Here is a 144179-nt window from a genome sequence, read left to right on the forward strand (position 1 = left end):
CCTATTTCAAATCTTCCATTTATGTCTAAAATTTTAGAAAAAGTTGTGTCTGCTCAATTGAGCACCTTCCTGCATAAAAATGATCTGTATGAAGAATTTCAGTCAGGTTTTAGGCCCCACCATAGCACAGAAACTGCACTTGTTAAAATTACAAATGACCTGCTCCTTGCGTCAGACCAAGGCTGCATCTCATTTCTAGTCTTACTTTATCTTAGTGCTGCGTTCGACACCATAGATCATGACATACTCATAGATCGATTACAAAACTATACAGGTATTCAAGGGCAGGCTCTAAGATGGTTTAGATCCTACCTGTCCGATCGCTACCATTTTGTTTACTTAAATGGGGAGTCATCTCTTTTATCATCAGTAAAATATGGAGTGCCACAAGGATCCGTCCTAGGTCCCCTTCTATTTTCAATATATATGTTGCCCCTTGGTAATATTATTAGAAAATACGGAATTAGCTTCCACTGTTATGCTGATGATACTCAGCTATATATCTCAACGAGACCAGATGAAACTTCCCAATTATCTAAGCTAACAGAGTGTGTTAAAAATGTAAAAGATTGGATGACACACAATTTTCTCCAATTAAATTCGGATAAGACAGAGATACTAATTATTGGACCAAAAAACACTACACAGAATCTTGTAGATTACAATCTGCAACTAGACAGATGTACTGTTTCTTCCTCTACAGTCAGAAATCTGTGTGTTATATTAGACAGCAATTTGTCTTTTGAAAATCATATTTCCAATGTTACAAAAACTGCATTCTTCCATCTTAGAAACATTGCCAAGCTACGAAACATGTTATCTGTTTCTGATGCAGAAAAGCTAGTTCATGCATTCATGACCTCTAGACTGGACTATTGTAATGCACTTCTAGGTGGTTGTCCTGCCTCTTCAATATACAAGCTACAGGTAGTCCAAAATGCAGCAGCTAGAGTCCTTACGAGGTCAAGAAAATATGATCATATTACCCCAATTTTACAGTCTCTGCACTGGCTACCTATTAAGTTCCGCATCAATTACAAATTATCATTACTTACCTATAAGGCCCTAAATGGTTTAGCTCCAGCGTACCTAACTAGCCTTCTACCACGTTACAACCCATCACGCACCCTAAGGTCACAAAACGCTGGACTTTTGGTCGTTCCTAGGATAGCAAAGTCCACTAAAGGAGGTAGAGCTTTCTCACATTTGGCTCCCAAACTCTGGAATAGCCTTCCTGATAATGTTCAGGGTCCAGACACACTCTCTCTGTTAGATTGCACTCTCTCTAGATTAAAAACACATCTCTTTCGCCAAGCATTCGAATAATGTATCTTTTTAATTGTGAGTGTAGTTGCATCTGTTCAAAGGTGCATTTTTATTCATTAGCTTGGGTTAAACTAATTTTACTTTGTTGGATCAGCAGCTATGCTAATGATGTCTGTATTTTGTTTCTATGCTTCGCCACAGTCTGGATCCAGAACACCTGAGAAGAGATGATGCTGACCCTCAGAGGACCCCAGATGATGCTAACCTTGAATCAACAAACAGAACTAACAATTATTGTTAAATGTGTGACTGAATCATATAATAACTTAATTAATAATATTGATAGTTCATCGTCTAGCTGACTACATCTTGTATTATTATTTTTATTTTTTCTAAAATCCTGTCAAATGTGCACAAACTACAAGCTACTACTAAATATTGTAGAAACATAATTTTCTGTAAAGTTGCTTTGTAACGATTTATTTTGTAAAAAGCGCTATACAAATAAACTTGAATTGAAAAAAATTTAACATGGCAGGGAAAGGATCGCTTTGGTCTACGGCAGAGGTGCAAAACGCATAAAAACTAAAAACCGCAAAGTCCTTGCTGCACTTCAGCTGGTACCTTGCAAACATCCTCATACGAGCAGCATGATTACGTGAAAATTTTCGCGCCACTAAGGTGACACATATGTTTAACAACAGGCTGTGAGAGGGCTGTGGACCAAACGACACAAAATTATCCACAAAGAAAACTTTTTCCTGTTTATCCCGAAACCGTCGCACCATGATGACATAAGCGTGCTCCGGCACGAATGCTGAAACCCTATATGTGAGTGCAGGCCAGAGGGGGAGTGGGGAGGGGGGACAATCGTACTCGGGCCCGGTTCATGGCAACCGTGCCTAGTGTGAGTACACCCTTAGAAATGTGATTTCTAGCAGACGTAAGCAGGTCATTTAGTTTAGTATTATGTCTGCTAACGGAGGGCAGACTGAAGAATCTGGGTTGGCTGAGGGGCACAGCTGTCTTAAAGTCTAAAAGTGTAAAGTGAAGGCCGCAACAGCCGAGTAAGAGACAGAATGAACCAACACCAGTAGATGCGCGAAATAAACAAGCCTTGATTGCAGCTTAACCCCTTAACTGTCACCCCCCAATTTCTTTTTTTAAGGCATTAAAGTGCACTATCCGAACTAAATTGCTGTAATTTCTGAACACTTTGGAATATAAACATAAGGTTGGTCTTTTTTAAACGAAACTTTGTGACGTAACTTTGTGATTCCCATATCCGTCGTGGCAACGTTATAGTGGAACGTTGCTGGAACGTGATGAGTATGTCCTGACGACCAAACTGGCACCTTATGAGGATGTGACATTACAGGATCATATTGGTAATTCATATTTTCACCTCACCATTACCTTGAAATACATAAAGAACTAATAAACTCAATCCATCTCTGGGGCAATACATTAACCTTATGAAATCTAATTGTAATCTAATTATAGGGGATTCATAGTTAATACATTAATTACATACATGCAATGCAAACAAATACAAAAACATTCTAATATAAAATAGACAAAAACACACTGCATTCATTCACAAATCAATATTTATTCAGCACTACTTTGTACAAATACGAAGCCAAAACATTTTGAACATCGCACCTGTTCTTTAACCATGGAAAATGTTACTAAGTTATGAGCACAGAAAACTAAACACATCAATTCATAGATTACACAATGAACAACAGAAAATGTTTGTCTTAAAGATGGGGAGATGGTTAATGACGTTATCAGTGAAAATTATAAATAATTATCAGCAAACTTATTGATACAACATAATTTAGTGCAACAAAAAATACATGATAAATAGATATGAAACAATTCAGCAGATACTGCACAAAGTAAAACTGTGAGCGTCGTATGAGGCTCCTGTTATAAATGTCTGGTGGTGATGTGCTTTAATTACACGGCATGCAGGAAATTTTTTTGGCTAATTCATGCGCACGATTTTCTATTTCATTCCCTCGATTTGCTAAAACGTGTACACTATTTATACATCAAGAGAACGAATTAGTAAATTGTGCATACGATTTAGCAAATCAATGAAATGTAAAAGTAATCGTGCGCGTTTTAGTACATAGAGGGAACGAATTAGTAAATCATGGACATGATTTCTTTCTTTTTCTTGCATGTCATGATCAGGGCTCTGTGCTCACTATCAGAGGATAAACCTAAACAATAAAGCAATTACCAAAGAACCATAATTTTTGAGCTTCTCAGAAGAAAAACATTCATAAAGCGTAAAGATATGAAAAATGAACAATATAGAGATTTCTAGCATCTCTCCTGTATTATTTGTCCCACCCGAAAAAAAGTTTTTTAAGAAAATGAGCATATCGACTTTCTCAGAAGAATCTGTGATCTGTGATTACTGACTGTGGAGATGACTCTTTCAGACAGTGCTGAGGAGGCAGAGTTAGCTGCAGGACAGCTGATAGAGAAGAGGAAGAGTGTGTTTCTTACCCCAGCTGCAGAAGACAGGCTCTTCTGAGGGAAGGACAGGAGGCTTGATGCAGAAGAATCTGTGATCTGTGATTACTGACTGTGGAGAAGACTCTTTCAGACAGTGCTGAGGAGGCAGAGTTAGGTGCTGGACAGCTGATAGAGAAGAGGAAGAGGGTGTTTCTTACCCCAGCAGCAGAAGACAGGCTCTTCTGAGGGAAGGACAGGAGGCTTGATGCAGTGTTTTGCTGTAGAACAAGGCTCCTTCTCAGCACCTGATCTTCTTCAGAAAAGAGTTCCTCTAGTGTAGAGTCAGACACTCAGACTTCTTGCAAACTGGAATCTTTTAATAACATTTAGCATATTATTGTAGCCATGTTCATTGTTTTTATTATAACACATGGCAAGCTTATGAGAAAATTGTTAAACGTGTTCTTCCTCCTCTTCTTCATCCTGGGCCTGCTGTCAACATCCTCTGAGCTGAAAGGGAGGATCATCTTGTTAATGTTGCTCATGTATGTTCACAACCAGTCAAAAATCTGGAATCTTTTCTTTATGGTTTTCAAGAGAAGTCTCTTCTACTCACCAAGGCTAGATTAATTTGATAAAAAAAATTTTTTAAAGGAATTGTAAAAAAGAAAAAAGAAAAAAAAAGAAATCAGAAAGAAAGAAATAACAGTTTTCATACTGTTCTTTTGAATATACTTAAACATATTTATTGAAATAATTATGAGGCAAAGCTGAATTTTTCAGTAACTTTACTCCAGTCTTCAGTGTCACATGATCTTTTTCATATACTGATATGCTGATCGGGAAACATTGCTGATTATCACAAATCAGTGCGTTTACATGCACCCAATCGCATTATTTTAATCTTTCCCTCAAATCTACAGAAACAAACATCATTTTATAGACAATTTGGATAAGTCACGAATTGCAATAGTTATATAACTAGAAGCACAATGCTAAATTATATAATTATAAATATATATTGAATCGGCACACAAGTATCAGGATAGTATTGAATTGGCAGATTAGCATATCATCCCAGCTCTAGTTACTACAGTCAAAACAATGAAACTCTCTTCGAGAGCGCACAATAACTGAGATTTAAAACTGTTAAAAGAAAAGGCTCAAAATATTGCACACATATAATACACAACAATATCTCTTCCTTTGGTGTTTTGAACATTTCTGTGAGTAATGCTACACGCTGTGACTCTGTGTTGCTTCAAGTGCATCATTCTGCGCACTGGTTGTGTTTACGTGCTGCACGCTGTATAGGAGCCATTCCCTTTCGTATTATAATACATTAGCACAATGAAAGATTCTTGTTCTGTCCCATCTACCACATGTTGCTGCCTTCATTACTGTGCTATACATTTAAAAGAAATGTATTTTACACACACACACACACACATATATATATATACATATACACAGACGGTTTCAACGACAACAACATAAACTTTTATAAACAAATGCTTTTGTGGACCTAACCTAACCGGTAGACTTCCAAATAGAATCAATAACAACAGCCAAGTCCCTCTAGAGTAGATATTTTTTGATAACAAACAAAATATGTTTTCCGTGTGGATCAGGCGGACTTGATGAAAATGCAAATTCATTCTTTGCCAGCAGGAGATGTTTTAAAGCATAAAGTGCGAGAAATAGAGGTTTCCCCAGTAACAGCTGTAAACAAAGCAGAGCTACGCTCACACGCTGCTTTATCAGGCATATAACATGCAAGTCTTTCTTCAGAAATACAGCGATATAAAAACACCTGTGCCTCGTTTTGATATTTAAACATATAAATGTAAGGAATTATTAAACGTGCAGTACGTAACGTTACTTAGGTTTATTCAACGAAGCCTTTTTGAAAATCGATCAGTTTTAAAATTGTGGCGAGTCTCCAAAAATAAATAAATGTATGGGAAACAGATCCCGCAGCACTACCACCTGAGCCCAACTTTAGTCTACTCATCACCTTGACTTTAAGTTTGAGACCAAAAGTTTGGACACACCTTCTCATTCAAAGAGTTTTCTTTATTTTCATGACTATGACGGCATCAAAACTATGAATTAACACATGTGGAATTATATACATAAAAAAAAATGTGAAACAACTGAAAATGTCATATTCTTGGTTCTTCAAAGTAGCCACCTTTTGCTTTGATTACTGCTTTGCACACTCTTGGCTTCTCTTGATGAGCTTCAAGAGGTAGTCACCTGAAATGGTCTTCCAACAGTCTTGAAGGAGTTCCCAGAGAGATGCTTAGCACTTGTTGGCCCTTTTGCCTTCTGTCTGCGGTCCAGCTCACCCCTAAACCATCTGGATTGGGTTCAGGTCCGGTGACTGTGGAGGCCAGGTCATCTGGCGCAGCACCCCATCACTCTCCTTCTTGGTCAAATAGCCCTTGATGCATTCAGTGTGACTCTACAATTTTCATAGTAATGAAAATAAAGAAAACAATTTGAATGAGAAGGTGTGTCCAAACTTTTGGTCTTTGCTGTAAAATATATATTTTACAGTATATATATATATATAAGGGGTGCTCCGATCGTTATGTGCATCTCATCAGTAAAGCCGGTTTTCTAATCAGCGGTTAATTCCATCAGGTGCGTGATTTCACATAGAGCAGCTGTTACTACACAGAGCCGTTGTTAATAGAGAAGATGCGCAAATCACGTTAATTTTCAGCGTTTATTGGCGCATCTTCTCAGTTAACAACGGCTCTGTGTAGTAACAGCTGCTCTATGTGAAATCACGCACCTGATGGAATTAACCGCGGATTAGAAAACCGGCTTTACTGACGAGATGCGCATTACCGATCGGCCGATCGTATTCGGAGCACCCCTAATATTATATTTATATATATATATATATATATATATATATATATATATATATATATATATATATATATATATATATATATATACACATAATTATTTTAACATGTTTGATTAATTTTTTTGTATATTTCCCAAAGAATATGCTGTTCAAATGGTATCTTAATAATAATACATCTAGTGCAATAATATTAAAAGTTATCTGAAGACCAGCTTACCACGTCGCTACAACGTCCCCAATGGGACTAACTAGCGACGTCTTGAGTACGTGCCCTCAACGTTTCTGGGAAGTTAGCCAAGATTTTAAAAAATGGAACTTTACCACGACGTCCTCACAAGGTTGCCATAAAGTAATGTCGCGCTGACCAATTGACGACTAACTGGCGACGTCCTCACAACGTTCTGTGTTTGCTGGGTTAGCAGATGTTGGCAAAAGTGGATTTTTTTTAAGTTGAAGTATCAAAAGTTATAGCAGTTTAAAGTCTGCATAAACTTACTAGCACACATTGTTAATCTTGATGTAAACAATTAAACATTGTTTGTCTTCGTAATCTTTATCGAAATCGAACATTTCCACTATGTAATGCATAAGTTTTCTGATGACGTCAGTTTGACAGCATGAGCAGAACCTCCTTAATACGCCCCTCCAGTCGTTAGTTTGCTAAGAGTGAGACAGAGACCAGGAGCGCAAACAAACCATGCCTGCTAATTAATATTCGGTTTAAACTGGAGATATGTCACTACTCTGAAATAAGGTCAGCAGCAACTTCGTGTCACGTGGACTTTAAGATGCCTGCTGTGCATTGAGCCGAATCTTACCTACGACTCAAATGAAAGGGTCCATATAAGCATCAGCTTGGTAGATCCAGTGTTCATAATAGCGCTAGTCCAAGAGTAAGCCATGTAAAGATGAGGTGAGAGCAGCGGTTCCCTGCATCTGCAACCATAGAATCCCATTCGAGTATGAAGCCTTTCAGGAATAGACGCAAATGAAACAATGACTGAATAAACAAAGATTAAAGCATAGGATTAAAACAACGAATCTTAAGTGTGCTAGACAAAGCATATTTTTAACGGAAATGCAAAAACCTTTATCAGTATAAAAGATTGTAGCGATTATTACGAGCCTTAAAGTGCCTCATTACGAAGGGGTTATTCAGAACATTGCATGCACTAGGATCAACATCTTAAGTATGCAGTGCGAGTCTGCTAGATAAACAAGCACGACACGCCCAGTGCTTTATTTGAACGTGTAAGTATAAATCCTTGCACAGAATAAAATTAATGCCTAGGCGCCGCAAGTGCATAGAACAAAAATGATACTTCTAATGCTGTAGACTGATGAAGATATGGAGGTTAGATGTCGAAAGAGACCGGCAGCCTTGATTCTCTCTGCTGGTCCGGAGAGACTTCATTCGTGCAGGTTCACGTGAGCGTACAGATGAATATTTGTTGATTGAGACCAAAGTCTTTTCAGGTGTTGAGACCCAAGCAGCACTGACGCGATCTCGGAAAGCACCGGCGTTGCCAAGACCGTTTTTTTGCTATTTCTGTCTGGGGTTTGAGGTGACCCCCAATAGTGTCATATATAGCCCCTAGAATGTGAATTCTACCGCTAAATCCCTTTTGAACGCAATTGAGCTATTTTTTTTTATTTTTTTTAGTAGTAACTGGCGGTTTTGAGAAACCTGGCAACCCTGGAAAGCACACGGAACTCCGCCAATGTTCACATCCTCTGCCGAGAAAAGCTTGTAAATCATCCAACACGAACGACTGCAGATAATCACTGCGACACGGAGCTAAGCCAACGATCCTGTGTGCATCTTAGAGGAATGTCAAACTCTAGATAGTTTGCGGGACACAAACTTAATTAGCAAGTAAATGAATAAACGCAACGGCTTGAGCAAGGACAATCACGTCAGAATCTGCGGTTGTTGTCGCGTCGGCATCTGCGAACCCAAACATGTGTAAGTGCGATCTTTTATACAGGAGTATAAAGATGTGATTGGATAATGATGAAGGTAATTGGTGACGAAGTGATTGAGTCTTCCTGGCAGAACTTAGGCTAAAGTTTCCATTTCTGCTTAATCTGGAACAAGATTAGTTTTTTAAAAGAGGCAGCAATCTCTGCAGAGAATGAACCAGACTTTCTCTCCTTTCTCCTCTCCTTCACTTTTTCCCTCACTCTTCCCTCTTCCAAGCAGGATCATTTTTATTCCTGCATGTAAATAGTTGTAAATGTTCTTTGTATATAGCTTATATATCTTTTTTTTTTTTTTTCCTTCGGTCATCTTCATTTCGTTGGGTGAAACATCTCTCTCACTCAGCAGCAGAGTCTGTGAGCAGCAACAACTTCCCCTCCGCGCTCAGAGCATTTAATAATCACTCCAATCCTGCTCACTGATACCAGAAACACTGCCGCCTTCACTCCGTGGATAAAGTATTTCAGTATGTTTGAAATGTTATGTTTAAAATTACAGGAGACTTTCAAAGTGGCTTAGGCTATTGTGTGTAAACTTTTTTCCATATCACATGCCAAACTAATAACACTGTAAGCATTACATCTTTAATTGCTGCTTTCTGCTGTGCAAATTTTATTTGTGAGGAAAATAACTACATTTTTGTCAGTTATTTTATCTAAACAGATCGATTAATTTCTTAAAGATTTCAAAATCAAATAGCCGACTGATAATATAGTAGCACTGTAAGATTACATTTGTTTGAATGCATTATTGCTAAAGCGATTGTGTGTGACTGTGCTTTATCTGTTTAAATCATGCTTTAACCCGAAAATAATCAGTAAAAGAAACAGACAAACTCCTTCTCGCTCAACTATTGCAGTCATTATAACCTGATCAAGCTAAAGCTTAATATGTTTAACATGAACTCTTGCTGAATATGCAGTTATATTACAGGCTGTTGGCATGAATTGTACTCATGATGGAGGCTCTTGGAGAAACCACGACACTCAGACACTTAAAAATATCCTCTCCTCGCTCCAGTCAGAATCACACGCTCCACTCATCCTCTGTTCGGCAGCATGTCTCTGTCTCAGACGTGCGGGGAGGGTTGAGCCCTGAGTGGAGCGTCGGTGGATGTTAAAAAGAAAACAGATTTTCAACCGATGTAAATTACAGATTCGAGTTAATCGCTAAAGTCGATTTATCACCCAGCCCTACTTCCTTTCATATAATTTAATATGAAAAAAATTGCAGCTGCAATGAAATGCATGTGTGTAAAATGTGTGCAACGTGCAGCATTTATTCTTAATTGTTTTATCTTCATTACAAACCTTGTTTGGTTTTATTTTGGATAATTGCATGTAAAAACGTAAACGTAAAGTATCATGTTTTATATAATTTGTTACATTTGTATTTGTAATGTAGCCTATGTGTATGTTAAATGTACCATTTTGCAGTGGCAGTGAGAACTATCCAGAACTAAATGAAGATTAATGTTTTGGCATATGATGTTTATTTAACCAATCAGATGAGAGTAAATGGAGAGTCAGCAGAGCCTCATGTGATTGGCTACCAGAAGGTGGTGGACCCGCCCTCTCCTTCACGCTCGCAAATCTCAGTCAGTGAGAGAATCATTTCAAAATTGTAAGCGCAGAGAAAAGAAAGACGGACCTGTACATATCGGTTTATTTCAGGAACTTTTTGCCCCACATGCACAGAATGTCATTTAGACATTTGCAACAGTAAGTTTTTTCACACACACAGACATTGCATTTCTTTAAAGTGTTGTTATCGCTTGCAAATCAATTTTCACGTGCTTGCATTACTTTTGACCGTATTTTTGCGAAAACAACATGCCAAAAGTCAGATGCATGCAGATCATATTTATTTTGCTTTAGCATGAAGCTGCAGTTTCACAATACTTGAATTACACTAATGAGTTACAGTAAAATTATGCAAATAATTTTTTCTTATGCTTGAACCGCGATTCACACCTTCACAAACTTATCTTTGGCATTGCAAATTTAATTTACGCTTACAGTTTTATGTACACTTCCACAAACTTCCTTCAGTATAACATATTATTAATTAATAGAAATCATTTAAGCAATTAAAACCTTTTTTAAATTTGAATTTAAATACTTTTAAACTAACTTTAAATTCTCAAGGAGTTAAAAAGGGTAAAATGTCAGTGCAATAGCCTAAAAGGACTTGTCTTAACAATTTAATGACAACTAACAATATAATTCTTTTTTTTTTTAAAAGAACAATTCCTGTATAAAATGGGGCAGCAACCTTTATATCAAACATTTTGAAATCGTCCACAGCTGAGCAACTCAGGAGGTGGATCTGCGCCAGAGCGTGTGAAGTGAATGTGATGCACAAAGTCATGCAATGAGAAAAAAATAAATAAAAAACTAGATAGCCTAGATTAGGCCCAGGATTTGTTCCTCAGTATATAATAATTAGTAACAAATTTTAAAATACTTTTTTTAACATGCTAAAAATGAAATTAAGTTTGTGAGAGGAAAAATAAATAAGTCATGTAGAAGTTGCATTTTAACGGATTAATCACCTATTTTCGTTTGCAGCATGTTTTTTCAAACACTCAAAAAAATTAATGAAGTTTGTGAAAGAAAAAAAAAGACATGTATAAGTTGCATTTTATTACATTTAGAAATAATAACGGCTGGCCTTATAATGTTATAATGTACCAACAGGATATATTTAGTTCCCTTCACTTTACAACAAATCCTTTAAATTTAACAAATATATCAGAACAAAACAAGAATTAAAAATATATAATTCTAATGGATAAATGTAATTGCAGTATATAATAATATAGGCTTAGTTATAAACAAAACAAAAAAATAATAATAATTTAAAGCGAAACATAAGGTAAGGTTGGGCTTTCTCATTCTCTAACTCGGGAGAAATCAGTTTCCATATTCGTGATGTTGCCCATTTGAAGCTTCACTATTATTCATGAGGTAAAATAGGCTTTGTAGTTCACGCGTGTTTCAGTATCGATGTAAAAAAATCATAATGAGCAATATGTAAAAGTGGACCGCTGTTTGAGCCGAATGTCACGGTGAACTGCTGTTGTTTCCAATGAATATGTGTGTGAGGCACCAGTACGATTAAACGGCTGAAACAGAAAATACTAAATTTTTGGTCACACATAAGGCATAATTCAGAAATGCAAAGTGTTAGCAGTTTTCAGGTACACACGGCGGTAGAAGGGGTATTTTGGATGTCTACCTACTGTAACTGCCTCAGGTTGAAAAACAACATTTAAGGGGAAACTGTGTACTAGGGACAGACAGTTTTTAAGAGTAACCAGGCATCTACGATGTAATGTGCATGAGATGTGCATGTGTAATGGGGTGATGTGGACTGAGCAACATGATTAGCACAAAGGTCCCAATCTGTCCTTCGATGTATCTTTTTACATGCTATAAAAGGTGGGTTGTGAGTCTGCGTGTTATCTCTTTGCACACAGACTCAAGCTCATTTTCTGCAGAGAATTAAAGCAAAACAAGGACAAAACTCTGTCTGGTTTTTCATTTTCAGTCTCTACAAAGTGTTATTGAGTTAGAATTTCCACAACACTGTTTTAAATAGTATTTATATAGTATAGTAGTTTATATATATATATATAACTTATTTATTTTTTTTTTTTTATAATTCCATAGGCTCTCTCTCGTGCACCTGCACGGTTTAAAACACCAAGTGGTTACGATATGACAAGAATAAAGAGTCTCTCTCTTACTCCACCCATACATGATAATATCGTCGTTCTCACGTGCTGACAATATGATGATTTGACAAATGACCAGATCGCTGATTCATGGCACTTATTTGGGGTACACTGGCACAGGAAATTCAATTTAATTTTTGTACGCTTAATTTTCAAATCCAATGAGTGCAACAAGATTTTCTGAGATATTAATGGAAGCAGCTGGATTTGTTAAACAATTATGCAAGTAATCTTCATAGCGTTAACCCTTTTAGACAACCAAACTGTTCTTAGTATTGAACTTAGTATTGAGGCCAGCAATCTTGGCCTTTCCATCCAACTACCAGTGAAGCCCATTCATGCCGTGAATATTGAGCTCCCATCTGATGGCGAGAAGAGCTTCCCAGCTACACAACCCTACCTTTCTGTCTTACATCAGTGAGGATATCCGTTTGATGCAGTGAGTATTGAGCTCCCGTCGGATGTTGGTGAAAGCCTCCTGGCTAGACAACTACTTTTTCTTTTCTTTTCTTTTACTAGCCATCCTAGTCCATCTTCGACTACCTCATCCTTAGAAATTCTCAGACGCAATTCCCCCACAAACCTCTATTTTTATACGACTCAAAAAAACAAAACAAAAAAACAACTCTAACTCTTCATTGTCTGGCCAAATATTGCCCATTCAACTTTACCTTTCCATCTTATATTTGGAGAGGCTTTCCCGCTGGATGTTGTGAGTATTTACCGCCCATCAGATGTTGGCGAGAGCCTCCCATTTAGACAACATTTCTTTTTCCTTTCTACGGTCGGCGAGGTTTACACATTCAACGCTGTGAGTATTGAGGTACCGTTGGATGTTGGCGAGAGTCTCCAGGCGAGACAACTTACTTTTTTCATCCTATGGTCAAAAAAAGGCTTACCTTTCCGATGCTGTCAGTATTGAGCTCCCATTGGACACCGACGAGAGCCTCCCGGCTAGACAACTTTACCTTTTCCTTTCTATGGTTGGCGATGCTTACACATTCGATGCTCCCATTGGATGCCGGTGAGAGTCTCCCAGCCACATAAGCTTTACTTTCTCCATGCTACGGTTGGAGAGGCTTAACTGTTTGATGCTCTGAGTATTGAGCTCCCATCGAGAGCCTTACAGCCACCTAACTTTTCGTTCCTGTTTGACGGGTGACAAGGCTCAGCCATACAACGACAAGAGTCTCGACCTCCCACCAAACGCTGTCCAAATCTTTACTCCCCGCACTGTAAAGGCTTACCCTTTCAATGTCCTGATCTCCCATCGAATGTGGCGAGAGCCCAAGCAGTCGGGTTTTCCTTTTCCCGCTCCCCGGCCGGCGAGGCTTACCCGTCTGATGCAGTGAGTATTGAGCCAGGAGCACTGGGAGCTCAATACTGTTTATGTGCTCAACTGAGAGGACCTACACGTCCGTCGTCCTGAGTCTAGATCTCCAGTCAGAGGCTTCATGGGTGCTCTTGGTCAGTTATCTGCCCTGGTTGCCCACTGATTACAAAAATGCATTATAATACTTCAGCTAATTATATGTAAGTGTGAACTCGTGAATATTAGAAAAAAAGAATTAATTTCGTCAACATTAAATCATGTAAACCTTTTCTATTTGACCCCCTTAACAAAATCATGAATCTGTAAATGAGCATAAAAGTCACCCTTTAACAAAAACAACTATACAATCACAGGCTAGAAGTTCATTTCATTTTCACAATTATTTTATGTGTAACATTCATGTGAATTAAATGTGTTCATTAAATTTAAGTGAATAATTGTGTACATTGTGAGATAACTGTAAAGTAAGACAGAAAGACACTGTTTACTGGACAAGAAGACTTTATTGAAGAGAGTTTTCTCAGAAGAGACTGTGACTAAAGGAAGTGAGCTGAGAAACCACTGAGTGTCTAGTTCTGGTTGTGTGATGAACAAACTGCAGATGTGGTCTGAAAAAAACCTGCTGTTGGTGGTTCACTTCACATTTTGTGAGAAAACTCTCTTTTACAGCAGATCCCCTTTTCATCCTCTTCATGTGACAGTCAACATAAAGATGGATAATCAAACACTTAAACTGTGTAATGTATAAAACTCGCCCTATTCTTCTACTGGAACAAATTGATCTGAAGTCTGTTTCCATCTGAACTGCTGTGGTGATGGAGGAGATGTTACCCATGATTCAGTGACACACCTCAAGAGATTCAGAGCTTTAAATGTGAAGTAAAACTGCAGTTAAGAGTCACCAGATCTACAGTAATCTGAGCAGCTGAAGCTCCAACAGCTTCAACAAATGAAACACATCTGACTGCTGAAATAACAGAAATAAATCAAACTCAGTCATTTATATTTGTAAAGACACAAGTTTTTAATTACATGCCTCATTAACTCACACATGACACCAGAGTAATTCTCTTAATGTTCATTTCTGGAGATACACTAATATTCTCCACTGTAATAATGCTGCATGTCTGAGACACTGAATCACACTCCTTTATTTCATCACATAGATTCACCACTGCATACGCCTGCTGTGGAGGATGTACTGGTAAAATCTTGTTTATCGATTAACAAAAGTTATTCAGAAATATGACTGAAAACATACTCTGTGTATGTGACACTGAGACAGACGGCAATAGAGACGAGACTGTGTCCCTCTTCTGACTGACTGCAGTAGAGTTCAGCATTTACTAGAGATAAACCTCTGTCCATTCTCAATATGAACTTCTGTAGACATGCAAAAGAAATCAAGTCAAACTGTGCAGGAATAAGTGAAGCTGGTAAAGCTGTTTGTGGAGTTGTTTAATCATCCTCTGCTGAGGTATTATCAGATTTAATATATAGTTGATCTCATCGAAGGCTGTAAAGGCTGGATTTATAGAATTCTATAAACACCAAGAATTTTGCAGAGTATGAAGCGACAGTCTGCTTTAACACTTCTTCAGCACACTTCCTCTTATCAGTTACTGAATACATGACACTTTTCACACATCATGTTTGACCATAGCTAAATTTACAGCATCTAGATACAATCATTTTAGATACAGTCATTTTAGTGCAGGAGGAAGAGTGAACGTAGAATAATACCAATGTTGAGCTATATTCCTAATATTAATGTGGGTAAATGTGTCATTTTGTAACCTGTAAAATGTGCATATGTTAATATCTATATGATGATATTTTGTAGTGTATATGGGTTAAAATGTAACAAACTTTTCCTTTTGATAGTGATAGAAACACCAAACGTCAACTTTTTGATTGACTTCCTGTTTGACCTCTTAATATAACTCCAACTGGATTCGTCTTAAAAGAGGAAGTCATATACACCTAGCTTGAGGGTGAGAAAATCAACTTCTGTTGATAAAAGTCAGATCTTATCTGCAAGTCAGCGGTCATTTTCTCAAAAATATATATCTATTTGAGTCTCTTTTGCTCTATCTTACCCCCGTGCAATGCGATGCAAGGCGCAGCACAAGTGTGTTTGCTAGTTTCAGTTCGGCACCGTTTGCATTTTACCATCCAGCGCCACATCGTTTAATTAGCAAATTCATTTGTGCCCATTTGTGCGCCCATGAGCATGCTGGTCTAAAAAAAGAGGTGTATTCAGGCACATTGCTGGTGCATTGCTCTTTTAAGGAGCTGTAAATTTAAAGAGCGCTTTGGTAGAAGATGCGCCTCTGGGCGGATCCACAGTGGGTGTTGACTTTACTTCAAATCTAAAACCATAGTCATATAGTTCTATACCATTCCACGAAAAACTGTATGTTTTATTAATTAACTACATAAAGACACTGAATATGTCTGTTGAATAATCAATTTTTCTCTTAGTAAAGTAATAAAATATTTGCAGAAACAAATGAAATCTGTTCAAAATAGAGTTTGTAAGACAATAAAAATAATAATAATAATGTTTTTCTCTTGAATATTAAATGTCCCTGTTTAGTGAAAGAGATTATTATGCAGCAATAAAATATCCAGTATTTCTTAATGCATGTTTTTGTCCTTTGATAACTGTAAACATGATCGAAACATGTTTTAATGAGAAAAGTTCAAATAAGTGATGAAATGAAAAAAATCTGTATCAGGCAAAAAACTGGTATTGGTGTTTCTCAACTTTTGTAAGCTGGGTCCCCCCAAAAGCTGGTTCACTGCGCATGAATCCAAACAAAGATCACAACTAGGGATGTCAACGATTAATCGACGATCGATTAATTGTCGATAAATATTTTAATCGATACACCTTATCGACGGTCGATTAAGCATGATCACCATTAACGTGCATAGTTTGAGACGTACGCGGCTAGCTGGTTTGCCAACGGCCAAAAGAGGACGACGCATGTGGCTTATGCCAAATGGCTTTCCTTCAGTTGTGAAGGAAAATGAAGAGAGCACGCAAGAGTTTTGTTTGGGATCATTTTATTTCAAATGGTGATAATGTTAATTGCAAACACTGTGCCTGTGTTTTAAAATATAATACATCAACGAGCACCATGATATATCATTTGAAAAAAGTGCATCCAGCGGTTTCCGGGACAGGATTTGATTCGACACAGCCAACAATAACCTCCGTTTTAGCCGGGAAAAAGGTAGGAACTCAGAAGGCAGAAGAAATAACCGAACGACTGTGCAAAATGATTGCAAATGATATGTTGCCTATAAGCGTCATCGAAGGTGGTGGTTTTCGAGAGTTGATTAATTTCATTCAGCCAGACTACAACATACCATCAAGAGCCACGATAACCAGCCGACTAGAAGATCGTTATGAAAATAAAAAAGAAGAGCTAAAGATGGCGCTAAGTTCAGTTGAAAAAATGGCCCTTACAACTGACTGCTGGACCGCTCTAACAAGGGAAAGCTACATAACCGTCACATGCCATTACATAGACTCTGAATGGCAGATGAAGTGCGCGGTCCTGCTTACAGAGAGTTTGTCTGATAAACACACTGCTGACAAGCTGGCCGAAAAGTTAAATGAGGCCGTAGCTTCATGGGACATCACTGGAAAAATAATAGCATGTGTTCACGACAACGCAAAAAATATCGTGGCAGCAAACGATCAAACTCGTGTCAGCTGGGATTCCGTGCCGTGCTTTGCCCACACATTACAACTCGCCATAAATGATGGCTTCAACGTATACATAAACAGGGACATCGCAGCTGCTGGAAGACTTGTTCAGCACTTCAATCACAGTACTATAGCTACCAGAGCACTCCATGACAAACAGGTACAGTTGAAACTTCCACCGCATCGCCTGATACAGTCCTGCAAGACAAGGTGGAACTCGGTCAGTGACATGTTTGCCCGGCTCGTGGAACAAAGGTGGGCAGTGACTGCCGTCCTGTCTGACCGCACTGTCACCAAACTAGCGGACGCCAGAATTCTTGAGCTCAAAGATGAATACTGGCAGCTGATGGAGGACGTGGCACCTGTGTTGGCAGCGTTAAAGTGTGCCACGACTGTAATGTCTACCGAATCTGATGTGTCCTTCTCAAATATCTATCCCATCACTTACGGCCTCTTACATTCACATCTAAAGAGAAACGAAGAGGACAGTGCTCGGGTTTTGGAATTCAAAGCAAAAGTGCATGCATCATTGGCGCAACGAATGCAGGTAAGACGTTTTGAGACCTTAATTGAGAATTATCCATTCTATACAAAATAATGTCATAGGCGTTGCGCCACCTAATCGCTTAAATTCGTTTACTTTAGGTTCAATCTAGTGCACTCCTAGCAAAGCCATCGATGATAGCGACGATGCTGGATGCCAGACACAAACATCTAGGTTTTCTAACCACATCAGAGAGGCTGACTGCCAACGCAAAGCTGCACGAAATGGCATCCGCAGCAATTCTGACCGAATCCCAGACAGAAAATCAAAATAGTAGGGTTACTCAAAGTGTGCAGCAGGCCCAAGCTGGGGGTGATGACGGGAAAAGAGCCCTTCAGATGCTTCTCGGAAGTAATTACAATGAATGGGATATCAACGACTCGGAAAGTGAGGTGAACAACTTTCTTAGAGAACAGCATCCTTCCCTTGACACAAGTCCACTAGATTGGTGGAAAGCGAATGCCACCAGGTTTCCCAGGTTGTCTCAGCTGGCAAAGGGCTATTTATGCATACCAGGAACATCTGTACCATCAGAACGCGTGTTCTCAGCAGCTGGCCTGGCGGTCAACAGACTTCGCACAAGACTAACTCCGGAACATGTTAACATGCTGATCTTTTTGAACAAAAACCAGTGATGTGCACTTCAGGTAGCTATGCTGTGCTGTAATCTTCTTGTGCACACGAAGTTTGTATAATTGCGTTAAAGTTAACATTAATGCTGTAGGCTACATAAAATTAATAAATTAAAATGAGTTCTTTTAAATGTTTAAAGCTAACGTGTTGCACAGTTAACACATTAAATGTGCTTGAATATAGAAACGAAGACGATTTCTGAAATTTCTGAATACGTTTTAAAAGTTCCAAAATTGATGCAACAAAGGTTTTTTTTTTTTTTTTTTTTAAGGAAAGTGTTTCAGAGTTACACAAATGTCTAGGTATTTTAAATGAATTTTAAAAAATAGATGTTTCACGTTGAACGTTTAATGCATCACATGTTTATTTTTTATAATATTTAAAACAAAAAGTGTTTATTGCTTTAAATGTTATGTTACTCCATAAATGTGGTAAAATTAAAAATAAATAAAACTCCACATTAATGTCGCAAAGTTCACGGAATGACGGGTTGTTTTACATATTTTTTTAAAACGAAAGTGTTGAAACGTTCACACAATAAATGTAATGGAATGGGGAAATTTAGATTATTTTAATGCATCAAATGTGTTCAATTATTTGTTTTCTTTAAAGTGTAAATGGGCACAAAATAAATATGTTGGAACTGTGTTTTAGAAGTAACATTACAAACTGTCAAATGTTTTTTTTTTTTTTTTTTCGGAAAATGACAGCAAATAAAAAGTTTTATTTGAAAAAGAAACCAGTCTGTTTTGCCATTCAATTAACATTAGAGGAAAATAAAATTAATACCAGATCGTTAGTTTTTCGAAATAGATTAGCATATAATTTAACTTAACAGTTACATTTAGCTCATGAGCAAGTAATAGCCTATATAAGTATTAAAATGTTATCCATGTGAGGTAAGTAAATCTAAATTTCAAGACTGCTGAATTGGCTTAATAACTAATGGCATATAGGCCTTTAACACGTAATGGGCATTCACGAGTAGATGGGTTTTTTCGCATTCTCCGGATTTTCCTTGATATGCACAATATCCTATGCACATTTGGAAAGAAAATAACACCGTAACAAAAACATGGACGCACGCCCGCAACGTTTTCCGCTCTATGGACGTGCGCTCCACTCAGTCGCTAACAGGCCGAGCAAGCGCTCCGTTAATATTCCGCTGACGCTCGGCGTAAACCAGTTCCAGCTCCGACATAAAGTTTTTCTAGTAGGCCTAATTGTTTACTGTTTGTACCAAAATTCTTGTATAATTGTCTAAAATTATGCATGCTGATAAATAGCAATTATTATGTTTCAAAACGAATTTTCTTAATTCTTCTTAATTTTATTAATTGTATTAATTAAAATGTATTAAATATATTAATCTATCCTTAGCAAACATTCCTAAAATGCAAAAACTGAAAAAGTATATTTGATTTTCATTCACTTTATTTCCGTGAAAATAGCTAACATTGTTGTGCAATAGAATATTCAAAATAGGCTCATTAAAACACAAACGCACACACACACACACACACACACACACACACACACGAGATGAAATGTTCGTAGATCTTTACAAAATACACATGGATTATAAAGCATGTGAAAAGCACACACAAGATAAAATGCACTTAGAACGCTTGGATTATGAACTGGGTTGAGCGAGCGGAGTGGAATCTTCAGAAAGGCGCTCTTAAGGAAATATTAACACTCCGCTCCGGTCATATGCCAGAGTGCATCTGAGACAGCGTTATATTAGTCATTGTATTTGAATTAAATAATTATATTAAATGATCAATCGATTCCTTTTATAATCCTACTAGCCTTTTATTTACAGTAAAAACCCTTTCCTTTGTGGGAGGACGCTTGCATTTTTAGTGTCATTGCACACCAATTCATGCGATAGCTACTGTAGACGCATCTTGCAGTATGAAGGTTAACGATTAATCGATTAATTGATCGTTAATTTAAACGACGATCGATCATGAGAATTTGTCGAAATTGACATCCCTAATCACAACATAGCGCATCTCACAGAAACACTCAATCGTGTATTAAATGATTCAGTGTTTTGATCAAATAGTTTGAGTCAAAGATTCAATGACCCATTCACAAACATCCGTCTCATTCTTGATGAATTGGCCGTTTGAACGAATCGTTTGAATGAACGACTCAATGACTCGCTTAATAAAACCTTTTATCACCTGCATTTGTGCTCACTATCGACAAAACATTTAAATTGTATTCAGGATTCATGTATATACAAAACAACTTTTTATGACAGTAGTTTAGAGATTAAAAAGTTAATTTTTTACAAGGTTTTTTTCTTCCCGTCCTGTAGCCTACTCGTGACCCCCCCCCTCGTCTTTTTTCTTCTCTTTCTCTTTACAGATGAACAAACTGATGAAGAAACCCTCCTGCTGCTTGATGAAAAATCACTAGAAGCTATGATACCAAAAATAGGCCTGCGATTGAAATTTAAAAAGCACCTGAGAGAGCTGCTTGTGATTGAAGAAATGCACATTTAAGATGGATATATCTGCTTTAAGTGCAAAAAGACTGTTGGGGCCAATGTTCGTTTCTTGTTTTCGCATCTAAGAAGAATGCATAATGTATATAGTTCATCAAGTTATTTTGAGTGTGGTCAAGCCAGGTGTCAAAGGACATTTAATTACAGCAGATCATTTAAGAGGCATCTGCTTCAGCGCCATGTAGAGTCGGAGGCAGAAGTATCCAGCCAGACAACACACTTGCCTCAGACAATGACACTGAGGTCTGACAGTAGACTGACGGCTTCTCAGAGTGAGCCTTTAGAGGAGGAAGATAACGCTGCTGAAGATCATGCTGCTGATGATAACGCTGCTGAAGATAATGCTGCTGAAGATAGTGCTGCTGATGATAACGCTGCTGAAGATAATGCTGCTGAAGATAATGCTGCTGATGATAACGCTGCTGAAGATAATGCTGCTGAAGATAATGCTGCTGAAGATAACGCTGCTGAAGATAATGCTGCTGAAGATAGTGCTGCTGATGATAACGCTGCTGAAGATAATGCTGCTGAAGATAATGCTGCTGATGATAACGCTGCTAAAGATAATGCTGCTGAAGATAATGCTGCTGAAGATAATGCTGCTGATGATAATGCTGCTGAAGATAATGCTGCTGAAGATAACGCTGCTGAAGATAATGCTGCTGATGATAACGCTGCTGAAGATAACGCTGCTGAAGATAATGCTGATGATGATGCTGCTGATGATAACGCTGTTGAAGATAACGCTGCTGAAGATAACGCTGCTGATAATGCTGCTGAAGATAATGCTGCTGATGACGACGCTGCTGAAGACGACGCTGCTGAAGATGACGCTGCTGAAGATGACGCTGCTGAAGATGACGCTGCTGAAGATAACGCTACTGAAGATAACGCTGCTGATGATAATGCTGCTGATGATAATGCTGTTGAAGATAATGCTGAAGATAACGCTGCTGAAGATAACGCTGCTGAAGATAACGCTGCTGAAGATAACGCTGCTGATGATAATGCTGCTGATGATAATGCTGCTGATGATAATGCTGCTGATGAAAATGCTGTTGAAGATAATGCTGCTGATGATAACGCTGCTGAAGATAATGCTGCTCAAGATAATGCTACTGAAGATAATGCTGAAGATAATGCTGCTGAAGATAATTCTGCTGATGATAATCCTGTTGATGATAATGCTGTTGAAGATAATGCTGCTGATGATAACGCTGCTGAAGATAACGCTGCTGATGATAATGCTGCTGAAGATAATGCTGCTCAAGATAATGCTGAAGATAACGCTGCTGAAGATAATGCTGCTGATGACATGGAACGGGATGAGTTAGAGCAGAACACTATCACAGATCAAGTGGACTTGTTTTTATCAAAATTGAGGGCAAAATCATCTATGACCCTGTCTACTGTCAACTTTGTAGTTCAGCAAACATCTAGTTTGGTCTTTGATATTGTTGGTGCTTTACAAAGACAGACAATGTCATTCTTACAAAGGATTGGCCAAAGTGAGACTCCTGAAGGTCAACAGCTGAATCAGCAATTCACAAATGTAGCCAAAGCTTTTCAGTGCTTGGATACTGAACACAAGCAGATGAAATACTTTGTTCAAGCTGGGTACCTAGTTGAGCCAGTGGAGGAGTCTCATACACCCAGCAGGCGCTGGGACCACGGTTCAACTTAAATCTGACAAAGCATCTGTAATATGGTTTACTATAAATAGCATGTAAAACAAACAGGGTTCAGCTAATATGTTTCTGCTGATGAATACACATTCTTGATTCCCAGACATTACAACAATAGCGATGAGAAATGAGAAAACAACAAAAACCCTGGACAAACCATGCACTCTTGTTCAATGTGAATGACTCATGCTGGAATATGAGCAGACATTTATTTCGTCATCACCCCAGTGTTGACAGCACGCGTGCACAGATGAGATTTTAACAGCACACGTTGATATCTGTTTAAACTAAACTCATTTAAGCTTTGTCAGTTTAAACATTTAAGAGCCAGAAGACGCGAGCTCGCGCGCACAGTAAGAAGATTTGTGCATGCGCGCAAACCCGCGCCTCAGAACGCGCGCAAATATAAGCTCTCTCTGAAGTATTGTGTTTAAATGGACAAATTCACACAAAAATTATGTCAAAATGCCAGTTTTGGTAAGTATCCTACAGCAGACATAGCCGGCTTAACGTAGGCCTGTTGGATCAGTGCATTCTCTTAAAGTAACAGTCTTTATATTAATCGAACAGCAACAACAAAGAAATCACTCACTGCTCTTGATTAAAAAGCAAGTAAAATTTATACAGTCCAATATGTAATGCTGTTTTACATTTGATAACTTCATTCAATTTCTGTACCTAAAAACATATGCTAGACCTGCCTAAAAATAAAAATAAAATAAAAAAACTGAAATTCACTGTTTATTGTTTGTATCTTTACTCTGTTGTATTTATTTGTGCTGTTGCTTGTAGTTTAATAGAATATTCTTTTTCTTTTTTTTATTAGAAAGTATAGTTTTCCATAAACATAACACATACCAAACTGTACTGAAAACCGTGACTCTAAAACCGTGAAACAAACCGAACCGTGAAAAAGTTGAACTGTGCCACCCCTACTATAGAATATTCCACTTCTATAGTCTGTGTCCTGCTGTATTACACTGCAATAAACCAGCTATCTGAGCCTCTGATCCAACCTGTCAAGTTGCCTTAATTTCCACTTAAATGCTTCTAAGACTAAAGGCGAGCACTTCCCGACCTCCCGATCATTTTTAAACATGTCTAAAAAGTTTGTGAGCTATCGGTTTGAATTCGTGACGTGCGGTTGAACGAGTCGATTTGTTGATTTATCTGAAGTTGACCAATCACGAACTAGGAAAACCACAGAAGAAGAAAGACGAAGATGGCAGCGCCACGGCGAATGTGGACTATTGACCAAGGAGGATAAACTCGCTGAAGTCTAACAGGAACAACGAGCACTGTATGAGGTTTCTAGCAACGTGCTCCAATGCCTTTTTAGTTTTCTCTCTCTCTCTCTCTCTCTCTCTCTCACACACACACATGTAGTTTACAGGGACTCTCCATAGGCGTAACGGTATTCTATAATGTATATCCTCATACACTATACCTCTATCCATCACGGAAAATGCATCGTATAGTATTTTTTAAAGCCATTTTGTTTACGAGGGCACAGGATTGTCCTCACAAACCATGTTTACGTTGTAATACCTATTTCAGATATTTATAAACAATATACAAGAACACACACACAGGGTGACCAAACGTCCCTGTTTCCTATTGCTGTAAAATAACCTGTACGTGTAAGGAAACAGTCACGACTTGTATCAATATTTTATATGCAGTTATGAGCAGGGACGGTTCTAGAGTGAGTTGAGATCCGGGGCATAGCCCAGAAAAATCCATCAAATATAAAAATTGGAATACAGAAATATGAAAAAAAAAAAAAAAAAAAATGAATGGTACTTTGCCACTAGATGGCGGCATGCCACTGCCTTAATGAGTGAGTCGGTCAGTCATTTAATCAATGGAATCGTTTGAAAAGGATGATTCATTCAGAAATAAAGTAAGCAACTGCTTTTTATGAATGGGTCAGTGAATCATTTACTCAAGCAAATTTATTCAGTTAACACCGCTGTGTTTTGCTGCAGAGCACAACAACATGCTTTGTTTGGAACCATTTCCTTTGCGAAATATGTCTTTTTATTATTATCTTGTTTATTGCATTGTTGCCCTGACACAAAAAGTCTGCCACAGAACGTGCAAACCAAACATTATAACCGCTCTCTCTCTCTATGTGTGTGTGTGTGTGTGTGTGTGTCCTAGAGACTGTGCTGCGCAACCGTTAACTGTTAGCTGTTCAAAATGTAACGTTAAATCAGACACAACTTAAAACCGAAAAAGAAATATAATACTATGATTAAAATTTACAGATACCTGAAGCTGTTTTATCTTGGCGTTCAAGTGTTGGCTGGGCTGTTTTTTTTTTTTTTGAAGAAGAATTCTGAAATATCCATTTTAATTTTCAAATAAATTGATCTAGTAAAATACAACACGCCAACAAACCGCCTGGCTCCAAAAGATCTAATTTCATTGGCTGGATCGTACAGACGCTCATCGATGGTTGGCCAGTTTACATGTCAGTCAGAAGCACTAGACTCAGTGGGCGGTTTTCGTCATGTGTGAATGACACCACGTAAATTGACAGACACTATAGACGTGAGAGTCGAGAGATATTTATTTATTTAATTATATTCTAATTTAAATTACTTTATTGGGCATGAAAACTCATTGATGTCATGGTGGTAATAAAAACATTCGGGGCTCCAGCTCCCTTAGCCCACCCCTAACGCCGCCCCTGGTTATGAGAGAGGGAGAGCTGTTATATTAGGTGCGTTCGACTTGAAGCAGCGCTGCACAGAGTGATCACATGTATGACATCAAACTACGGTGAGAGCGATTCGAATGCATTGGATATGTGTGCTCTCTTATCGCTCTCGCATTACTTTAATGTCATACAGTGATCCTTGTGTGCAGCGGTGCTTCAAATCGAACGCGTCTATGAACTTCGTGAGATTGTTTCTGGAATTCGCAGGTTATAAAATCGTGTTGTATATCATCTCGTCCGTACAATTTTCAGATAAACTCATTCATGCCGTGTGTGTGGACATATGATCTTCAGACCATCCGAATTCACACCGTGTACGCCCGCCTTAAAATACAAAATGCAGAGTCAGGCTCAGTGCCAATCTCTGCCCTCTCGTTGGTGGTGGTGGCAGGGCTGGCTTGAAGGAGAGTCTCTGCAAAAGGTGTACACACAGAATATACGATGATAATAATATACTACAACAATGATAATAATATGCTGGTAAAGAAAACTCTCATAAAAATGTGAAAGGTAGGAGTGATGCAAAGTAAACCAATATCTCTCATAAAACTTGAATTATGTTATTGGATGTCATTTAGTTTTAACATTGTCCCAAATCTTTCATAATTTGGATTGTTTAAAGATGTTATAATGCACAGTAAATGTGGAATCATCTTCAACTATCATGCTGTAGATCGCGTTCATGTTATTAACACATATCTTCTCCCCTGAACGTAATTTGAGCCCCTCCGTCAGCAGCATCTTGACCTCCTTGTTGGGGTACTCAAGAAAAAGTATGTGCCTGCAGCCCACTGCATTCAGCTTCTCGATCTGAAAGAAAACAACATACTCTAAAAACAATAATAAGGGCTTTATGTCTACGTTAAACTGTGCCAGTGTTATGTCTAACAGACACCAGCTCCACAACAGTATGTTTCAGCTGCAACTCAGATGCACACTTTAACTTATGGAAGAGCTGGTGTATACTGTACATAAGCTGATGTATATAACAGATGATACATTGGGGATGTGGGAAAGGTTTGAGTATATGTGGGAGGGTTTGATGTGCTTGTCTACTTAATGTGCATGATACATGCATGAACATGAGTAGCATAGTAGGGGAATTACTCTCGTCTGGATTAGACTGTTCTACAGAGCATGACTGAATTGAAACTATAATCCTCCAAGATCAACTTCATGTAAAGAGCCCTACAAAGAGATTGGTTACAAGTTTTTGGTCTATCACATTCACTGACTCATACACATCATATTCTGTGCAATGACAGAATCTCACTCAGTAACATGGTCGGATGGTAGCAGCATTTATTGGTTAAGGGCCCAGTCAGTGCTTCCCCAAAGCTGAATACGCCTGCTCAAACTAATACACCACACCAAACTGACTGACACAGCCCTCAACGACACCTGCCGCAATATCACAGGATGCCTAAAGACAACGCCAGTCCCGTGCCTCTACTCCCTAACTGGCATTGCTACCACCAAACAGAAGACACATGCAGCTGTGGAGCAGTACAGACAATGACACACCTACTGGAGTGATGACGCTCCCCCAAGACCTGGCTGAACCGACCCCATCAGCTGTGACCTGCACCAGATGGTGACAGAACGACATCTGAGATTGCAACAGACTCTAGAAGAAGAAGACGCAGCTGAACGCTATGTACTTACTTAATGACGCTTGTTGAATGAATCACTCAGTAGGGAAGAGTAAACTGTAGGTGATCCTGGCTGTTTCTGGCCTGTTTCTTTAAACTTTTCCAATGATACTAGTTTAAAGTTAAGATACTGAAACTGATAAATCAGTCGCATCCATTAAAAGTTCAATACAATGTGCAGTTGAAAATATGTGCTAACCTGACGTGCTAATCAACTTCTTCAGGTACTATGCAAGTACATCTATAGCAGAAGTGTAAAGTTTCAGAATAGTCATGTATATTGTAACTCTTTCACTAAACCCAAAATCATCAACACACCCTGTGTCACCCCCTGGACCAAGGTCATTTTGAAGCCACATTAGTACTATGGTAATGTAGCACAAGTTACTTACCAAAATCACGGCATCATCCATTAAATGAGATGTTATTTGATTTTTCTTTTTCTTAGCCACCCAAGACTCCTTCTCCATCTTGAATCTTGCCTTCGATCTTGCAGCTGTGCTGTCTTGCACATGGGGCAGACCTTACATCCATTCAATATTTTTTCTTGGCATGCAGGGCATGACTTCTTCAGCCATGCTTTTGTTATTCTGTAAATCATAAACAAGAAAAGGATGATTAGAATAACCATTGTATAAAAATACAAATTCCTTAACTGTCAAGAGTTTTGAAGGTTTCCATAAAACACTTTTTATCTTCCCACTTCAATTATCTTACAACTATCATGTAATAGACAAAATTACAGCTATGTCGTGACTGATATGTGTGACCAATCCAGGGTATCTAGTATAACACTATGTGACCTGCTGTTCCTACACCAAATATGCTAATCATATATCATTATAATGAAACAAAATACAAGACTATCAAAATAAAATACCTAAACTTGTGCTTTGTAGAAAATAAAAATCTTAAGAATACTTACTGTACGAAATGTTTCAATACTGAAAGAAAGAAAGTGTGAGTGAGTGAATGTGTGTGAGAGTGTGGGTGAGAAAGAGAGAGAGAGAAACAAGAAAGACACAGTGAGAAACAGAGAAATAGAATAATGTAACAGATTGACTCTTAAAAGTGCTTTTGATTTTCTTTATTTTTATTTTTTGTAAAGCTGTCTTGTATCTGTAACAGACAGAAAACATTAGAATGACCATTAGAACAAACATTTCTAAAGTCATTAGGACATATTAGGTATTGTAAAAATTAGTTACATCCTAATCAAAGCATTGCAGAGAATAGAATATAAGATATCACATCCACTTGACGACATGAATATAATTTTCTTGTGAACCGACAAATTGCTTCATAAACAGTCTTGTTCTTTACTACATCAGAGTGAGTGAAGCACATGGGTGAACTTCCCAAAGGAGGAAACAACATGTCTAAGTCTGGTGCAATCTGTCACGATCAGTAGCTGGAGTGCCCATGAACTTCAGTAGAGGTATAACTTCACAATATTGTATTTATCTTGTTTATCATGGGTCACATAATATGCTGCCAGATCTTAGCCGGATCTGGGCCACACTCCTCCCATCAGCAATCGGCCCTTATGTTGTTGGCCAAGTCTGTTTGCTATGTGGGAAGCTACCAGTACCAGTTTTCGGCCTACTGTAACACAAAGAGGAACGTGATGGACTGCATTTCGACACACATATTTCAACATGAATTATGGCATATGTAAACAAAAATTGGCAACTGTTTTCATAACCTAAACCTGCTAAATTAGCTAGAACTGCACAAACAGAGCTAGCTCTAGCTAACAAGAGACAATGAAGACAGAGTTTACATGGTTCAAAATGACTTAGGACTCTTGGGGGGTCCCTTAAAATTTAATTCTTAAATTGATTAAAAATTGTTTGGGCTAGGCCCAGTATTGTAGTGGTGTCTGGAGAAGTGGTTATCTAACAGGTAACCCTCTAACTCTGGAGCAACAAAGTTACAGCACCTTATTTAAATCTAATCCCTGACACCACAAAGTGAATAACAGGCCATTCTGTCCTTAAGTAAGGAAGTTAACTCTAAATCCACCATTATGGCAGCACTATGCACCTTCAAATACAAATGACATTTCTCATCCCTCATGTTAAATAAAATGGAATTTGTAAAACGACTGGCCGCTGGATTAAATAATAATAATGATGTCTGAAAAGACTGTACTTTCAAAGTAGTCCATAACCTGAACTAAAATCTATAGGGACACGTTTAAAAAAAAAAAGATATTCTAATATGACTACACCTAGCAAGAAACGATGACAAACGTACTCTTCTTATCATTAAACTGGGTATCTAGTTAATGCAACTTGAACTTGAACTCCTAATATTTTACTATAAGCAATTATGGAGATATAAACATAAACGAAGCACTTACAGGATTTTCATTCAGGATTGCACCTCTTTGTGAGGTTTCGTTTTGCTGCGTTCAGCTACAGTGCGTGTACAGTACGGGAGCACCACAACAACAATCTGCGATGCTGTACAGGAACTCACTCGGCTAACAGCTGCCCTGATTGCTGCCTAACGCTAGGAAATAAATCAATTATTGTTATAAATATAAAACGTCACTAAAGACCTATAATTTCCCCAATATTTAAAATGTTAAAATATATTTGTTGGGGACCCCCCAAAATTATTTCTTATGGGGGGTCACTAATGACTTATGGGAGACCCCCCAGACCACCCTCATTTCAGACCCTGCTTACAACACCATAACTAATTTTCACAATGCAACCGACACTGATACAAAAAAAAAAGATAGGTAGGTTTTAGGGCTGTAGCTATTGAATATTTTAGTAATCGAGTATTCTACCAAAAATTCCATCGATTAATCGAGTAATCAAATAAAATGTGTTTTTGCTTAATTAAAGTGCAATATTAATTATGCAAGAGAAAATAAGACTCCTGGGTCTCTTAAAGGCACAATATGTAATTTTTCTGCTTTAAAAATAGCAGGAATCACTATATCTGTTATATATATTTTTTTAGTTGTGTACTTACATTATCCAAACAGTTTCCATGAACTTTCAAATCCAGAGAAAATTATAGTTTAATTAGAAGACACGGCACGTTTCTTTATTTCCATTTTGTCGCCCGTCTATGGCGTCATATAAACTTTGACCCCTCTAGTTTATCTAACTTCCTGCGAAACCGCCAAATACAAAGGTGAACAGAAGCAAAGACGAGACGAAGAAGAAAAAGTAGTAGCTAGCCTTGATCGAGACTATTATATTTTATATTTATATTGTTTATATTCGTATTTAAACCTCAATCAATAACTTAGTTATGGATCATAATTTTGCTTTGCCTGCACGTTCTGTGAAGCGCAAACGTACGGGTGAAATAAATGACCCGAGAAGTTTTTGGGACAAGAGAAGCAACAAGACACGGGTAAATATTGCAGTTGCATTTCCAAGATAGAGAGAGCTTCGTGACAAGCTGAAACTACAGAGAGATGCCGAACTCGCTTGCATTCTGATAAACATCTATTCAGCTAACTGTATCTATCCGTATATTTTGTGAAACGATGATGTCTTGTGTAAAACGCAGACGGACTATGCTCTCATGTATAGTATAATGTAAATCTACATTTGTTCTATATCTAGCTGGATAAAGTAGCTTCAAATGTAGTTCACTATCTTGTTAGATATCATAGTATAAACGTAATTATAATTATTAACGAAATGCGACTGAGTTTTTTAAAAATATATTACTACTAGCTAGATGGAACATTTATTTGATAGAGGTTTCATAATTCATATATCTCTCCGTTCGAAAAGACGTGATTGTCAAAATACTAAGTTAGAATGAGTGAGGAATGATAGGGAGCGACAGAGCGCATGTTCCATTGAACAACAACTCCCATGAGCCTACGCTCTTTACCGACGTCATCAAAGTACGTCTTATGTTATTACTTTGATTGAGTGACCCCTGGTGGCCAAAGATCCCATACTGTACGTTTAAAATTAACAACTAAGTTTCCTTATTTAGAAATATATATATATATATTTTTTTTTTTTAAATGCATAAAATGCAATGCATACATCAAAAATAAACATTTAATTATTACCCATTGTTTTTCTGTCTGTACTTGTACTGTGAACAATGACAATAAAGTTGACAAATGAGTTAAGTGCATTTAAGTGCCATTCAGTTGAGGTTTTAAGGCATTTTCTGAGATGCACATTAAACAATAAACACATAAAAATGAAATTTAATTCAACTTTTTGGTAAACAATTGGATTTACTATTAAAAATAAAATATGGAAGAAATGTTGTGTGATTAAACCTTAAAAAATTAATGTTTGAATTTTTGTATTTTTAGTAGTAGGCTATGTACATTCTGCTGAACAATAGTCTTTAAAATTTGGCAAATTCCATGCTATTCTGCATTAAACTGTAAATTCTGTTTTTATGACTGGATTCCGCGATTCCCTCTGCGTTTTCTGCATTGCGGAAAGTTGATTTTGATATTCTAGGTATTATCAAATTGCCTGAGTTTTGAGAACGTAGCGGACGTAGAGGAGTATAATGTAAAAGGAGCTCATTCAAATACTGAGGTGCTAAACCATTCAGGGCTTTATAAGTAATAAGCAATATTTTAATATCTATACGATGTTTGATAGGGAGCCAGTGCAGAGTGGACAGGACCGGGCTAATATGGTCATACTTCCTGGTTCTAGTAAGAACTCTTGCTGCTGCATTTTGGACTAGCTGTAGTTTGTTTACCAAGCGTGCAGAACAACCACCCAATAAAGCATTACAATAGTCTAACCTTGAAGTCATAAATGCATGGATTAACATTACGGCCTATGCTCTCAATGTCAAATGCAGAAATTTAGATATATTTTTGAGATGGAAAAATGCAGTTTTACAAATGCTAGAAACGTGGCTTTCTAAGGAAAGATTGCGATCAAATAGGACACCTAGGTTCCTAACTGATGACGAAGAATTGACAGAGCAACCATCAAGTCTTAGACAGTGTTCTAGGTTATTACAAGCAGAGTTTTTAGGCCCTATGATTAACACCTCTGTTTTTTCTGAGTTTAGCAGTAAGAAATTACTTGTCATCCAATTTTTTATATCGACTATGCATTCCATTAGTTTTTCAAATTGGTGTGTTTCACCAGGCTGCGAGGAAATATAGAGCTGCGTATCATCAGCATAACAGTGAAAGCTAACACCATGTTTCCTGATGATATCTCCCAAGGGTAACATATAAAGCGTGAAGAGTAGCAGCCCTAGTACTGAGCCTTGAGGTACTCCATACTGCACTTGTGATCGATATGATACATCTTCATTCACTGCTACGAACTGATGGCGGTCATATAAGTACGTTTTAAACCATGCTAATGCACTTCCACTGATGCCAACAAAGTGTTCAAGTCTATGCAAAAGAATGTTGTGGTCAATTGTGTCAAACGCAGCACTAAGATCCAATAAAACTAATAGAGAGATACACCCACGATCAGATGATAAGAGCAGATCATTTGCAACTCTAAGGAGAGCAGTCTCAGTACTATGATACGGTCTAAATCCTGACTGGAAATCCTCACATATACCATTATTCTCTAAGAAGGAATATAATTGTGAGGATACCACCTTTTCTAGTATCTTGGACAGAAAAGGGAGATTCGAGATTGGTCTATAATTAACAAGTTCTCTGGGGTCAAGTTGTGGCTTTTTTATGAGAGGCTTAATAACAGCCAGTTTGAAGGTTTTGGGGACATATCCTAATGACAATGAGGAATTAATAATAGTCAGAAGAGGACCTATGACTTCTGGAAGCACCCCTTTTAAGAGCTTAGATGGTATAGGGTCTAACATACATGTTGTTGGTTTAGATGATTTAACAAGTTTATACAATTCTTCCTCTCCTATAGTAGAGAATGAGTGGAACTGTTCCTCAGGGGGTCTATAGTGCACTGTCTGATATGATACGGTAGCTGACGGCTGAATGGTTGCAATTTTATCTCTAATAGTATCGATTTTAGAAGTAAAGTAGTTCATAAAGTCATTACTGTTGTGGTGTTGGGAAATGTCAACACTTGTTGAGGCTTTATTTTTCGTTAATTTAGCCACTGTATTGAATAAATACCTGGGGTTATGTTTGTTTTCTTCTAAAAGAGAAGAAAAGTAATCAGATCTAGCAGTTTTTAATGATTTTCTATAGGATATGCTACTTTCCCGCCAAGCAATACGAAATACCTCTAGTTTTGTTTTCCTCCAGCTGCGCTCCATTTTTCGGGCTGCTCTCTTTAGGGTGCGAGTATGCTCATTATACCATGGTGTCAAACTGTTTTCCTTAACCTTCCTTAAGCGTAAAGGAGCAACTGTATTTAAAGTGCTAGAAAAGAGAGAGTCCATAGTTTCTGTTACATCATCAAGTTGTTCTGAGGTTTTGGATATGCTAAGGAATTCGGATAAATCAGGAAGATAACTTAAAAAGCAGTCTTTTGTGGTAGAAGTGATGGTTCTTCGATACTTGTAACAAGAAGTAGAATTTACAATTTTGGCTATATGAAGTTTACACAGAACTAAATAATGATCTGAGATATCATCACTTGGCTGAATAATTTCAACACTATCAACATCAATTCCATGTGACAGTATTAAATCTAGAGTATGATTTCGAAAATGAGTAGGTCCTGAAACATGTTGTCTAACACCAATAGAGTTCAGAATGTCTATAAATGCTGATCCCAATGCATCTTTTTCATTATCGACATGGATATTAAAATCACCAACTATTAAGACTTTATCTGCAGCCAGAACTAACTCGGATGTAAAATCACCAAACTCTTTAATAAAGTCTGTATGGTGCCCTGGTGGCCTGTATACAGTAGCCAGTACAAACATAACAGGGGATTTATCATTAACATTTGTTTCTCTGGATAATGTTATATGAAGCACCATTACTTCAAACGAGTTATACTTGAAGCCTGCCCTCTGAGAAATCCTGAAAACGTTGTTATAAATTGAAGCAACTCCTCCCCCTTTGCCTTTTAGACGCGGCTCGTGTTTATAACAATAATCTTGGGGGGTGGACTCATTTCAACAATACACTGAGCAGTGTGTAACGTTTTACCAGATTTATTCCTACACTTTGTGAAACTTTTATTTGTTGTCCACAAAGTAATAGTTGCTTCACTAAATGTTTAGTATAGTTTAATATTCGTATTTAATTCTTTTGCACTCATGTTTACTTTTGCTGCTGAATTATCCACTAACCAAGTTTATAATATGTCCTTTTTTTGTCATAGATTATGATTATCTTTTCATTTGTTATTTTTCATTAAAATTCAGTTGTCTATATTTAGTAGATTGTGTTTATCACACAAAACTGATAATGAGGTGAACACAAAATAGTTTAGAAATTCTACATTAATTTAAAAATAAAACTGAATTGGCAATGGTTTTGTAAAAATAGTATCGTTGCATCCCTACTTACAGGTCACATGATCAGCCACTGGCGGGTCACATGACCGGTCAGTGGCGGCTCCTGCCAGCCAGTTGAAGATTGAACCCCTACTGCTGATCCAGACACAGAAGATTTAGAGGAGCATGCCTCATACGTAGACCAAGTTTGCTCCAGTTCCTTGACCACAGTGACCACATCGTTATTCTGAATGTGGAGTTTCAGAAAACCACATTCTCACAAATGCTCTTCCATGTCTTGAGCATCCTGCAGCAGATGAGTGAGGTCACAGTTCAGTAAATACCTGTGCAGCACAGAATTGTTAATACACACATTAAGTTCTCCAGAATCACAGAGTACAGAGTACTGACCGTATACATTCCCTTCTTCTGTAACATGTTGTAATTCATGCATCTATGAATCTTCTTCTTCAGATCAAACTCCATTTCAGTACACCTGCAGTTCCCGCACGTATGGGACACCGTCACCTCCAGTCTGGTTATTTCAGCACACACAGAAATAACTGGATCCTCTCTGACGTCACAGGGAACAATTGCACCAAGACCTGACAAAGGTCTAACCTCCTCAATACTCGTTTGACGTGTGGTGGCTACAAAAGCCCCACCATGAAACTCCTGGGTCTTTCCAAATAAAACCACGCCAACTTGAGATTCCCACAATTGCAGCCTAATTGTTCCACTAGCGTCCTCAAAAATCACCCTCTGTGTCTCCAGTTGTCTGCTCTGCAACTCCACATTGTCTCAGCCCTAAAATCACCAAGTGACTTCACCAATCTGACAAAATATTAACAAAAACTAGACAAAAAGGTTTGTCAAGACAAACTTTAGGATTCATCTGTTAACAAATCCCAATTAAGCAAGCTACTCAAACTATGGTGAGCTACAAATTATTATTTACTAATTTGTAGCAATGTATTTTATGTTAAACTCAATTATTAAATTTGATTAGTGATCATATTTTAAAATCATTATAGCATCAATAAGAAGAAAGTATTTTAGAAAAGCTAGTTTTGCGAGAGACACAATAATCAGGTGAAGGTAATGAGGAAATTAATTGCTACATTATGAGACACAATTACCCTGCTCCCTACAAAATCGACAGAAATGCACATTCAAGACAAGGGGGTAAGGAAATGCCCCCTACACAATCTAAATAAATCTAATACGACTAATACGAATATGTGAAAATAAATGAAACGTTTGAAGCAGTTGCTCAGGTGGCGTACAAGATGACTTTATTAATTTATTCTCAAGGTTGAGCTTTACAACGAATCACACACGTCTATGTTGAGGTAATGATCACATAACCAATCAGATGAGTTTAAAATAGTTACTGGTGAAGGAAACAATCAGCTGAAATCAGACGAGTTTAAAATAGTTACTGGTGAAGGAAACAATCGGCTGACGTCAGACGAGTTTAAAATAGTTACTGGTGAAGGAAACAATCGGCTGACGTCAGACGAGTTTAAAATAGTTACTGGTGAAGGAAACAATCGGCTGACGTCAGACGAGTTTAAAATAGTTACTGGTGAAGGAAACAATCGGCTGACGTCAGACGAGTTTAAAATAGTTACTGGTGAAGGAAACAATCGGCTGACGTCAGACGAGTTTAAAGTAGTTACTGGTGAAGGAAACAATCGGCTGACGTCAGACGAGTTTAAAGTAGTTACTGGTGAAGGAAACAATCGGCTGACGTCAGACGAGTTTAAAGTAGTTACTGGTGAAGGAAACAATCGGCTGACGTCAGACGAGTTTAAAGTAGTTACTGGTGAAGGAAACAATCGGCTGACGTCAGACGAGTTTAAAGTAGTTACTGGTGAAGGAAACAATCGGCTGACGTCAGACGAGTTTAAAGTAGTTACTGGTGAAGGAAACAATCGGCTGACGTCAGACGAGTTTAAAGTAGTTACTGGTGAAGGAAACAATCGGCTGACGTCAGACGAGTTTAAAATAGTTACTGGTGAAGGAAACAATCGGCTGACGTCAGACGAGTTTAAAATAGTTACTGGTGAAGGAAACAATCGGCTGACGTCAGACGAGTTTAAAATAGTTACTGGTGAAGGAAACAATCGGCTGACGTCAGACGAGTTTAAAATAGTTACTGGTGAAGGAAACAATCGGCTGACGTCAGACGAGTTTAAAATAGTTACTGGTGAAGGAAACAATCGGCTGACGTCAGACGAGTTTAAAATAGTTACTGGTGAAGGAAACAATCGGCTGACGTCAGACGAGTTTAAAATAGTTACTGGTGAAGGAAACAATCGGCTGACGTCAGACGAGTTTAAAATAGTTACTGGTGAAGGAAACAATCGGCTGACGTCAGACGAGTTTAAAATAGTTACTGGTGAAGGAAACAATCAGCTGAAATCAGACGAGTTTAAAATAGTTACTTGTGAAGGAAACAATCAGCTGAAATCGTATGGTGTAAGATCACTTTCAAAAAGATGTATGCACAACTTTAAGCATTCATATTCGTATTTTTAAACATTTGTGCGTAAATTAACTTAGTCACGCAAAATTACGTTTTCATACACGTGAGTCAATAAAATTACATTTGTGTTTTTATGTGAGTGTGACTCTAGAAGCTATGACTGTAAACATTCACGAGTACAACTCTGATTTCTACGACTACGAATTCTTCACTATGAACACAAATTCATGTTTGTGGGTACGAGTAAAGAACAGTTGAAATGACGTCACTGCCGTCCCAGGGCAGGTAACTGAACCTCGATTCCATCTAACGCGCATGCGTCAAAGGTGAAAGATGGCTAACAACAGACCTGAGGCTGCTAGCCTAGGCTCAGCATCACAGGTAAAATAAATAACGTGTTTCTTCAACATTTTTTATACGATTTTACTATTTTGATAGCACTTTACAATGATATACATTTCTGCAACTCATAGACGTTATTGCTTTTGCTTGCAACCTATTTACTCGCTGTTAACTAGTGCTAGACGACGTTAGCGTTGATGAAGTGCTCTGTGTGAAAGTAATGTTATAGTTAGTGATGTTAGAACTAAACTGCTCTGTTATCATATGTTTAGCAATGTCGACCAAATCAGTAATGACAACTGAGCCAGATATATGAGTTAACGTCAACCAGCAAGTCATTGTAATGTCAATGAGCATAATGTGCTAATACAAACTTTTAACTCAGTGATTCAGTATCTGCTTTTTATTCACGACCTGAACGATTGAGGGTAATAAAATAACGTTTAATTAACTTATTGATAAGCAATGCAACATTTGTTCAAAACCAGTCATTCAAGGTCATCAGTACATTCATGCATTCTATTAGCCAGACAGTCAGTTGCTTGAGACCAGCCGCAGGAGGTATGGACTGCACGGGTTCGGACGAGCTTGCTTTTTGGTCTGAATGTGGACCAAGACCCGGGCGTTGACAAGCCCTACTATGATTAATGTGTTTTGCAGGTGTTCTGTGTAATACTAAAAAATACCTATGGCTATAACATTTGGCATTTAGTTATTGTCTTTCTTATTACTCAGGGCCAATTAACAGACATCTTAAGCACAGCTCAAAACCTGGTGTTGCTGTTGAGAAACAGTGCACTGGCAAATGTCATGCCAGTCAGTCAGAGCAGTACAGGAGAAGCTGCTGTTGGACAGGGAGCACAGTCAGTGCCGACAGTGAGGCCTCAGCGCAATGACTCTGGACAGTCTGTGAAACAAGAAATGGCTCGGTAGGATACATGGGTCGTTTGTCTGCATTCATTTTGTAATTGCACACCCAGTGTAGGTACTTTTAGACAAACTAGGCCCCGATTCTAATGTAAGCAAAATATACATAACATAATCAGTCATTGAGAATGTAGATATATTTTAAGTTAGGTTGTTCTGTGTTGATGGATGATAACATATGAGAATAATAGTTTGCCATCTTATATGTTTAGGTCTTTTCACTGTTTTGCACCATATACACCAACACAACCTGGGAAGAGCTTTTTGGTGAACTTTTTTCTTCTTGAAAAGCAACGTGAAAAAACACCAAATGGAGAAGAGGAACTGCAGCTTGTACTGGCTGGCTTTGGAAAACGTTCATTAACCCTTAATGAAAACATCACACATTCAGAGGTATGTAATCTTTAATTAACTTCCTTGCCTAAAGTAATATCTAAAGATTAAAAACACCCATCTTACAATTCATATTAATGCTTGATGTAATAAATATTAGTATGACCAAATAAAAATCATTTTAATACAGTTTTAATCCTGCTTCTGTCATTTTAGTTTTCAGATTTGCTTTTGAGCACATATCCAAGACTGGCAAATATCTGTGGAGGCTGGTTGCTGCACAAGTCCACAGGTATGTAGGCATATACACTGTATTAATGTCCATGGTTTCAAATTGTGTTTCAATGTACTCCCTAGATGAGTAATTGCTGTATATCCAGATTGGCTATATTTAGTATCTACAACTGTTCAATTTTAGGTGGGGGTGGGCAGCGTAGATTGGCTGTTATTCCTCCAGATTTAAATGGATATACCGGCCAGCAGCTAAAAGCAGTGAGCGGGAATGGAAAATACACAATGTTGCTCCTTTACAAGAAGAACTGGATACAATTCCTTTACCACCAGAAGCAAAGGAATTTGAGAAGATGCCCAAAGCTCAGTGTACAACCTGCAAGAAAATGGTTCCGCTTCAGATTCTTCCAGGACACATAAAGGAATGCAAAAAACAACTTGTAGATTTGTGCGATTCTGCTGAAGAAGTATGTTAAAGCTTGGTCTTTTAGGCATTATTTCAGGATTTATTGGATTGAAAAATTACATGTTTTTATTGTGTACTGCGCTGAAAAGTGTTGTTATTGTGTTTCATCCCCAGGAAAGCTGCAAGGAAGAAGATGAAGATGAATGCTCAGCTGCCCTTTGCTACGAGAAAAGCAAGGTAAGATACTTTTTGCTGTTATTTTTAAGTTTAATTTACAAATGCTATTTATCAGCACTCACAAATATATGTAAAAACAGCATTGTAACTTGTAATTGGTCTTTTCCAAGGTATTTTCTTTGCACCAATTGCAGGTCATGGTGTTCTACATGTCACTTTGCTGGTGCTATAAATTTAGGCTCTACAAGTGTTGTTTAAGTTTCTTTTAGCCTCGATATGTTTTCTTATATTTCAGGAGTAGTGTGATGCTTTATTCACATGCATTGTAAATTCATTTGTTAGACAGCTGAGTGTCCTGTGTGCAGAAATGCATTTCATCCTGAAATCATTGAGTTCCATGCAGCCAGTTGCGGATTACGGTAATGTTGGTTTCAGTGCTACTTTTTTATGTTGAATGTTGATTTGACAATAAATTAGATGTAAGGAGATTTCCTGCCAAATTTTTACATTTTAAATGTAATTGTTTATTGTTAATTCAGGACAATCTGTTTACTTTGTGTGCAGAACTTCAGATGATGATGGCCATGAGTCAAGTGATCCAATCAGTACCTTTCAAAGGTAAAATTGTATTTTAGGGAATTATGGTGGTGAATGATGTTATCTGAACAATAAACCTTTAAAGAGATACTGCAGTATCAATTAGCTTTTTCCTGTTGAAAAGTGATGTTATGTGTGGTCATAGAGAAATCTAGTAACCCAGAAACATGGTATGTTTGTGATATTTTACCCGTTTGGACTTGCATTGAAGCCTCACCTCACTCCTGAGAACGTCACCAGTATAGGAGGATGTGCGAGTATTGTACCAGGCCTAACGGCCACCCTGAGAGACAGTAGCAACCACCTATGAAATCATAAAACCACTCATAGATTTAGTTGTGATTCAAATGTTCAATGTCTGTTTTTATTTATTTTTTTCAGTTCTGAGGATATCTTGAATTGGATCGGTTCTCAAGTTGATGAGACAAACACATTTTCCATCTGTGTGTCGCGAACTGATCTCTACAACAGAGGCATGCAACAGTGGCAACGGCAGAAGAAGACCTCACCCAAATGTAGACTTAAGGTCACATTCTTTGCCGAGGCAGGCATTGATACTGGTGCCCTTACCAAAGAATTCCTCACAGGTACAGGTGTATGTCCATATTTGTTAAATCAGACACATATATGTCAACAGGGGGCCTTTGGTGGTGCAATGGGCTCAAATGCTGATTGGATGAAAAAATGAACATTTGAAGAGACCTTTTGTATTTTATGTATTTGTTGTTTTCCAGAAATGCTGGTAGAAATAGAAAAAAGACTCTTTGTTGAAGGTCCAGATAAGAAAGGGAAGAATCCCATTTACTGCCTTAACAGTTTGGACTGTAATTACTTCAGGTGTGTAATTAAGTTCTTTTTGCATGTTGTCGTATTAATTGCAGTACTACTTTAGTTTATATGCAATTGTTTAATTATTCCATTTATTAGGACTGCAGGAGAAGTCATGGCAGCTAGTCTGGCACAAGGCGGACCTTGCCCTAACTTCCTGCGTGAATGGTGCTTCAGTTATCTCTGCTCTGGTGACTCTGACAGCATTCAACGCTGTGTCCAAATTCAGGGTCTACATCCTTCGGAGGACGCATTTGAAGGATGTTATGTCACAGCGCCGCGACGAAGGCTGTCCAAATTCGTAGGATCCTTCAAATGCGGCCCACAAATGCGTCCTCCTTTTCCCCGAACTCGGAGGATGGGTGTGGTGGATCCTTTCGCGTCCTACCTATCCCATAATTCTTTTCGGCAGGACGAAGCGAGCGGTAGCGGAGTGGGGGAGGAGTATTATTTTTGATGTTTTTTAAAAACTGTCTTTTCAAAAATATATATTTTCAGTGGTTTTCTAGTTAGGCATTTTGTTTTAGCGTTAAGCATTTTTTTTTACATGTGTATGTGTATATGTAAAAAAAAAAAAAAAAAAACGTTTACTTTTGTAAACTAGCTTCTTCCTTACTGCCTGTGTGAATATCCCCTTACACACAGCTTATTTGTTAGTGATTGAAGCTGTTTTAACGCTTCTAAGGACGAAAGAGCAGACAGAAGTGTTTATAAAGCTCCGGGGAGAGAACGATGAGCTCTTCACCCGCGTCTTGCTTGGCGCTGTCACGGTTGCTAGGCGACAGGATATGAGCAACGGTTAAGGGAGGGAACTGAAAGAAGGGTAGGCTGTCCAAATTCACAAACACCGACTTCCGGTTTTTGCGGTCGTCAGAGGACCCATCCTCCTTCAACCGGGTAGGAAGGATCCTAAGGAGGATGCAGACCCTGAATTTGGACACAGCCCAAGTGTCTGCCAGTGATGTCACAGATTTGGAACTGTCACAGCTAATTGTAAAGGTAAGTCCAATTTTATCACGGTCAATAATAGTATTAACTTCATTATGACATGGATTGCACAAATCTAATGAGTTGTTTGCCCGTAGAGCACAATTATGCAATGAGAACAACTTTCACTTAACACCAATCGACTTTCAGATAAACACCGCCAATGATGACAACATCAGCGACCTGATTGGTGACATTGTGACCTGCGGATACACTGGAATCGTGTCTGTGGATAAAAGGGACAGCATAATAAGGTATATTAACATTTTTGGTTTTCATTATGGCAAGGGAGTATTGTACAACAATTTGTGACTTGATTTGGATTTTTTTCTTGCAAAGCTATGTTGTGAAACCACTTTTAAATGTCACCAAATTATAATTTAACAATTATATATTTTTTCCTACAGTAAACAGTTTTACCACAAAAGTAGAATCTCCTGATGAAACACTTTTATATTGTCTATTAGAGCTGTTATACTTCACTCCACCATGAGACTCATCCCGATGCTCGACCAGCTCAGAAAAGGCCTGCAGCTCTATGAACTACCAAAGATCATGAATACCCATCAAGACCTTTGCCAACCACTGTTTGTTACAGGGGAAGATGATAAGGTACATTCTTGTCTCAGACACTCTTAGGCCAGACCTGATTTTGTGGTCAACTTAGAGAAGTCCCTGTACATATTGGGGCTTACAGTACCATGGGAGGTTGCCGTTGGGGAAGCATATGAATGGAAAAGCCAGAAGTACACAGAACTAGCAGCCGAGGCAGAACTGTACGGCTGGCATACTCGGGTGCTTCCTGCTGAGGTTGGATGTGGAGAGTTTGTAGTCATTTTAACAACCAGGCTCCTCAAGGATGTGGGGATTTGTTCCAAAAAAAGTGCAGATTCTTCATAGGGATTGTAACAACATGTCCTAGTAGCTCGACATGGGTTTCTGGTTGCTTTTAATTAAGCATTTATTTTTTCTGCAAGAATTACTATGTTGAATGCAGACTGAAATGTATTTTCTTCTTAAAGGTAGATGCAGTCTTCATTTTGGAGAACAGCCGCCCTGTCTTCAGTGAGATTGGTTCTGCCAAACACCGCATGGAAACAAATATCATGAACTTTTTCCAGGACTACCTTCAGGAAATTGAGGATTCTGGTGTGTTTTAGCCAATATTGAATAATATAGAAGTAGTAAGCTTTTCTTCTGCTGTCCTGCAGTAATTTTTATACAGCACAGTGGAAATGGCTAGCTACGAATTTACATACTCCAATAAATTCACAAGCCTTAATATATCTTTTGCAGAATCTTGATGTGAAATTTAATATTATGACCTCTAGAATAACACTGCTTCATGAAATTTTACAGACAGCCAGGGCTTTTAACACCCCCTGCTCCCAACCCAAAAAGGGGCTATGCTTAACATGTTAATCTGATTTAATTGAGGGATTGTATTAACTAATTGTATTAAGTTGAAAAACTATTAAAAAGATGCTGCCTTCCTTTAGTTATCCAGACTTACATTTAATCTCTTTTTTTTTTAAGAACAAGATGGCCCAAGCAACAACAGTATTGCTCCAGAAAGTTTGACTGTTGGACGAATCATGCAGTGGCTCACCGGACAGGGACACAAGCCCCTTCTGCCTAGTGAAAAGAAGGACTTTGTCATAAATGTGAAATTCCACCATGACTGTGACACACAGCACACTGTTTGTTTTCCTATTGTCAGCGCCTGCAGTCGTACAGTCACATTTCCCTCAGCACACCTGAAAACATTCAGTGAATTCAAAAACATTATGACATTAGCAATATGCCATGGGCAAACTTTTGACAGGGTGTAACAAGTAACTGCATAAGTCAAAATAGGCATTGAATTGTTTGGTTTTATTGCCATTTTCTTTGCCATTTTCTTGTTTCTGTGAATAACTTTATTCATTGTTACAAAACCATTGTTTTGCTGTTATTAATGGTTCACTTTAAAACCAAAATGAATGAGGAGTTAGTTTTTTACCTCACTGTTACTCCCTTGATAAAATGAAGTAATATCACAGCAAGCCTTTTGTAACTGGCAGTCTGTTTGCAAATGTTCAACTTCATTCCATTAAATCTTTTGTAAGGACTGCTTATATCTTAGGTGTTTCTTTGTGTCACACATAGACTTTCAATGCACTGAACCATTGATATATAAATGTCTCTGCCAAATGATTCTGACGATGCAGAGGGATCGATCATGGACTGTACAGTTTCCATACTAGCTGGAGTCAGCGGGCACTCAATTTCTGGGACTTCAACTCCATAAGGTTCTTCAGGCACACCATCAAACATCTCCCAGTCAGTTCCAAACAGCTCCATGTTCTGAAAATAATGTTATTTTGTATGAAACAACATTTAGAAATATTTGAAAACACTGCCAAGCACACATTGACATACAAAGGCCTAGTGCAGTGACTAAAGGAAATGAAAATCAAAATTAAGCTCAGTTGACTGTCTAATTGTGTGCTTAAGTGAAGCAACACACTACTCTTACATACTTCTATATTATTATTCAATAACTTTCTTCAAGAGTTATTGACACCATTCAAAAACTTTAAATTTCAGCTTTTTATATAAGTCTAAATCGACACTTTCAGGTTGAAAACATTTTAACTGCATTTTTTTACTGCACTTTGAGAGATAGCTTCAACAAACCTGCAAATCTTCATCTGCGTCACAAGGGTTCTGCATGTGACCCATAACCCAGAGTTGGTTAGGGGTGAGTCCACCTTCAGATCGTAAGGGATGGTTGTCCCAGCCTTCTGTGAATGTGTGAAGGGTCTCTGCCAGACGCGGAAGGAACACATAATGGGCACAAAACAGATGGACAGCATCTGACAAATCCAATAGGCCATCTTCTTCTAGACTGTGAAGAACTTCATAGTACAGATGAGTGACAGAGGTCCAGACATCTCGCCATAGGCGTTCAATCCTAAATAAGAAATAACAGGCCTTATTCAACTCAAAAGTAATCATTCACATAGTCTTACTTAAAATACTTTCCAACAATGATTTAACATTCTCACTATGAATATACTGTAGATTATGTAAATTATCATTTTAACCTTTGGTTGTGTACGCTTCGCCCAGCGATGAAGCTCCCTCTTCCGGTGCCTTTAACACTGAACATGGTTTCAGCAATTGCGACATTTTCAACGCCTTCATCTCCCCTGACCCTGTAAAATGAATAGGGGAAATGCTCAGTTATAATTATCATTTATCACAACAGAATATTCCATTGAACATTACTGAAATGATCAACAAGAGCATAGAAACAGTAGCACAAGATATCACTATTTACCTGGAAGGCCAGCCAAAGTTTTCCACTGCCTTGAGGAAAAATGAAAGGGCAGTGTTTGAGCAGTTATTTGTTGCTGGTTCCAGATACAGTATCTATACAGACAACAGAGTTTCATATAGTGAATCTGCAAACGTTTAAATATACTCACATTGCCTACTGCACACACAATAATGACTTAGGTTAAAGTATATTACCAAATGTAATGCACCAAAAATTTGCTCATTAAACGTGACTTTTGCTGTGCACATGGATAAATGCACAATATTAAACTGCATGTAATCAACTACTGTTGTCCTTTATTTTGATATTTTTACTTTTCATCTGACCCAACTGTCTTGTTTTTCTTAATGTCTTAATTCAATGGAGAAACGAAAAAATGAATTTGCAAAAACCAAAATCAGACAGTTATTTGAATTTGGTTTTGTCATTATACGTTTTGGATTCAAAAATGAAAAAAAAAAAAATAATAATAATAATAATAATAATACGGACGGACCCATATGCAGTCTATCAACAGTGAATACATGAACACAAACATATACAGGAAGAATAAAGCACTTTAATAAAAGCAGTAAAAAAAAAAAAAAAGTGATGCACCTTTCTTGAGTAACCATCTATTGCTCCAAATATGACGATGTTGTACCTTGAAATTAAAAGGATGAGATGACAATGAGCAGTCAATGAAAAGAGCTGCATTAACTCAACACCCATAATAAAGTACATAAATAAATGAATATCTTACCTTATGAGCTTATGGTTAGTGTCCACGTGCACTAATGACAAAGGCCGCTGTACGAAGTATGTCCTCCTGACGATGCAACCCAGCTGTGTCATTCTTTCCAAAATTCCTGGAGCGTCAACTCTGTGCATGGACTCCTTGATGCGATTCCACTGAACTCTATGTCCATTTGATTGGAGACAACCTTTAACCATTCTGTATCCTGCGTTTGGGATCCTGGTTTTTATGGAGATGACAGCATCATCCAGTTCACTGTCAGATAAACTGCTGTATGTAAGTCTTGTGGACAACCTGAGTTCATGCATACGCCGGAAAATTGTACTTTGGCTGACACCCAGCAGGTTGGCGATACAAGACACTGGTAAGGGCATGTCAATGAGCCGGGACAGCAGCTCCTCAGAAAAACAAAATTTTGGTCGGCCGCGTCCTCCTTCTCTAATAAAAACACAAGGACTCTCTTGGGAAAGAGCTGCGTGGATCATTCTTTGAAGGGATAAAAGACACTCCACAATTTCAGCTGGGATGTTTAAAATGCTAGATGCAGATGTCAGAATAAAGGCTTCCTGATTTACAACGTACTGGAAGTAGTCCAAATTAAAGTATGGTTGACTTAACGTGTCAGTGATCCTTGATTCCAGACGCTGCAGTAACTGAGTAGCCAGTGGTCCCTGTAAATGCCAAAATACATATTAGATGCAATACATGGTACCGTTACCTTAGCCGTACCAATTCAACATTATGTAACGTTAGGCTAAATAGACATTCAAAACATTACAACTGAAGTATGTTTGCAAACTAATAGGCGTAACTAAGCTAACGTTATAATTATTTTGCAAGCTAAAGCAATTACTTCGTCTGTTCATTACTGATTTGGTCGACATTGCTAAACATATGATAACAGAGCAGTTTAGTTCTAACATCACTAACTATAACGTTACTTTAACACAGAGCACTTCATCAACGCTAACGTCGTCTAGCACTAGTTAACAGCGAGTAAATAGGTTGCAAGCAAAAGCAATAACGTCTATGAGTTGCAGAAATGTATATCATTATAAAGTGCTATCAAAATAGTAAAATCGTATAAAAAATGTTGAATAAACACGTTATTTATTTTACCTGTGATGCTGAGCCTAGGTTGGCAGCCTCAGGTCTGTTGTTAGCCATCTTTCACCTTTGACGCATGCGCGTTAGATGGAATCGAGGTTCGATTACCTGCCCTGGGACGGCAGTGACGTCATTTCAACTGTTCTTTACTCGTACCCACAAACTTGAATTTGTGTTCATAGTGAAGAATTCGTAGTCGTAGAAATCAGAGTTGTACTCGTGAATGTTTACAGTCATAGCTTCTAGAGTCACACTCACATAAAAACACAAATGTAATTTTATTGACTCACGTGTATGAAAACGTAGTTTTGCGTGACTAAGTTAATTTACGCACAAATGTTTAAAAATACGAATATGAATGCTTAAAGTTGTGCATACATCTTTTTGAAAGTGATCTTACACCATACCATTCTACATCAAAGTCACTCAAAGAACCAAAGGGTCATTTTTGACCCGACATTTTTTTTACCCATACACCCAGAGGGTCATTTTTGACTCATCGTTTTTTGAACTAGCTCAGAGTCACTAATTTCACCAAAAACAATATAAAACTTACTTCTAGGCATTCTGCAAGCTAATACTAAATAGATTAACAAAAAATACACAATTTTACCAACCGCTGGTTTGCTGAGAAGACGATTTTGTTTTGGTAGGTTTCCAGCTCAACAAAACAGCATATGGTAAGCCATCTTGTTACTACCACTCTGGCACTTGTGTGTTCAATATTGATCCACTAGGTGTCTCTATGCCGGGGTCAGAAGTGGCACTCTGGGCTTTTGAAGCTAAATTTGACAAAAAAATATTTGTTGGTTCATTTTGGGTAGCAGCAATTAACAGCGGCCAAATTTGACCCCGTGGGTTCTCCATTAAAAATAAAACTGAGTTGGCAATGGTTTTTAAAAAATAGTATCGTTGCATCCCTACTGACAGGTCACATGACCAGCCACTGGAGGGTCACATGATTGAACCCCTACTTGCTGATCCAGACACAGAAGATTTAGAGGAGCATGCCTCAGACGTAGACGAAGTTTGCTCCTTGACCATAGCGACCACATCGTTATTCTGAATGTGGAGTTTCAGAAAACCACATTCTCACAAATGCTCTTCCATGTCTTGAGCCTCCTGCAGCAGATGAGTAAGGTCACAGTTCAGTAAATACCTGTGCAGCACTGAATTGTTAATACACACATTAAGTTCTCCAGAATCACAGAGTACAGTAACATTAGCGATGGCACTGGCCGTGTACATTCCCTTCTTCTGTAACATGTTGTACTTCATGCATCTATGAAACTTCTTCCTCGGATCAAACTCCATTTGACACCTGCAGTTCCCACACGTACGGGACACAGTCACCTCCTCTCTGGTTATTTTAGCATACACAGAAATAACTGGATCCTCTCTGACGTCACTGGGAACAATTGCACCAAGACCTGACAAAGGTCTAACCTCCTCAATACTTGTTTAACGTGTGGTGGCTACAAAAAACTCAATCATGAAACTCCTGGGTCTTTCCAAATAAAACCACACCAACTTGAGATTCCCACAACTGCAGCCGAATTGTTCCACTAGCGTCCTCGAATATCACACTCTGTGTCTCCAGTTGTCTGCTCTGGAACTCCACATTGTTGGTCCCAGCCCTAAAATGTGCCCAGTGACATCACCAATCTGACAAAATATTAACAAAAACTAGACAAAAAGGTTTGTCAAGTCAAACTTTAGGATTCATCGGTTAACAAATCCCAATTAAAAAAGCTACTCAAATTATGGTGAGCTACAAATTATTATTTACTAATTTGTAGTAATGTATTTTATGTTAAACTCAATTATTCAATTTTATCAGCGAGCATATTTTAAAATCATTATAGCAACAATAAGAATGAAATATTTTAGAAAAGCTAGTTTTGTGAGAGAGACAGTAATCAGGTGAAGGTAATCAGGAAATTAAATTGCTACATTATGAGACACAATTACCCTGCTCCTAATACGACTGTCACTTTTGAAGTGAAATTTGAAAATAAATAAAATGTGTTGAGGCAGTTGCTCAGATTACTTTTTATTAAGCTCAACGTTGAGCTTTACAACAAATCACGCATGTCTCTGTTGAGGTAATGATGACATAACCAATCAGACGAGTTTAAAATAGTTACTGGTGAAGGAAACAATCAGCTGAAATCGAGGGTGTTTTTTTTCTGAATCCACACCATGTGCTCAGGCACACTGTCTCTCTCTCTCAGACTGAATACAGTTAAGGTCTCGAGGAAACCTGAAGATACGATGCAAGTAAGATATTCATTTATAATTTTTGTTTTGTTTTTCATGCTACTAAAATACCAATGTCTTGATCATCTAATACATTAAAAAGCAATTCATTAATTCAGAAACGGCTGTCTGTGTGGCATACAAGAATGCCCCCCCCCCCCCCACACACAAAACGTAGGTTATATTCTTTTAATCAACATTAATCATCGTAAGTTACAAGACAAGGTATGTTAATCGAAACCATGTTCTACTTACTAGGTTTGTCTGATTTTTAATTAGTAGAGTTTTCCCTTTTAGATCAGAAAATTAAAGGGTGGGGGGGTGAAATGCTATTTCATGCATACTGAGTTTTTGACACTGTTAAAGAGTTGGATTCCCATGCTAAACATGGACAAAGTTTCAAAAATTAAGTTGTACGTTTGAAGGAGTATTTTTGTTCCCAAAATACTACTTCCGGTTTGTCACAAGTTTCGGAAAGTTTTTTTCGAGTATGGCTCTGTGTGACGTTAGATGGAGCGGAATTTCCTTATATGGGTCCTGAGGCACTTCTGCCGGAAGAGCGCGCGCTCCCGTATAGCAGAGCAATGAGAGCACAACAGACTTCACTGATCAGAGCGAGAGCGTCGCCAAATGACACAAAAGAAGTGTGTTTTTGGTTGCCAGGGCAAGACGACCCTGCACAGATTACCAAAAAAAAAAAAAAAAAAACAGCATTAAGGGACCAGTGGATGGAGTTTATTTTAACAGAGCATCAACGGAGTTGTGCAAGTGTTTTTGTTTGTTCCCTGCATTTCGAAGATGCTTGTTTTACAAACAAGGCCCAGTTTGATGACGGATTTGCGTATCGTTTATTTCTTAAGGATGATGCAATCTCAACGAAAAAGGGTCACGATCGTGTGTTGGAACCACAGGCGGGTGAGTAAAACTGCTTAAAATATCTCTGCCTCCTTGTTAGTGCGTCTGCCTCCCATGCCGGAGACCCGGGTTCGAGCCCCGCTCGGAGCGAGTCGTTGCTGCTGCTGCTCTCGTTCAGTTTCAGCCTCTGGATCTGATTCTGGATCATAAATAAACGGCTGAATCTGACTGTTAGCCATGGTTTGTTTTGGATGATGGTTTTGTCCTCACTGTAATGTCACAGCTTCCACACGCTCTCAACGCAAAAGACTACTGGCGCTCGTGATTCTTTAGCTCCGCCCACACGTCACGCCTCCAGTCGGTCGTGTTTTTCCGGGAAAAATCGGTACAGACTATCTTTCTCTTATGAATATAATAAAACTAAAGACTTTTTGGAGTTATGAAGGATGCAGTACTTCTCTATAGGTACTCAAGATTAACAGGATATTGAGTGAAAACGAGCATTTCACCCCCCCTTTAAACTACACAATCGGCAATCGGACTGTTTCTGGTATTTTTTCGGCCGATTTTTCCAGAAGTGCGCCCGCATGCACAGACTACATTTTAATCATTCGCTATCATGTCATTTGTGAGGAAGTATTTCGAAATCTGTGCGCAGGACACAGGCAGCCGTTCAGCACTGGAATTGCTGAGTTACACGTCTGAGGCACAGATAGCAGGAAGCGAACAGACGTTGGTGTACTGGCGCACAAATAAGTCTTTCCTGCGCGCACTGAAGCTGTGCGAGCGTACTGTACCTGTCCACACCCTGCACAAGCGTAGACCAGATCAACTTCTCATGTGTTGGATGAGAAATGAAACGGACTAAACTGTGATGCTGAAATGCTTTTTTTTTTTTTTTTAAGTAGAACTTGCATACATGTTTGAAAAGCCAGAAGTAAACGTTGTTTCTGTATAGGATTATTATTTTTATTTTACCTTAAAATTACATAGACTTAATTTGATTTAAAAATCACCTGCTGTAGCACACTGAAAAAAGTGTTTCATTCATCCAATTAAAACATTTTAGGGTATTGATTCACATCTATATTGTTTAACTTGAGACAACAGTTATTTATTTTTCATTGGCACAAGTAAAAAAATATAGTTGTGAATCATAACCATCATTTTTTTTTTTTTTTTTTTTTATTGGATTAATGAAACACTTTGCATCTTTGTTTTATTTGCATCAACATTATTTGAATTTAACATTTTGGAATCATTTACTTATATAGCATACTTTTATTTAGTCTCAATGGTAAAGACCTTTTTTAAATTTAAAACCAAATTTAAAAACTAAAACAAACACTGAATGCTGATTAAGAAATCTCTTATTGAATGTGTGTTGATTGTGTTGTTTGGACTGTAGAACTATGCAGTTGTTGACTTTCACATGGTCTCAGTTAATCTTTTCATTTAAGGCCAGTTCTCTGTAGTTTCAACCCAATTAAAAAACAAAAGCTAAATGCTGATGTCGGTACCATCTATTTTTGTATTGAATGTAGGCTGCTTACTGTGCAGTTACTGCCGTAAATTTTCAGATGGTTACGGTTATTGTTTTCAATAGCCAAAAACATCTTGTTTAGACACACTTTCCTTCTTTCTTGTTTGTTGCTTGAAAAAAAAAAGAAAAAGAAATCTGTATTGAAATTGGACAGTTTGTTGGTAAAAAAATCGGTTTTGGAATCAGCCATGGAAAGTCATGATCGTGCATCCCTAGTTATGTTCACAAGTAGCCATTCAGACAGGCATTCTTCAGATATTGGTAGAAACTGATTTTGGCACTCCTATTTGCATATTGTGTTTACTCATGGATTATGAGGACACACATCACTATTGAATGTGACTTAGCAGTAGACTATAGTTCAACAACACTTGTGTGTGTTTACTCATGGTTTATGAGGACACACATCACTATTGAATGTGACTCAGAAGTGGAGTATAGTTTAACAACACTTGTGTGTGTTTACTCGTGGTTTATGAGGACACACTTGACTATTGAATGTGACTCAGAAGTGGAGTATAGTTTAACAACACTTGTGTGTGTTTACTCGTGGTTTATGAGGACACACTTGACTATTGAATGTGACTTAGCAGTAGAGTATAGTTTAACAACACTTGTGTGTGTTTACTCGTGGTTTATGAGGACACACTTGACTATTGAATGTGATTCAGCAGTGGAGTATAGTTTAACAACACTTGTGTGTGTTTACTCATGGTTTATGAAGACACACATCACTATTGAATGTGACTCAGAAGTGGAGTATAGTTTAACAACACTTGTGTGTGTTTACTCGTGGTTTATGAGGACACACTTGACTATTGAATGTGACTCAGAAGTGGAGTATAGTTTAACAACACTTGTGTGTGTTTACTCGTGGTTTATGAGGACACACTTGACTATTGAATGTGACTTAGCAGTAGAGTATAGTTTAACAACACTTGTGTGTGTTTACTCGTGGTTTATGAGGACACACTTGACTATTGAATGTGACTCAGAAGTGGAGTATAGTTTAACAACACTTGTGTGTGTTTACTCGTGGTTTATGAGGACACACTTGACTATTGAATGTGTCTTAGCAGTAGACTATAGTTCAACAACACTTGTGTGTGTTTACTCATGGTTTATGAGGACACACATCACTATTGAATGTGACTCAGAAGTGGAGTATAGTTTAACAACACTTGTGTGTGTTTACTCGTGGTTTATGAGGACACACTTGACTATTGAATGTGACTTAGCAGTAGACTATAGTTCAACAACACTTGTGTGTGTTTACTCATGGTTTATGAGGACACACATCACTATTGAATGTGACTCAGAAGTGGAGTATAGTTTAACAACACTTGTGTGTGTTTACTCGTGGTTTATGAGGACACACTTGACTATTGAATGTGATTCAGAAGTGGAGTATAGTTTAACAACACTTGTGTGTGTTTACTCGTGGTTTATGAGGACACACTTGACTATTGAATGTGACTTAGCAGTAGACTATAGTTTAACAACACTTGTGTGTGTTTACTCATGGTTTATGAGGACACACATCACTATTGAATGTGACTCAGAAGTGGAGTATAGTTTAACAACACTTGTGTGTGTTTACTCATGGTTTATGAGGACACACTTGACTATTGAATGTGACTCAAGTGGAGTATAGTTTAACAACACTTGTGTGTGTTTACTCGTGGTTTATGAGGACACACTTGACTATTGAATGTGACTTAGCAGTAGACTATAGTTTAACAACACTTGTGAGTAAACACATGGTTTATGAGGACACACTTGACTATTGAATGTGACTCAGAAGTGGAGTATAGTTTAACAACACTTGTGTGTGTTTACTCGTGGTTTATGAGGACACACTTGACTATTGAATGTGACTTAGCAGTAGACTATAGTTCAACAACACTTGTGTGTGTTTACTCATGGTTTATGAGGACACACATCACTATTGAATGTGACTCAGAAGTGGAGTATAGTTTAACAACACTTGTGTGTGTTTACTCGTGGTTTATGAGGACACACTTGACTATTGAATGTGACTCAGAAGTGGAGTATAGTTTAACAACACTTGTGTGTGTTTACTCGTGGTTTATGAGGACACACTTGACTATTGAATGTGACTTAGCAGTAGAGTATAGTTTAACAACACTTGTGTGTGTTTACTCGTGGTTTATGAGGACACACTTGACTATTGAATGTGATTCAGCAGTGGAGTATAGTTTAACAACACTTGTGTGTGTTTACTCATGGTTTATGAAGACACACATCACTATTGAATGTGACTCAGAAGTGGAGTATAGTTTAACAACACTTGTGTGTGTTTACTCGTGGTTTATGAGGACACACTTGACTATTGAATGTGACTCAGAAGTGGAGTATAGTTTAACAACACTTGTGTGTGTTTACTCGTGGTTTATGAGGACACACTTGACTATTGAATGTGACTTAGCAGTAGAGTATAGTTTAACAACACTTGTGTGTGTTTACTCGTGGTTTATGAGGACACACTTGACTATTGAATGTGACTCAGAAGTGGAGTATAGTTTAACAACACTTGTGTGTGTTTACTCGTGGTTTATGAGGACACACTTGACTATTGAATGTGTCTTAGCAGTAGACTATAGTTCAACAACACTTGTGTGTGTTTACTCGTGGTTTATGAGGACACACTTGACTATTGAATGTGACTTAGCAGTAGACTATAGTTCAACAACACTTGTGTGTGTTTACTCATGGTTTATGAGGACACACATCACTATTGAATGTGACTCAGAAGTGGAGTATAGTTTAACAACACTTGTGTGTGTTTACTCGTGGTTTATGAGGACACACTTGACTATTGAATGTGATTCAGAAGTGGAGTATAGTTTAACAACACTTGTGTGTGTTTACTCGTGGTTTATGAGGACACACTTGACTATTGAATGTGACTTAGCAGTAGACTATAGTTTAACAACACTTGTGTGTGTTTACTCATGGTTTATGAGGACACACATCACTATTGAATGTGACTCAGAAGTGGAGTATAGTTTAACAACACTTGTGTGTGTTTACTCATGGTTTATGAGGACACACTTGACTATTGAATGTGACTCAGAAGTGGAGTATAGTTTAACAACACTTGTGTGTGTTTACTCGTGGTTTATGAGGACACACTTGACTATTGAATGTGACTTAGCAGTAGACTATAGTTTAACAACACTTGTGAGTAAACACATGGTTTATGAGGACACACTTGACTATTGAATGTGACTCAGAAGTGGAGTATAGTTTAACAACACTTGTGTGTGTTTACTCGTGGTTTATGAGGACACACTTGACTATTGAATGTGACTTAGCAGTAGACTATAGTTCAACAACACTTGTGTGTGTTTACTCATGGTTTATGAGGACACACATCACTATTGAATGTGACTCAGAAGTGGAGTATAGTTTAACAACACTTGTGTGTGTTTACTCGTGGTTTATGAGGACACACTTGACTATTGAATGTGACTCAGAAGTGGAGTATAGTTTAACAACACTTGTGTGTGTTTACTCGTGGTTTATGAGGACACACTTGACTATTGAATGTGACTTAGCAGTAGAGTATAGTTTAACAACACTTGTGTGTGTTTACTCGTGGTTTATGAGGACACACTTGACTATTGAATGTGATTCAGCAGTGGAGTATAGTTTAACAACACTTGTGTGTGTTTACTCATGGTTTATGAAGACACACATCACTATTGAATGTGACTCAGAAGTGGAGTATAGTTTAACAACACTTGTGTGTGTTTACTCGTGGTTTATGAGGACACACTTGACTATTGAATGTGACTCAGAAGTGGAGTATAGTTTAACAACACTTGTGTGTGTTTACTCGTGGTTTATGAGGACACACTTGACTATTGAATGTGACTTAGCAGTAGAGTATAGTTTAACAACACTTGTGTGTGTTTACTCGTGGTTTATGAGGACACACTTGACTATTGAATGTGACTCAGAAGTGGAGTATAGTTTAACAACACTTGTGTGTGTTTACTCGTGGTTTATGAGGACACACTTGACTATTGAATGTGTCTTAGCAGTAGACTATAGTTCAACAACACTTGTGTGTGTTTACTCATGGTTTATGAGGACACACATCACTATTGAATGTGACTCAGAAGTGGAGTATAGTTTAACAACACTTGTGTGTGTTTACTCGTGGTTTATGAGGACACACTTGACTATTGAATGTGACTTAGCAGTAGACTATAGTTCAACAACACTTGTGTGTGTTTACTCATGGTTTATGAGGACACACATCACTATTGAATGTGACTCAGAAGTGGAGTATAGTTTAACAACACTTGTGTGTGTTTACTCGTGGTTTATGAGGACACACTTGACTATTGAATGTGATTCAGAAGTGGAGTATAGTTTAACAACACTTGTGTGTGTTTACTCGTGGTTTATGAGGACACACTTGACTATTGAATGTGACTTAGCAGTAGACTATAGTTTAACAACACTTGTGTGTGTTTACTCATGGTTTATGAGGACACACATCACTATTGAATGTGACTCAGAAGTGGAGTATAGTTTAACAACACTTGTGTGTGTTTACTCATGGTTTATGAGGACACACTTGACTATTGAATGTGACTCAGAAGTGGAGTATAGTTTAACAACACTTGTGTGTGTTTACTCGTGGTTTATGAGGACACACTTGACTATTGAATGTGACTTAGCAGTAGACTATAGTTTAACAACACTTGTGAGTAAACACATGGTTTATGAGGACACACTTGACTATTGAATGTGACTCAGAAGTGGAGTATAGTTTAACAACACTTGTGTGTGTTTACTCATGGTTTATGAGGACACACTTGACTACTGAATGTGTCTTAGCAGTAGAGTATAGTTAAACAACACTTGTGTGTGTTTACTCCGGGTTTATGAGGACACACTTGACTACTGAATGTGTCTTAGCAGTAGAGTATAGTTAAACAACACTTGTGTGTGTTTACTCGTGGTTTATGAGGACACACTTGACTACTGAATGTGTCTTAGCAGTAGAGAATAGTTTAACAACACTTGTGTGTGTTTACTCGTGGTTTATGAGGACACACTTGACTACTGAATGTGTCTTAGCAGTAGAGAATAGTTTAACAACACTTGTGTGTGTTTACTCGTGGTTTATGAGGACACACATCACTATTGAATGTGTCTTAGCAGTAGAGTATAGTTCAACAACACTTGTGTGTGTTTACTCGTGTGCTATCAGTATACTGAAATTGTGTCCTCATAAACCACAAGTATTTTAACAATAGTGTACTGCTGAATCACATTTTGTAGCAATAAGAGAATTTCACTTCAGGTCTTGTTATAAGGAGTGAAAAACTAAATTGAGAAAAGTGTTAAACCTCTTTAGCAGAAGTGACTTCACTTTCCGTTATAGCTGCAGCGACAGGCTCATGGACAAACTGGAAAACAGAAAATAAGATATTTGTATAATAATAATAATAATAATAACAACTGGATGATATTAGTATAAATACTTGAATATCATTTGGAAATATTCTACCTTGCTCAGTTCCTGCCCACAGTGAGAACGCCATGGCAATTCTTGTCCTCCATAATTATATGTTATCTCTTCATCTTTATTTATGTCTTTTATAGCAAATAAACAAAGATGAGGCTTTTAGGTGTTTTTGCAAACATACCCCGACCTAAATGAAATAAAATCAACAGAAAACTGTTTAAACTACATGAAGGTAGGGTAGGCAATTTCGTAAAGGCTAGCAATAGCAAGCTAGCTTTAAAAGCATAAGATTCCCACCCTCCCAGTATAATCACTCTGCAAAGCCACACCTCCTCCAAAATAAATTAACGCACTCATGCAGAGCAGAGACTAACCAGTGACATGAGAGATGACTTTGGTGGAGGATTAAATGCAACGCTGTCAGATTACCTAATTCTTCATTCACCGGTGAAAAAACATTACAGTGCAAAGTGCATTCGGACCGAATATCTTGATTGGACGAACATTCTATGGTCCTACGCCTAGATGATATTAATACATATAAATAAATAATGTTTTTGAACGAAATCACCTACCCTGCCTTTGACCAAAACACATTTAAACAATACCATTAATACAAACTAGGGCTGCACAATATATTGAAATCGTGATTTGACAGAAACTGCAATTGTCATGCGTATCTGTCAGTGAAGCTGGGTTCTGAGATCAGCAGTAAATCTCCATCCGAAAACCAGATAAACTCCAAATACACCCCGCAGAAGAAACCCAGGTTTTGCCCATCACTGCAGCTGAATAAACAGAAGATTTAACTGCTTTCATTGATTCAACGTGACTAATAAACACATGACTATGGCTATATATGGTTTATCTGAGATCTCATTATAATTTTCATGAAATTAAAGTATATCTGTAATGCAATGCTAATCGATATAGCCTTTATCACTGCTTAGTACTATACTATGAAATATTGTGCGCCTTATTCTGTGTAAGAAGCCACATCATCTCAAAGAAGGATTTATTACAAACACTCGACTGACGTCATAAAGTAAGTTTGGACTAAAAAAGCAGGTGAAGGAGATTTACTACTAATCACAGAACCACTTATCTGATGAGATGTGACAAGATTACAGTGAGATTAATCTAGATAAAACATTTTTTTATCTATGTCCAGCACATACATATATAAATTATATAATTTTTTTATATATATTATATAAATTACAGTTCCAAATCTATTCAAATAGAAAGCTTTTTTTAAATAGTGAAAATATTTTAAAATTTTAATGTTTTTGCTGAACTTTTGATCAAATAAATGCAGCCTTGGTGAGCAGAAGAAACTTCTTAAAAACAAGTTTATAAATAATATTATTGTAACGATATAAACTTCATATTCATCGGGAAGAAGGAGGCGGGAACCAGCGAACAATCAAAACATTTTAATATTCAAAATAAATACAAAACAGCGCACCAGCCCCTCGCGGACGACTAGTGCGCAAATTAAAGCCAAAACATAAAATAATGTCCCAGGCCTGGTCCTCTCTCGTCCTTCACGGTCGTCGCTCCAGTTTTATATCCTTCCATCTCCTACGTGGGACTCGATACTGGCGGTGGGGCGCAGGTGCAGCTCATCTCCAATCACTACACCTGGCCTCACTCCTCCTTCCCGCCCCAATTATATATAAATCTTATTGATCAAAAACTTTTGAATGGTTGTGTAGGCTGATTATTCTTATAGATTGAAACAAATGTGCTTCAGCCAGAAAAAAAAAAAAAAGTTTTGGTGGTCAAATGTGCTCGAGCATGGTTCAGATCATCCGGTGTGTGTACACCTCTTGGCCCCTTTTTCATTGTTGTTAAATCTAAAACTTTGGTCTATTTTTGAAACATTTTACTCCATTATTGGATTATCCAAGGCATGCATGCAACTCTGTACAGGTCACAGACTGTATTTACAATGGACCACTGTGTATCCTGTATAATAGAAGTTAAGTAGTTAAGAGATAGTTTCTCTAGGTAAATCCCCCCCCCCCCCCCAAAAAAAAAACGTACCTTTGAAGGGATTAATGTATCTCCCAGTTATTATGTCTTTGTCCTTTCCAATTTTGACATGTATTTCTGCATCTTTAAAAGGATCGAGTCCTCTAGTCCGACGACTCAGACTCACTACAAAATATAATGTCAAGTCAATCACAGATAAACAGTGTAATATCGATTTTTTATATATATATCACTATAAATCAAAAGCTGAAAACAACAACACTACAAAAATAAACTTTGATGTTAAATATTCACTAAGAAGACTTCATCATTAGCTATAGCTCCACATTGGAGAGCTGCTTTATAATAGAAAATCAAGTTGTAATTCTAACTGAAAGCGACTGAGATGTAGAGATGGAGTGAGAGACCTTCACTCAGAAATCACCAATTTGTGTGTAGCAGGCAACATGATTCAATTAACTCAAAATGAGATTAAAATGTATAATTGTCGATAATTTGAATTTATATTTTTATCGACGTTGTTGATAATGTGAAATAATCATTTTAAACCTATCACTTATTTTACTTTTTCAAGAAAGATAATTCAATTACATTAATTAGATTGCTTAGTAATGGATTAACGTATGGTTAACGTTTCTCTTTAAACGCAAAGAGAAGCAGCAGGCAGTGGTTTGGGTGTAAATTGCAGGCTCCAGTCTCAAGGTCGTGGCCAGGGGAACGAGAGAAAAGCGTCCCCGCATTAGAGTGCACCTCAGTCGGCTAAACCGGAGAACTCTCCCGCTCACACCACGTAAACTCCCGCAACCGCACAGACACGACATTACAGGAGACATTATCGCACAAGTGTTTTCTTTTTGATTTGGTGACTCAGCCGTGTGCTCTGCCCAAGGCCACTTTAATTTAAATTAAATAAACCATTGTGACGTAAAGTATTTCTTCATGACTACCACATTTGTTGCGATCTAATATAACGTTATATTATCTTTGCATCTCAGAGCCGATTCTACAAGCAGCACTCCTCTTATGCGCCATTAACGTTACGGTCTTAAGTGTTTAAATGACATTTAATTAATATTTGACAACTGAAATGAAAATTGAGGAATCGCGGATTTCATGTGTATATAAAAAACAAAAGATAATAAGTACTTACTTTTTCACCGTAGATGCTGCTCCGTGGTTCACCGAACTGCTCTTATTGACATCCGCTGCGTGTCTAGTATTTCCAATCACATATGGTGGGAATGTGTATACCGTGCAATACCAATTCCCACCTACATATACACAACATGGTTTATGAGGACCATGTTTGTAACGGTTATAAAAAAGGTAGGGAGTGTCATAATAGTAAAATAGCAACATTAATTAATAAAAGCAGTAATGTAGTACACATACAAGTATTAATAGTTATTTAAATTATTATTAGTCAATGATTATAACAAGTTAAATTTCCCGAATTATGAGACCACTGAAATTGGTCTCATAAACCGATTGGTCTTGTAATGCTGGTATGTAAACCTGAAAATTGGTCTCATAAACCACATATGCCAACACACACACACACACACACCGGAGTCTAACTTACTGTCTATCTTCATCTCCGGAGGACCTATTGTCCCCGAGAGACAGCCAAACATAACCCCACAAGTCACCCACCTCACAGCCGCTGCTACATCTCATGCACCTCTTTTTAACGAGTCCCTTGATGAACAGGTGAATACAATCAGAGCAAATCACATAATCACCGGATAACAACATTCTACACGCTTATAAGACATTTTGTGTTTATATATAGAAATTGCAATTACATGCTTTATGACATGATTCTCATCCACGAACAAAATAATCAAATCCATGTGGCAGATAACTGACACTGGAAAGTTGGTAAAACATTTAGATATGCTATGAACAAACTCTTGAATATCTAAGTAAAGCCTATATATAGATTTAACTTTTTCCCCAATCTAAACTAGTTTACAAATTTCCAATTAAAGCTCAAGACATTTTCAATTACATGCAACACAGAAACAATTGTTTTCAGATCTTACACACCCACAAATGTTAATTGTATGGTATATAATATTGTTCTAAACATTTGAAAATAAAACATTAACCATTATAAACAAGTTGAGAATGGTTTTATTACAAACAAAATCCAACATTTCAAAGAACATAACCTTTTTTTTAAACAAAAAGTACACTTTTCTTAACTTTTAAACATCAAAACGCAAGTCTTATATTGTCTATAATATAACACCTTTAAAGTTATGAAACAATCACCAAAAACATCCTGAACTTACAGTACTTAAAGTAATACTTCATTATAAGAATGAAAATTGTCATGTACTCATCCTCAGGTTTCAAACATGTATGAGTTTTTCAAACATTTATGAGTATTGAACACAATAAGATATTTTGAACAATTATAGTAACCAAACAATTGTTGATCGAACTGACTTCCATAGTACAGAAAAAATAAAGTACACAAATCAGTGGAGCTCAACAACTGTTCAGTTACCAGCATTTTACAAATCATTTTATTTTGTGTTCAACAATGAAACTTGTACAAGTTTGGAACAATATGAGGGTAAGTAAATGACAATTTTAATTTTTGACGTAAACTGTTACTTTTGTATACTTTTTAAACACTACAAAAATATTGCACCTAAATTTTCCCTAGAAATGCATAACTACAATTTATTTCAATGAGGCCGCTATAAATACTTCCTCACTCCTCATTCCATTCCTAAACTACTCCTTGATCTACTTCTTTTTAAACATAACAAACTAAAATATTGCCGCTAGTTTTTCCCCACAGAAACTTCTTAGACGGATACTGCTGTACTTCCTCACTCCTTATTACTTTCCTAAATATAAGAAAACAAATACAGTTAGGCATAACTTTAAATTATACACAAAATAAATACAAAATTGCAAATATTGACAAAAGAATTCACTTAAACTTCTAAAAATTAACATTCAATAAATATCCACTGACATTTCTCAATCTGTGTTGCAACTGCAACCTCTTCATCCACAATATCTATCTCGAACACTTGGTCCACCAACAGCTCCAACTGCCACCTCATGCTTCTTAGCAATTGGAGGTACTTCACCCATCTTTGAATCTTGAGTTACTTCTCTCAATATAGAAACTGAAGCAACTTCTTCCTGTACAGAGCCTGCACTGGGTGCTTCTTCCTGAATAGTAGATGAATCGATTGCAGTTTTCTCCAGAGAAACAACAATGTTGTTTTGTATTTTTATTTTGCATTTCTCCGTGCTCATCTTGATTGTCTGTAAGTAAGTGCAGAAGTTTCTCTTCTTCCAAATATCGTTTCAACACACTGTTGGACAAACTGACATCTTCACTGAAAGTACCTGCTAGGGACACTTTCCCTTTTACAATACATTCAAATTTGAGACACTTTTGCAAAAGTGCACATCTCTGACAGCGATGAAACTTTCCTTGTGGATTGAAATTCACTTGCCAAGCCTGGCATTTTTGCACCTTCAAGAACCGTTTAAAATGATTCAGTTCGATTTGGTGAACTGAATGATTCGTTCGCGAACCAGATATCCAGACTGCTTTGATTTGAACTCTCTCTCACACAGACATGGAAGAGAAGACAATGCTGAATAAAGTCCTCGTTTTTGCTATTTTTGGACCAAAATGTATTTTCGATGCTTCAACATATTCTAACGGACCGTCTGATGTCACATGATTCTTGTACCTTTTGCTGTTGAATTATCCAATATCTAGTTTATAACAGTAATTTTTGTCTTAGATTATGATTATATATATTTTCATTTCTTATTTTTCATTAAAATGTAGTTTTTCACAATGCAATTTAGCAGATTGTGTTTAACACACAAAACAGTGATGATCAGGGCCCGTATTCACAAAACATTTTATCTTAACTCTAAGACTTCTCCTAAATTGTAGTAAAAGTTTTTAGCTGAGGGTTTTTTCTTTACAAGAGCAGTGCAGATCTCTCTCTGGCTCAGATGGATTTGATAGTTCTGTGACGTCACCGAACGTTGTAAATCCCGTCTGTGGGACCAGACTCCACATAAGAATCACATAAGTGGGACCGTACCGCTCAAAAGGTAAAAAAAATTGTCTATACTTTAATTTAATCCGAACTGTGTATATAATTTTAAAAGCCAAGAATAACAACTAAGTTAGGTAAAAAGCCCAGAACTGCTTTTCTGACTGATATGACACAAACAATGATAACCATTTGTACATTCTCTAACATGCATATTTTAGATTCACAATTCATTTAAAAGCCTCTGGTCTGTAAAAATGGTAAATATCAATACATCCTCCTGTTTTTACACTCATTGCGCTCTATTTGTAGCAGCATGTATATGTGAATTCATTCTCTGCAGCAGGAAGGGGTTAGAAAGGGAGTTATAAAGGATTCCCTGATAACGGCTCTCACAAACACTGCTCAGGCGTTACAGGCAAGATGAAATGAAAATTTAACATTTTTGCATGTCTGTTAATATAGGTGATTATTTCCTCTTTTAAATCAATGCCAATATCTCCTCCAATGCAAAGTCATCCATATGCTGAAAGATATCATATCGCAATTCATCTCTCCCAGGAGTAGTGTGCCTCCCTCGTCTTATTGCCCTTCTTAATTCATGTAAGAAAAGAACAAATTACATCACTATTGTCATTATTTTTGTTAAGTTTATACCCTTCCTGCTTAAGCATTAGCTCCCTCCTAATCAAACCATCACTACCAACATTATGATCACTGTGCACTCGCTGGAAACTCCTAACCAACAGATCAGCCTCATCCTGGTTACTAACCACTTCTCTACACCCTTCTACCAAAACAGAAATAGAAAAACCTCTATTAATTCCCGCCATACGATGAATCATATTCCAAACCTGTTTAACAGTAGTCTCAGAACCAAGAGTGCCACAGAACTTCTGCCAACTCTCTCTCTTCACACACTTTATAACCTTCCTAGCCTCAGCTCGCCGTTCCTTATATTCAACAACAAAGCTCTCAACAGGACATCTGCCACAACACAACTGATCGTCCCAACCCCATTTATAAGGGAAGAAATCACACTTATTAAACCTGACAGGGCACACATGTGAAGTGAAGACCACTTCAGGTGACTAGCTCTTGAAGCTCATCAAGAGAAGCCAAGAGTGTGCAAAGCAGTAATCAAAGCTAAAGGTGGCTACTTTGAAGAACCTACAATATGACATATTTTCAGTTGTTTCACACTTTTTTGTTATGTATATAATTCCACGTGTGTTAATTCTTCAGTGTGAATCTACAATTTTCATGAAAATAAAGAAAACTCTTTGAATTCGAAGGTGTGTCCAATCTTTTGGTCTATATATATATATATATATATATATATATATATATATATATATATATATATATATATATATATATAAAATAGAAAACAGGTATTTTAAATTACACTATAACTGTAAATTAGTATTACACTGTATTTTGATCAAATAAATGCAAACTTTGTGAGCATTAGAACTATAATCTCTCTCTCTCTCTCTCTCTCTCTATATATATATATTGATGAGTAGTATACAGATCTTGATTGAAGATTGAAGATAGAAGAAGCACAAAATCACTTTTACAGACTTCTAAATTAAATGTTCCCTCCTGGTGGAATGACCTCCCAAACTCAGTCCTTCGCCATCTTCAAGATTCGGCTTAAAACCCATCTCTGTCTTTAACACTCACTATTCTAATTCTATTCTTTAAAAAAGTGCCCCATTTAGACTTAAACGCTATTAATTTACTTGTTTTCTCCAAATAAATAAATAACACTAACTGTTCTATTCTTTTTGCATTCTATCTATTTTACTTTTATTTATTATACAATTAACAAAAGCAAAAAGGCATCTAACACTAGCTTTCTCTATTCTATCTGCTTTCTTTTTATTATATAATTTAAAAAAAACTTGCTACGTGAACTGCGTTTAAGCTAACTGAGACTTGTTATAGCACTTATTTATCATTGCTGTTTTGTTACATTTGATTGCTTCCATTGTCCTCATTTGTGAGTCGCTTTGGATAAAAGTGTCTGCTAAACAACTAAATGTAAATGGATATAAATACAAACACATGCATGTATGTATTTAAGAAATAACCTTTTAATATAATGCACTTTAACTAAATAAAGATTAAATTTGATTTATTGCCTGTTATATTCTGAGGAGAAACTGAGATTGAACAAGATGATATTGACATGATAATTCAGTTGATTAAACAGTTAAATATTTTTGCTGTCTTTTCGATTGCTCCAGTACTGTATTACATTTGTTTTTAAATGTAAAATTATATGTTTTTAGAAAAAAAGACTTTTATTTTGCTCTGGCGGTGTGACGTCATAAGGCTGCGCGCTCTCACGCGTCTGTGATTCGGCTGAAGAAAGGTGTGTGATTTTAATAGTTTAAAGTGTTTCAATCGACTAAACTCATTTAGAGTCGTATATTATTACACTGTGAAAACAAGTCTGAACCCGTGTCACATTGTTATGCTTTAACTAGTGTTATTAATGATGGTTAATGCTTGTAAAGTGTTCCCGAACAGAAGTAAGAGTGCGTCTCATTTCGCTCCCTATATAGTGAATCAGTTCATTTTAAACAAGACCTCGGTTACTGGTTAGTAGTGTTGGAGAAAACCGTAATGAATCAATTGAATCGCAAAATGATTCAGTGATTCTAACGAATCATCGCGCGCTGACGTCATCTGCTGTTTAAAACAGAGTAAATGCGATGAAAACAAACACAAACCTGTTTAATGATAACTTTTACTAACCAACTGAAAATGTTTTCCTGAAAGTGAAATCTATTACATATAATCTACACATCATTCAATACTAAATATACATCTTAATACACATGTAAACCAAATTCTGTCCTTTTATTAATTTGATTGCTAATGTTGTTTTTAATGTCATACATTTAAAGTCCATTAACTCTGACTCCCTTAGCAGTGTGCTGACTACTGAACTAGAGCTGATTATTTGTGTTAATTATTCTCATCTTAATCACAGATAAACTGAGGTCCATGTGACACTTTTATAAAGATGGAGTTTATTAAAGAGGAGAGTGAAGATGTGAAGATTGAAGACACATTCAGAGTCAAACATGAAGAGACTGAGACACACAATATTATAAAGATGGAGTTTATTAAAGAGGAGAGAGAAGAAATGAAGATCGAAGACACATTCAGAGTCAAACATGAAGAGACTGAGGAACAAACAGGTTAGTTTTTATTCTCAAAGCTGAACTCAGTTGATCATTATTAAAATGTCCAGCTCTACAGAACACATTAAACTCTAGTGTTGATATTTCCAGTTATTAATAAAAGTAGTCTTAATAGAAGGCTATTATATTATTAACCGAAAAACTATTTCTGTGAAAACAACAGTTAGGTTCCTAATTGTGAAAAATTATGTGATGGTGAATCCCTCCATCAAGATCAAGATGGATGGAGATTTGTTGTTGTTTTTTGGCTTGTGACTTGATCTTTTGAATTTAATACAAAACTGCTATTACATAACTGAACCTAGTGTAGAGGAAAGTGTTTCTAATGTCTTAGACCTAAATGTCTGTAAGAAACCAGTTCTGCTGGGTCTAAGTCTTGTGGTCCTCTAACATGATTTTTGATGAGATGTTGATAACTGCCAGCTTAAAGATACAGTTGCAATCAAAATTATTAGAGACTAATACTGTAGAAATGCAAGCTTTTCTAAGGATCTAGAATTTCATAAAATTGCATCTATAACAGTTTACTTGCATATAGGGCTGTGCGATATGCAAAAAAAAAACCTATCATGATTTTATCAATTTTGCGATTTCAATTTTAATCACTATTTTGACACACACAGACATGCTTTACAGTCATTAATGCAATCAGTATAAATTTGAAACATATTTCCAAAAGAAAACCAATGAGAGCTTTATCAAAAAGTTGTAACATGTCTCTAGAACAGACTTGAGTCAAAATAATCACTAAGTAAAGATGTCAAAGAAAATCTAGACATATGGCAAAATATTATAATAAAGAAATAAAATAAAACCCGTGTTCAGGGAGATGTTTTTTTTTTTTTTTTTGCCATGCATCGGTCATAAAGCTCACTGTAGCGGTGCCTCAGGTGTTATATCTTGTGCCCAATATATATATATATATATATATATATATATATATAGGGCTGTGCAAAAAATGGATGCGATTTTCATGCACATCTCATCAGTAAAGACACTCCTGTAATTAGGAGTATATCTCCAACACTTGCAATAAGCAATACCAATAATGTGATATTTAGCCCCTAAAATGTTAATTTTACCAAGGCAACCCTGCTAAAAAACGTATATTTTAACAGGACAGGATTTGTTGTGAGAACCTGGCAACCCTGATCTGAACGCACATGCTTGGGATATACTTCTAATTACAGGAGCTTCTTTACTGATGAGATGCACATGAAAATCGCATTTGATTTTTTGCACAGCCCTACCAATATATTTATTGCCCAAGGTTCACACGTACTGCATCTGCAGTGCTTTTACAGTAAGTTATGTGTACGTGATTCAGAAGCAGCAACGAGAGCGCATTATTGTAACGTGAAAGCACATAAAATAATGCACGAGCCCGAATCTATCCACTCACACACAGATTTCCTTTGTTAACAAAACCAGACACGCGTGCTCAGACAATAGACTGTGTAAGGATCAGATTCACACTGCTTCACAACGTGTCTCCTCTCGCTCAGCCTGTGTCCTGTGCACTCACAACTCTCTCTGTGCTCATGCGCAAGATATTACATCTTTTCGCACCTTTCTATCTATAACCTTTTCTGTTCTCATCTTTTTACTGCGTGCAGTGTGACCGCTCTGATCCATTAACATGGGCTTGAAAAAATGGCTACGCATCACAGTGTGTGTGAACCTGGAGTTAGACATATGCCCAGTCTGCTCTGTTCTCGCGCTAGGAGCGCTGCATCCTGATTGGTTCAGATAACATACTGCGGGAGGTCAGGACTGCGGAAAATCGTGCTATAAAGCGATTTAGAAATCGTGCACACTCAAATTGTGTTTTTATTTCGATTTCGATTAATCACACAGCCCTACTTGCATATTAAATGTGATAATGTCAATATATAATGTAATATTTTTAGTTATAGGTATTTTTAATTACACAGCTATGTAATAATTTTTCAACCCCTGATCATCGGCACTTATTTTTATGATAGGGAATAGGGATGCACCGGTTGACCGGCCATAAATCGGAACTGGCCGGGTTTTGCTTAAAATACGCGATCGGCAATCGGCCGGTTTTTGGTATTTTTTCAGGCCGATTTTTCCGGAAGTGCGTTCGCGTGCACAGACTACATTGTAATCGTTCGCTATGTCATTTGTGTGGAAGTATTTCGAAATCTGTGCACAGGACATGGGCAGCCGATCAGTACTGGAAGTGCAGAGCTACATGTCTGAGGCACAGATAGCAGGAAGCGAACAGCCGTTGGTGTACTGGCGCACAAATAAGAGTCCCTTTCCTGCGCACTGAAGCTGCGCGAGCGTATACTGTACCGGTCCGCGCCCTGAACACGAGTAGACCATGAAGAGATGTTCAGATCAACTTCTCACGTGTTGGATGAGAAACGAAACGGACTAAACTGTGACAAAACTGAAATGTTTTTTTTTCTTTCTTTTTTTTTTTTTAGAACTTTCATAAACGTTTGAAAAGCCAGAAATAAACGTCAGTTCTGCATTAGGGTGATTATTTTAATTTTACCTTAAAATTACATAGACTTTGTTTGATTTAAAAATCACCTGCTGTAGCAGACTGACAAAAAGTGTTTCATTCATCCAATTAAAACATTTTAGGGTAAAGATACACATCTATTTTTTTTTTTACTTGAGACAATAAGTTATTTATTTTTCATTGGCTCAAGTAAAGAAATATAGATGTGAATCATTACCCCAATTTTTTTTTTTTTTATTGGATGAATGAAACACTTTGCATCTTTGTTTTATTCGCACAAACATTATTTGATTTTAACATTTTGGAAAATGTATTTATATAGCATACTTTTATTTAGTCTCACTGGTAAAGACCTTTTTTTTTGTTTAAAAGCAAATTTAAAAACTAAAATACTGAATGCTGATTAAGAAACATGTTATTGAATGTGTGTTGATTGTGTTGTTTGGATTGTAGAACTATGCAGTTATTGCCTTTAATGTCACATGGTTACACTTAATCTTTTAATTTAAGCCCAGTTCTTTGTAGTTTCAACCCAATTCAAAAACAAAAGCTAAATGTTGATGTCTGTACCATCTATGTTTGTATTGAATGTAGGCTACTATACTGTGCAGTTACTGCTGTTAATTTCAGATGATTACAGTTATTGTTTTCAATAGCCAAAAGCAAGTTTGGCCTATTAACCCTTAGGGGACTAAGCCCTTTCTGGTCCGTTTTCTCTATTTTTACATTTCGGCTTATAAACCATATGTAATGAGGATGGACCACCATGTATTTGGTATCAATGGATTCAGAAGACCCTAAGCTATCATAAGCATGCATGAAATATGTCTATAAAGGAAGTATGAGTGAAAAATTGTACAATAAACTAGAGAATTTAAAAGACGAAAATGAGATTTTTGTCATTTATTACTGAAAATCCTACCTCACACAACAATAGTTAAAAGTTTTTGACCCAAAAATATATTTTTCAAACTCTTTGCTTGACAGAAATGGGTTAATGTTCAATCAAATGTGTAAAGATCAATTAAATAATTAACTTTATTTACAAACAGTCCTAGGCGTTTTTTTAATTTTTGGAACTAAGCCCTTTTTGGTCTGTTTTCTCTATTTTTATATTTGGGCTTAAAAATCATATGTAAAGGAGATGAAACACCCTGTGTTTGGTATCTATGGATTCAGAAGACCCTAAGCTACCATAAGCATGCATGCAATATGTTTATATAAAGGAAGTATGAGTGAAAAATTTTACAATAAACTAGAGAATTTCAAAAACGAAAAATTAGATTTTTGTCATTTATTACTGAAAAACACACAATATAGAACAGTTTTTGAACAAAGAAAATATATTTTTTCAAACTCTTTGCTTGACAGAAATGTGTTATTGTTTAATCAAATGTGTAAAGAACAATTAAATAATTAACTTTTTTTAAAAACAGTCCTAGGCATGCCAGTGAGCAAAGCAAGGCCTCTCCAGGCCTTTCCAGTAATTGTTCCAGAGCTTGTTCTGCCGTAAATCTTTTACTGCTTGCCATTTTGATAAAACAATTCTGTAATAATGCTGTATCTCTCTCGAATTTATCTCTTTGTGCTCGCCAACACTCCGATCACTTTCTGCTTTCTCCACGTGATGCTGATTCTCCGATCGCTCGAATTTAGCTCTTTGTGCTCGCTAATACTCCGATCGCGTTCTGCTTTCTCCACCCTGATGCTGATTCTCTGAACGCTTATTGATTACATGTCTTTTACTTTAGTCCAGCCAGCTTTTACAAGGCTACAGCAGAGCTACAGAGTCCTCTGAATCGCTAGAAGACATAACCTTCCTCTGATTGGGTTAGAAAAAGACTCCTCCCAGCGGCAATTTTTCCATTGGCTGTTGCGTGTTGAATCTGCCTAGCACAATCGTTTTCATTGGCCTGTTTACGCAGTGGTATTGCGCAATAAGGGAAGTGTTTAATATACAAACTGGACACCGCTGTTTTCAGCGGAATCTGAGGAAGACGGCAAAAAAACCCGCATCTCTCTAGCATTAATAGTTTTTGAGATAACTACACATTTGTAAAAGTATGCCATTTTGGGCGGTACCGCCTAATCCGTCCCCAGAGGGTTAAATACCAAATATCTTGTTTATGCACACTTTCCTTCTTTCTTGTTTGTTGCTTAAAAGATTAAAAATCTAGAAATCGGTATCGGAATTGGCCAGTTTGCTTGTAAAAAATAGGTATCGGAATCGGCCATGAAAAATCATGATCGGTGCATCCCTAATAGGGAACAGATTTGAGAAACTATTAAAAACAGAATTAGCTCTTTTAATAGGGCCCTATTGTAACAATTTAAATGCAAAGTGTAAAGTGCACGGCACAGGTGCACTCAGGGCGTTTCCAAATCCACTTTTGCTATTTTAACGACGGAAAAATGTTCCGTGCGCTGGGGTGCATTTTTGGAATGGGTTTTCTCTATTTTCTATAAATAAGTAATGGTCGTAATGTTTACATGGTGGAAAAGCTGAATGCTTCTAATCTAAGAAACCAATCTGCTTGTTTGCTAAATTAAAGCGTGTGAGCAGATCATCTACAGGACAAGCAGGAATCCACCAAAGCTCCCCGTGATGAGTCTTTTAATTTGTGTGTGTGTTGGCACAATTGTTCAATTAATTCGCCAATTTCATTCATCTTATAAGTAGTAATAGGTTGAATTGAAAAACAGGGTCTGACTGTAATGTATGTTGTTATTGAAATTTCATAATGTTTCATTTGATTATACATTTAGTCAGGATTTAAAGTTTGGAAAAAGTCTAACTAGTAAAATGTTTTACACGTTATGTGAAAACTAATACAAGTATATAAATAATTAAAAAGAGACTTACTCATGTTTATGATCTCTGCTGAATAAAGTGCTTCATTCTTTTTTTCTGAGGAAATCCAAATCCTCAACCACATCACATCTTTTTTGGGGTGATTTATGTCTTATTCCTCTCATCCCGAAGCAAACAGTAAAATAAAAAACTTGAAGAACAGTCTGGCTGCTTTTTCTTCTGTATGGGCGTATTTAAGCCGCGCGCTTCAGTTTGAATCTGAATAGCGCATTAAGCGCGGGGGTGTGGTCACATTAGAAGATAATGAAGGCAGACGTGAAAAACAGACATCGCGTTGTTTTCCTATGGATTACTTTAACACAGAATATTTGTTTTCGGTGGCACTTGTTTAGTTTAAAAGCAGACATGTCAAGCTTTCTATAGATATCTCTCTCACGTCTCTTCGTTGAGTATTCACGTTACAGTTACAGTTCATTTTAATGACACGTGTCTAAATGAAGATCAGCGCAGACAAAGGCTGCAGACAGCACACCTTGTTTGTTATCTTTATTTTATAAATGCACAAAGTTCTGTTGTTATTATGTCTGTATCCAAAAAAAAATTAGACCCTTTACAGATTTAATTGATCTATTGATCTTATCTGTACGATCAAAACTGAAAGTGTAATTTAAGTTCTTTTCGTGGTTATCAGGAGAAAATGCCTCATAACGCGTATCTGTGTTAATCGACTCCAGAGGGTTAAACTCAACCTTGTGAAGACAGAATGAGTTGTGGTCTTTGCCAACCCAGCACTTCATCACAACTTCTCTATACACAGGGTTCCCACCCTTCTTGAAAGTATTTGAAAGTGCCTGAATTTCAGACATATGGATTCAAGGCCTGGAAAGTACTTTAAAACTAACATAGGTCCTTGAAAGTGCTTGAATTAAATTTGAAATCAGTTTTGTTTGTGGTATTTTTTTAAATTGTCCAATATGTGCTTCTGTCAAAAACAGAACTAAACAGGGGAGGTTATCTGTTTAATCTCTGACGCGATCGTGCACAGCACCACAAAGTTGATTCTGTGCTTGCTTGATCTAATATTTTATTTTTTTGTTTAGGGCCGGGACTTTAACGCGTTAATTGAGATGAATTAATTAGACAAAAAATAACGCATTAACTATGATTAATTAATTACAGAAAAAAATTCCAGCATTTTTAATAACTTATTTTTGCACCGCGGAACGTTTCTCACTGGATGAGTTTCGGCGGACCGACATAGTTGCCATGTCCGCTTATAATACGCGACTTTGTGCTTTTTTTTTTTTTTTTTTTTTGTAAGTCGCGTTAAAACAGCACGGGTTGCGGGTTGCGTTTTTTTGGGCTTATTAAAGAATATATGGTTGCTTGTTAGGAAAGTCTGACAAGCAACTTCGTTTTCTTTACATCTATGGTGTACATTGATACTGATACATTGATTAACACTGCACTGATTTGGCTATATCTGTTAGCAGGCAATCATATAAGTGCTGTGGCGTAACATTCGTCAAAACATTCCGCTGAATCCGCCACCTTATCCCCCTCATTGGAGTAATATCACGTTCAACGTGCAGGCAGCGCGCTCTATGATCTACAGAAATACACGTATTTCAATTTCTACAAACAATGCCTCCAACGAAGTGGAGAATTTTATTTTATTAAGCTAAATATGTTACAGCTCCCCTTAATGCTCTTGTCTTTCCCTTCTTGTCTTTTTGTCCTTTTCCTTCTCTCCAATCCGATTCAGCCTCACAGGTGATCGGAGATGAGGAAAGTGCATTCTCTCCGCTTTGTTGCAGTTCCCTGATTTTTATTTATTTATCCTTTTTTTCCTAATCAGTTTATCCTTTTCTAATAAAGCAGTGGTTTTAGTTTAATATGTTGCAGGCTCATTTATTGTTAATAAATTATGATGCGGAAAATAAATAATCAAATAATATTGGGCTTGTTTTTGAAGATCCATTTGCTTTGCTTATTTGTCTCGCGAGAGTTGGCAACTGTGCGGACCGATTATACTGGAGCACCAACTAGCGTTCGCATATCACCGCAGCACATGGAGCCTCAAGTATCACCTCAACGCAAAACATTTAGCAGCTAGCGTGGACTTTACACTTTATGTTGAACTATGTATTATTTTGTTGGTGCAACAGTTTATGTTGAACACTTTATTGTTTTGGCCAAGGTTATTGAGAGTTGGACTTGTTATGGCCTCTGAAGCAACAGAGAGATGTTTTCTAATAGTCAGGGTTTCCAATGTTCTGAATGTAATTGACAGTATCGTGTTTTACTTAAAAAACACTTTACAGAAGGTTCCAGCACCTATAAGCTTCCTGAATTTCTGAAATGTACTATTTCTAAATATGCTATTGCTACACTTCATGGCAAAAATTGCACTGGTCTGCTAGACTTGGTTGAACAAAAATAAACAATATTTTGTTGCTCATGTAATCAGTCATTATTCAATGGTATACTATAAATCCATGTGAAAAAAAAATACTTTAATAACTATAATATTTATATGCGATTAAAATGCGATTAATTTAGATTAATTAATTACAAAGCCTCTAATTAGTAAGATTAATTTTTTAATCGAGTCCCGGCCCTAGTTTTTTTAAATGTTATAAATTTAAGTAGCAAATGAGAATAGCTAAAAAAATCAATGCATATATTTTGAGACAATAGGTCTTCTTTATGATTTTCAGTTTTGTTTATGATAATTAAAGCAACGGTTTTTAAAAAACGAAAGAATATGTAAATTTATGGTATTTGGTGTAAAATGCGCCCCCGCTGTAGCGACTAAAGGCTCCATGATTAACGTGATAATTAATAGACTGCTGATTTTTCCATTTGCTGACATGATATGGTTAGATTCAGTTGCTCAATACCATATTATGTTGGGTGTCCTTGGAGATAATCACCACGTTTAGAATGAAACCATCATATTTAAAAACATGATATTAATAATGTGTACGCGCCGCGCGCTTCACATGGATGATTATATATCTATAGCATGTGGGCGTGGTCGCGTAAGAGTTGGTGAAGGGAGACGTGAAAGACTGGACATCGTGTTGGTTTCATATGGATTACTTTATTACTTAATATTTGTTGTCAATAAGACTTGCTTAGTTTAAAAGTATTTCTCTAGAAATATCTCTCATATCTCCTTGTGGAGTATTTGTTGAGTTTCAGTTCATTTTAATGATGCATTTCTAAATGAAGATCACGCAGACCAAGGCTGCAGACAGCACACTATGTTTGTTTTCTTTATTTTATAAATGCACAAAGTTTTCTTATTATGTGTGTATACAAATAAAAGTAGACCCTTTACAGATTCCATTGATGTATTGCTCTTACCTGTACGATCAAAACTGAAAGTGCAATTTAAGTTCTTTTTGGCGATATACCACAAAACGCTTAAATGCATAGACTGAACAAAAAATTTTTTTTATTTTTAAAATGTGCAGAAAATAGTACAAACTCTGCAAAAGTGATTGTTTTGAACAAGTATTAACTTAAACATTAAATAAATAAATAAATAAATGAATTTTTAGGGTTAGTTCTCCCAAAAATTATTTGGGACATTGACATTACATTTAGCTGACGCTTTTATCCAAAGCGACTTACAATTGCTGTATATATGTCAGAGGTCACACGCCTCTGGAGCCCGGGTCTCATGTGTCTTATCCACTGTGCCAACACCACCCCATTATGTCATTAATATCTCACCCTCATGTCGTTCCAAACCCGTAAGACCTCCTTTTATCTTGGGAACACAGTTTAAGATATTTTAGATTTAGTCGGAGAGCTCTCAGTCCCTCCATTGAAGCTGTGTGTACGGTATACTGTCCATGTCCAGAAGGTAAGAAAAACATCATCAAAGTAGTCCATGTGACATCAGAGGGTCCGTTAGAATATTTTGAAGCATCGAAAATACATTTTGGTCCAAAAATAGCACAAACTATGACTTTATTCAGCATTGTCTTCTCTTCCGTGTCTGTGTGAGAGAGAGTTCAAAACAAAGCAGTTTGTGATATCCGGTTCGCAAATGAATCATTCGATGTAAACGGATCTTTTTGAACCAGTTCACCAAATTGAACTGAATCATTTTAAACAGTTCGCGTCTCCAATACGCATTAATCCACAAATTACTTAAGTGTTCATCTTCAGTTCTCTCTTCACAGCAGTTCAGTCAGTGTAATGTTTGAGTGCATGAATTACTCCGGGATATTGGTTTGTTTGAACTCAGAGGGAGTGTCAGCCACATTAAAAAAGTTAACAGCTTAAGTCATTTGTGGATTAATGCTTATTGGAGACGTGAACCGGTTTAAACGATTAAATTTGATTTGGTGAACTGGTTCAATCTAATCATTAGTTCACGAACCGGACATCACTGGACAGTAAACACCGTTTCAACGGAGGGACTGAGAGTTCTCGGACTAAATCTAAAATATCTTAAACTGTGCAGAAGATGAACGGAGGTGTCACGGGTTTGGAATGACATGAGGGTGAGTCATTAATGACATAATTTTCATTTTTGGGTGAACTAAACCTTTAAGTATTACCTATGGGGCTGTGTGGGCCTTTTACCCCATGCTGGGGTGCCTCTTCCCCCATGTGTGGGGTAAAAGGCCCCTCTTGCCACCACATACATTTATAGGATTTTTAAACAAAACAAATAACTTGAATTAATAATTTTTTACACTAAATCAGTTGCTCCGATTATAGTCAATACAACAATATTTTTGTATTTATTATTTTGTATGTATTATTTTTAGTGCTGGGCAACGATTAAATATTTTAATCGCGATTAATCGCATGATTTTCTGCGATTAATCACGATTAATCGCAGCATGCGCAAAATTCAATAATGAAATCAAAAGTAGTGTATTGTGTAATTGTATTCTTTCAAAGTTCTACTGTATGAACAAAAGTGCAATACAATTTTGTTTGTCAAAACTTTAAACAAATAAAGTGCTTTTTTACAACAGTTAAAAGTTAGTAGCAGTTAACATTTCTTGTAAATCTTAACTTAAACATTAATGTAATCAAATTAAATATAACATTAACGTATAAATGAAACATTAATGTTTTACATTAAAGTTTTGTTTAGTTTGTAATATATATATATATATATATATATATAAATTATGTCCAGAACCTCAATCATAACATTTTAACTGCCCCCTTCCGAGCAACAACATCAATCTCCTTAAAGAGACTGAGAATCTCAGTCCAAAAAAAAAAAAAAAAAATCTTTCAGTGATGCAGGTTGAGTGGACAAAATTAACTTCATTTAGCCTATCCATTGTTCCAACTTTACATTTACTTACTCATCTCCACCTAGTCAGTTGCTTAGACACACAAGGTCATTCACATTTTCAGATCAGAATCAGAATGGGCTTTATTGCCAGGTATGTTTACACATATGAGGATGAATTTGTTTTCGTGACAGAAGCTCTGCAGTACAACAGAATGACAGCGAAAGAAAACACAAAACACATAATAAAAGAATAAAAAATAAAATAAAAGAAAAATTAAGTAAATTTGTATTGAGATGATAAAGAGAGACATTTTGCTGAAACGTGCGCTAAACATTTTATTCCTGTTGCACATCAGTGGGACATTTCAAATAAAGTCAGCACACTTAGCACAGATAGCACAAGAAATATGATAGCTCTGTCATAGTATCTCTGCACAACAGCGCGTTTGACAACGTCCCGGCCAAATGCAGAAAGGTTGTTGGCCATTTAAGCACAGTGCAGCGAGTGCTGCAGAATTAGAACAAAACAAATTGAACTTAGACAAAAGAAGGAGTCGCTTATACAAGCCATTCCAACCAGATGGAATTCGGCTCTGGACATGATTTTCTGTTTTGCGCTGTAGCTCATCCCAAGCAGCAAGTAGCCTACTGATAAACATCCCACCCCTCCTGTGACCCATGGTTTGTGTTGTATTCGGTTGTTTTATTACAGTCTAGCTATGTGTAGTGAAACGCAGTGAGCAACGGACTTTCAAAATAAAAAGTACGTTAACGCGCGATAAACTAATTGTCGGCGTTAATTAATCAATGCGTTAACGCGATAAAAACGCGTTAACTTGCCCAGCCCTAATTATTTTGTATGTATTATTTTGTATGTATTATTTTGTAATATAACATATTTTAGGTGCAGTGAATAGCGCAGTTTTTCTTAAGGTGTGTCTTTAGCCCCGTTGTACCCTACCTCCTGCGTTCCTGTAATGTGTGTCCTGCTCCTGTATATGGCATATAATTTTCGTTTCTAACCACGAGATTTGCGTCCAGCGGGAACCCAGTTCCAAAGTCTAGCGCATTAACCTATGGAGAAGCAGTGATAATTAGGCTATCAGTCTCAATGCCGGGAAAGTGCAAATTCAATGGGATTTACAATAAAAAGGGATTTACAAAATAATTTTAACACGTCTCCAGGGGCATAGATTATGCGGGGGACATGTCCCCCCACTTTATATCACAGAAATTTGTCCCCTGCACTTTTTCGGTCAAGTGTGTTCGAATAGAGGTTTTCAAGAGCTGGTGTGAATAAATATAGATTTAAACTCAGAGACAGGACCGTCTGCGCATGACATGATATTTCATTCGGACCCAGAAGGCGAGATGAACATCAAGGAGCGCTAAACTCTCATGAAGTGTGTTTCATTAACACTCGAAGACGGAGGGTGCTCTTGCTCAGAAAGTCATACCAGGAAACTCCTAATATGGACAAAAGCATCCAGCTATTGCTGTATGAAAACAGTTGTTTTCACAGAAAAACAGACACTTTTGGAAACACGAACACAATTGCGACAATATATGTTTTTTTCAAGTCATCTCCAGCAGGTGATAAAGTATATGAACAATGCAGTACTAATTGCATTTATTACAGTATGTAATCTCTTCTGTTCACCAGGCCTGCATTTATTTGATCCAAAGTACAGTAAAACTACAATTTAGAAAAATTTTACTAGCCTATTTAAAATAACTTTTCTATTTGAATATATTTCTAAATGTAATTTGAGATTTTAAAGTTGAATTTTTAGCATCAGTACTCCAGTCACATGATCCTTCAGAAATAATTCTGATATTCTGATTTGCTGCTAAAAACATAAATGCTGAATTGTGGATCCTTCTATTCATCAAAGAATACTGAAAAATGTACTCATCTGTTTTAAAATATTGATCATCAGCAAATCATCATATTAGACTGATTTCTGAAGGATGAGACACTGAAGACTGGAGTAATGATGCTGAAAATTCAGCTTTGATCACAGGAATAAATTACAATTTACAATAAGTTCAAATAGAAAAAAGTTATTTTAAATGGTAACAATATTTCACAATTGCTTTTGCTGTACTTTGATCAAATAAATGCAGCCTTGTTGAGCAGAAGAGACTTCTTTCAAAACATTAAAAATGTTATTAAAAAACTGTAGACTGGTAGGCTATATTGATTACAGAAATGTTACATTGTAATGTTTTATATTATATTGCACTGTTATGTGTGTGTGTATATATATATATGTATGTATGTATGTATGTGTACACAAACATATATGTGTATATATATATGTTTGTGTATAAATGTATATATGTGTGTGTGTGTGTGTGTGTGTGTGTGTGATTTCTGTCCCCCTCACTTCTGAAAAGATGGCTATGCCCCTGCACGTCTCTATTGAGTGAATGTGCAAATGTTTAATGTTAACAGGTTTTACTGTTATTAAAACATTTAACAACTTTTTATTTAAAAAAAGCTGAGACAAATTATTTCTTAATTTAAAAACTCTTTAAAAACCAGTGTAATGCATTTTTTTTTATCAATATTTCAGAAACTGCATTTGAATATTACAAGTATTGAATTTAATGGATTTCAAGTCCTTTAAACGCGACTGTCTAAAACGGTTTAATTTTATAAAACCTACACATTCGAAACATCATTATTACTCTGACATTTCTTTATGTAAATATTAAGTTCAAGTGAAATGGTAAGTACAGTAAGGACTTTCTTGATGTGCTGGGGTTGTGAATTTCAAAGGTGCTTTAAAAAGTCCTTGAAAGTCCTTGAATCTGGTGTTCATGAAAGAGTGGGAACCCTGTATACAGCTAGGATCGTCCACCATTGCTCCTTCTAGGACAGACAGGAACCTTAGAGTTGTGACTGATCATCAACTAAGCTTCACAGATCATATTACTACAACGACTGGGTCCTGCAGATTTGCTTTATACAACATTAGGAAGATTAGACCCTTCCTATCAGAGCAGCACACACAGCTCTTGTTTTCTCCAGACTGGACTATTGTATTTCTCTCTTAGCAGGCCTTCCGGCATGTACTATTGAGACTCTGCAACTGATCCAGGATGCTGCGGCAAAAGTAGTCTTCAATGAGCTTTTTTAAGGCTTGTTACAGCACTTGAATACTGTTGGCCTTATATAGGTCTGAATTGCTTCTATTTGCTATTTTCATTTGTATGTTTTTTTTTTATGTAATGTAAATGTAACTATCTTCTAAACTAAAAAGAAAAATGTGTGATCTTTGGCGTATGCGACGCCATGAACTAAATTACTCTAATTTAAAAACAAAATTACTAGGGTTGTGAAATACTCCAAAACTAATCTAACAACAAGAACACCAATCTAATCCAAAATCAAAGCAAACAGCAATGTAATAAATCAGATCAGAATTTATCTGAAATAAAAACCTTTTGTAACATTATATGCAATACCATTAAAAGGCTTGTCAATATAATTTTTATTTTAATTTTTTTATTGGCGTCGGGGGTTATTGTAGAAATTAATACTTCTATTTAGCAAGGATGCTTTAAATTGACAGACATTTATAATGCTGCAAGAGATTTATATTTCAGATAAATTCTGGTCTTCTGAACCGATTTGCTGCTTATGATTATTATCATTATTATTATAATTGAAACAGCTGAATATATTTTTTTCAGGTGTCTTTGATGAATAGAACATCAAAGACACCTGAACAAATTATATTCAGCTGTTTCAATAATAATAATAATGATAATAATTATGTCTTTTGGAGCAGCAAATCAGTATATTAGAATGAAATGATTTCTGAAAGATCATGTGACTGGAGTAATGATGCTAAAAATTCAGCCTTGAAATCACAGGAATAAATTACATTTTAAAATATATTAAAATAAAAAAGTTTTTTAAAATAAATAGTTACTGTTTTTTGCTGTACTTTGGATCAAATACATGCAGGCTTGATGAGCAGAAGATACTTCTTTAAAACCTCTTAAGCACAAATGCTATTTTGGGGATTTCCGTTTTTCATTTTCCTACCTAATTTTGAATGCCTGCCTATACTAATGCTACAGTGTAAGCTCAGAAAGTTTGGTATAATTTCAAAGGAAACCCTTTGAAATTACATAAAACACTGTTGAAATTGATAAAAATGACAATATATGCTGTCTGTGTTATAATAAATAGGGAAAAAAACAAGGCGCTTTTTTATTTTATTTGTGTAAACTGAAGTTTGAAATGGTATAACTCAGGCATTGAAGGGGCTGGCAACTTCAGACCAATGTCTTGTGCTTGTTCCACTTGTCAGCTATTAGAGGAAAACAGAAATTTCTTTCTATCCTAATCTATGCAAAAGTTATTCTATTCCAACTGAAGGAAGGAATAATACCATTTTTGTATACAATTTTTGTCTAAATAAGTATGAGGTCATCTTTTGCACACTTGCAGTATGGAATAATGTGATCTCTGTATATTATTTTACAGAAAACACTCAGAAGTTACATAAAAAGCTGCTGTTTGTGACAAATAGTATTATTTATGTTGTTTCACATATGATGAACCATCTCAATACAATGTGCTTTTTTTGTGTGTGGGTTTTCTGAACAGTCTTTGAAAGAGAATAAGTCAAATTACACAATAGCAACATGCATAAAATTATAAAAAATATCTGGTCTATCACAATCTAAAATAGAATCCACAATCTCCAGCTTCATATCGTTTCATTTATGTCTATTCTGCATCGTGTAGAGATTGGGAGACCTCGCCTGTCTCTTTCATATTTCATATTTTGATTTTTTATCAGCGTGTATGTTGGTTTCGGTTCTGATACAGCGTAAACAAGCTCCCCGAAGCTTTTGCGCGAACTTCGGAGCGTCAACAAACTAATTTATGTTTATTCCCCCAGTACTGTACGGATTACTGTACATTCACTGAGATGCGGTCGAACACTGCACAGTTATGAAAATAAACATATAAGCTTATTGCTAGCGAAGCTTCCAAGCCTCAGAATAAAGAATCAAATGTATGAAAGCGAGTAGCACGCGTATAGGCTTACCAGATGCGCGTCCTGACCTCTCCACGGCGAAGTTGGCCACCCATAACTTGTTTTATGAATATTATGCATTATAAATCCGGAGATTCGGCCATTTGTAGTTTCGCCTGGCGTGGCCTTTGTTTAGAAGCAGCAAAAAACTCAGTTTCCCAGACACCATTGCGTCACACGAGCAGAAAGGAGTGGGCAGTCGCTGTCCAGTTCCAGCACCCCCGCGGTGCTGAATCACACATTCGATTGGAGGGAACGACTTGTGAATGGCAGCAATTAGGACAAATAGCGCTTCACAAAAGAGGTCAGATGTCTATAACAGAAGAAAGGCTTTTACACCCTATCAATATGAGTTGAAGATCTGTCAACCATACAGCCTTTGGAGCTCTTTTGCGCACTTGTACAAAACGCTTTATATCTCAGCAATGGAAGCACGCAGAAACGTAAAAATGGTCTTGTTTGAAAGAAGAGATTCTAATCTAAAAGATTATATCGAGTATATAGGTATGCGTGGCTGTTTGCGGCTGACTGAAGCGGTGCAAAATGTATAAATAATAAGGTGAGAAATTTTACATCGCGATTCTGTTGAAGATCATTCGATCTGTGATTGTCACACAATAAAATGATCTACATCATCAGATTCCTGAGAATGAGAGCTTTCTTGTGATATATGACTTGACTGTTTTGTGAAAAATATTTTAAATACACATTCTTACGAAAACGTATTCGCAATCGTTAGATGGAAATTTATGGGGGGGGGGAAATATATTTCTTAGCTTAATTTGACTACTTTATGTATCATAAAACCCCAATTAATGGTATTCTTTGTAAAGAAAACACTCTAAGCTTTCAAATGAACCCATTTTTGGGCAAATGCCATATAAGGAAGGATATGCAAATGAGACACAAACATCTGGCATGCTATTTTCGGACCCGGTACCGGGTCTGCAGAGTTTAAGAGGTTTTTAAAGACAATGTTACTGTTCAAACATGTTTGAGTGGTAGTGTATATTGTGAATAAAATGGTTTATGAAAACATCTAATCACTTAACTTGATTTTGTCTCTTATCCTTGTTACACACTTACGAAAGGAGATGTTATGCAGAATGATGTGTCCTTCCGTTAATTTTCATATAGTAATTTAATGGTTTCTCTGTCATCTCATTTTGTCAAATATATCTATTTGTATAAATTAATTATATAATAATTGTATTTACATAATATTATTTCCCAAAGCTGAAATGATTAGACTATCTTTTATTTATTTATGTAAAACAGTATTTTAACTGTCTAAGATAAATCTAAGACATATAAACTAGGGCCGGGACTTTAACGCATTAATTGAGATTAATTAATTACACAAAAAATAACGCGTTAACTAAGATTAATTAATTACAGAAAAAAAATTACCGCATTTTTAATAACTTATTTTTGCACCGGGAACGTTTCTCACTGGATGAGTTTCGGCGGACCGATTATACTGGAGCACCAACTAGCGTTCGCATATGACTGCAGCACATCGAGCCTCAAGTATCACCTCAACTCAAAACATATAGCAGCTAGCGTGGACTTTACACTTTATGTTGAACTGTGTATTATTTTGTTGGTGCAACTGGCACTTTATGTTGAACTCTTTATTGTTTTGGCCAAGGTTATTGAGAGTTGGACTTAGTATGTTATGGCCTTTGAAGCAACAGAGAGCTGTTTTCTAATAGTCAGGGTTTCCAATGTTCTGAATGTAATTGACAGTATTGTGTTTTACTTAAAAAAACACTTTAAAGAAGGTTCCAGCACCTATTTCACGAGTTTCTGAAATGTACTATTTCTAAATTGTTTCTAAATATGCTATTGCTACACTTCATGGCAAAAATTGCACTGGTCTGCTAGACTTTGTTGAACAAAAATAAACAATATTTTTTGCTTAAGCTTATGTATTCAGTCATTATTCAATGGTATACTATAAATCCATGTGAAAAAAATTACTTCTCACTGTTCTCAGGTCAAATATTTATATGCGATTAAAATGCGATTAATTTCGATTAATTAATTACAAAGCCTCTAATTAATTAGATTAATTTTTTTAATCGAGTCCCGGCCCTAATATAAACTAATCTAACACATAAGCACACACACACTCACACATTCACACAAGTTGCAGGTAGATCGAAAGTTAGGGAAAGATGAGTTTAAGAGAATGGAAATGTGGAATCCCAAGTTTACAGCAATACGTTAAATTGCATAGACATGAACAGCCATCAATCACTTAATTAATTATATTAAATACACCAGTACAAATGTCTGAAAGTACATTGCCTGTGCAAAGGTGTCCCTTTGTTGTCGTTGAAAGGGGGTTTCCGATGTCGCTGATTGGCTGGAAGTTCAGTAATCGCTGAAGTGACGTCTTGGGAAGACCGTGGTTGGGCGTTGGCTGAAGATGCAGAGTTGTGTAACTCAGAACACAAAACTCTCAAATGGAAAAGAAAAGAAGTAAAGTTTGACGAGACTAGGTGGTGTTTCTTCTCATTGTGGCTAAGTAGCATCAGGCGTGCAGGCCGAAGCACGCTGCAACTGCGCTCAAAGAACAGTGATGACAAACATCATGGCTAAAAGCTAAAGCTAAGAAGCAAAAGCTAAAAGCAAACTAAAAGCAGGCATGACTAATAGCAGAAGCTAAACGCATAGCTAAAAACTAAATGCAAGATTTTATGGTGTCCTAAGTATTTAAACTTGCCGGTGGGCCACACCTCAAATGTTGTCTTGACCAATCAGATATTGTCTTGGCTCGGGGGTATCATAAATCATATGTTATCTTATCAAGCACATGGTCCGAATTTTCCCGCTCTTGCAGGGTCTAATTTTGGACATGATTCCTAACAAGAATATGATACATTTGTCAAATAACTGATGGTCATGACTGTTTCAAGCAAGCAGATTCAATCACACACATACCAAACAGGATTATGAATCTTTAAGCTATCCCATAGTTATTAAAAGACATACACAATAAGTGATTATAACATGATAGTCAAATGTGTGGATTACATATAAATGAATATGGAGTGAAGCGATAGACTGATATTCATTTATAAGTCCATATATATGTAGAAAAGACAGTTTCTGTGTCAATATCTTTTGACAAAGATTTCTGTGGAGACCAGAGGTTCAAAGGCCCTCCCCTTAGGAATTTCAGTCTGGTTCTGCTGGGTGGGGGGAAGTCAAAGGATCTTGTCTAGTACTCTCATGGGTTTGCACGTGATGTCCTGCGTTGCCTATCAATTGCGAACAACAAATTTGACAATCTCTTCTCCGAATTAAAATTGTCAATAATTGTTCTAGTGGTGTTAATGTTGAAAGCTGTTCTGTGAAAGCGTTGGTTGGTTGGTTATCTTGCTTGGAATTTTTGGCAAAGAATGTTTTATGACTTCCTGTTGCCTTACTGAGGAATTTGGCTCATGTTTCAACCACAGCCCTGATCGACTCTTTAATCGTCTGGTTCGAGTCAGATCGGCTACAATCGTTAGAATAATTGACTATCAAAATAATTGTTTGTTGCAGCCCTATTTTTTAAGTACATAAAGCAGAACCAATAAGGGAGCTCTTGATAAATGTTGTGACACAGCTCTTGTAAATTAACATTACTTTTTGTTTGGTGTCTATCTGTTAGAAGCCAAGTAATCTCATATTACATTAAGTTATCGACCTTGCAGATGCCATAATCACACACAAACACTCACTCTCTTTTTTTAATGGTGGGCGTTTACACAGTTGGTTAGAGCAGAGCTGATTGGGGAGAACGGAGGTGCGCTCACTCTATTGGTTAGTAAGACTGTCACTCAAGGGTGACAGCTCTGGAACAGAGTAATATCATGTCCACATCGCAGGCTTAACGATTAGCAAAATCACAATGTCTCAGATCGCGACTGTGATTTGATTAATTGGTGAAGTGAGGATCATCATAAGACCTTTGTGATGTTAAATTGTGAAGATTTTGAGTTTTCATCAAGGGGTGTCTCTCTGGCGACCTCACAAATTTTGTTGTTTTGTTGTGAAACAGGAAGTTGCTGTAACTCAGGCAAGCAATGTCTAATCTGCCCCAAGCTTCACATGTTTGACAAGAGTCCTGTCCTGAACACATCAACATAACCCGTATTCGGTTATAGCTATAGCGCCACCTACTGGCAACAAGAAGTGACATGGTTAACACTGTTTTGGACTACTAGGAACATATTAAAAAGTGTCAGCAAGTGCTAAATAGGCTGGCAACATGCTAGAAACATAATAAAACATGCTAGCAACACTTAGCTAAGTGCTAAAGCATGCTACTAATGCAGTGATAAAGAAAGTTGCTGTATCTAAGGCAAGCAATGTCCAATCTGCCCTAAGCTTCACATATTTGACAAGAGTCCTGTCCTGAACACATCATCATGCCCAAATTCAGTTATTGTCATAGCGCCACCTGCTGGTAACAGGAAGTGACATGGTTTACATTTATGGACTTCTAGCAACATAATAAAAAGCATCAACAAGTGTGTAATAGGCTGGCAACATTTTAGAAGTATGCTAAAAGCTAGGAACACTTAACTAAGTGTTAAAACATGCTATTAATGCAGTGAAACTAGAACATTACTATAACTTGTCCATAAAATGTCCAATCTGCCTCAAACGTTTGATTAGAGTCCTGGCCTGAACACATCTAAAGGCTAATATTAAATTATAGCGCCACCTGCTGGCAACAGGAAATGTTGTTATTTTAAATAACCTAATCCTCAGGTCGTTTGACTGAATGCTTGGTGATTAAATATGCTTTAAGGATTCAAGTGTGCAGACAGTTTATTATTTGAGATTTTCAGTCTTGTTTGTCTGGCACCTTGGTGATCGTGAGTGCGGTGTAACTCCTCCTATATAACTTAAAATTATAAGATAAACTTATAACATGTATAACATAAAATTTCTGATCTGCCCTAAACTTCACGTTTGATAAGATTTCTGGGCCTGTACTCATAAAGATTCTAAGAATCCTCTCAGAAAACTCTTAATTTAGTTTAAAACCTTTTACGTTGGAGTCTTAGCTTAAGAACGATTCGGGACCGATCTGAGAGCAACTCTGAGTAAGTTAAAGACAAAAACTTTCATCTTAATGAGGAGGCGGGGTTGACCCCGTTGCTATGTATGATACAATCTTTTGAAGACTGTGATTGGTTGGTTGTCCAACCAATGAAAAAAATGTATTTTAAGTATAGTGTCTATTCTAATTCTCACTTTGAATTTACATGCGTAATTTATCCTATTTGACCGTTCTTTTCTCACACACACACACATACACACACACATTATATGTGTGTATATCCTTTTTTTATTTACCATGCTTTTAATTTCCTATAAGATATTTGATTGGCTTAGAATGATAAAAATTGTTCCACTCTTTCCAATTACAGTGATTGCTGTCCTATTTAAGTGGCGGTTTGAATGTTGGTTTTAATGTATCAAACATGGAATCAAAACCAAGAAGGGCGAGAAAACCAAACTGGACAGAGGAACAGTTTTTACTGTTAGCCCAGTTAGTGGATGAACACAAGGCCATTCTTAAAGGAAAATTTGGGCCAGGTGTCACAGCAAAGGACAAGAAGCTGGGAGCGTATAGCACAAACTATTAACGGTTCATTCCCTCTGCTTGTGAGCACCTATTAGTTTGCTATAGTGTTGCACGGTGCACCGATGCATCAAAAGTATCGCGATTCTCGTAAATTAAAAACGTCACGATACCTACATTTATTAGTATTGATACTTCAAAGAATGACTGAGTTCCAGATTTGAAAGAGACGTATTTCATGTTGGTGTATGCAACGCACGCTTCCAGTGCCTCCCTATGGACGTCTGTGTTTTCTTTTCACGCAAGCAGCAAAAAAGCACTACAGCGAGATGTCTGCATTAGTTGCTTTACAAAACTGATTTGACTTTACTAAAATGTGTGCATAATACCATTAAATAGTTTAGATAAGTTGTTCAAATGAACAAAGCACGAGGTTTTCTTGCATAATTGACATTTTAATTGTTTGGTCAGACAGTTCATATATAATATTCACATTAATATGGGATTAAACAGAGTTATGTTCTGTATGCTAAATATGAAAACGAAAAAAGCGTATCTGCACAGCACCTATAACTTGCTTTGTATCTGCTGATTGCTGATCGAGATTTACATGCTTGGCTCACTCATTTCATTCATAAACGAGATGTATCAGATCATTCAGCTCGTTCACCAATGAGAAGGTCCCTCGACCTCGTTCAGTGAAGGGCGGATTCGTTCACTACATTCAACAAATCACATGCTCCGTCACATCTTGAGTAACTCTTTGACAGTATGAAGCAGTTCACAGAGCTGTTCACGAGCTGCGCATGCGCTGCTGTGGAGGGAGGAACTTTTACTGTCTATGGGAACTTCAGTGAACAAGAAAGTCTAGTAGCAACGTATCTTCCGTGATGTCCCCGATGCGCGGGTCCGGGTGGGTAAAGAAATGTTACTTTATTTGTGGGCTTGGGGCGGGCCAAATAATTTCATAAAAGCGGGACCCGCATCACTAGACTGCATCTGCGAGCACAAGTGATACTGTGGCCGCCGGTCCACGACTGGTAGAAAAAGATGATGTTCATTAAAGCTCACTGGCTGAGTTTTCTCCTCTGAAAGAAAAGGTTGCACAACTGACAGAATAAGTTACAATATCTGAGATATTGCTGCTACATTTGATTAGCTTTTTTGTTTTTTTACTTGAATGCCATTGCTTAAATTGATATTATTTATCTTTTGACATTTAATCTTCTGAGTTCAGAAACATTGTTTAATATAATCACTGTTCATGTTTTTATTCAAAGTTCAGAATCAAGATAAATGAATTACTCTACTGTTTCTTATGATAACTGAGATAATGCTGCTAAATTTATTCTTTCTTTACCTTGAATGTCATTGCTCTATTTTATTTTTACATTTTTATATTTCATATTTTGTTCAAATGTTTAATATATCTGCTGTTCATATGTTCATTTATTAGTGTGTTATTTGATTAGAATGTTGTCCCGGTTTTAAAATAAAGCACATCAATAATATTTGAAAGTGTATTTTCCCTTTTCAGGAAAAGTATCGAAAAAGTATCGAAATCGCAATTCTTGACTACGTATTGGTATCGAAACAATAATTTTGGTATCCTGACAACACTAGTCTTCTATATTCATAAATGCAGTTTTTTGAGCCTGCAAGGTGGGAATGTCCACTGCAAACTAAATGAACTGCGACACAATAAGATGCTCTGAAAGTGTGATCACGCTGCTTTACAGAAGGTTGTGACAGACCCAAATCATCACTATTGAATTGTTGCATTTTCCCAGTTGCCAAATATTGTAATGTAGTGATTACTTTAATTTCTGGCGCTATGGCATTTCTGGGCTGTGTCGGAGATGTTAGCAAGTCTCTAATAAGATCAGTCACAAACACAATCTAATCTATATCGTCTTATTAACTCACTGTCATCCATTGTCTGCAACACATTTCTTCTGCCTCTTCTTCTTTCTGCCATTTTCTCCTCTGCTAAAGAAACTCTTAAGCCTCTTAAAAGTCCTCTTCTGTGCTCCTAACAAGTTTGACCTTAAGACCTCTTTTAAGGGTTAAGATCCCTTCTGAATTACTTTTCTCTTTACTAGGATTTCTTCTTTAATTTTAAGAGTAAACGCCCACATTTCTAAGAATTTTCTTAGAATTTTTTCACTAGGAGCTAATTTTTGCATTAAGATTCTTTATGAATACGGGCCCTGGTCTCAACTGATCTTTAGGCCAATATTTATTTAGTCTTAGCGCCACCTGTTGGCAACAGGAATTTAGTTTTTTTACACTAACTTAAACATGCAATGTCTAATCTGACCAAAACTTTGCATGTTTGGAAAGAGTCCTGGCCTGAACACATTTACATTTACTGTTGGCAACAGGAAACGTGGCTCAAATATTTACCATTTTATAAGCATATGGCCCAATGTTCGCTGTTCTCCTATGGCAACCGGGTGGTGCTGAGCCCGGGTGCGAGGGGCCTTTCATCGCTTCTTGCAGCTTTAATTTATATTTTATCTGTATTTAATGTTCTACTGTTAGTGTTACCTGTTTACACCGAGCGTCTGATAGTAATGCAATTTAAATTCTCTGTATGTACAGGGAGTGCAGAATTATTAGGCAAGTTGTATTTTTGAGGAATAATTTTATTATTGAACAACAACCATGTTCTCAATGATTCCAAAAACTCATTAATATCAAAGCTGAATATTTTTGGAAGTAGTTTTTAGTTTGTTTTTAGTTGTAGCTATTTTAGGAGGATATCTGTGTGTGCAGGTGACTATTACTGTGCATAATTATTAGGCAACTTAACAAAAAACAAATATATACCCATTTCAATTATTTATTTTCAGCAGTGAAACCAATATAACATCTCAACATTCACAAATAAACATTTCTGACATTCAAAAACAAAACAAAAACAAATCAGTGACCAATATAACCACCTTTCTTTGCAAGGACACTCAAAAGCCTGCCATCCATGGATTCTGTCAGTGTTTTGATTGCGTGCAACATTGCGTGCAGCAGCAACCACAGCCTCCCAGACACTGTTCAGAGAGGTGTACTGTTTTCCCTCCTTGTAAATCTCACATTTCATGATGGACCACAGGTTCTCTATGGGGTTCAGATCAGGTGAACAAGGAGGCCAAGTCATTAGTTTTTCTTCTTTTAGACCCTTTCTTGCCAGCCACGCTGTGGAGTACTTGGACGCGTGTGATGGAGCATTGTCCTGCATGAAAATCATGTTTTTCTTGAAGGATGCAGACTTCTTCCTGTACCACTGCTTGAAGAAGGTGTCTTCCAGAAACTGGCAGTAGGACTGGGAGTTGAGCTTGACTCCATCCTCAACCCGAAAAGGCCCCACAAGCTCATCTTTGATGATAGCAGCCCAAACCAGTACCTCCACCTCCACCTTGCTGGCGTCTGAGTCGGACTGGAGCTCTCTGCCCTTTACCGATCCAGCCACGGGCCCATCAAGACTCACTCTCATTTCATCAGTCCATAAAACCTTAGAAAAATCAGTCTTGAGATATTTCTTTGCCCAGTCTTGACATTTCAGCATGTGTGTCTTGTTCAGTGGTGGTCGTTTTTCAGCCTTTCTTACCTTGGCCATGTCTCTGAGTATTGCACACCTTGTGCTTTTGGGCACTCCAGTGATGTTGCAGCTCTGAAATATGGCAAAACTGGTGGCAAGTGGCATCTTGGCAGCTGTACGCTTGACTTTTCTCAGTTCACGGGCAGTTATTTTGCGCCTTGGTTTTTCCACACGCTTCTTGCGACCCTGTTGGCTATTTTGAATGAAACGCTTGATTGTTCGATGATCACTCTTAAGAAGCTTGGCAATTTTAAGAGTGCTGCATCCCTCTGCAAGATATCTCACTATTTTTGACTTTTCGGAGCCTGTCAAGTCCTTCTTTTGACCCATTTTGCCAAAGGAAAGGAAGTTGCCTAATAATTATGCACACCTGATATAGGGTGTTGATGTCATTAAACCACACCCCTTCTCATTACTGAGATGCACATCACCTAATATGCTTAATTGGTAGTAGGCTGTCGAGCCTATACAGCTTGGAGTAAGACAACATCTATAAAGAGGATGATGTGGTCAAAATACTCATTTGCCTAATAATTCTTCACACAGTGTATGTACTGTACATGTGGAAGAATTGACAATAAAGCAGACTTGACATGACTTACGTTGCCTATACATTAATTTGGAGATTCAATGTGAAGTTGTGACAATATATACAATAATTTATTTTCTGAAAATATGCAATTAATATTTTTTTTAATCGATTGACAGCATTTGTCTAAATGTTTAGATGTCTGTTGTTTTGTGTAATTAAACTAGTATTTGTCTCTTTTTACCTCAGACCTGATGGCACTGAAAGATGAGAGTCAAGGACTGAATGAAACGGAAGAGAAAGATCAAAATGAGAAACATCATGATTTCAAAACTGAAGAAAAATCAATTAGATGTTCACAGACTGAAAAGACTCAGAAAATACAAACTAAAACCCTTAATTCCAACATAATTCATATTGGAGAGAAACCTTACACTTGCAAAATGTGTGGAAAGTGTTTTACACGGAAAGATCACCTTAATGTCCACATGAGTATTCACACTGGAGAGAAACCTTACACCTGCAAACTGTGTGGAAAGTGTTTTACACGGAAACATACCCTTAATGTCCACATGAGAATTCACACTGGAGAGAAACCTTACACCTGCAAAATGTGTGGAAAGTGTTTTACACGGAAAGAGCACCTTAATGTCCACAAGAGAATTCACAGTGAAGAGAAACCATTCATATGCCCTCAGTGTGGAAAGAGATTTACAAAGATATATGGCCTTAATGTCCACAAGAGAATACACACTGGAGAGAAACCTTACACTTGCAAAGTGTGTGGAAAGTGTTTTACACGGAAACATACCCTTAATGTCCACATGAATATTCACACGGGAAAGAAACCTTACACCTGTGAGCTGTGTGGAAAGTGTTTTACACGAAAAGAGCACCTTAATGTCCACAAGAGAATTCACAGTGAAGAGAAACCATTCATATGCCCTCAGTGTGGAAAGAGATTTACAAAGATATATGGCCTTAATGTCCACAAGAGAATTCACACTGGAGAGAAACCTTACACTTGCAAAGTGTGTGGAAAGTGTTTTACACGGAAACATACCCTTAATGTCCACATGAATATTCACACGGGAAAGAAACCTTACACCTGTGAGCTGTGTGGAAAGTGTTTTACACGAAAAGAGCACCTTAATGTCCACAAGAGAATTCACAGTGAAGAGAAACCATTCATATGCCCTCAGTGTGGAAAGAGATTTACAAAGATATATGGCCTTAATGTCCACAAGAGAATTCACACTGGAGAGAAACCTTACACTTGCAAAGTGTGTGGAAAGTGTTTTACACATAAAAATAGCCTTAATGGCCACATGAGAATTCACACTGGTGAGAAACCTTACACCTGTGAGCTGTGTGGAAAGTGTTTTACACGGAAAGATCACCTTAACCCTCTGAAGTCCATTAACGCATATATGCGTTTTGAGTCATTTTCTCCGGATAACCCCGAAAAGAACTTAAATTACACTCTCAGTTTTAATCGTACAGATAAGAGCAATACATCAATCGAATCTGTAAAGGGTCTACTTTTTTTTGGATACAGACATAATAACAAAACACCTTTGTGCACTTATAAAATAAAGATAACAAACAAGGTATGCTGTCTGCAGTGTTTGTCTCCGCTGATGGTCATGTACAAACATGTCATTAAAATGAACTGTAACTCCGTGAATACTCAACGAAGAGACATGAGAGAGATATCTATAGGAAGCCTGAAATGTCTACTTAAACAAGTCTAACTAAACAAGTGCTGCCGAAAACAAATATTCTGAGATAAAGTAATCCATATGAAAACAACGCGATGTCTGTTTTTCATGTCTCCCTTCATTATATCTAATGCAACCATGCCCCCGCGCTTAACGCACTATTCAGATTCAAACAGAAGCGCGTGGCTTGAATATGCCCACACAGAAGAAAAAGCAGCCAGATTGTTCTTCAAGTTTTTATTTTATTTTACAGTTTGCTTCGCGATGAAAGGAATAAGACATAATTCACCCCAAAAAGATGTGATGTGGTTGAGGATTTGAGAAATGGATTTCCTCAGAAAAAAGAATGAAGCACTTTATTCAGCAGAGATCATAAACAGGAGTAAGTCTCTTTTTATTTATTTGTACTAGTTTTCACATAACGTGTAAACATTTTACTAGTTAGACTTTTTCCAAATACTTTTTCCAAACCATAATTCCTGACTAAATGTATAATCAAGTGAAACATTATGAAGTTTCAATAACAATATACAATACTATACCATTCAAAAGCTTGATGTAAATAATATAAATGTGACAAATAGAGATAACTCTAACAAATGTAAAAACAATGCAGTTCTTTCAATTTATTCCCCCTAAAAAACCTGAAAAATATTCTCAGCTCTTTTCAACATTGATAATAATAATAATAATAATGAAGATAATAATCAATTGGGTTTTTTGGTAGAAAATAAGATTTTTAAAAGGATTTCTGAAGGATTGTGTGACTGGAGTAAGGATGCCTAAAAAATTGTTTGAAAGTAAGCTTTGATTGTTCCTAATAAACTGTTTGACTGCTCCCCCAAGTGGATATTAAATTATGTTGTGGGATAATTAAATATATTCTTAATAAACTACAAACATAAAATTATATAGATTTATTTTGTTCTCACATTCTTTCTTGTAACTCCTCCCTCTCAGTCACACAGCTGAATGAGAGGCTCATTATGTAGCTCATTATGCGGCCCTTTGTCTTCTCAGGTGTAAATCACAATGATATTCATGATAGTTGACGCCTACTCACATATGACTTTTACCAACAAAATGTATCTTAGAAAATTTAAATCAATATATTGTTTTCTGTGAGTGAGTAAACAAGATGATTTTCACATAATTTAGAAAGAAAAATTCTAGGCTACAAGCTCCAGTTCTCAACAGTCCCAGGAACCAATGTTATGTATGTGTTTTATGGCCTTATTCAAGTGATTTAAAATTTTTTGTTTTTCACTAACCATGCATAAAAAATTTTTTCAAAAAAATACAATCATGTACATGCATGCATTACACATATTATTATAGCCCAGTTTGTGCTGATTACAGTAATATTATACTTTAGCTATTTAGATATTTATAAGAAACTGAAAAAAGCACAAATATCAGTGCATGACAAAACTTTTCCAGGCCCCCAAAATACCCTTAGCCTCCAGAGGGTTAAAAGAGATTGAAAGTTTGTTTATTTACCTTTGTTGAATGTACTGGATGCGCCCTTTTTGTTTTTGTAACTTAATAAAAGATCCGGGTCTCCAATGCCAACCTTGGTCACTTCCTTCTTCCCACGAAATAACTTTGTTACAGTAAGCGTTCTCGTTGTGCAGTAGAGTGGTAACCGCCTCGCAAAAGCATGGGGTCGTTGTGTGAACTGAAGAGAGTAGCCATGATTTATTATTCCCATGACCCAATCTTACACTTATGGCTTAACATTGTGAGGCCAAAATGGACTGAGATTAAATTAGCTCAAATGTTTGTCCACTGCACAGGGACATAGGATTTTACAGGCTGGGCAGTGGCGGTCGCCAACGTCGTATGGCAGGGTTAGGACAGATGGTTGGCCTTGGCTTTCCATACGATGGCCGTTGGCGGCCACAGACTTGTCCAGAGGCGACAGTTGCTCGTATCCTCTCTCTATGTCACCATCAAACGAGGTGAGGGAGGAGGAAGCTGAAGTACGCAGGCGTGCCATGATTTTGTGAGCTCGTCGTAGACCTCTGGGATGAACGGGGAGGCTCTCCGATGAGTTCGCCGTCCATCCCGAGTTTCGTGCAGCTGGGTTTGGACCGCGTTGAAGGGGTGGGGTCTGGCGAGCCCAACAGCTCCTCAGCATCTGAAGTGGCTAGAGACATGCTGTCAGCTAGCAGTTCCTCGACAGTCCCTCGAAACAAGACCAAATAACTCACTGCAGCAGAGGGACATTTGTCAGGTTGAATGAAAAGGGTGGGGGAATCCCCTCTGGGCGGAGAAAGCGAGGCACATGGGGGCTGAGCTGCTGAGAGCTCACTCTCATCTTGTCAATTAAAGCGACAAAATTAAATATTGTAGAAACATAATTTTCTGTAAAGTTGCTTTGCAACAATTTGTATCATAAAAAGCTTAATACAAATGTACTTGAATTTAGTTTAATATAAATCACAGCGTAAATCCACACAGAAAATGTATCCTTGTGGCGCGGCTGACTCAGAAGAGCGTAAGCTGCCTGCATCCAGCTCATATTCTCCAAAATGGCGCTACGGAAAAAAGTAAGTAAAAGTAATGATGATTTATTCACAAAGTTCAGGAGGAGCGCGTCAGATACTTTGCCTAATCTAAAAACGGTGAAGCACAATCATGGTATAAATACAGCTGACTTACCTCTATCCATTGATGGTTTATCAGTATCCCTCCTCCATCCCATCTCCTCACTTCGAGTTAATTTTTTCACGTTTACAGGGAGGGGGCTACTCTAGGTTCAGGCCATTCCCGAGCTCCAAGCCCTTCTCCTGACGGCATGCTAAATACAACTTATCATACTTCAGCTAATTAAATGTAAGCGTGAACTTATGAATAGTTGTAGATTCATAACGTTACGGTTAAACCACTGATGGCAAATGAACTATTCTGACGATGCTTTTCATACTTTTCTGGACCTTGACAGTGTCACGGTCTTCAGAGTGTGAAATGGTTTGATTGGTTTCTTCCAGTAGTGATAGATCCAGTATATCGTCGCGGACCACCCAGGACCTTTCCTCTGGTCCGTATCCTTCCCAAACAATTAGATATTACAATCATCTGCCTATAACAACAAATTTGAGATGTACTTTACCTGTTATACTGATGGTCCAGAATCTCATGAGGAGGGGGTTCTTCCAGCTCAGTGGATCCTGAGGAGGAGAAGAGCCAGACCAGCTCTCCAGACCGGGCATCTGCAAAGATTTTATGCCTCCGCACTTCTTGTTGGAGATGGATGTGAGTGGAGTCCTACATTCTCCCACTTTCAGAACCAGTAGTCCACAGCTGGAACCTCCGGGGGCTCTTCTGTCCAGGGGATGAGCGGGGTCTGGTATCCAGGTATGCACTGGAAAGGTCGTATTGGCAGTATGACCTGAGGTAATGTCCAAGCATCTTGATCCTTCATTTAGTCTTGCCATTTGTCTGTGGATGGTACCCCGAGGTCAAGCTGGGGCCCTCAGTCTGAGATGACCTCCTCTGATATGTTAAATATTTTATATATAAATATTTATTTATACATATTAATATTATTAATATTATAAATATTATAGTACAAATAATTATAAAATGTTATAGACTGGAAAAATGTAGATATAAGAATAAATAATGTGACCCCACAGCACATCTCTTGCATAAGCATCATGCACTATGCAAATCTTATACTCTAATACACTCCTGCATTTAAATGTGGTTGCAATTTTATTGTATCTTTTTTATTTAAATTGTTTGAAAGTGACTAAAGAAGGCTCCCTTTAAATGACTAAAGTTGTCAATTAATGCAGTTTTCTCTGTTTTTACACATCATGTGCACTTTGTTGATTATAATGAGAACTTGTGTTAAAGCATGAGTATGTATTATCAATCCATCGTTCCAATGATTTTGTCATGGCCAGGTTTAATTTATTCTTTTCTTGTTTTAGTTAGGCCTAAATAATGGGAGTGAAATTATACAGTGCCTCACATTTTACTTAAAGGAAAGTATTCATAAAACATGCAACTATTTCTCAATGAGTTTATACAGAAATGTTAATTCGAACCTTGTGAAGAACAAATCCCATTGGGCTTGATGAGTGTCAAGTCTCTTGGCCTCAAGTAGATACTGGAGATTCTTATTATCTGTGATCACAGAGAAAGGGTGGTGGGCTCACAGTGATGCCACTCCTCCAGGGCTAATTTGATGGCGAGCAGTTCCCAATTGCCAATGTCATAATTCTGCTCCGCCAGGTTCAGCTTTTTGGATTAGAAGTTCACCACATTGCTGCTACAGCACAGCCCCAAAGCCGGTGTTAGAGGTGTCAACTTCCACTACAAATGGTACTTGGGGATCCAGATGATGAAGGATGGGGGCTGTGCTCAAGGCCTCTTTGAGCTGGTCGAATGTTTTGCAGGCATGGCTGTTCCAGGTAAGGGACTCAGGATTGCCTCGGAGCATGGAAGTAAGAGGAGCCATAAGCAATGATTCACAAATTGTCAAAAGAAAAAAGGGAAGGAGGACATCTAGTGGTTACCCAGGGAACATAAACCACACACTGTGAGAGTACCCCCTCCTCTACGGAGCGGCTATCAGACGGTCGCCAGCAGAGGATCAGGGGGAGGGACAGATGGCCAGACTCGCAGATGGGAACAGAGACAGGAAGTGAAAGAAAAAAAAACAAATCAACAACAACACAACAAGGAAACCAGGGCGTTCAGGGACCCAGGACAATGCCGACTGGACAGGATTCCAGGGTGGAGTAAGTGGAACTGGGCCCCACCGGGGCGGCGCAGGCGGAACCTAAGCCCACCACAGCCGTGCAGTTGAGACAGAGGTCCACCAGGGCAGAGTAGAAGACCACCACATCCATGTATTTGAGACAGAAGCCCACTAGGGCGGCGCAGATGACCAACACAGTGGGATCGATTTAACAGGAGAGCAAGTCTGATTAGGCAAATCTGAAACAGAGAACATGAACAAGTTAAGGGTAGCCTCCGTGGCCACGACAGGATCAGTCGAGCACTCAGATAGTTCGGCTGAGACGTGACGAGGCTCTGGAAGTTCCGCAGATGCGAGGAGAGAGACTGATAGTTCAGCCGAGATGAGGAGAGGCTCTAGTAGTTCAGCAGAGACGTGGAGAGGCTCTGGTAATTCAGCAGAGACGTGGGGAGGCTCTGGTAGTTCAGCAGAGACGTGGGGAGGCTCTGGTAGTTCAGCAGAGACGTGGGGAGGCTCTGGTAGTTCCACAGAGACATGGAGAGACTCTGGTAATCCCATGGTGTTTGGACTGGATTCCAGAAGATCAATGTAGACTTGACGCTGCTCAATAAGATCATTGGTGATTTGCATTTGTTCATGAAGATCAATGGTGACTTGCATTTGTTCATGAAGTTCAATGGTGACTTGCCTTTGTTCATGAAGAGCCCTGACTCTGGAAGGTCAACGGTAACTAGCCCTGACTCTGGAAGGTCAACGGTGACTAGCCCTGACTCAGGAGTGTCAACGGTGACTAGCCCTGACTCTGGAGGGTCATCGGGAACCTCACTCGACTCTGGAGGGTCAACAGGAACCTTACTCGACTCTGGAGGGTCAACTGTGGCTGTCATTCTGTGCAGAGGCACTGGGCAAGCAGCCATCTTGTGCCATGACTCTGGACCGGCGGCCATCTTGGGCCGTGGTGCTGGACCGGCGGTCATCTTGGGCAGTGGCGCTGGACCAGCGGCCATCTTGGTCCGTGGCGCTGGGCCGGCGGCCATCTTGCATCATGGCGCTGGACCGGCGGTCATCTTGGGCTGTGGCACTGGGCTGGCGGCCATCTTGGGCTGTGGTTCTGGGCTGGCGGCCATCTTCCACAGTGGCGCTGGGCTGGCGACCATACTGTGCAGTGGTGCTGGGCTGGCGGTTCTACTGTCTGTAGTTCCCAGTCTAGAGTTGGCCCTCCAACCGAGAGAGACAGGTGTGGCTGAGTCATCCCACCGAGATCGATGCTGTAGGTAACTGGTGAAACCCCAAAAATCCAGTATCTCCAGCCCCTTCATCTCCGACCCAGGTAAAGGGTCATCCAGGCAGTCGTTGAACAGGTACTTCAGGGCCTCATCGTTATATCCCATCCCCACTGCCATTGTCCAGAAGATCTGCGCTAAGGCCCCCACCTCACTCCCCTTTTGACGGAGAGTGGTCAGGTTAGTAAGTCTCCCCATCCGCTCCTTTATGGTGGCTTGGCACTGTATACTAAATCCCACACTGCTGGATCTTAGCATGACGAAGTCCTTCTGTCATGATTCAAATCCAGTCCAGGCAGGGGTCAAAACCAAAGTGGCAATCAAAAATACACAGAACAAAACAAACGGGCAAGAACAGAACTTAGAAGTGGGGTGATAAATACAAGGACTCAGTGACACATACTAAAACAGACAGGGTTTAAATACAAAGGGAAACGACAATGCTAATGGGGAATTGGCTGAATGCAATGATTAATGACCAGTGACAGATGAGTGCAATGATGAGACCGAGATCGTGGGGAATGTTGTACAGGAAGTGACAGACACAGTGGGGAAGGAGTACATCTAGTGGTTACACAGGGAACATAAACCAGACACTGTGACAAATCCTAGGAATCTTTTTAATAGCTTCAACAACTGTGGAAGCAGCCATTCCCTGATGGCGTTATCCTTTCCCTGGTACATCTGGATACCTTCCTGACTTATGACATATCCGAAGAACTGATGGAAGTCGCACTTCTCAAATTTCAAATACAGCTGGTTTTGACAAAGCTTCTGAAGGACCTGCATGACGTGGTGGCGACGTTCGGCCAGGTTTCAGGAGTACATGAGAATATAATTGATGTAGACAATCACAACCTTATTGATGAACTCCCAGAACACCTCCTTCATGAGGCTTTGGAAGACAGACAGGAAGTTTGACAGGCCATACGGCATGACCCTATATTCATAGTGGCCTGCGGGGTAATGAATGCCGTAGTTCCACCAGGTTGGCAGGGACCAGGGGAAGTGGGTATGGCAGTTTCACCCTCTGGGAGTTCAACAAATGATAGTCGTTGCTCATCCTCAAGTCGCCGTCCTTTTTGCCCATGAAGAAGAAACTTGAGGCTGCCGGGGAAGTGAAGGGTCAGATGAAACCTTGCTTAAGAGCCTCCTTGATGTAATCTCCCATGGCCTTGCACTCCAGGATGGATAGAGGGTTTACTCTACCCTTAGGAAGTTTTGCCCCTGGCAGCAAGTTGATGGCACAGTCCCATGGCTGATGCGGTGGAAGGCCTGTGGCTGCCTGCTTCCTGACATCCTTGAACATCCACATAATCAGATGGGAATGTGAAGGGAGTCGTGAGGTTCAGGACTTTCTACAAGAATGGAAGCAACTTGTGCCTTGATGGGGTGTGTCAGCAGTACGGGGTAAAGTGCTGAGACAGTTCCTATGGACTCGCGAATAATCTCACAGGGTTCCCATCTGACTTCTGGAGAGTGGAGAGTGAGATGGGTGTCCCAGGATGATATCCACTGTCAGTCCCTCTAGTATTGGGATGTAAATTATTTTCTTATGCAGACATCTGATCCTCAATCTCAGTGGTGAGGTGCGAAACTGCACCCACAATCACCCCAGTGGCTTTCCCTTAATAGTCTCGACTCAGAGCTCCTGGACTTGATGTAGGTGAGGTATATGGAGACGATTTAGGAGGTCATAGGATATGAAATTGGTCGAAGAGCCAGAGTCGATGAGGGCTGAGACTGAAACAGAATGGTTTTTGGTGAGCAGTTGTACTGGTAGCAGAGATAATGTAAATATATCTGGTTCGATGTGGAGTGTAATAACTGCAGGGCATAGGGGTTTGACTAGGCAGAAGCTGATGAAGTGTCCTAGAGTACAACAGTAAAGGCAGTCCAGCCGCCAAGCGGCAGGATCGATTGGTGCGAGTGAGTCAGCTAGAATCCATTTGCATGGGCTCTGGTATAGAGGGTACTGGTGGATGCTTAGGGCTGGTGGGCAGCTTCGTTGGGCTGGTATGCTGACAACCGTTGTGTGATGCAAGTTGCTGGTTGTAGGAAGCCTTCTAGTCCAATGTGGTTATCGTAGATGGCCATCTGTGTGTTAGAATGCTAGGATCCAAACCTTGACTGAGGCACTGAGGAGGGCCGCCTCATTTGAGCCACTTATCGCCTCTAGCCTACGAAATTGCAGTGTAATCCCTGGTAGTGGATGAGCCTTGACACAGGCCCAGAGGTTGGTCGGACATGGAAAGTTCTCCAGTCGTGGAGCCAAACATTTCCTTGAAATGATTAATGAAAGCATCATATGAAATAATTACGTTACTGTTAGCGTTCTATAGAGCCTGGGCCCATACTAGCGCTTTGCTATTTAGGAGGTTAGTTAAGAGGGCTTACTTTGAACATTCCGTTGTGAACTTCTGTGGCTGCATCTCTATAAACAGAGCCACTTGTAGAAGGAGGCCACACACAGCACTCTCACCAGCATATGAAGCAGGCTGGGCCATGGGACATACAGAGGCAGATGATGGTGTGGTGACTGGCGTGAGAGAGGCACTGAGGGTGCTGACGAGTTCCTCTGTGGACTACTGTGGTGGATGGAAGACAGTGATCCATGAAGGTGTTGGTTCCTGGTCTGGTCTTCTATCACAAACAGGCCAGAGACAAGACGAATGCAGGAAAACAGAAGTGTTTATTGGCAATGTGTAATGGTGAAGATTGAAGGCAGGTGAGTATGAGAGATACATGAAAGTTCTGGGTATCTTAGCTCTTGATAATCTTGAGTCTGATATTTGCAGGAATACTGGAGATGAACTGGTACTAAGGAGAATCGAGAATGCGGAGATGTAGTGGGCTTGATTGGTGATTGCAGGTGCAAGCGGTCAGTATTCGGATAAATGGGATCTGGTGTGTGTTGCAGGAAGTGACTGTGCTGACTTGAGTGACTGGTGTTTTCCTGAAAATAAGTATGTTTGAGAGGTAACTCGTCTTTTTCTTACCATATATGAAATAATTTTAGATGCAATTTTATAACATGAATATGTTTTAATGTGCTTTTAAACTACACTGAAAAAGTTATTTAACGTGAGCAACACCATGAAAACGGACACTGTCACATGGGGCATGATGTGGGAAACAGTATCCTATGTATTGTACTCAGATTTCATCAAATGTTGCAGGTAATCCGGGAATTCCATGCATACAGAAAATTCACAGACTATACATACACAGTATACACATTGCATACTACAATATATGGAAGTTTGTCATTACAAACAGCTTCCATACGTTCAGTTTTCTTGAGTTCTAAATTGAGTAGGTCACCTGAGTATTCCATTCACACAGAAAATTTGCATACTAAGCAGAGAATACATACTGAATACTGCAGAAATAGTAAGACTAGTATGATAGTATGCGATTTTGGATGCAGTAAAAATTTTACTGTATGTAAATTGGCAATGTATCAGCAGAGTGCTCTTTCTGTACTAGATGGGTTACTAACTTTACTTATCCACCTCCACTTATCCCAGATGTTTCACTGCTCACTTCTCATTCAGAAAGTTTCATTTCCTGTCTTAACGCCAGTCAGTATTATGTATTGTGAGTGCACAAAATACTCTTTTCCTGTTAGTAAATAGACTAAAACCATTTTGACAAAAAGCAAAGTATGTCAGCCATGGGTAGATTGTGATAAACTCTTACCAATGAAAAACATACACAGTGGTCAGTGCATACTGTTCTACTTTATTACTAGTGAGCGTGTTACAGTGAATGCTTGTCTAAAAGCAATTAATTTCTGAGTGGAACAGATTTATTTCTGATTTAATTCACAGTGTAGCTGTAATACAGAGTTCCCTTTTTCAGAGAACAAGACACGGTTTTGGATCCTCTTTCCACATTTGTGGTACATGTGCCCAGGAGATCATCAGATGTACGGTCTTTGTCCCACACCTCCAGCTTCAGGTTGTCATAGGATTTGCAGTAAGGGAAGTTGAACTCTGCAACCCACACAGGATTACGGGTACTCTGTTGAAAATCTGTCATCCCCCCATAAGAAGAGCCACACCAGAGCTTGACGTATGGATCGGGTCTGCTTCCAAACATATTATCTGCAGCAAGGTTATTGGCTTGTATATTATACACCCGAACAGCAGCACTGGCAAAGTCCAGCTGAGACACCAACATCAGTACAGCCAGAGACATAAGCCGAAGATGATAAAATGTTGCCATGGCTGTCAGAAAGAATATGTTCAATTATAATGAAGATTATATAAATCCAAATGTTGAAATGCAAAAAATAATGTCAATGTAGGAGACAAGAAATGTGAAAATTAATGATACATTTTCAAATTCAGAGAGACATTTCAATTTATTATTCTAAATAATGAAAGCATTCTTATTTTGTAAGGAAGTCAGGAAAACTTTACCTTGTCCAAGTTGTTCTTTTGTTCCAGAGAGAATCTGATTGGTATAAAAGACTGTCTATGTAACTGCCTTCTTGACTTCTCAATTTCAGTCTGCTCACACATTTGGTCCAGGCCTATTTAAATAGCCTGTATTCTGGCAACCACCCCGGCTCTTTAGTGCACGCCTAGTAAAGGGAAAGTACTAGAATTTAACAAAGATACATTCCGATGTATTTTTCAAAATGAGCTTTAGATGTCAATAAAAAAGATAAACAATAATGGATTACATAAATTACACAATCATAAGGAAAGAGAAAACTTTACACTACTATTTAAATTAGTCTATTGAAAACCAGAATCCACCACTAAATAATTTAATAGAAAATATAATTATGATTCAATAATTATATTTTTTTTATAATAATAATATGATTTAATATTATTATTATTTGTAGTAGTATTTTAAACTTAATTTCAAATTAAATAAAATGTCTAACTCTTTTTAACTCTGACAGCTTTGTCCAGAAAAAGGTCAAAATATGTTGTCAAGCATCAACGTAACTTTATCTATTCTTTGATAATGTCAGTGGATGGGATTCATGGCTTTATTAAATCTTGCGGCTCGTGATGATACATTGATGTGTAAAGACAAAACCGTAACCAAAACCTCTGATATTCTGATATTGCTGCTGCACGGTTGACCCTTTTTTTTTGTTTTGTTTTTTTTTCAAATCAAATTGCTGTAATTAAAACTTGCCAAACCCCGTTTGTGGCTGCTCGTCCTAATGCCCTTCACTGAATAGAGTGTGTAATGGCAATTATATCCACTGGGTAGCAGTGCTGCAAAAATATATTGTTGCTGAGAAGCCGAAACAAAACCAAAAGTGTATTGATGTGAGACCTCTGTTTAAACATGGGCTGCACATAATGCTAAAAGCTGAGGTAAAATAAAAATTCATTATCTAGAACTCCTAACAGTATCGCTTGTTGAATGGGAGAAACGTGGTGATAAATGTATCTCTGTGTTATCTCAGAATATGTGTTTACTGCTCTGTCAATGTTCCCCAGTTAGGGTAAATTAATAGTACACTTTTACTCAAAACTCACTTTCAACCCCGATCGAGTTTTTATAGCCTTTTTCATCGCTGCACAAGTTAGCATTTCAGATGTACATTTTCGATTTTTTTATAAAATGCCCCAGATCTCAAGAAAATCTCATACCAAGCTATACTATCGTAATCGCGGGTTTATTATTCAGATATTTCATGTGTACAGAGGTGTTTCAGTGTTGTTTTGGCCAGATAACTACCAGGAAGTTTACAGGAAGCATGTGACACAATGTGGCGGTGTCCGGTTATGACATGGGGAAGGACCAATCGGAGTCTGAGTGACACACATACACTAAGTAGACATCCAAAACGCCGCTTTTACCGCCACACCTACCGCTGCGGCGGCGGTGTAAAGTGCATTTGCAGCCTTTGACCGCTGAGTGGCGCGTTACCACAAGTTATCAAACAAGCGCATCAAAGCACATTTTCGCAAATAGACGTCAGTTTTACCTCACTGATGTGTTACATTTGACTGCTTCAGTCACGGAAAATGAAAGAAAAACACTATAGTTTAAATATTTAATATATTTAATATTTAATACTCACAGAAGAAAGTTATGTGCATTTCTTAGAACGAGAAAGAGAAAGAGTCTGTGCTTATATTTTCTAAGCTACATGGTATTAAACCATATTTTAGATTGGACACATTTAAAAGGTGTGCAGTATTAGTTATATTATATTAATTATGCGTTATATTATTCGAAATAAATTGTGGTTTACTTTGCATTCGAGCATTAAAAGTGGTAGCCTATTTTAGGGGGGTAGGCTACATGGATTAATATGCAAAATGTCAATATTTTAATATATTATGCCTTTATTTTAATTTATATTTTAAATATAAATATATTTTTTCTTTTAATAAAACAACATGCATTTTGTTATTCGTTACCTGCCCTTTATTTTGACATAACCTATTGGGAAAAAGACATTTGTCTGTAAACTGATTAAGAAATTGTTGCATATTTAAATGTGAAGCAGTGTATAATTTCGTTCCCATTATTTAGGCATAATTTGCCTAAAAAAAAAAAACGAATAAAATTAAACCGGCACGATTAAATCTTTGAAACTCTAAAGAATTAATAAAACGTCCTCACGATTAAACGCAAGTTCTCTCATTATAATCAACAACATTCACACAATGTAAAAAAAAGCTTTAGTAATTGACAGTTAAAGTAATTTTAAAGAGATCCTTCTTTACTTGCTTTTAAAGTAGGGTAATATCATATGGCCTAAAAAAAATCCCAGTTTTTTTTTTTTTTTTAGAAAAAAAACCTGATTTATGATTTAAACCGATTTTTAAATTCAATATAAATGACGAAGAAATTTTACAAAACAAGTTTTAATATAGTTCTTTATCATTCATTTAGCAGTCAAATTTATAACTGCAACAAGATGATTCATTTAATACTAGCCCATCATGCATTTAACCATCCACTCAGCTTTAAGAGCTGTTCAGATTAAAACTGGCAGCTCAGCAGTGAGTCAGTGTCATGGATGGAGGACCTGTTAATCTATTTTCTAGTTTATATTTCCATCTCGTTATGCCGCTGGTTTAGATGTTTTTTTTTTTTTATAGAAATTATTTGTAAATAGAGCAGTCACTGTCTGTGTCTACACCGGACGCCAGAGTTTGTCATCTGTGTTCCACAGCGAAAAGTGTGTCTAAACTTGATGACACCACACTATAGTGTCAAATCATCTGAACACAGTGTCAGAACATTTCATCATAAACAGAACGAGCATCAGTTCACAGATGGGGATCGTGTCCAGTGTATCCATCACTGGGTTCTTTTGTTGGATCGTTCCACTCGGTGTAGACCTGGCATGCGTTTTTTATTATTTTATTTTACAGCCCTGCTTGTTTTAACGTTTTTATTAAATATCTGTATTGACTGCATGGTCATATTATTGAATTATTTACTGGCATGCGACCTACAAAAGTAAAGCTTGGCGAGTCGATGAACGAGCATTGCTGCAGGTTGATTTTTGGCGGATGTTAGTTTCATCAGGTTAAACATCTCTCTCACTCGCAGCAGAGTCTGTGAGCAGCAACAACTTCCCCTCCGCGCGAACTGATACCAGAAACACGCTCCGCCTTCACCCCGTGAATAAAGTATTTCAGTATGTTTGAAATGTTATGTTCATAAATGTAACAGCGACAGTGGTGTGCCAACTGCTACAAGGTGTTCAAGCAGTGGCGGCACCCCTGCTCTGGATGTACCGGCCCATGGAGGCGTGAAAAAATGAAGTGACGTGCTGATGAAGTAAAAAAGTTGGTGTTTATTCAAAAATGTGAAAAACAAAGATTTACCAAAAGAATGCAAATTATATTTACAGTGTAACTTAAAAAGTATCAAAAAAAAACAAAAAAAACTTTACAATGTTTAAATGTACAAACAAAACGTTTGGCTATGTCAATAATTTGACCCAAAAATCAAGCAAGCAACTTCTCCAACTCACTCCACGAGTTCCCTTTACCAGACTGAGAGAAACACTTAAAAAGTATAAGCCCCTCCCACTAGGACTAAACCATTAAATAATTGATGGTAACAAATAAGTTCAAGAAAGTCAAAACAATTAAATAGAGACTTAATTGTAACAAAGGCATAACTATTAGAACCAAAAAATATACAGAAATGTACAACCATTTCAAAGACCACAAACTAAATTCATTATTATGGTTTACCAAAGCATCAAACAAACACCAATCTCCCCCTCCGGCATGAGACCAATTAAGTGTGCCTTCTATTGGCGGGAAACAGGTATTTAAAAATGGTGGCAATGTGGTGCCCGGGTTTCTTCTGTTTGTTATGAGGAAATGTTCCAGTACGTAAGTATGACTGTTTACTTTATGTAAGTGGATGATAGAAAACAATAAACATTTAACATGCCAACCGGTCTTGTCTGTATTCTCAACAATACAAAAAATAAATATAGCTGCAAGCAGCGATGGCGGGCTCAAGCCGTCAGTGCAACGCCACCCCGGTGGCATCAGGAAAACTGTGCCCAGCGGGCATAAGCATTTACAGTAACCCTCTGATAATCAAGTTTTAAGGGATACGGCAGTTAAAGGGTTAATCCGACCCATCTAGACTTTGAAATCACATACACAGAACAATATATATAACTTTAGTAACACTTTATTTTAATATATATAAAAAATGTATAAGGTGTGCATCGTAGCTGACACTTAAATGAACATTTTACAATTGTTTTATGGCCGCAAGTCTTTTTCCTCAAATGCTATTGAGCTTCAAATTTGCATTTGAGCCCATGTGAAAAAGTAGCATAATTTACATATGACTTACAGTTTGTTTTAATAAATATCAAACATTCAATTTAATTGTGCAGTATAGCTGTCACCTAGATGAACAATTACAGTTGTTTTTATGACTGTAATTAATTCTCTTCAAATGCTACTGACGTTAGAAAAGTGTATAACAATATCACATGTAACTTTAGAGACGGTCCCTAAATTTGAGACTCTCGAATGTCCAGTGTCAAGCCAACTTTATGCCTGTTTTTTTTTTTTTTTTTTACTTTATTTTTCTTTTCTCTGTGCCGGATTGCTGATCCCAGGCATAGATGTCCATACATCAATTACGAACATTAATCCGCAAACATGAGATGTGAGCGTTCGCAAGCGCGCATGGGAGAATGGCGCATGTTTTTTTTTTTTTGAGCTACTGGGATGGTGCCCCCTCTGGGAGTTGGTGCCATACGAAGACTGCATACTCTGCATATAGGGAGCGCCGGTACTATCTGTAAGATATATTCCTCAAACCGTCGTACAAGAGGAGGTGATGCTAGTCCTTCAAGAATCCCTCAAAACCTATCTGTTCATAAAGCCTATATATAAAGTCTTAATATAGTATTCCACAATACGTAGTGCTATTCTAATATTATTGCTGTTTTTTTATTGACATTGTTATTTGTTATTATTTTCTGTTTTAATATTGTTACTGTTGTGACTTGTTGTACGGTGACCTTGAGTGGTTTGAAAGGCGCCTTAAATTAAATGCATTATAATTATTATTATAATTATTATTATTATTATTTGCTGTACACTTGATTAAAAAATAAAAAAATATAAACTTATGCAATTGTATATATATATATATATATATATATATAAAAATTCAAGTGTACAGTTCCCCCTCAAGGGAACTTCGAACTGCGTCCTCTGAAGGGACACTATGGGGAACACCTCGTCGTGACCCGTGTCTGAAGCATACTTTGACAAAACGCCAACTCGTTGGCCTGCGACAACGTCTGACGTCACTACCGGCGCGAGTATAAATAAGCGACCGGAGAGCACGTCATTTATCTTCTTCGTCTTCATTTGACTGTTTTGTTTGAAGTGTGCGTCTGAGAAACGACCACGGTAAGAGCGATCTTTACTTTTGTTATCATGGCTTCCACTAGCAAGGCGTTTAGACAGTGCGTGCATCTGTGTCAGCGTTATTTGACACCGGATGACACACACAGTCTTTGCGTTTTTTGTTTGGGCGAAGAGCACGCGCGCGATGTCCTTGAGGGGGCGATCTGCGTGCACTGTGAGCGTTTTTCCATGAAAAAGCTCCGCTCTCGTTTGTCTCTCTTTTCGAGGAAAGAGGGAAAGCCATCTGTCTCCCGCGGCTCAGGACCCGCCGCTGTTGAGGCACGGAGGAGAATGAGCTCGTGGGGATCACAGGTGGACCTCGTTTAGAGAGGGACTTTCCCTTTCTCGCTCTTCGGCGGCGGACGAGAATGAACTTCAGGAGGAATACGTGTTATCATTAACCCTTTCTGATACTGAAGTTAGTGCTCTGCTGGGTTCTACCCAGGAAGAGCAGGAGATGTCTGAGGATGGCGAAGAAGCTGAGGCTGAGCCTTCTCAATCCTCCTGCCCTGCGTATGAGGAGCTGTTAGAGGTTATGGATCGTGCCACAGCAAAGTTAAACTTGCCATGGAAACGTACCAGCAAAATAACGCCGCGAGGTCGCCCTGATGAGCGTTATTTATCTGACCATAGCCCTCCAGCCCAGGTGAGCCTTCCATTCTTGCCTGATTTACATGCGGAAATCGAGAAAGAATGGAAGAGGCCATTTTCTTCTCGCATCCATCGGTTTCAGCATACGAGTTATGCTAACATCGAGGGCATGCGCGAAAATGGCTATGAGAAGATGCCCCCTGTTGAAGAGACGCTGGCTAGCTATCTCTCTGTGGGGGAAACATCCTCTCTTAAATCTCCCTCTTTGCCATCTAAGCCCCTCCAGGATACATCCTGCTTAAATGGCAAAGCATACGCAGCAGCAGGTCAGGCTGTGGCTTCATTGCACACTATGGCGGTGCTTCAGGCCTATCAGGCTGACCTGCTGAGGGACCTGGATAAAGGCGAGGGCCTTTCAGCTGATCAGGTGGCCGAGCTGCGCCGCACCACAGACCTCTCTCTCCGGGCTACCAAGCAGGCCGCCTCCGCCATGGGTAGGTCTATGGCTGCCATGGTAGTAACGGAGAGACATCTGTGGGTGAACCTGGCAGACATCGGGAAGAAAGAAAGGGGCTTTCTTCTCGATGCTCCGGTCTCGCCTTCTGAGCTTTTCGGTACCTCCGTCGAGATGGTGGTCGAAAAGTTCAGGGAGGCAAGGGCGCGCTCAGCTGCTTTTAAAACCTTCATTCCACGAAGGTCCAGGTCCGAGCCCGAACAACATAGGGGTCCTGGCTCGTCTCGTTCTGAGGATCAAAGACGGGCGCAGAAGGCTAGTGTCGCGGCTCGCGCTCCTCCCCCGCCTATGGGCAGGGGCAAGAGGAATCGTGGGTCGCGAGGAGGTAAGCAGGACCTGAGGGATGTGATTCAGACGAGGCAGCGTTCTCGTCCGAATCAGAGCGATACCTAGAGAGAAAAGTAACTGCTTTTTATGTTTAACTTCTGCTCTTTTCCTCCCTTGCCTGAATTCCCCTGCGACCACCAGCTCTCCACCTGATCGAGGTTAGGTGGGGGAGAATTTCTCTCATAACAGTCTCATATGCTGGACCTATGATGTTTTTGGTTGGTTCTATATTCATAGTAACCACCTTACTGATGGTCCGGACTATAAGGAGGCGCCCTGTGAGCAGGGTTCCACTACAGGAGGATGGGTGAGTATGTAACCCTTTTTCTGTATATACTTATGAGTTGAATTGCTGGTGGTCATATGTCTACTAACTTTCTAAGTGAGTCTCTTTTACAGTGCTCAGTTATGGCTTCTACTAACACCCGTCAGCACCGTCCTTCCGGCCTCGTGCTCTGGTATTAGGCGGCCGAGATCACGGGCTTCTGTGGGAGCCTCGCTGATCATCAGAACTGGCACGGCACTGCAGGAGATTTCATGAATGTTGGCCAGGTCACCCTGAGGGGCCTCCTGACCGCTTATATGCACTGTCACATCCAGTGGGAAGGGTGGAGGTGGTAGTTACAGAATTCTTCCTGTTTTTTACTGCCTCAGGTGATGCTCCCCTCGTCCAAAGAGGTTTGTAAGTTTGGAGCTTGCCTCTCCCGTGTGGCTCAGCACCTCTGCGATGCTTAGGAACCTGTAGGTACGCACGCTACATTCTGTGTACTTCTTAAAGTGGTAAGTGTGCACGCAAGTCTCTGCACACTTTTCTGAAATCCTGTATGGTAAGGGTTACGTGCTCAGCTTCGTTCCCTTTTTCGAGATGTTTAGACTTTGGTTCCTTTGGCTCCTTTCAGCCGGAGTGCATTTGTTTACACTCAAGCATTGCTTCCCTCATCAAGGGATATTTGGGCGGTTCTAGCAGTAGTTTTAACAACGGGCCCCTTTTTCCAGAAAAGGGTCACGTGTTAGTACGCTACTCTGAATTCAGAGTTCCTCTCATTTGACGGTGTTCTCTGTTTTTTCCCCTTCAGAGTGCCACGAGAACCCCTCCCTAGAACAGTATTTTAAAATCCATACTATGGTAAGTGTGCACGTGTATTATTTGCGCACTTTCTGAAATCCACTCTGTGGTAAGTTCGCACGCTAAGGCTCTGCGTTCTTTCTAAAAATCCTTTATGGTAAGGGCTTCGCGCGGTTGCTTCGTGCCCTTTCTTGAGTTGGTGTAAAGCCCCGTTCATCTTGGGCGCCACTCCATTCAGGTATCCTTGAATACCTATCTAGCAGGGTTTTGCTACCAGGGTTCTGTTGAGACGGCTCCTTCGGAAAATTTTTTGCAAGAGCAAGCGGTAGCCCCTGTGTGACAGGCAAGACCTTGTATAATACTGGTTTCTTAGCCGTATCCCTTTAAAGGAATCCTTCCTATTCCAAGCCTTTAAGCTCTACCCCGGGTCGAGGCCCTGATCAATTAAATTGGGTATGTAGCTTAGGCCTTTGGCCGTAAGGGATAGTGTCACAGACAGCTGTCTAAACGTCCTAGGGGCAACTCCCATAGAAATGGTAGAGTTGGTACTTAGTGTTCGCCATGGTCTGGCCTGCGCTCCCCTCAGCATGGCGGCGTGGGTATACTGTTCCCCATAGTGTCCCTTCAGAGGACGCAGTTCGAAGTTCCCTTGAGGGGGAACATCTCAGGTTACGAATGTAACCATGGTTCCCTGAGAGGGAACGAGACACTGCGTCCTCTAGATCCCTTGCCATGCTTCGGACGCAAGCTTCACGAAGAAGATAAATGACGTGCTCTCCGGTCGCTTATTTATAGTCGTGCCGGTAGTGACGTCAGACGCTGTCGCCGGCCAACGAGTTGGCGTTTTTCAAAGTATGCTTCAGACACGGGTCACGACGAGGTGTTCCCCATACTGTCCCTTCAGAGGACGCAGTGTCTCGTTCCCTCTCAGGGAACCATGGTTACATTCGTAACCTGAAACGTTTTCTTTTATTTTTATAGTTCTGTGTTTTTTATTATTTTTTAGGAAGGTTACAGCCTTTAATATCCTCAAAATAAATGTGCATATAAATCATGAACAATTTAATTATAGCTGTATTTATAAAATGCTTACTAATGACTATTAATTTTGGGAGAAGGCTTTATAAAGCATGAACTGACTATTTACTAATGCTTAGCTAATGAGTGCAGCGATTATGAAGTGTTATTAATGCATTTACTAATGTTAACAAATGAGACATTATTTTTAAGTGTTACCAAATCCTTAAATAATTTAAAAGTGTTTTGTTATGATGTTATTGACCTATAAGCATTTGTGAAATAGTTTTGCTTGCATTGCAGCTTAATCTGTCAGTTGAAGAGTTTTACTGTTTTACTGCATATGGTTTATGGTACACACATTTAAAGCTTAGCTATAAATAAACATCTGCTGCAGGGATACTCAAACATCTCTCTCTCTCTATCTCTTTCAAACACTCTCTCTCTCACACACACACACACACAGAGAGAGAGAGAATCCATTGAAATGCTAATGAGTTGGGCCCTGCTAAACCTCTGGCCTCACTGCTGAAAGGCGTGAGATCTCTTCCTGGGCATCTGAGGACGTGTGTGCATGTGCGTCACTGCTTTGCTTTGTCATTTCCTGTTGCAGTACAATACTCAAAATTTCATCAAATGTGTTTGTATTCACTGTTTATTTTCTTATGTTGTTAGTGGAAATGATTAGGATGGGCTTGGTGGTGAGGAACAAACCTCAATTTCTTCCTGAAGTCTGTTCCTCAGAGCTCCTCGAGATGCTGACAGCAAGTCACATTTTGAGCCAGAAACAGGGCCTGCATCTGGAAAGTGGTCTGGTGAGTCTTATTAGAAAAAAAGTGTCACATCTCTCTTCACAGAAAGCATATGCAGAGATTGGACTTGATTTATAGACAAGAAAAAAACATACCTTAAATGTCTCTAACACACACACACACTGTACAAACTGTATATTCTATGGCCCTACACCAAACATGATCATGACAGGTAGCCAAAGAGAACCGGCCTGATGAGATATGCATATATAGAGAGACATATATAGACATGCAATATTTATTATTTGTGCTGACGTCATTGCCACTTAGCTCCAAATAAGCTCTTTATTTTAATAGTTATAGTTAGTGTGTGTGTGTGTCCATCCTGTCTGCACCATTAAGTAAAATTTCATACTGGACTGGAGCTAATAGTTTGTAAACTATGTTTGTGATTGTTTTTTTTTTTTTTTTTTTTTTTTTTTTTTTGCAAAGTATGAACATTAACCATGTATTTGTATATTTTTCATTTATAATCTTTAACAGCAGGAATTACACCCTCTGGCCTCACTGCAGAAAGGCGTGAGCTCTCTTCCTGGGCATCTGAGAACGTGTGTGGAAGAGAGATTTTGAATATTTGGAGATGGTGATCCAAGTGTCAGATGTGTGCCTCACTGCTTTGTAATTTTATAGGCATTTGGTTAATCTCTCTCTATCTCTCTCTCTCTCTCTCTCTCTCACTCTTTCAAACACTCACACACATAGACACACACACACACACACAAAGAATCCATCGAAATGCTAATGAGTTGGGCCCTGCTAAACCTGCTGTTAGTTTAAAATACACACACAGAGAGAAAAACAAATCAGTACATTTTTAAGATAAATAAATAGGTTACAAGGGTAGGATTTGGTTGAGTTTGTTTTACATTTGATTTTGCTTTATTTACTGTCATTACTAGGTTCTAAGTACATGTAGCATGTGTAACAAAGAGACTGTTAAATAAAGCGTTTCCAAAATGTATTTAGGTTTGACGGTACGTTCATCTATTTTAACAAGTTTACACTTGTGATATGCTTTAATATTTACACACGTATGCCTTAGTAAATAGCATATTTTCAATATTTTCCAGGATGCAGAGTGGCTGAGCACCAGTGACAGAGTGGGTGACAGAGCAGTGGCCGGCATACAAAGGGATATACAAAATGATGACTGCCAACTAACATTGATTTACATTTAATAACTCTTTGGTCTTTTTTTCATAGTACTTGGAGCTGAATTTCTCAACAATCAGGCCTGAGATAAGTGCCTATACAGATCCATGTGCATGTGTACCATGTATCTGTTAAATAAAGAAATAAAAAAAACGTTAGGACATCGTTCTCATTTTGTATTTTGTTGAAAATTATAACAATTTTATCTTTGAGACTTATCCTCTTCTAACCCCCACAGCATCACCTATTCACTAACTTTAAAAGAAAAGCTATGAAATATTGTTATACTTCAAAATAAACTGTGTAAAACATATCTCATTACAATATGATCTTAGACTTTAGAGAAGATCATTTTGATGAAAATTATTTAAGACTAATAAGGGAAAGCGGGGAGAATCTTAAACTCTTCTAACCCACCACTCCCTCCTTAAAAATAAAAGCAATTAATATTTTTATACTTTAAAATAATCAGACAAGGAATGAGCAGTTAGGTGGTATACAATTTATACTTTTTGCAATAAACTTCGTAAAATAGTTTTTTTGGTTAATGGCATCACCATGGGAGAAGATTATCCCCCACCATTGTCTTTTATTCAGTTAGGTATGCAATTTATCTGGTTTTATAGTTTTATCTGGGTTTAATTTATAGTTTTATTCAGGTTCCAACCCAAAAAAAATTGGTTGAAAATATAGTGCAGCATGTGTGCTGCATGTCCAGTGGTCAGACTTGTGCAGGCCATTTTGTGACACAGCTGTGCACACGTTCGCAGACTAACGCGTTGGCAAGGAAGATGAGAGGGAACTCACCCTTTAATATGAAAACGTTACCCTAAAAGGGAGCCGCGCAGCAGACATGCTGCACTAAGTTGAGGAAATATGAAAATTATGAAAAATATGTCCTCAATTTACATTTATGAGAGACTAACGGTGTATCGAACGACGTGAAAGTGTGCTCACCATTCCATGACTTGGAAAATGAGAGCAGTGGGCGCAGCAGCATTCGTTACGCCTTCGTGCAGCATGGGTGCTTGACAAAAATGGAAAAATGGCAAAAATTAATAAAAGTGCATAAAATGAGAGACTGAGCGGTTGACAGACGTGGGCCAATGAGAGATTTGTCGAAATGAACACAGAAAAGTGGTCCAAGGGGCAGTTTAACACTTATGCTGCACAACTGCAGAGAGTTGCAGCTGGAGAGCTGGGCAACCGCAGCGCATGTGTCGTTTTCAACCCTCGGGTTAACCTCAACAGGGTCTTTTTTCCCCGCTGATTCTGCCAAGCCCGTTCCCTTGGCTGTGGTTTCGCTAGATAGCAGGTAGGGACAGTGGGAATCTTGTTCATCCATTCATGCGAGTCACTAATTAGATAAGGATAAAGCATTTGGCTACTTTTGGCCGTATCCGGCTTTCTGTGTTAAACTGCACATCAGTATCGCCCTCGTGGTGCTGCGCAACGGTCTGAGACCCACCAAACCTCCCGAGTATGAGCCCCACTGTCCCCTCTGTTTTCCAGCTACTGTAAGCTGGAGGGTGGAGGAACCTCTACAAAGCTGGCTCGCGCAGGAAATCCCTCAGTACATCCAGGGAGTAGAGGAGGGACCTCCGGCTCACCAGCCTTGCAAATTGTGCCCTATGGCCTGCTAGTATACCAAGTTCGGTCAAGACTTTGTTGTTACATGATGGCCATTTCCCTCTAGCACCTACTGGGAAACCCATGACCTTCACCGTGCCAGTGCCCGACATAGCTGCAATCTGAGACGAGACAGGCTGATAGCGGTTGACCTTCTCTACCGCCGCCCTCTTTAGTGTATCTGGCGCCATTTCGTATCTGATGGTAACATCAAGTACCAGAGCAACACCGTCCTTTGTGCACACCAGGTCGGGTATTCATAAGCCCCCCTCAGGCGTTTCTACACGGAACTCCCTGGTTGCACTCCATCCAGCCCGCTCTGCCTCGATGGCCAAGAGGTCACATATTTTGTGGTGCCGGCGTACCCGGCTTCCCTTCACATAGGGACATTTCCCCAAGATGTGTGAGCAGGATTCCAACCTGGCCTGGCAGCGCCTACAAGCTGCTCCTTCCTTATTCCGGCCTCGAGATAGGAACTCCCCAGTTGGGTATGTGTTCGATCTCAGAGCCAGACCTGCAATATAATGCCTCTGCCTGAAACCTACTTTTGTTGGATCAGCCAGCCACGAATTGCTGATTTTGTCGTGTCTGAACTCACTCGCGCCCACTCCTTGGACCTGCAGGGCTAGCCATGGGGGGTCACGGTGCGAGGGCGCGCCGAGGGGTACGTATCGCTCGAGCCCTCCGGTTCCGACCGTCTCTCTCGCGGGTCGGAGGCCACGCCGGAGCCCCAGGCCTCCGAACCCCTTCGCAGACGACGTTTGCCATTGCCTGGCCAACCTTAATGATCCTTCCGCAGGTTCACCTATGGAAACCTTGTTACGACTTTTACTTCCTCTTGGCAAGCACCTTGCCAGCTCTGTCATTGAAACTTCCACCCTGCGGGCTGGGTATCTCAGAGTTAATGTGTATCACCACCTTTTGGTTGATACCTGCCTTTGTAAGTCCTCCTACGAGCAGGCAGCCTGCTAGCATACGTCCAACTGGAATACATTGCTGCCCAATGTGTTCTGTGTCACGATAGGTTAGGGCTGTAGTACTCGAGTCTGGTCTCGGACTCGAGTCCGGACTCGAGACATTTTTCTGTCGTCTCGGACTTGTCTCGGACTCGTTGTATTTGCACTCGGACTTGGCCATTGGACTCGCCAAGTCTTCTAGTTGGTCTCGACCGAGTCCAGCAAAAAAAAAAATTCTCCTTCAAAACAAAACGACATTTGCATGATTTCGCGACTGAAAACGTGTGGAAAACGCTAGGCGCGCCGCTCTCCTTATTTCCAAAGCACTCTGTAATCTGCGCTCGCGCTCCAGTGGCGTCTGCTGTTGCTGGGCAACCATGACCCACTCTTCATGATGACGCAGAATTTTCAGCAAAGAATAAATGGGTTTCCAGCACTAAACATCCCTTGTAGTAGCTCTGCTAATATAATCATTTACAAAATGGCTATCCTTATACAGCTATGATCATCTGTTTTTCCATCTTGGCTTAGCTTTCAGTATAGTTCCGGGAAAGGATGTGCATGACCAGCGGTGCACTTAGTGCGACCTGAAAAGTTCAGATGTTTCTAATTTAATTTCTACCTGTTAGATTGTGTTTTATTTACGTCTACACCCAGATAGCCTTAAACGTACCCTTTACAATAATGAAATACTAATTATTGTTGTACAGTATAGGGGTTGCAAGACTACTGATTTCTGCTAGTAGATTTTTTTTAAGAAAAAAAATGCTTGAGTTACTGGACTACTCGTGGTTCATGCTATTGCAAATGAAAACACATGAAATAGTTTTTTTTTTATCAATCAACACATATTCATGTATAGGCTTATGCAACAATTACATATGTAAATTTTAAAAACTTTATAATTATGACATTAATTTCCATGTAACAGCCAGTATTTGTATCTGTTACAATCACAACACTTTTCGTATCTGCATTCAGATACAACATCATACAGTTACTTGATAAGACCCTTATGACTTTTTATATTTTTTTTCGTAGTTATCACTGAACAAGTATGTCGTGTTAAACTAAAATAATTATTAATTTTTAAAATAATATTTATAATGCAAGCAGAGGGTGTCATGACAAATGTTTAGTGATCATTTGAACACGACTGAATCCATTCAATGCGCACATTTTCATAATGCAGAACACTTTGAGCGAGTCTTAATGTTAATGAACTTCACTATACAGATGTGTGTGTGCCGCGCAAACCAGCAAAAGGTAAAGATGCAAACACGTAGGACAAGTAGACAATGTATCCGTATCTAAGCTGATTATTAGCCTACTCATTCGAATCACATCATAGCCTAAGCTTTAAATCATTGCCTTTTAAATATATACAAATACTATAACGTGTATGATGTATTATTATAGGTAAAATTACTCTTGCAACGCTCTGATTTCTGAGAGATGCACAGAGAGGCGACAACAATGCGGTGATTGATTTGCGCTCTTTTCACTCATCAAGTTTACATTCATTCACTTCTGGCGCTGATCCCCTGGCTCACCTGTTATCAAGCAAACACCAGACTGTGTCAGCTTCAGCCGAGTATTCAGGCAGAATTATTCCTTGTCCGTTTTTCGTTTTTTAAGCCATTAACCTTGCCATTCCGAATAAGGTATTCGGCTTCAGGCACAACCCTAATTATTACACATTACATATTTTATTTTTACAAGCAACATAGATAAGGTCATATAGTAACAGCTCCACGCAATATTGTAATTCTAAAATTCACGTCGTACTTGCCAACACTTTGTATGAATCATGGTTAATGCAAGCTGGAGTAGTCGATTGTTTCCGACAGTGCTCGACTAGTCTATGCGAGCACTAGCACAGTAGGACAAAAATTTTGCTGTATTTATGTGCGCATGCCCAGTAAAGCCACTTTACTTGGCATTTAATGTCATATCCCGAGCTTTGCGTGTGTCTGTGCACTGTGCCAAGGCATCAGTCGTATACATTTTTGACCACAGACATGTCAGCAAAAGCAGCATTATTAAGTAAAAAAAAAATGAAAATAAAGTACATATAAATTATTTGACCTTACAGCTCCAAACTCTGTTCTAGAGGGCCAGTGTCCTTTATAGTTTAGCTCCCAGGGTCGGACTGGGGGTAAAACCAGTACTCATTACCAGGGCCCCAAAGGAAGAGAGGGCCCTTGAAAAGTATGAATCTGAAATATATTTTATTTTACCTGGATATTTTCATGGGTGGGGGGCATGGGGGCCCATCAGGACTGCCTATGAATAGGGACCGGGATCTTGTGTAACGCCACTGTTAGCTTTAACCCTAATTACACACACTTGAACCAGCTAATCAAGCTCTTACTAGACACACTAATCTTCCAGGTGTGTTAAGGCCAGTTGGAGCTAAACTTTTCAGGACATTGGCCATCCAGGATGTAGTTTGGAGACCCCTGTCCTACAGAGTTTTTACTTTGCACATGCTTTTTGATCATTACAAATAATAATGTCAAATTATTTTCTTAGAATAAGAGATATGCTGTCTCTCGCATCACATACATTATCAGTAGTTAAGTATGTGGTCTTGAAGAAGACCCTTTTTTCTCTCATTTGGACTCGGTCTTGACTTGGACTCGAAAATTTTGGACTTGGACTTGACTTGGACTCGAACCTCTTTGGACTCGGTCTTGACTCGGTCTCGACTAGTCCTGGACTTGGACTTGACTTGGACTCGACAAAGCTGGACTTGACTACAGCTCTACGATAGGTTGCTATCACTCATACGGGTCACTGGAAGACAGCCATGTGGCGTTTTGTAAAGGACCCCATTTGTCCGTCTCTTTCTGACTTAACGTAGAACGTGACCGCCTGAAAGGGAACTTCTTGGTTACGTATGTAACCCTCGTTCCCTGAAGGATGGAACGGAGACATTACGTGCCCTTGCCACATCGCCATTACGCTGAACTGCCAGGTGTCTGGGCTCGGCTCCTCAGTGAAGACTTGAGTGCAAGTTGCTTGCGCTGCTCCTTCTATACCCGCTCTGCGGGGCCGAGCTCGCAATGTAAATTCCGCAGACCAAGGTACTGTGTACTGTGTACCATTGGCTCATTTTGTTACTATTCAAAGGTGATAGGGCTCTTGGGGCGAGATCCCATTCCTCAGTCTCTTTCTGACGTAACGTCTCCATTCCCTCCTTCAGGGAAGGAGGGTTACATACATAACCGAGACATTTTTGTCTCTTTGGCAGATGCGCGTCTCTTTCGCCAGTTTATTTGTCTCTTCTCTCAGAGGTGCCTTATGTCTCATGTAATACTCGTAAGGTATATGCAGTTGCAAAAATTTCAAAAGCTAAACCTAACGAGTCATAAAAAAAACACTTTTCCTAAAACTGCTCTGCAAGTTTGAAACCCTCATAAGACACTGTCCATACGCAAGAGATTCACGCCTTTATTTCAACCACCACAAGCTATACAGAACTACTCCCTCCAGCTGAACTGAATTCAGTTGCTACTGGTTGCTTAGTTTAAAATAGGCACACTCTATTTAAAATAAAATAAAAAATGGTGTAAAATAAACCAGTTAACTGGTGAACACGTGTTTTAATCATTTTATATATTATTTTATTATATATAAATAAAATAAAAAACACCACAACCTGGGATTTGAACCTGTGTTGCTAAAATCACTGACTAACTTGATAAATGAAACTTCCCTTTTTGCAGACAACGCTCATCAAACAGATCATTCTTGTGTGTTTATTACAGTGTTAAAATGTTGATCATATATATATATATATATATATATATATATATATAAATATATATATATACACATATATATATTCCCATTGGACCGGTCTGTTTTTTGTGTTGTCATGCTACTGGATTGAAATATGCTGCCTGCATTCACTTGCAGCCCATATTATTATTTTCACCAGAGATTAATATTAAAGGTCCCGTTTTTTGAAGCTTTGATTGTATTCACAGTGTGCAATATAACATGTGTTCATGTTTCGCGTGTAAATAAAACAGTATTTTTCACACAATTCACCTATCTGTATACCGCTGTTTTCACTGTCATAAAAACAGGCTGATGACTTCCTTGTTCTATAAAGTCCCTCCTTCAGAAATACGTAACGAGTTCTGATTCTGCCAGCGGTTCCTGTGTTGTGATTCGACACCACCTTAGAGCAGGCTGCTCTCCTGGAAACATGATTGGGCTAGTTTTGAGAAGCAAGTGGGCAGGAGCATGTGCTGGAGATGTACTTATAATCACAGGAGCGTTTTTACTGACGAGATGCGCATGAAAATCGCATTACATTTTTTTGCACAGCCCTAACATCTAGTTAACAAAGCTAAACAGCGTTGCCCTTTGTGTAATAAGTTACAGAAACTGTTAAATGCACCAACTTAAATAATAAAATACACTTACCGGTTGTGGTCCATAAACAACAGAGGGAACTGCTACATCTTTTAGGAATAATCTTTGTGTGAATCCGGTATTAAACTGATTGAGATTTAGAAAGCTGTCCTCAGCAAAATGTGCTGCACATAGTTTTACATGTGGATTATAATTTTTGTTAAACATAAGTTGTAACCATTAATCTCCAAGTACAGTGTCCCTGGGGAAGCCAAACAAAGATGATTGGACTCTGAGATGAAAATAACAGCATTTCGAAGACATGGCGACAAACACAAATGCAGCTCTTCCTCCTTCTCTGTCGGAGCGCAACAAGGTCACGCCCCCCTGTTTGTGTATTCATATGGGTGGAGGTTAGTCAAAACACATAGTTTTAGTGATGTCATTACTGCAGGAACTAGTGGGATGTAGTCCAAACGGGTTGTTTTTTGTAGGCGATTTCTGTTAAATAAAATATCTCGCTTCGCATTGAACTTTGAGCTTTAAAATTTTACAGATATTATTTATACTCTAACAACAACATTACAAACTAACTAAAGTTTAAAACATGAGATCATGAAGAACGGGACCTTTAACATATTCTTAATTGATAATTAATGATTATTTTTGCAAAAATCATTGTTATTTGTGAATGTAGGCGCTTGAAGGCTTTAAGACCAAGCAGAATCTTGTGCAGCTGCTCCTGCTTCACAGCAAGCGCGACTCGCACTTACTGCACACCCAGGTTCACCAGCTTGTTGATTTTACAAAATCAGTTTGGGTGAATGCAACTTATTGATCGTGAGCTGTAAAAGTTAATGCTGTAAAATAGAGAAAAAAAATGCATGTTCCCCTGTAGTGTAGTGTAAACATCCATATGTATTCACATTTGGTTGTCTGTGTTTGCTGCAGGTCACTTTAATATTCTGGTTCTGTTACATGCTCTGGGAGCAATGTATTAGCAGTAAAATTATTTTTTTGAATTTTAGAATTATTTAGAATTGTTTGTGGTAGTTTATATCTATGTATCTGGTTAAAAAGAGCAAGAAGTCATTTCCAGATGTTTATAAAATGCCTGAATGTCTAATAATTGATTAGCATGATTGATTATATAAAATAATTGCTAAAGAGAGTACATTGTTAATAGCTTGTGTCACAATTATTGAATGTAAGTGCAATGAAGAAAATGCCAATGTTGTTATTTTGAAAAGTTGTTTGTTGTTAACTGATTATGCATAAAGTTATCAGTGGAGAAGCATCGTGGAGTGTGAGTGATTAATTATCTCCAGGGGTACAACAATTTCTGAAGATGAATGTAATGTTCATCTCACTTTGAGCTCATCTGTAACAGTATTTTTCTAGATATTATTCATGTTTTATTTCTCAATGACATGCAAGAAAACAACCAAATAAAGGATTTCAAGGGGGAAAAAAAGGTACTCACTTCCTTTGTGTCAAGTTTCTACTCCTACTTTCTGGAAGCATGGCGAAGGCAAACCCTCCCAAATAATTTTTTTTTTTTTAAATTTTACTAATAAGTATTTTTTTGTTGCCATATACAGGTGTTGGTCATATAATTAGTGAAATAAATAAACTTTTTGATGATATTCTAATTCCTTTCAAAAAGTGAAACTTGCATATTGGCCAATTAAGATCAGGGATACCATGGTCCTTAAAACAGGTACTGGTAGCTTTGGCACTGTGTGCAGGTGCCAAGTCCTGTTTGAAAATGAAATCTGCATCTCCATTAAGTTGGTCAACAGCAGGAAGCATGAAGTGCTCTAAAACTTCCTGGTATATTGCTGCGTTGACCTTGGACCTCAGAAAACACAGTGGACCAACACCAGCAGATGACATGGCACCCCAAACCATCACTGACTGTGGAAACTTTACACTGGACATCAAGCAACCTGGATTGTGTGCCTCTCCTCTCTTCCTCCAGATTCTGAGACTCTGATTTTAAAAGGAAAAGCAAAATTTACATAACTTTGGACCACTCAGCAGCAGTCCAGTCCTTTTTGTCATTAGCCCAGGCGGGATGCTTCAGACGCTGTCTGTTGTTAGAGAGTGGCTTGACACAAGGAATGCGACAGCTGAAACCCATGTCTTGCATACGTCTGTGCATAGTGGTTCTTGAAGCACTGACTCCAGCTGCAGTCCACTCTTTGTGAATTCCTTTAATTGGTGCCACACTCTAATCAGCTAATTAACTCAAAACTCCTGCAAAGGCCTTTAAATGGTCTCTCAGTCTAGTTCTGTAGGCTACACAATCATGGGGAAGACTGCTGACTTGACCGTTGTCCAAAAGACGGCCATTGACACCTTGCACAAGGAGGGCATGACACAAAAGGTCATTTCAAAAGAGGCTGGCTGTTCACAGAGCTCTGTGTCCAAGCACATTAATAGAGAGGCGAAGGGAAGGAAAAGATGTGGTCGAAAAAAGTGTACAAGCAATAGGGATAACTGCACCCTGGAGAGGATTGTGTAACAAAACCCATTCAAACATGTGGGGAACACTCACAAAGAGTGTACTGCAGCTGGAGTCAGTGCTTCAAGAACCACTACACACAGACATACAGTGGGTGGACAGCCTAAATGGTTAATACCGTGGCCGCGGGGTTAACTGCTAAGTATTGAGGGCTGTACATGCTCAAACTTTTAATGTTCGTACTTTTCAGTTAACCAAGATTTCTAAAAAAATCCTTTCTTTGTATTGGTTTTAAGTAATATTCAAATTTTCTGAGATACTGAATTTGGGATTTTCCTTATGTGTCAGTTATAAATCATACAAATTAAAAGAAATAAACATTTGAAATATATCAGTCTGTGTGTAATGAATGAATATAATATACAAGTTTCACTTTTTGAATGGAATTAGTGAAATAAATCAACTTTTTGATGATATTCTAAATATATCACCAGCACCTGTATATCTATATAAACATGAAGATCTCTAGAATCATCCAAACAAAACAAATCTTCCAGGATGTCTATAGTTTTTTGTATACTTGGTAGAAAAGTCCAAGCGGCAACTGGTGGGCAAATAACTTGTAAGTACACATCACGGGGAAATGGGGAATATTGTGTAAATGGGTTAATAAATCAAGGTTATTGGTCTTGTTTAGTGTTTTTTGCTTTCATTCTATCCCACCTTAAACATAACTTATTCCTTTAACTGATATCTCTACTGTACAGTAGACCTTCATTTGATAGGGAATAAATCTGTCAAAAGGAGGAGATGAGAGAGAAATCTTTCCACAGCTCTACTGCCCCTCTTCTATGTCTGCTTTTGCCATGGGGGGATTTCCAGTTTTCAAGTGACAGCAGCAGTTTACTAACTTAAGGCAGTCACAAAAAAGGAAGAATGGAACGATAAAGAGCTAATGCAATGGATGAATCACCTTTTATGGCATTATGTCTTGTAAGGGGCAAAATATTAAAGCCCCTTTGTCCAGTTTGGATGCGTTTCATTCTAATTGGTGAAGGACACTAATTATTTTTATGATTAGTAGCTTATGATTCCATTGTGATGCTAAAATTGATGAATTTACATTTACATTATTTGAAATCACCTACTGTAGTCAGCCATTGAATACTATGGGCCTATGGGAAAAAAAAATCATAATTTTTTTTTTCAGGTATACCTTTTTGATTATACTAGTGATAAGGCGCTCTGTTTTTATTGTAGAATACAATAGAGGATATATTCACTCATAGAAACAAAAATGCCTAGAATGAAAATAGAAATGGTTCTTTCAGGTATACCCATTTTTTACACCGAGGTCATTTCTGCAATGCAATGCAATTTTTTTACAAATTTTTTTACCCTGTTGAGGCAGCCTAATGGCTGCACTTTGTTCTGTGCTATGTTCCACCATTTTAATTCAAATGGATTTGAAATCATATTCAAGAGATTATGAAATAGATGCAGCCTTTTTTGGTTTTGCATCGAATGCTCTTCAACTTTTATGCATGATAAATTTGTTTATGAATTAAGATTGATGTGTTGAAAGCAGTTATTTTGAGTTTGATGCCAAATGCTCTCCTCCTATACTAATTTGACATTAAAGTTCTTAGACATTAGACATTAATAGTTACCATTCAGCTTCATTTGCGTTCCCTGCTGTGTCCTTGTATGCATTGTCTGGCTCTGTCTTGCTGTTTGCAGGTGCAGCTACAGAGTAAATATATGTTCTTCCTCTGGTTTTTACCAGTATGCGCTGAGGGGGGTCAGGTCACAGCTGTGTTATCCTATGTTTTGAGGGCACAGGGTGCTGGGCTTCAGCAGAAGTGACTGAGTGCTGCTTCATCAAGGTAGTGACCCCAACCTGACCCTTCTTATTCATAACACATGTCTGTAGCTGACTTGGAATGAAGTTAACAAAAGTCAGATTTTTGTGTTTGTGTTTGCTTGTGCAAGTGATCAGTCAGACCATATTTTAATTGTTTGTTATATATCTCATATCTTTTTAGATAACTGGTATCAATCTCAGACAGGTTTGTTAACCCTCTTGGGTCTGAGGGTGTTGTTTGGGCCCTTGTAGAAGTTTTGAAATGCCCTGCATTATAAAACCTCCTCTTATAGTCAAGACTTAAAATCTTAATTCTAGGGCTAAAATTGTATTGATCTCATTTTAAGAATGTAAGATTATAATTTTATTTATTTATTTAAAATGATTTATTTTAGCAAAACATAAAGTACGTTATTTTACCTTTAAATTAAGCTTATTTACCATCACTGGCATTGAGGCTAGCCTTGTATTCTTTTAAAACTTTGTTTTAGCTGTAATAACTGGTTTGCCCACAAAAAAAATGCTCAATCACACTCATTAGTATTATTCATTCCAAATGCTTTTTTGTCAATACCAGCACATTTATTTACAACCTATCAACAAAATGTAAGACTCTGCAATATTAAAGGGATAGTTCAACCAAAAATGAGAAAACATTCACAGACAAATCCAAATTAAGCCCTGTGGCTTGTGACGATACATTGTGTAAAGACACAAAACGATCGGTCTCTTGCACAGATCGATCGTTTTGTGTCTTTACACATCTGTGTATTCTTTTTTTTTTTTGTTATAGCATAGATTTTGTTACCATTTGCCATGCATTGTTCAGTTAAAAGATTCCAACGCCTGAAGATAAAAATCATAATCTGTGTTCAACATTGACCATCCAGAATCAGGTCACGTCACCATAAACCAGGGCTTGAAAATGAAAAAATACTTCAGTCGGTTCACTCCAAGCAGAATCGATATTTTAATGTTTCTGTTCCTGCATTCCTCTGATATCATTACCATTCCGAAACCGGTTCGGGTGAAAGAAATACCGGTTAATAACGTTATTTTTTTAAAACAATATTCTTTGCCTATAATTTTCCTAATAATAATAATAATAATAATAATAATAATAATATAATAATAAAGAACAGCGTTTTCTTTTCTCAAAAAGAAAAGGAAAAAATTGAGATCCAAGGTTAGCCAATAACATGCCGCACTTAGTCACAGCCAACACAGCATCATCTTTTCTATATTTTGGCCAAATGTACAGTAGGTGGCCAGCCTTTCTGGGGCTTACCGACGCGGCAGTGCCTGTAGTAACTGTAATTCAGTCGCATGTTAAAATCATTCGGGAAACTACCGCCAGGTGGCGCAAAGGGAAGAATTGCGAAATGAATGTAATTGTAAAATGAGATAAAAGAAGAAAGTAAAACAACAATAACATTATGATATAACATTGTAACATTTTAAAAAAACTGTTTTTTTTACAATTTGTTAATTTCTTAAATGTAGGATAGTCTTAGACTACAGTCTACTAAACAAAAATTCAAAGACGACCTTAACGCAAAGGATAATATGCATGCTATTTTTATTAAACAGTAAATAAATATAAGGCCTATATTATATATATATATATATATATATATATATATATATATATATATATATATATATATATATATATAAGCTAAAGGTTTTAATTTCATTTTCATTTCGATTCATTATTGGTTTAAAAAAATCTTCAGGTTCCATATGCAGAGTGAAATGGGAACGGTCAAGCATTTAGCAATAATTAGTATTAACTCTGTTATCATTCTTGATTTTTCAAACTACCAGCATTTTTAAATTATGCCTTACGTGTGACCAAAAAATAAGTATTATTTGTTTCAGCTGATCGTGCTGGTGCCTCATGCACATAATAGAAACAGAAGTCATTCACCAGACATTCGGCGTGAGCACTTTCACATATTGTTAATTATGATTTTTTTTTGCAAAAAAATAATTACGTTTGTCAGAGGAAAAAAATATATGAGTCGTGTATAGGTTTCATTTTAACGGATCAATCACCTATTTTCGTTTGCTGCATGTTTTTTTTTAAACAACCTAAAAAATAAATCAGAGTTTGTGAGAAGAAAAAAAATAGGCTATAGGCTCAATCGGGAGAAATCAAACGTTTCCATATTTGTGATGTTGCCCATTTGAAGCTTAACTAGGGTAATATTCATGAGGTAAATAGGCTGTGTACGTTTCAGTATTGATGATTAATCCGTTAAAATGTGTTACTCTTGGTTAACAATACTAATTATAATTATTTTACTTCAGAACAGAGCCTGGGACTAATCTAGGTTATCCATGTTTAATCTAGGTTATCCAAGTCATCTGAAAATGACTTTGTTCATTACATTCACTTAACGCGATCTGGCGCAGATCAGCCTCGTGCAAAGCTCAGCTGTGGACGATTTAAAACTCTTTGATATAAAGCAGTGGTTCTCAACCCGCGGCCCGTCACGAATTCTAATGCGGTCTGCACAACATGCTAAAAAAAAAAAAAAAACTTTATCAGTTTGTAAAATGTTATTGTTTACATCAATTTAAAAAAAATATGCTACTAATGAAATATAAGCTATATCCTAATGTTTTTAAGTGATTTTTTCTTCTTCATATATTATTTTCAGACATGAGCACTGGCATAAGCATTTATAGAACACATACAAGCGCGCACTTTGGCAGAATTCAATTCAAATTGTCATCAACAGCCATTAGGTAAATTGCCTTTAAGGTAAAATTGTGCATCAGAATGGACAAATTTGTTTTTTAAGGGAGAAAAAAAAGAAATTAAAAAAATGCCAGCGAATGAACATGTACAAACTGTCAATAGTCGCAGTATCAGTATTGAAGGAGAAGTGCTTTTTTTTTTTTTTGCCCCGCAACTCACTTGAAGAAGTTCAGATAAATGGAAACACCATACACTAGGTAAAAATCCTTAATTGAAGAAATGTGGCAAAATATCTCAAATGAGAACCTCATATTATTAAATTCAAAAGTGCTTTCCATATTTGGGTCAAAATAGGCTACATTTGTGAACGCACATTTTCTGAAATGTTGCGCGTCAGGTCAAGCAAGCCTGCATCTTAAACCCTCTGTCAAACTTTCTGCGTCCGCGAGTCCGCTATGGACCGCTAGGTAGGCGTGATTGGAGAGTGTGTGCAGAGTCTCTAGCAGACGACCGCGCGGACAGGTGCATGTGGTCAGTAAGCTTCAAAAACAAAATTGCACATGTGCAGGCAGAGTGAAGAAGCTCATTGCTACTCAAACCTGTGCAATCCATCAATAAAAGAATATAAAGACAGTCAGATGTGCAATAATTCTGGGCAATTGCAGAGCCGGCCATCAGCCTGCGCATTCAGAAGTATAAATTGAAGAAGTCTGCATCTGCGCTGGCCGTGTACGCATCCGGATTGCTCATGCGGAAAGTATAACAGGCGTTACAATCGCAACTTCTTTGTGTTACTCTATCGAGTCAAAATAGGGCCATATATATCTGCAAAATAAAACAATGTTTTGCAAACAAAAAATATGTTTTGCAAAAAAATATATATGTTTTGCAAATAAAAATAGAGTATTGAGAAAAAAAATTGCTTTTTTGCAAGTAAAAAAAAATAATTGCAAAAGAAAGGTTTACCACTGAGAGAAAAAATTAAGTGTAGCAAAGTAAAACTTCAGCAGCATTGACTTTGCAACACATTTCCCTTTGCGCTGCTCCTTTAAATCCGCGTTTCAGTCATCCGTGGCTCTGCGGTGCAAGCTTTCCTTTGCGCTTCATATTTTCTTTGCGCCTCGCTTTGTGTCCCTGATTTGATGTGGGGGAGGGGTTAAGAGGTTGAGGTGTGTACAAGGGACGAAGGCGCGTCCTTCTCGTTACGTCATCAGCGTGAGCCCCAGACCAAGTGGAATCAGTGGATCGATTGAAATGGAGGAGCAGAGACATGCGGGTGATGGATCACAGGTATGTGTTATTGATCGCTTTCTTCAAGTTCGCTAGATAGACCGATAACTATGTGTATCAACATGTTTGCTCAAGTTAAGTAAGTTAGAGATCAATTAATGCGGGTTGCGTCGGCTTTTCTCCCAATATGCACACCTTTCACGTTGTTTTAGAATTAATAAATTATTATTATTATTATTCTCCATGCCCTAGTTGTATTATGGCTCAGGATCAGCGGCACTAGCCACAACAACGACAGCAGCCTCCTGCCTCAAATTCATAAAACCTTTATTTCTACGCACAGTTTACATTTCCCTTTCATAGGTCACTTCGATGCTTCGGTGACGTCACCACGTATGGGAGCACCTCCGGTGTGACGAATGTCTGAAGCCCTATACCATCCCGCCAATCCTATTGGCCAAATGGCGCATAGCACCACCCTACGCATGCGCACGCATGATATACCTGGGTGCAGCGCGCCATTTTGCTCAGATTTCATTCCTTCAGGAATAGCGAATCATCTGTGCCCTATCATCTCGCGTTCTCCAGCGATCTCTTCGAGCAGTGTTAACTCCTCTTCGCGGACGCGATGAGTTTTTGCAAATGCAAGGAGCCATGTACCAGGTACATCACGGCGGGGGACACTCATGACAGGTGCGTAGTGTGTCTTGGTCTACATCACGCACAGGCGGCGCTTAGCGGCCTTTCTTCCTGTCCCCATTGTGATGGCCTGTGGCTCAGAGTACTGCGCTCTAGGGTGGAAGTATTCTCAAATGTCGCCCTCGAGTCTAACCCCCGTCAGGTCACCTCTGCGACTGCCGAGGCACCGCACGAGGCGAGGGCCTGGGGTGACACGTGCGACATGGATTTCGTGGACAGCGCAGCGCTGGAATATTCTCCACATTGCTCGCTCTCCCCTACCCTGCTGCAGAATAAAAGTTATACTGAGCCTGTCGTCTTCTCTAATGAGGATTTACTTCCCACACCGGAGGCATGCGCCGCCATCTCCTTCAGTTGTGGACGCTATGACGACGACGTTTTATCCACTGCGGCCTCGGGGTCTGAGGACATCGCGACCGACACTAGCCCTCTTCCTCCTAGCGGACAGGAGAGGCGTGTTTCCCCCTCCTACAGCGAGCTGTTGGACGTGGTTTCTCGTGCGGTGGGTAAATTGGGGCTAGACTGGGAGGTTGACAAGGCCGAGGCCCAACCTTCTTCTAAGCTGGACGACCGTTTTCTAACTAGTCGGACACCTACACAGCCCCGGAGGCCTTTACCTTTTTTCCCGGACCTCCACCAGGAGGTTTCGAGGTCCTGGAAACAGCTGTTTTCGGCGCAGATCACTAATGCTGCGCCCGCGGATTTCGCCACCGTTTCTGATATGGCGAACCATGGCTACACAATGATGCCCCCGGTGGAAGAGACTCTCGCCGAACACCTTGCGCCTAGTTCGGCCGCGGCATGGAAGTCTCGCCCCCTTCTTCCTTCGAAAGCGTGTCGAGTCACGTCTAGTTTGGTGGGTAAGTCCTACATGGGGGCTGGTCAAACGGCTGCTTCACTCCACTCTATGGCGGTCCTTCAGGCCTACCAAGCGGAGTTTTTCAAGGAACTGGATGAAGGTGAGGGCATCACGCCGGAGGCAGTGAAAGAACTGCGTAGAGCAACGGATTTGGCGCTACGTGCTACCGAACATACCGCTCGTGCAGTGGGCAGTACTATGGCCGGTTTGATTTCGGTTGAGCGCCACCTCTGGCTTAATCTCACCGATATTAAGGAGAAGGATAAATCTTTCCTTATGGATGCCCCTGTCTCCAGGGATGGGTTGTTCGGTGAGGCTGTCACGTCGGTAGTGGAGAAGTTCAGGGCAGTGAAACAGCAATCAGCCGCTTTCCGCCAGCTGATTCCCGCAGACCCAGGGGAGGTTGAACGCCGGCAAGCGCCCGCGCGTTCTCGCTCAACCTCCTCTCACCGTCAGCGAGCAGCCTTTCGAGAGGAGCCGACACCTATGGCGCCTCCTCGTAAGGACTGGGGCCCTAGGGTTTTTCCTCCGGCGCACCAGCGTCAACGAAAAAGATTGAACCTGACCTCGACAGCAAAGGCCTCTCGTTCTCGGGTACCGAATAGCAGCTCCTGATCATTTTGCTGCTTGCCAGGGACTGTGCCCTCCGCTAGAGAGCGCTGTCGGACCGCTTTCGCACATCCTACACTCTCATTGCAGTCCCCATGCTCAAACATTGACTGTCTCGCCGCAAACAGCGCCTCCAGCAGCATTGGATCGAGCTGTAATGTCAGGCGCTCCCTCAGACACTCTGCGCAATCCTGCTTTCGGAATTCGAGGGACGGCTCAAGGACCCTACACAAATGGCCGTTTATGACGGCTTGCGCAGCCGCCGCTTTTTCGCTAGCGGCAGAGCCCGATGTTCCATCTGTTGGCCTAATTTCGCCGTGGACACGTTTCAGGATTATACTCAACGGGACGCAACGGCTCTTGCGCATACGCTTCCCCGGTGCACGAACACCACAGGTTTTTCGTGTCCGGCCGTTTTAACGCGTATGACAGCGTTGCAGGGAGCGGAAGTTTTGAAACCGCTAATATTGTTTATTAGCGTGGGAACGCTTGCCCGACATTTCTCAATGGGTGTTACGCACGATTTGTCACGGATACACCATTCAGTTTCGAAAAGGCCCGCCTCCTTTCCGCGGAATTCTTTCCACTACGGTGAAGTCTACGGAAATGGCGGTGCTGCGACAGGAAATGTCAACTCTGCTGAGCAAAGGGGCTATAGAAGAAGTACACCCCTCTCAGATGGAGACAGGTTTTTACAGCCGTTATTTCGTGGTACCGAAAAAAGACGGCGGATTACGGCCCATTCTGGATTTACGCCGTCTGAATCTTGCACTCAGGCCGAGCAAATTCAAGATGTTGACGGTAAAGTCTATTCTGTCTCAGATCCGACCAAACGATTGGTTTATTACGATCGAGCTGAAGGATGCGTATTTCCATATACAGATCGTCAAGAGACACAGGAAGTTCCTCAGATTCGCTTTAGAGGGCAAAGCGTATCAGTACCGCGTTCTTCCCTTTGGCTTGGCTTTAGCGCCCCGTACTTTCTCCAAATGCATGGACGCAGCTCTGGCCCCGTTGCGGCTCCAGGGCGTTCGTGTGTTGAATTATTTGGACGATTGGCTGGTGCTAGCGCAATCGCAGACTCAGGCACACTCTCACCGAGATCTTGTGCTGAATCATTTGAACAACCTGGGCTTACGCACAAATTTCAAGAAAAGTGTTTTAACTCCCTCTCAACGGATAACTTTTCTGGGAATAGATCTGGACTCTCGCGCGATGACAGCGAAGCTTTCTCTCCCGCACGCTCAGTCGATTGCGTCATGCGTGCAGCACTTCAAAGCGGGTCGCACGGTGACAGTGAGATTGTGCCTCAGGCTCTTAGGTCTAATGGCAGCAGCATCCCCCGTGATTCGTCTGGGATTGCTTCAAATGCGCCCCTTTCAGTGGTGGACGAAAAGGCGGAATATTTCACCCCGTTGTCTTCCGCATCGAACGATTTCGGTGACACGGCGGTGTGTGATGTCGCTAAAATTATGGATGTCAACCGAATTTCTCCTGTCAGGAGTTCGACTGGGAATTTATGCTTTCCGAGAGACTGTCACGACGGACGCGTCTTTGACTGGTTGGGGAGCTGTGTGTCGAGGGCGCCCAGCCCACGGAGTATGGACAGCGGCTCAGCGCGGCTGGCACATAAACAGACTGGAATTACTGGCAGTTTTTCTGGCTCTCCAGTATTTCACGGATCTGCTGATCGGCCGTCATGTGCTGCTCAGATCGGACAACACAGCGGTTGTGTCTTACCTGAACCATCAAGGAGGATTGCACTCTCGCCCCCTGTGCAGGCTGGCGAGGCATGTTCTTCTGTGGTCTCGGGACAAATTTCGATCCGGGCCGTTCATGTCCCCGGACGATTGAATTTCGGAGCGGACTTGCTATCCAGACAGGCTCTGGAACAGGGAGAATGGCGATTACACCCCAGACGGTGAATCTTTTATGGCGGATATTCGGCAAAGCGAAAGTGGATTTATTCGCGTCGAGCATGACTACGCATTGCCCGCTATGGTTCTCCCTATGCTCCCCATCGCCCCTGGGTGTGGATGCGTTAGCTCACAGCTGGCCCAGGACCAGTCTGTATGCTTTTCCTCCGATTCGTTTGATCCCAGCGGTATTATGCAGAATACGGCGGGACAGAGTGGAACAGCTGCTGCTGGTGGCTCCGCAATGGCACACGCAGCCGTGGTTTGCGGATCTGATCAGTCTGCTAGCGGGCTCTCCGTGGGAGGTTCCCCTCAGACAGGATTTGTTATCACAAGCACAGGGGCTGATTTGGCACCCGAGGCCAGATCTGTGGAAACTGTGGGCGAGGCCACTGAGCGGAGTGCATTAGTATGTCCCGGTCTTTCTGTTGAAACCATGGAGACTATATTGAATTCTAGAGCAGCTTCTACGAGACGCTTATATGCTTTCAAGTGGAGATTGTTTACAGCCTGGTGTGGCAATCATAATGTGGATCCAGTTTACTGCCCAGTGGCTTCAGTACTGGAGTTCCTCCAGGAGCGTTTTTTGGATGGCGTTACACCAGCCACTTTAAAGGTTTACGTGGCAGCCATTTCAGCTTACCACGAATACATAGGCGGTGCCTCTGTGGGGCGTCATCCACTAGTTTCTCGTTTCATACAGCGTGCGCGACGGCTGAGGCCTTTCCGCCCTGTGCGAGTTCCTTCATGGGATTTATCCATTGTGTTGCTAGGTTTATCAGGGCATCCGTTTGAGCCCTTGGAGACCGTATCGGATAAATTCTTGACACTGAAGACACTTCTTCTTATGGCTTTATCCTCCCTCAAGAGAGTTGGGGATTTACAGGCTCTTTCTGTTTCACCCTCATGCATGGAATTTGCACCGGGCTCTGTGAAGGTGCTGCTGCGGCCCAGGCCTAACTATGTTCCTAAGGTCGCATCTAACCCCTTTCGCTTTCAGCAAGTGGTCCTGGAAGCTTTTTCACCTGCTGAGGCTGGGTCAGGAGATCTAAGTCTTTGCCCTGTTAGAGCTTTGAAGATGTATGTGGATCGTACAGCCCCTTGGCGTGAATCTGACCAGCTGTTTGTCTGTTTTGGACATAAAAGGAAGGGCCATGCGGTTACAAAGCAGCGCATGTCCCATTGGCTGGTGGAGGCAATTTCTTTGGCCTATGAGGCGCGCGGACTCGCTTCGCCCTTAGGAGTTAAAGCTCATTCCACTCGTGCTGTGGCTTCTTCTCAAGCTTTTCTCAGTGGATCTTCTATGGATGATATCTGTGCTGCGGCAGGATGGTCCTCACCGAGCACTTTTATCAAGTCCTACAGTCTAGATGTGAGGATGGCTCCTGGCTCCCGGGTTCTCTCCGCTTGAGCAGATGCTTCCTCGGATCTCAGTTATCAGGTACGTCAGGCGTTTTGGTATATCGTTCCCATACGTGGTGACGTCACCGCAGCATCGAAGTGACCTATGAAAGGGAACATCTCGGTTACATATGTAACCATGGTTCCCTGAATAGGGAACGAGATGCTGCGGTTCTTGCCGTTCCGTACCTTGATAATTTCTTCATCTTCAGTCATGAAATCTGAGCGAAATGGCGCGCTGCACCCAGGTATATCATGCGTGCGCATGCGTAGGGTGGTGCTATGCGCCATTTGGCCAATAGGATTGGCGGGATGGTATAGGGCTTCAGACATTCGTCACACCGGAGGTGTTCCCATACGTGGTGACGTCACCGCAGCATCTCGTTCCCTATTCAGGGAACCATGGTTACATACGTAACCGAGATGTTTTATGTTTTTTTCAGGTGGAGGAAGAAGAAACTGATCTCTCTGCATGGAATGATCAAATAATTAATCGTGGTTTTACTGGGGCTGTTAAACCTGAGAACAAAGAGGCCATAATAAGGTCAGAAAAAGTCTTCTAACTTCTTTACATTTGAAACCTTGAAAACGATTTTAATTTTGCTGCCTACCAAATATACTGATTAGCCACAACACTGTCTATATTATGCAATAATTTTCTGGTTCTTTTTCCAGATCAATTGTGCTTCATGTAACTCTACGTTTGGTCCCTTTGTTGAAGCAAATCTGAAAAGGTCTTGAAGTCTACAATTTTGTGGACATCCTGGAAAACCATTCAGGACTTTGCCACCAGTTCTTTGTCCCTGATGTGGTGGATGATGATGATAAGGTATCAGTAACTGGAAAAAAAAGCCTATATCTTGTATTTCATTTTAGGAATGTTATATATATATAGGAAAATTATTATTTGCCAAGTTAAAAAATAACTGTCAAACACTTGTTCCTTACAAAAAAATAATAGAAGAAAATGGTAATAAAGTAGCTTTGGATAAAAGTCAAATGCATGTGCATATGTACCTGAAAATGGATGGTTGTTGTTTTTTCCCCCACAGGCTGATGCAGACTTCATCATGCAGAACATTCTTCGAACATGTCGGAGAAGGGATCAGTACGAGAGACTTATGAAACAGCTATAATCAACTTTCTGTAAGACTTTCTCCAAGAAATTGAAAGCTGTGTTATGTATGAACTGACAGAGTTGATTTAGTATAAATATGTAAAAAAAAACTGCAGATTACACAAATTAATGTTAAAATGTACCAACCCCAACCAAGCCATTCAATTTGACAATGGTTTAAACAGAATTTAAAATGATACTAAATGTATGGAATTGTACATGTTCAGGTAAAAAACTTTTTATACATTGGTAAATGTTCTTATGGTTTTGAAATTTACTGTGTATGTGTAGAGAACACAACGTGTTACAGATTGTAAAATTTTATATCTTAATGAATGTGTTCAGAGAACACAAGTTGTTATACAAGCCTTTTTCTGCTTTAAATATAGCCAATACAGAAAATAAAAAAAGCATGCAATGTCAACTTAAGTTTGTTTTTTATTGACTTGGATGTTAATTTGCTTGTAAATGGAGTGTCAATTAAGAATGAAGCAGCACAAAATTTAAAACTTCTGAATACTGGTCTCTTCCATAGTTTTGAGAGTGTGAGGTTGGGTTAAAAAAGTTTGAATTTTGGGCTTAAGTTAAGGGGCATTCGACTGGAGGAAATACAATTCCTGTCCACAGCTGGTCAGAGATACTGTCTGTGTCCCAGTCAGAGTCGTTGTCTTGTGCAATCTGTTAAAAGTTGGTAATAGTTTATGGACATGGGGCAATATCTTGCATGAAAACATTACATTAAAAGACACAAATTCTTAAAATAACCTCAGATAGGACTGGTGGAGTGACAGGGTTTTGCAGTAGTCCAATTTCCCACAACTGGTCTGGGCTTAGATTACTCTCTGTGTGGAGAGAATGGTTATTCCACCCACTAGTAAAGGAGTCAAGGCTGGCTTGGAGACGAGGTAGGAACACAAACTGACAACAAAAGAAGTGCAAAAAGCCTCTACAGGCCCACCTCCATCAAAAAATGAGATTATGATGTTCAGTGAAAGCTCTCCGCACATAATAGCATATGTGTTACTCAAATAATTTTACTTCAAAACCCTGTTAAATACCACCCTCTGGCTGGTCTGAAGTATCTGTTATTAATAATATAGGAGTCTAATAATAATAACAACAAGAAAGTGCTCAATTACACATAACTGAGATCCATCACCCGCATGCCTCTGCTCCTCCATTTCGATCGATCCACTCGGTCTGGGGCTCACGCTGATGACGTAACGAGAAGGACGCGCCTTCTTCCCTTGTACACACCTCAACCTCTTGACCCCTCCCCCACGTCAAATCAGGGACACAAAGCGAGGTGCAAAGAAAATATGAAGCGCAAAGGAAAGCTTGCACCGCAGAGGCACGGATGACTGAAACGCAGATTTAAAGGAGCAGCGCAAAGGGAAATGTGTTGCAAAGTCAATGCTGCTGAAGTTTTACTTTGCTACACTTAATTTTTTCTCTCAGTGGTAAACTTTTCTTTTGCAATTATTTTTCTACTTGCAAAAAAGCATTTTTTTTCTCAATGCTCTATTTTTATTTGCAAAACATATTTTATTTTTGCAAAACAAATTTTTTTGTTTGCAAAACGTTGTTTTATTTTGCAGATATATATGGCCCTATTTTGACTCCATATTACTCCTTTCAAGCTGAATCTCACAAAATTGGTCAGCTCTCGACAGCATCAGGTGTTTTATTTATGGGGAGTAGAATTGTTTATTTCAATGAATGTAATAGATTATATATCATAATAGTTAGGCTATAATATTATAAATCAGGTTGGTTTGTATTGCTGACGTAATATGTAAATTATATGCATAGACTTGCACTTAGACCATAGTGCGGCCCGTTGGAAAAAAAAGGTTGAGAAGCACTGATAAAAAGGTTGCTGTCCCATTTTATACAGGAATTTTTCATTTAAAAAAATCGAATTATATTGTTAGTTCTAATTATATTGTTAACATAAATTCATTTAGAACTTTTTTTTTTACTTATAAACTCCTTGAGAATTTAAAGTTAGTTTAATAGTATTTAAATTCAAGTTTAAAAAAAAGGTTTTCATTGCTTAAATTATTTTTATTAATTAATAATATGTTATCATGTTTATTCTTGTAAAAAATACGTGTTTATTCTTTAGGAAAACAAAAATTGTTGCACAAACACTTGAATATGAGCTTATCACGAGTAAAATTCATGCCAACAGCCAACATATTTAGATTGATCAGAAGGTTGACTGCAAGAGTCGAGCGGGATGTTAAGAGTTAGTCTCTTTTACTGATTATTTTTGGGTTAAAGCATGATTTAAACAGATTCACACTCAATCGCTTTCGCAATAATGTGTTCAAACTAATATCTTACAGTCAGTGTTGGGAAAGTTCACTTTCTACATGAACTAGTTCAAAGTTCAATTCACAAATTTTAAAATTCAATTCAATTCAAGTTTATTTGTATAGCGCTTTTTACAAAACAAATCGTTACAAAGCAACTTTACAGAAAATTATGTTTCTAAAATATTTAGTGGTAGCTAGTAGTTTGTGCACATTTGACAGGATTTTAGAAAAAATAAAAAATAATAATAATAATACAAGACGTAGTCAGCTAGACGATGAACTATCAATATTATTAATTAAGTTATTATATGATTCAGTCACACATTTAGCAATAATTGTTAGTTCTGTTTGTTGATTCAGGGTTAGCATCATCTGAGGTCCTCTGAGGGTCAGCATCATCTCTTCTCAGGTGTTCTGGATCCAGACTGGAGCTTGTGTAAATCCTAGTTACCACGGGATGTAAATACCTTGGCGAAACATAGAAACAAAATACAGACATCATTAGCATAGCTGCTGATCCAACAAAGTAAAATTAGTTTAACCCAAGCTAATGAATAAAAATGCACCTTTGATCAGATGCAACTACACTCACAATTAAAAAGATACATTATTCGAATGCTTGGCGAAAGAGATGTGTTTTTAATCTAGATTTAAACAGAGAGAGTGTGTCTGAACCCCGAACATTATCAGGAAGGCTATTCCAGAGTTTGGGAGCCAAATGTGAGAAAGCTCTACGACCAAAAGTCCAGCGTTTTGTGACCTTAGTGTGCGTGATGGGTTGTAACGTGGTAGAAGGCTAGTTAGGTACGCTGGAGCTAAACCATTTAGGGCCTTATAGGTAAGTAATGATAATTTGTAACTGATACGGAACTTAATAGGTAGCCAGTGCAGAGACTGTAAAATTGGGGTAATATGATAATATTTTCTTGACCTCGTAAGGACTCTAGCTGCTGCATTTTGGACTACCTGTAGCTTGTTTATTGACGAAGCAGGACAACCACCTAGAAGTGCATTACTATAGTCCAGAATGCATGAACTAGCTTTTCTGCATCAGAAACAGATAACATATTTCGTAGCTTGGCAATGTTTCTAAGATGGAAGAATGCAGTTTTTGTAACACTGGAAATATGATTTTCAAAAGACAAATTGCTGTCTAATATAACACCCAGATTTCTGACTGTAGAGGAAGTAACAGTACATCCGTCTAGCTGCAGATTGTAATCTACAAGATTCTGTGTAGTGTTTTTTGGTCCAATAATTAGTATCTCTGTCTTATCCGAATTTAATTGGAGAAAATTATTTGTCATCCAATCTTTTACATTTTTAACACACTCTGTTAGCTTAGATAATTGGGAAGTTTCATCTGGTCTCGTTGAGATATATAGCTGAGTATCATCAGCATAACAGTGGAAGCTAATTCCGTATTTTCTAGTAATATTACCAAGGGGCAACATGTATATTGAAAATAGAAGGGGACCTAGGACAGATCCTTGTGGCACTCCATATTTTACTGATGATAAATGAGATGACTCCCCATTTAAGTAAACAAAATGGTAGCGATCGGACAGGTAGGATCTAAACCATCTTAAAGCCTGCCCTTGGATACCTGTATAGTTTTGTAATCGATCTATGAGTATGTCATGATCTATAGTGTCGAACGCAGCACTAAGATCAAGTAAGACTAGAAATGAGATGCAGCCTTGGTCTGACGCAAGGAGCAGGTCATTTGTAATTTTAACAAGTGCAGTTTCTGTGCTATGGTGGGGCCTAAAACCTGACTGAAATTCTTCATACAAATCATTTTTATGCAGGAAGGTGCTCAATTGAGCAGACACAACTTTTTCTAAAATTTTAGACATAAATGGAAGATTTGAAATAGGCCTATAATTTGCCAGTACACTAGGATCTAGTTTTGGTTTCTTAATAAGAGGCTTGATAACCGCCAGCTTGAATGGTTTTGGGACGTGTCCTAAAGATAACGACGAGTTTATGATATTGAGAAGCGGTTCTTCGGCTACAGGTAACAGCTCTTTCAGTAATTTAGTGGGTACAGGATCTAATAAACATGTTGTTGGTTTAGATACAGTGATAAGTTTATTTAGCTCCTCCTGTCCTATGGCTGTAAAGCACTGCAGTTTATCTTTGGGTGCGATGGATGAAACTGAAGTGTTAGATGCTGTAGAATCTACATTCGCTATTGTATTTCTAATGTTATCTATTTTATCAGTGAAGAAATTCATAAAGTCATTACTATTTAACGTTGGTGGAATATTTGAATCAGGTGGCATCTGGTAATTTGTTAAATTAGCCACTGTGCTAAATAAAAACCTTGGATTGTTTTGGTTATTTTCAATGAGTTTGTGTATATGCTCTGCCCTAGCAGTTTTTAGAGCCTGTCTATAGCTGGACATACTGTTTTTCCATGCAATTCTAAAAACTTCTAAGTTAGTTTTTCTCCATTTTCGTTCAAGACTACGAGTTACTTTCTTGAGAGAGTGAGTATTACTGTTATACCATGGTAGAGTATGTTTTTCTCTAACTTTTTTCAATTTGATCGGGGCAACAGCTTCTAATGTATTAGAGAAAATAGTGCCCATGTTGTCAGTAATTTTGTCTAATTCATGTGTATTTTGGGGTACAAATAGCAGTTGAGATAGATCAGGCAGGTTATTTGCGAATCTTTCTTTGGTGGCTGGAACAATAGTTCTGCCCAGACGGTATCGCTGCAACATATAGTTAATATCAGTTATACGCAGCATGCACGATACAAGGAAATGGTCTGTAATATCATCACTTTGAGGTACAATATCTATAGCAGTAAGATCGATTCCATGCGATATAATTAAATCTAGTGTATGATTAAAACGATGAGTGGGCCCGGTGACATTTTGCTTGACTCCAAAGGAGTTTATTAGGTCAATAAACGCAAGTCCTAATGTATCATTTGTATTATCAACGTGAATATTAAAATCTCCCATGATTAGCGCCTTATCACTGTAACTAGAAGGTCTGAGAGGAAATCTGCAAATTCTTTTAGGAATTCTGTATACGGCCCTGGTGGTCTATACACAGCAGCCAGAGCAAGAGATACATTAGATTTCTTTTGCATGTCTGACAGAGTAACATTTAGCAGAAGTATTTCAAAAGAGTTAAACCTGTATCCTGTTTTCTGGGTAACATTGAGAATATCACTATATATTGTTGCAACACCCCCGCCACGACCAGTCTGACGGGGCTCATGCTTATAACAGTAGTTTGGTGGAGTACACTCATTTAGACCAAAATAATCATTTGGTTTTAGCCAGGTTTCAGTCAAGCAGAGTAAATCAAAACTATTATCTGTGATCATTTAATTTACAATAACTGCTTTTGGTGTAAGTGATCTAATATTTATGAGCCCAAACTTTAAAAATTGTTTTTGTTCATTTACTTTACATTTCTCTGGTTTACTTACGATAAGATTTATTCTAGATCCTACATTATATTTATATTTATATTTTGACCTCACTATTCGGGGAACAGACACAGTCTTAATAGGTTTTACAGTGCAAGTACTTTTAGCATTTAAGCGGGTGGAACAAAACTCATCATAATGGTTAATTGAGAATTGTCTTACTAGTCACATGGAGCGAAGTGTCCTGGAGATGTTGTCAGAGAGAAGCTCCGCTCCGACTCGGCTGGGGTGTAATCTATCAGCGCGAAACAGTCTAGGACGCTCCCAGAAAAGATTCCAGTTATTAACAAATAGCAGTTTCTGTTCTTTACACCATGACAACAACCATTCATTTAAAGCAAAAAGTCTACTGAACCTTTCGTGTCCTCGTCGATACGTGGGCAGTGGTCCTGACACGACGATCGTTGCCGCGGGCGTCGTGCTGCGAACCGTCTCGATCAGGCTCCTGAAGTCCCTCTTCAGCGTCTCCGTCTGCCGCAGCGTGGTGTCGTTAACCCCGGCGTGAAGCACGACCGCTCTGGGGCTCTCGTCGTCCTTCAGGATCGCGGGTATCTGCGCAGAAACATCGAGAACACGAGCACCAGGCAAACAATGAGTGTGCACTTTACCTTCGGCTAACGTAGCACTTACGTGTCGGACGATGGAGTCTCCGATGATCACAGCGTCGCTTCCTGTCTCGCGGAGGGGAGCGAAGCGGTTCTGGATGGAGATCTCGAAGGCAGGAGGGGGAGATGTCGTCGCCCGGGACCCGGCTCGCGTCCTCCGCTGTGGATGCACCCAGGGTCCGTGGTGTCCCGGCGTCGCAGTGAAAGGACATCTGGGAAGATTGCGTCCTTGGTGCACCGAGCCTGCGCAGAGAAACACACGGAGTAGACGTGGTGGGACTGTTAACAGCACGCTGTATACTTACCCCGGACTTGTGAGCGTCAGCCCGGGATGATTCCAGCGCGGCTCTCAGCTCTCTCAGCTGGTCCTGCCTCTGTTCCAGGTCGCGAATCTACTTCCCCACGGCCTCGAGCTCGAGCTGCACAGAGTGGAGACATTCATCCGCCATTAAGGCAAGTAACAGTGAGTACAGCAGTGGTAATGTGTGTGAATAGAGTATTAGCAATGTAAGCGCAGTTAGCAGCAACCACGCTTGCTGATGCTAACTGGCTAAAAGCTAATAGCGGACCTGGGAGATCAAAATAAATCTAGTGATAGCGAGTCGCTCTGATTGTTTTTGTTGTAGAATACAATAGAGGATATATTCACGCGTTATATAAATGGAAACGATGGTGTATAAAATTGATTTTTAAGTTAAAAATAGTCAATGAAAAGAATATAGTGACGGAGCTCAAATGCAGTACAGCCGTCAACAACAAACAGGAAGTGGAATGGAACCAGTTCAGTTCATACTACAAAATTTTGAACTAAGTTCACACAGTTCCAAAAATGAACCAGTTCCTAAATCTTTTTTTCCATATGTTGCTGCGAGCTATTATTTTTCAAAATTATTGCAACAGCCCATATAGAATCACAGACATCAATTATTTTATCAGTTTTCACAATGAAGCTATGCATCAGATTTCATCTTCATATCCAATTTTGAATCCTTATCCAACCAGTGTTTACATTAGCATTGAGGAGACAGCACTTCCCCCTTGTTGCTTTAATGCTTTGTCTCCCATTTTCACC

At 38.6% G+C, this 144179-nt stretch overlaps 4 protein-coding genes across 4 annotated transcripts; 3 read left to right on the forward strand and 1 right to left on the reverse strand.

The window, feature by feature from the left end:
• Positions 1-39118: 39118 nt before the first annotated feature.
• LOC127981648 (uncharacterized) lies at positions 39119-40982 on the forward strand. The gene is made up of 7 exons (XM_052585510.1): positions 39119-39315; positions 39429-39491; positions 39774-39850; positions 39996-40049; positions 40410-40615; positions 40763-40865; positions 40964-40982. The coding sequence occupies exons 1-7, from the start codon at positions 39202-39204 to the stop codon at positions 40980-40982; spliced, it is 636 nt and encodes a 211-aa protein (XP_052441470.1). The 5' UTR covers positions 39119-39201.
• A 292-nt stretch (positions 40983-41274) lies between these two features.
• Positions 41275-43960, forward strand: LOC127968294 (uncharacterized). Its single transcript, XM_052569406.1, has 5 exons — positions 41275-41855; positions 41994-42097; positions 42311-42455; positions 42866-42992; positions 43380-43960. Exons 1-5 carry the CDS (start codon positions 41775-41777, stop codon positions 43673-43675), a joined length of 753 nt encoding a protein of 250 aa, XP_052425366.1. The 5' UTR covers positions 41275-41774; the 3' UTR covers positions 43676-43960.
• Positions 43961-44513: 553 nt separating this feature from the next.
• LOC127981664 (uncharacterized) lies at positions 44514-47269 on the reverse strand. Its single transcript, XM_052585511.1, has 6 exons — positions 47024-47269; positions 45911-46575; positions 45766-45811; positions 45169-45260; positions 44933-45043; positions 44514-44799 (listed from the first exon to the last, which is right to left on the reverse strand). Exons 1-6 carry the CDS (start codon positions 47069-47071, stop codon positions 44514-44516), a joined length of 1248 nt encoding a protein of 415 aa, XP_052441471.1. The 5' UTR covers positions 47072-47269.
• An 18281-nt stretch (positions 47270-65550) lies between these two features.
• Positions 65551-96936, forward strand: LOC127981681 (gastrula zinc finger protein XlCGF26.1-like). Its single transcript, XM_052585512.1, has 4 exons — positions 65551-65607; positions 66232-66442; positions 92062-93525; positions 96824-96936. The coding sequence occupies exons 2-4, from the start codon at positions 66265-66267 to the stop codon at positions 96934-96936; spliced, it is 1755 nt and encodes a 584-aa protein (XP_052441472.1). The 5' UTR covers positions 65551-65607; positions 66232-66264.
• The last annotated feature ends 47243 nt before the right edge of the window (positions 96937-144179 follow it).

Source organism: Carassius gibelio, chromosome A4 (assembly GCF_023724105.1).
Source record: "Carassius gibelio isolate Cgi1373 ecotype wild population from Czech Republic chromosome A4, carGib1.2-hapl.c, whole genome shotgun sequence".
NCBI classification, from domain to species: Eukaryota; Metazoa; Chordata; class Actinopteri; order Cypriniformes; family Cyprinidae; genus Carassius; species Carassius gibelio.

Excerpts from the sequence above, each read along its gene's own strand:
- LOC127981648 (XM_052585510.1), top strand. The coding sequence starts at position 39,202 with ATGCCCAAAGCTCAGTGTACAACCTGCAAGAAAATGGTTCCGCTTCAG. Across the intron at positions 39,492-39,773 it reads TTTGCTACGAGAAAAGCAAG|ACAGCTGAGTGTCCTGTGTG; the intron begins GTAAGATACTTT and ends TTCATTTGTTAG. Across the intron at positions 39,851-39,995 it reads GCAGCCAGTTGCGGATTACG|AACTTCAGATGATGATGGCC; the intron begins GTAATGTTGGTT and ends CTTTGTGTGCAG.
- LOC127981664 (XM_052585511.1), bottom strand. The coding sequence starts at position 47,071 with ATGGCTAACAACAGACCTGAGGCTGCCAACCTAGGCTCAGCATCACAG. Across the intron at positions 45,261-45,765 it reads TAGATGGTTACTCAAGAAAG|ATACTGTATCTGGAACCAGC; the intron begins GTGCATCACTTT and ends TTGTCTGTATAG. Across the intron at positions 44,800-44,932 it reads CGAAGCGTACACAACCAAAG|GATTGAACGCCTATGGCGAG; the intron begins GTTAAAATGATA and ends TTTCTTATTTAG.
- LOC127968294 (XM_052569406.1), top strand. The coding sequence starts at position 41,775 with ATGCAGACCCTGAATTTGGACACAGCCCAAGTGTCTGCCAGTGATGTC. Across the intron at positions 42,456-42,865 it reads TTACAGGGGAAGATGATAAG|GTAGATGCAGTCTTCATTTT; the intron begins GTACATTCTTGT and ends TTCTTCTTAAAG. Across the intron at positions 42,993-43,379 it reads TCAGGAAATTGAGGATTCTG|AACAAGATGGCCCAAGCAAC; the intron begins GTGTGTTTTAGC and ends TTTTTTTTTAAG.
- LOC127981681 (XM_052585512.1), top strand. The coding sequence starts at position 66,265 with ATGGAGTTTATTAAAGAGGAGAGTGAAGATGTGAAGATTGAAGACACA. Across the intron at positions 66,443-92,061 it reads AGAGACTGAGGAACAAACAG|ACCTGATGGCACTGAAAGAT; the intron begins GTTAGTTTTTAT and ends TTTTTACCTCAG. Across the intron at positions 93,526-96,823 it reads ACGAAGAGACATGAGAGAGA|AACCAGTAGTCCACAGCTGG; the intron begins TATCTATAGGAA and ends TCCCACTTTCAG.